General features: G+C 38.1%; 1 long non-coding RNA gene across 1 annotated transcript; it reads left to right on the forward strand.

The window, feature by feature from the left end:
- The first annotated feature begins 63425 nt into the window (after positions 1–63425).
- Positions 63426–105928, forward strand: LOC128782014 (uncharacterized). Its single transcript, XR_008428615.1, has 4 exons — positions 63426–63676; positions 73012–73091; positions 81636–81714; positions 105557–105928. It is a non-coding gene; the product is annotated as an uncharacterized LOC128782014 (long non-coding RNA).
- Positions 105929–144179: the final 38251 nt, after the last annotated feature.

Raw genomic sequence — 144179 nt, forward strand, 5'->3', positions numbered from 1 at the left:
GTATTATTTTCATTCACAAGATACCACCTAAGAAACCTAAGAAACTTTACCTAAGCAGGATACATTATGACAGCCAATACACAATATTTAAGATTTTAAAGAGAAGGAGAAAACTGTCAGAAGCAACTTCAGCCTCGAAACTCATTCAGCTCAAAATCACATTAAAAAAAAATCTCTTCAATATGCATATGTAGATCACTACACTCAGATCTGCATGGGAATCATTTTACAGAAAAAAGAAAGAGCTGTCTATTCCTTCAAGAGGACTGGCTGAGTAGTTGGGTGATCTCATATAAGCCTTATGACAGATATTAATCTTGAAGAGAGAGCAAGGTGGTCTTTTTTTTTACAAATCAGCTCTATGAAAGCGTTTAGTGTATAAGGGCTAGATCCACATAAGTGCAGGAATATAGATGTAAACTTGTGTTTGACAAGCTGACAGGCAGGCAAATGGGTTTAATATCATAAGTGAAGGAGGTGGGTGAGCAAAAGGTAAAAGACAACCCTCTATTTCCAAGATAACTAGTTAAGTCAAAAAAACCTTCTGCTATATTTAGTAGGAAGAAGCTATGATCTGCAAATATGCTTGATCATCATTCAACAGGTAATCATTCAGAATGAGAGAATTAATTTTCTTGCTAAACACTGAAGAACCTGTTTTACTATGTCTTATCCAAGTCACTTAATTGAACTTTGTGAAGGTCCCTAACTGACATGTTTTATGCATGTGAGGAAATAATTACAGCAACAGTAGCTGGAATTTGAAGACATAGTATGTTTTCCAGGAAAATAAGGCTGTGTCATCTACCTGTGTGCCTGGTAGTTCTTTAGTAATTTTTGACCAACTGTCCCATTTCAGAGAAATTTCAGACAAAATATTAAAAAAATAACTCAGTTCCATTAAGTTTCCTGAAAATTAGTGACTGGGTACAAAAGGCAGACCCAACTTATTCCTGTACAAGACTGTTAGTAAGCAGTGCTCTCAGACTCTCAGTGCAGGATCAGTGCTTCCATTGCATAAAACACACCAAGATGTTCTTGTTGCCAAATGAGTGGGTGGTAGGTGAGATGAGTTCCTAAAGTCATCATTTCAGTACAGGAATAGGAGGGGTGCAGTGGTAATTATGGCTGTAAAAAACCCTATCAAATTCCTCAAGAAACCACATTCAATTTGTTCCATTGCTAATGGGACAATTTCTTCTCTTTGCAAAGTTACAGAATAACTACCTCCAGCAGAAAAGGTTTCTTCCGCCTCCAAGCTCAGGATCTCATGTTCCCAAAAATATGTATTTTATGTGTGCTTCATCCATCTTCACAGTAATAAGAATTTTCTCATGGTGATGAGGGTTTTCTCAATGCTTCAAGTGTGAAGGGTAGAATCTGTGGTTCTTGGCACCCTCAATGTTTCCAAATTTTGTATAAAGAGCTGCCAGCTACCAGCTTGTGAACCTTGTGGTTAGTTATATCTTCTTGTTTTACCTTCCAGAATAAAAAAGTCAAATACATAGGATGCTTATATTGCCTGAAGGTAATGAGAGAATTGTGACGTGATCATTTCTCCAGGGTCACCATAAATTAAATATGCAATTTTTACTTCCCAAAGGCCTCAGATTAGAGAAATGAAAATCTGAAGGATATTTCTTCCACAACCTGAATTCTATTTTATGCTCTTGCAAGGCAGTAGCCTCCAGAGTCCTGATGACCCCAATAGCTGTCTGTAAGTGAGTGGACTACAATTCCTATCAGTCATTACGACAGATTTCATCAGCAACTAACTTTATTTAAGCACTTTATAATTAAAATCTGTCCCAATGATTGATAAGTATTGGATCCAGCCCTCTCTGAAATAGTTTAGCTAATCCTAGTCTCTGGATCTTCCAGATCCTGATTGTAACAAGAAAGGAACTTAGGCAGCTAAGAGAAAGACATCACAGATGGTACAAACCTTCATATGGAGGATTATTATTTTATTGTTGTTTGAGGAAATATAAGCAAGCTTCAAGAAAATTTTGAAATTCATACAGCAAGTTATGTGATACCTCAGACACTATTAAAAAGATACTAGGCCTTTCTAGATTTTAAGTACATAATGAAGCATTATCAATATATTCTCTATTTTCAGACATAGCAGAAACTATAACTTTCACATTGTAAATTCTTCTGCCTATAGCTTTACCTAACTTTAAGAAGTATATCAAATTTGGTATAACATGGACAAATTTTATGAAGCAAATTTTGGTAAACATTTCTTCTGTGTTACTCCTCCATTTAGAATTTAATATTGTTTGATATTACTCTTCAAACTAGTAAAATCACATGCATTTTTACACAAATATGTCATATAGCCTTAGCCAGTGTTTAGTAACGGACAAGTATGTATGTAATGCCTTTTTTTTTTTTACCATTTATTGGTGCTATGTTTCCTGCAGCTCCTATTTAGTAATTTGAGAATGGAAAAGGGAAAAAGGTCAACAGAAACTTAAAATTAAGGATTGTTCTGACAATTTCCAACATTGACAAGTCGTAAGTGAGAAATATTTAAACACATCATTTTGGAATGTAGATCAAGTTATCATTTTATTTTTCTGACAACTCTCTCAGGTGGAATAAAGACATTACTGAATGTAGATGTAAAATGCTTATGTAGAAGTACAGAAAGTGATCATTAACCTTTCTATTAAACTTACAAAAAAAAGCAGTTTCTTTTCTCATGTCAAAAATACCATTTTAGATATACTCAACACTTACCAATTTGTATGATGTTTCAGAGACTAACCCTTCACATATATAACCATGTGAGTACACTGCATCGCAGAGAATAACATGTTTAACTTCGTACTTTTGCAGCAAATCCACATCGCTGTATGCTTCACACTGAGCAATTTTGCTTACAACTGCAGAGCTTATGCTGATCTTGCAGGGTAGTTATCACAACTGTTCTTGAAGCGTAGCTGCTGTATAGAGAGGAGAGAGAGAGGATTTATTGACATATGGCACTTGGGATCTTTCTATCCTTAAAAAAGGTACAAACAAAAAAGAAATGTCCAAAAGCGATGCCTTCCACAAAGTGAAAACTTCCCCACATCCTTTTAACTAATCTCTTATTTTCTTAAGGTCTGCTTTTGAGTGGTGAGATTTCCACCAGAGTTATGAGGGTATTATGGTAAAAGAGAACATGTATTAACAAAATTATTGTCAGTGTCTTCACCATAGTTAGGAAACTATACCTTGGCATAAGAAAATATCATGACATTTTAAAATGTAATCAAGGTTTTCTGAGGGATTTTTAGTGTGTGATTTTTTTTAGCTATTACATTAATTTTTCATTGGCTTTTTTTTTAATTGATACACATACTACAGCTTCAAAATATAAATAAGTAGCTTAAGCTTGTGCAATCAATGAAAATGTATAGCTGTGTATGCTGTATTGAAATTTCTGTTTAGATTCCATACATATATAGATGAGATTAAAAGTGATGTAATGAAAGCTATCCCTGATATTATTTCCGAGCTTTAACATTTAATGATGTGATGCTTGAACAACATATATATCTTTGAACAAACTGCTTCAAACAGTTCCAAGCAACTAACTAGCAGTAACTATCTACCCTCCAAAACATCACTTTTCTTCTCTTTTCCATTTGTATTTTCCCTGTTTCTGTTCTATTCACATCAAGTGGCACCAAATTCATGATAAAAAACAGTTTTGCAGGAAATTTAAATTAAAAAACCCACAAAAATATTTGTAACCATCCAGGAAAGGAATCTGAAGCTGTGGTTTTAGATTACTGCTGTGTTGTAAATACAAAAAAAAAAAAAAAAAAAAAAAAAAAAAAAAAAAAAAAAAAAAAAACTGTTATAGTGCTATTTTCCCTCTGTCATTTCTGGGTGGCAGAGCATGCAGCTTCAGGAATGGTGCTCGGTAGACTAATAAGCAATTAGTATAACGCATAAATTTAATAAATAAATAAATAAACTCCCAAACGCCTAGGTCTTGAAAGTAGAGGTGGCCACTAATAGTTAAAATAGAGTCATAAATAGCTATAAATATTTAAGCTTTATAGTTCGATTTGTTTGTAGAGGTAGCTATTTGCCTGCTTGTGAGATGGTAAATTCCTGCCTAGTACAATGCAGCACAACAGGCAGCTTCAGTGTGCACGCAGACAAAGAGCCCCAGGCAGCCCCACCCTCGCCTATTTTGCTTTCTGACAACACTCCTTGTTCACGAAGCCCCTTTCAATTACAGTCTTTGCTGGTAATGTTTACTTTTTTTTTCTTTCAAATCTCTCCTTCCTTGAGTCTCAGTCTTCCAGACAACCAGCTTGCTGGAGCCAGCTCAGGGAGGCAGAGAAAGAGAAAATGAAATCCAGCAGATGTCTACTGTGGTAAAAAACACTACCAAATCCAGCCAAAATGCCATCCTGAGGAGGGGGGCACAGAAATCAGATTATTAATGTTACTGTTGTTGTTATTGTAGCAATAGGAGTGGTAGCTGTTGGCATTATTGTTATCATTATTATTGTTGTTGTTATTGTTGCTGTGATGATGATGATGATGATGATGATGATGATGAAGAATATTACTATTAAATACATTTTATAATTCTCCTTGTATTATTACCCAAAACTGTCTCCCACCTCTCACTGAGGACGCAGGCTGGTCACATGCATTCACAATGACAAGAATGCTGCTTTAATGTGCGCAGTGAATATCTTTCGATGTGTATCCCTCCTCTTTTTTCCCCAGCTGGTAAAAATGTTATTTATTAAGGAAAGACACTTTTCCTTCTTAGGCAAAAATGGCACAAATGAGAATCCATTGTGTGATAATGTCCAGAGCTTTTCTTGGTGCTTTTGGTTTTTTGCTCTTGTGATTTTTATTTTCTCCCGAGCTTGTGGAGATTTTTGCTTCAGGACATTTTTTTTTTGTTGTTTTGTTTTGTTTTTATTTTTTTTTATTTTATTTGGTTGTTGTTGTTGTTTGGTTTTTTTTTCCACAAAAGCAGTTATTTGCTTTCATGCCTGAAGTGCACCACAAAGTGTGTTTTGGAGCATATTACAAAATGTGGCAATCCTGCCTATACATGACAGATTGTAACAAAAGGATAGAGCTGTAAAACACTTTCACATAAAGATGTTATAATACCAGCTTACCACTTTTTAAGGTGGAATACAAAACAAATAAAAAGCAGTAGGTAAAAATGCCTTCTTTCTTCCTCGCCACCTCTTCCCTCCCCCTCCAATATTGTTGCATCAGATTAATTAAGACCAAAAGATGAATACTTTGATCAGGAGGTGGCAGCTGTCACTCCAGCTTCTGTAATCTGCATTTCTGGTAGCATATTCATCCCGTGCTCTTTACTCCACTGATAGAGACATGTCATGATTCATCTCAACAACTTTGATATTATGGACTGATTTCTACAATGTCTCAAAAATATATATGTATATGTACATATATGTGCATAAATAAACACAAAAGTATGTTCATCATTAGGGAGTATGTTTCTGTTATCCTTCTCAAATTCCAGCTAAAAAGGGTAAGCATATAAATATTAACGTATAATTAAGAAATATTACTCCTTTTGTTCCTCGTCTCTGCATTGAAGAGAGAAAAATAAATGGCAGATGAAAACATCAAAGGTATCTTCTCCAGACAAGGGACAAAAATTGGCATAGCTCTAGAGTTTAGTAAAACCTGAAATTCTAGTAAAGTGCTGAAGTCATGTTGTTTCAAGAAGCTTAGTCAGCTCAATGTGAAGTTGAGAAAACAAATGTTGAGAACATTCTCTTTTTTCTTCTTAAAAGCCAAATTTTTGTGTCCTAATTTATAAGATTAAAGGGATCATTATATCTGATTCTATATGGTTATATATATCATGTTGTATATGGATATGTCTTCTATAATTCAACATATATTTACATTTTCAATGGACTTTACCATGTCCTCATACTCCAAACAGCATTTAACTAAGATATGAGTATTTTTTCTTGCCCTTTTTTAGCAATAATCAAAACAGAGGCACTTGTTCTTTTCTTCTACCTTGAAATTTTTGTCACTTATTTACAAAAAAAAAATCATCTGTGTTGATCATCCAGCCAAACAAACCCACATACCCTCCACAAGGAGCACCTGTATTCCAGCTCTTCCGGACATTAAAACCAGCCATAAATCCAGTTCCCTGTAAATGAAAAGGTTTCATGGATGACTTAATTTGCTGCGGGAAGCCAAGTTCCCAGTAGGCTGCCCATTTCTCAGCCCATGACTTTTAGTATGTCCACCTGCTGAAAACCATGTTTGATTTCTGGACTTGGAAGTTGCCTCTCAGCAACAAAATGGTGACATAGTGGGGAGTGGAGAAATTTCTATCTGTCGTCATTAAGGGGGCTGCCCTATGTTGAGGGGAATGAAAAGTGCGATTTAATGTGGAAAGTAAAAAACCAAGGAATTCAAAAAAGGCTGAAAGATTTGCCAAGTGGGCCATTGCAGTTCTTGTGACAAGTGAGATGTCCCTGAGGAATTCACTACAGGCTGAACTGAAAAGGGGATTAAGTCCTTTTAAAGGGAGGAAATGTAACAAAAGGAGCACTTTTATGATGAAGCTGCATAAAATAAGGGACTGCTTTGTGCAGCTGATTGCCAAAGGTCTCCAAGTGAAGCAGCCAGTGCTGCAGGCTCCACTCCCCCAGGAGTAAGCAGCTCCCTCTAAAGCCTGTGCCTACACTGGAATAAGAGCACAGCTGTCATTTAGGAATAAATAAGAGATTATTGGGTTGTTTCTATGTACCTTTTTTTAAAAATTTCCACACCTACCAAAAAGTGACCTGTAGGGAGATTATACTCTAGTGAAAGTTGCTGCTAATTAAAATAAGTAATTAGTGTTCCTCCAGGCTTTGCAATTTCACTCACTTTTGCCTGCCAGACAACATTAGTTTAAAAGCAATCCTGTTTCTAGCAATAGCAGACCATAAAAATGTCACTTAACAAGTATATAAGTGTAAGGTTACAGTTCAGATTTTGATTTATCTCTCCGGGGCTCTTTAGACAGCCATAGTAATTTTGGAGGGAAGGGGTATGGGAGAGTTAAACAATTTGTAATTCAGGTTTAGATTTGTTGGACTTTTTTGAAAAGTCATGTCACTGCATTCAGGTGAACTTCAGGTGTCAGCTTTCCAAGCCAAAATTAAAACATAATTGGATTTAAGGCAATTTTCCAAAAGAAACCTCACTTAGCATTTTGTAAACAGATAATTTATTAGGACCTTTTATTTCTGCTCCTGATTCTGACAAAATGAGAATTTTTTATTGACTGTTTCTCTCTGAATAGGAGTTTAAAGATATTGTTGCTTCATGTTAGTACAGACAAAAGTGATTTTATACCTATTTTCTTGCTCTACAAGAAACTTAAAGAGATCAGTATAAAATTTCAAACATAGTGATATACTGATTGACAAAAAATACAATTGTAACACTGCTCCTATCTTTGATTCGTTTCCAGTGTTCCCATCATCACAAAATATACAGATGAATCATCTCATTTGATGTTGACATATGTTGGATTATACTTTCTCTAAGGTTATTCCAGCTTGATCTAAACACCTCTGGAGGTTCCATCTTTTTATGCAAGGAAATTTTTTCATGCATGGATAACACCTAAATTGCAAATCTACAATAGGAGCATATATAGGTGATTTTTTTTTCCCTATAAAAAGAGAGTATAATTTTCTAAAGTTCAACCAATGGACACAGATTTTACTTTGACTATCTGCTATTTCTGTTCATAAATGAATCAGAGAAAGGAAAATAGGATTTTTGGTAAGTTATAAAAATATTTTACACAGATAAACACAATAAGATTGTTTAGTAGTCACACCAAAATAGCTGTAATTCAACACTAAACTGTTATTTTCAATGGGATGTTTTTATATACCAAGAAACAAGTCTGTACAGATGAATTGATATTCTTGTAATCTTAATTTTAAATACACAAAACATACTGGTTTTAATCATAAGCAGAAAAGGTGGAAATGTCCACCAGTTTTCTTTTTTCCTTTCTGCTAAAATTTTAATAATTCAGTCTGACAAGATCCATCAGGTTCTGTTTATATAGATCTTGATAAAATACTTCATCATATTGAGTAATAACAGATTTAAAGAATAGTTCAGACCTTTCTGAATATCAGGATTTTCTTTTATATTTTAAGCATCTTAGAATTTGGAGTTTTTTAAACTGATGTTTTCAGCTGATGTCTTCTTCTATAACAACAGGCAGAAAGAACCAACCAAGTTTTTGTTTTTGTTTTTGTTTTGTGTGTGTGTGTTTTGTTTGTTTGCTTTACTGAGAAGGATAAGAACAAATCTCCGTCCCTGAACAGACTGTGGGGCATCAGTGGGCAGGATCTTCTATGTCTCATGGGCACATAGTAAACTCCTTATAGATTAACATAAAACCATAAAAGGGGAAGTATAACAGCTCTAATTTTATGCAGTAATCCATATTTGCACAACAATTCCATTACAGTACAATAGCCAATCTTCAGAAGCAATTTAGGAATAGCAATAGTGTTCATGTTGAATCCAAGAACAAATTTTCTAATGCAATCCAGTTTCAATGCCCAGGTGTCCTCTGTAAATTATTTTAATGGTTATTTGATTCTAACTTAAACATAAATTGGCCTTAAGATTCAACCCTATTTTACATCCACTTTCCTTATGCACTTCTGTGCATAAGGTCATGGTTTTTTTTCTTATGTTGCTTCCATGCTTATGGTCTTTTCTCCTTATGACGCTTTTTAGAGTAATTTTCATTTTATTGACAGTGTTGAAGTGGAGAATCTCAACAGCATAATACACAAACCACCTAGTGAAATAACCTAGGAACATCAAGGAACATCAAGGCAGTAAATGGTTCAATGAAGTCACATTTTATCAATTAATTGAAATTAATTTTCCCTCCCCAGCAGTGTTCTTTGTTTGTTATTGTTTTTTGTGTAATAATAAGTACTGAATAAAATCAATAATTGTTTATAATACTCTTTAGTGAGATGGTCAAGGAAATGAAATTAATCTGGCATAATGTTACAGATGATAATGTGCCTACTTATTTCTTACCTCATAAACTTTCTGCTGTTTTAGAATTCTAATCAGCAAGTGAATAAGGATTGCAGGAGGGTAACTTCTCAATTGTGTAGCAACATTATCTGCAGTATGTTATTGGTCCTTCCACAAAACTCTTAGAAAGGAAATGCAGTAATATGCTTAATGCAAAGAGCTGTCAAGCTAACCTTGCTTTGAAAATGCTGACATTGATAAACCATCTTGTTTCTTACCCTTTTTTTAATTCATCCTATCAAAATATATTCTTGTCATTCTTCTCAGAGTTCCTCATCTCAAAATTACATAGCACTGGGTTCAAGATTTCAACCTTGTACTGATCATGAAGACTAGATAACATACGAAATGCTGTGTGTGATTGGGGGTCAATAATACAGATAAATTAGGGATAATAGATTGCTTCCATGTTAAACTGTAGCAAAAATTTTAGTGGTTTGAATTTTTTTTTAATGTTTTACTAGACAAAACAATTACAAGAGATGGAAGAAACTAGTAGATTAATTTTGTATGTTAGGAAATATCACTTCATAATCTTTGCCAGGATTTCTGTTGTGTTTTATAATTCAGGCTGTCAATCTTCAGACATTTTTTCTAAGCAGACAAATCAGAAAAGGAGGGAGTGTTAACACTGGAATGTTCATATACTGAAAGACAAGCACTGACACAGATTTTGATCATCCAATTTGTTTCCTTTTAGTCCTTATTATAAAAGTCATTTGCAACCACAGCTCAATATTTGCAGATATGGTGAACTTTGAGAAGCAAAACATTTCAATTACATGACACAAAACCAAGATGTCCACTATTAATATTTCCTTCTGAAAATATGGACAGAAAACATATTAGAAAAGCTTTCAAAAACAGGAACTTCAAGGCCTTCCTGGCAATTAATTTTAAGGATAATAAGACCTTGTCGTATATACAAGCAGCATTATAAGCATTTAAGTCTTCCAGATTTTGGAGGTTGCTTCAAAATCTTCTAAACTTTCTGCAAGCAGGAAAAGAAAAAATCCTTCATGGGTCCTAGCACATGGGGAAAAGGCTATTCTGGCTACTTCATGGAGAAAACCATAGGTACAGTGTTGCATCCTGGAGTTTGGGTTTAGATTAGGGTTTTTAATTTATGTTAAAATAAGTCAAGTTCTGTAATCCCGTGCACCCTCCGTGTCGTTTTCTCCCCCGCGGTTTCTGGCCCCATGTTGCCTGCTGCCGGATCTTCCCCCTCTGCCGCTCCTGTAACCACCCTGCCGTCCGGCCCCGGGAAACCCCGTGCTGGCCACACGATCCCGCTCAGCCCGAGGCTCGGTGCCCGCCCCTGCAGGGTTCTCTGGTTGGTCGCTGTTGCTGGTGTCACCACCACAGCACCCGCCCCTATTGGGCGGCAGGCCGTGGATCCTCTCGCCCCACCCCTCCATAAAACCCTACCCCGCCGGCACCCAGGCGCCATTTTCTCCCATGAGAGTGACGGGAGCGGTCGCGTCCTTCCATCAAACCATGCCACGTGTTCAATAAACCATTCCTGCCAAGCACGGAGTAAATGGACAAATTCCTTCCTCTTTGCCGGGTCCCTAGCGCACGGTAACAGAGGCTGGCCAGCCCACGCGCCCGAGACACGGAGCCGTGTCCGGGAACCCGCGGCAGCAAACCCCGGCAGCACGTGGAAGCTACGCCACAGCCGGGCTCCCAAGAGCTGCGTGCAGCCGGGGAGAGCGAAAACCCACGCCGCAGTACAGTTTGGGGGAAGATATGTGCTTCTTATGCTGTACTTCAAAACATATTGTAGAGGATATCCTGACCCCTGCATGCTCCAAGTCTTGAGAGGATAAATCAGAGTAAAGCATCTCTGCTGTTTCATGCCATTTGCTTCTGTTAGTGTGTCTCCTTCATACAGTACAATCTACTTTAACCAATGTTATGCCCTCAATGTCCAGCCTTATGCTATGTCTGAGGCTGGTTCAAAGCAGAGCAATTCTCATCTGGTTTTACCTAACTGTCTGCATACAGAAATCACAAGTAGCTTTGTGTTACTTGCAGGATGCAGGATGATGAGTAATTTTATACTCTGAATGAGCCATACTGCATCTGGTGTAACCAGCACAAATGTAATCAAATTAAATTGCTGCCTGCAGAACATCATCTCAGTCTCTACAGCAGCCCAACCCAACACTGCACCTTTTAAAGTGTTGTTGTAAAAATGTTCCTGGTCAGAAGAATAAAATGTATGGTGTGAAAAATTTTCTCAGGAGGTCACTTTTTTATATGTAGGATTAGGTGTCAAAGTCAGAAATTATGTCTCAGTTTATTTCAGTGTAGCATCTAAGTTCAAATTTTACCGTTATCTACTCTGCAAGGCTGTGAAATTATATACCACTGTAGATAGAGTGAAATTGATCAAAAGTCTTAAAACATGTATATGACATAGAAACATAACAGTAAACAGACACAGTTTTGCTCTCCTTGTGCTGTTTTTAACTCTAATGATAGACCCAGTCTCCTCCTTAGTTAGATGTTAAGCATTTTGGTGATTTTGAGAGTCACTACATAACAGCATTATATTTGAGGTATAGTTAGAATATATTTGGTTTGTCTCACATTGTGAAGCCAAGTCAGTATTATTTTTTTAATGATAATTGAGTGTTCTAACTTTTCTTCAGAAAAAGAAACAGAAAAATTTTGCACAGATTTAGCTAAACATCACAGTTGCCTTTTCTACATTCATTACTTAGCTTTCTTAAATGGAAGATATTTTTATGATTTTTTCTATAGTCTTAAAGATCTTTACATTGGCTCTATTTATCTTTCATTTTGGACATGGCTTCCCTTATTTCATCCTAAATTTAGCTTCTTAAGAAATGTTGAATAATATTATTACTGCTTAGGAGACTGACCAGTTCTGAAAAAGTTCAGGATACTAAAAACTTAGTGGGGATTACTTTTGTTAGCTTCATTACCAAGAGTTTCAAAGCATATGGAATACTATGGAAAAGCTTAACACACACTGCCTCCCCCCCCATCCCCCACCCCATTTCTGCATTTCTACTTAATCACTTATTTTCTTAGATGATGAAATATATTCAATATTTCTGGACTTTTTTTTCCTCTCCAATTTTGACAAATACCAGGATATTTGATTCTAGGTAAAAAGACATTGTACTCACACTATTACTTCTGCAGCCTCCTACAAGTCCATATGTCATCTGGCCTCTCCACAGCAAATACAATACAGACAAGTGTTAAGAGTGCTGTAGTTTCCCCCTAGCATAAGGCAAGCCCGTCCTATATCAGAGGAAATGTCAGATTAACTTAATGATACTTTAACTCCTTTCCATAAATGAGTTATACTGTACATTCTTGTCTCTGAGAATCAGAGAGATTAGTTCAAAACTTACCCATTTTAATAATGGGAAATATTACTTTTGAATTCATTCAGTATATTAAGTAAAATCACATTCAAAGTACATATATTTAGTTGACTAAAGTCATGACACTTCATTAGTGGTGTTCCATAATCAACAGGAAATATGGTTGGGCATTTTTCAGAGTACCCAGTAAAGTTATTGTTACATTGAAAAGAAGTTTTAAGTACCAAATGGATGTAGAATACACTTCCATTTTCAGGTGTGGATCAACTTAAGGTTAAAATCCATCCAAAAAATAGATGTAAGAAAACTTTCACTTCTGCTGCCTGTGCTACTGAACAGATCTCAGTGGTGGTCAGATCTCATTTTAACAGATGCAAAATATGCTTCTTTTAAACTTTAAAAGTAATGTGGAACAAATCTCAGTGACAATTTGTCCCGTATATGTGGTTGAAAAACACCTGCTCTGAAACGTCCATCCATATTTCTGTCAGCCTTGTCTATTAACATAAAGGGATGGGTAACAGGTCAAAACAAAGGAAAAAAAGTAAGATCCGTGAAATAATTAATATCCATTAATGGATTTTTTTTTAATTGTCTTCAAATTGCAGTATATTTGAGTTAGGAACCTAGGTACCGGTATACATACATTTTTCTCTTTAGCAGATTTGGAGCAATGTTCTTTGCATGTAAGAATTGTAAGAGCTAATTTTGGAGATGCATAGGTTTTCAAATGTTGTATATTTGTCTCTACTTCCACAAGCAGAAGACTGCATAAGGAGTTATAGAGAAGTTGCCCATCAAATCCTTTCATCTGAAAATAATAGGCCTAAACTGCACATTGCCCACTAAAACTAATAATAAATTATTAAGTTTTAGAAAACTGAAAAATCTTATTTAAGAGAATCAGAGGAAAGCCCAGAATAAGTCAGCCACAAGCAGAGGTTATACTCTTTTCCTACCTTTTCAATTCACCTAACCCAAAGGCTGAAGCAAGCCAGTAGAGGCTTCATCATCCCAGTTCCTCTCCATCATCTTCCACTGGGTGTCAGGCACCGTAGCAAAGCAGAAAAAGCTATTTTTCTTTTCAGTGTTACAAAAAGAAGAGAAGGCAATTGCTTGAAAACTGTCCTTTCTACATTACCCATTTGAGTTGGTACAGCTTGAATCTGAAAGTAAAGATTGGGGTCTGGAGAATTTTTTCACTAAATAACTATAGTGTTATGGAAATGTGTAGAAAATGTAGTATCTCTGTACAGTTTAATTTTTCCATTATTGACTATGTATGTCAAGATAGAGAAGGTATTTTAAAGACAGGCCTGTGGAGTTGTGTTTTTAGGTTCCACTGTATGTATGTTGAAGATGGTTTATCCCTCTGTACCCCCCTTGTGCCCTTTTGGTTCATCCCAGGTTTTCCCATCAGCACCTGTGTGTCCATCAATCCCAAAAACCCTGACTCATGCCCCTGACCCCTCCCAGGTGACTTGTCCATCCTTCCCCTTTGTCTGGAGGCTTCTGCTGGGGTTGCTGGGTGACTGGACAATGGCCTGGGGTCCCTCCCTGCTAAGTGGATACCCCGGGTGTCCTTCCCTCGGAGGGCCACGCCCATGTCTTCTCCCATTGCCTGATCGGGTTTCCCACCCACCCTATATCAGGGCCTGCTCGAGGCCCAGAGCTCACTCTCTTCTGGGACCTCTTTGAGTGCTGTTGGGCTCTGGGGCTCTCCTCAGAGTCACAATAAATCTTGGACCTACCCCCAGAAGAGTGTTGCCTCCTTCCTTGCCAGTGGGATCAGCAGTGTCCTCAGACCCACGAAGGCACTCTCTAAAGCCCAGCTGGGTTCAGCAGGGAGTGCCTCTCGCTGCCTTATCGCCCCAAAAAGAGCTAGCCGGGGCTAGCAAGGGATCTGCTCTTGTGAAGTGGGGACGAGATGCGGCACAGGCCTGATACCAGAAATTAGATTATAGTGACACCTGTTGTAGGAGTTAATAACATAGATGTCTGTGTATTTGTCCTCTAAAGAATTTGGCAATGTCTTTGTGGTAAACAAAGGAAAACATGTTCTTTAGGTAACATAAATGGATGCTTTGTGACTCTGTAGTATGTAACAGGCCTTGTCAGGCATAAGAAATTGATTGATTTGAAGTAGGAAAAGGAGTTTTGATTGATTCTCTGAATCAATCAAGATAAAATAAGATATGGATAAGTCTCATAAAGAAAAGAAAAAATAAAAAGAGACAAGAAAAGTGAAAAGGTGAACTTACTGAGAAAAGAACTGTTAAAATCATAGTAATGTTTGCTGCTGAGAGTATTTAGGTTAGGGAAAATTGATAGCCTTGGTGCTTACATGTTTTGATTTGATCTGCATTTACTTGCTATGAATATTAAAGAGGAAGAAAAATATATCATAATATTATTGCTGCTCAATATATCTAAGAGTAAAAACACCCAGAAAAACCACCAGCTAGTAACTTAGGCAGGGTGGGAGTTGGTGTGTATGCTCCACCAAGAAGGTCTGTCAATCATTTTGCTTAGTAGTCAGTTCTACTGTTACTGCTCTCCCTTTCATATTGTGCTATGGAAGTGTCCAGTTCAAGGTCTCCAATCTGCTGCCTAAATCCCTCTAAAGGTTTGATCTGTGATATCCAAGAGATCAGCTTTCCTTCCCTGACCTTTTGTGGCAGCAGTTCAGTACAATTGTTGACTAACAGGAGGAATGCTTAGTTACCTACTTCACAGGCTCAGCCTTGACTATGGAATTAACTTGCACAATAAGAAAAAGCACAAAACTGACCGCAGAGTTAGGCTCAGAGATTGTATCCTGAGAAAATAATTCCTTCCCATACATATATAACAAACATGCACATGCATAAGCTGTCTCACCAAATGATACAAACACACAGAAGACCAGTCAGGAAATCAAACTCTTTCCTTTACAATCTCCAAGGAAGGAAATAAAGAAATAAAAGTATTAAGAAATTGCTTTTGCTCTGTAGTCTTAATTAAAAAAAAAGAAAAGTAGTAGAAGATAGATGGATATATAGTAATGAAGCAATATCCTAAGTGATATTTTAAATAGGTAGGAAGAGAGTTCAAAGAACGTGAGCATTATGTCCCACCACTGTCATAAACAAGCCAGAAATACTGCTATCTAACTGAAGTTACAACAGGATGTTTCATTCCTGATTTTATGACAATATAATGCAGTTAAATGAGTTACACTTGAATAATTAGTGAAGAAAATATTTTCTGGGCACCAAATTAACCCTTATACAAACTTCAGGTTTCACATTTTTACAGCCCTATAAAGATTATAGACAGATATCTGTATCACATAATAATTCCAGGTGAAAAGGAAAAAAGAATTTATGAGAACTGAACCTTATTCAAGTATTTAGCAAGTTTTACTCATTGAAAGGCAAGAATGTTGTCTAATCACATTTAATTTCTTTGGGTAATGATTTCACGAACTTGAGAAGTTCAAGCATTCTCCAAGTAGATCAAAGTCACAGAGGCAGCATAGAAAACAAAGCTCTAATCCATATTCAGGCTCTTTATTGTTTCAATGATGTTCAAATATCTTCTGCAGGATACCTTGAAAACACAGTAAATTGTTAGGTGAAGAATTGTTCTAATCTTGTGTAGGACTTATAACTGCAATCTTATTATCTGTAGTTCTGGGAGACTGTTTTGTTTCTCTTTTTAATTCAGAAGTATGTTAAATTGCCAGTTTAAACACATTTAAGGTATAATATCCTTCAAGAGAAGTGTGATTGATTAATAAGACATTATGTGCATTTTTATAAAGAATTCCTTATCAGTTCTATTGTTATCTCCTTTATTAATTTCTTTAAGAATTTTATTTGATGAGAAAAATTATAGACAAAATTTCTTTTTCCTTCTTTATTTTTAACCTTTCTCTTATTCATTTTATCTCTACACTACCAGTCAATACCATTTTTAATACATATTTTGAAGTTCATGCCATCTTTAATTCTTAGATGTCTGAAACAATATTTATATTTCTTTATTATTACTTTTACTGTTGAAGAAACCAGATTTCAGGAGCAAATACTCTGATAAAGTGCTGTGTCTGTTATTCTGTTCTGACTCCTTAGTGAAGGGAATTTTGTGTGATGGGTTGAATATCTGTGTCCTTATTTTTTCGTCTTACTGAGTGTCTCCTCTGCAACCTGCTCCTCTTCACGCAGCAACTGATTTCTTGTCAGAGGAACAATTTAGAAACTTATTAAGATGCTGAGTTATACTTTGAGCCCCATTTATGTACTGCCTTTGGTTGTGTTTCTCATTTGACTTATCTCCTTGGTCTGTGAATCACGCTGTCCCTATTGCCCATTTTTGGGAATATCAGCCAATATGACACCAGACAATCTCCTCAACCTCAATGGCATGTTATTCTCTGGGATGTTCACTGGAGGACAGCAGGGCAGGATGGGTACTGTTCTATTAGCACTGAGGAACTGAAGTGTGTATTATTTTGCATGTTGAGTGGTCTACATAAGGAAGACATCAGAGTTTGCTTTATGGATGATTTAATGCCTCATTAGTCAATTCTCATTATATTTTAGCTTTCTATCCAGCAGTGCCCTGTACACAAAATAAATGGTATTAAAGATCATCCTTCATCTTTTTGTACTAACCCCTCTCTTTCTTCCAAAATAATCAATCCATGCTTTACCTTTGCTCTTACACAGCTTATTTCCATAGAACTTTAGAAATTGCACTTTTGCAAAGAGATAGCCCTAAGATTAATTTCTATAGTTCTGTCCACTTCAGCTAGAAATTCCTCAGCACAGATATAATCCACACATACTTGCAGGTCACAGATATAACTAGTCTAAATACATTCTGATTGGCACAGTAGGGAAATAACCAACTTTAAGAAGCACACAAAATTTGCAGTTCTATTTTCTGAAACATTTTTGTTGTTGTTGTTGTTAAGTACCCCCGAATTTGCAAACATGTATACCTCGCAGAGACACACAGAAGGCAGAATTGTCCATTGCATCAGGGAGCTAAAGTTTTCAGTGTGACTTGGAATGAAAAATCCAGATATTGAAACTGTTAATGAAAGAATATAATGAGAAAAAAATACTAAATCCATTAAAGTGGCTGATTTTGTTCAGATAAGTTTTACATTTTTACTTCAAATGTTACATGCTGCAATATTTATTATTGTGGGAAAAAAAAAAAAAAAGAAAAGCCACATTGAAAAGGCAAAAGTTAAAAAGGCCATCTAGAGGTTATCAAACATGGCAAGATTTTTATTTTTCTTCTGAAAGAAAATTTTGCCTCAATAAGCATAATTTTCAAAAGCTTTTTTTTGCAAGAGAGAATTAGAACAATGGAAAATGCTCCATCAGAATTTTGCTTGGAGATCATTTAATAGATGTTTTCATATCTGAAACAATACAAAAATGTGGGTTTAGCTGACATCTGTTTTAACTTTTGTGTGGTAGACAGGGACAGGCGAACGGAAGATCTCGGGATGTGACGGAAAGCTAGACCCTTCCCCCCTTCTTCCTGCTATAGTTAATCAATTACCCTAAAGCATGCAGCCCCTCCTAAACTCAGTAGTTTTCCACTCCTTACTAACCCTAGTCAGACCCACCACCCCCTTCTGACGTAGTGAAGCCCCCTTGACTATTTAACCCCATAAGATAAGATAATAAACGCCATTTGACCATCCACCACATTGGTGTCTGTGCACGTCTGTGGCCCGAGTGACCTGGGGGAGGCCGGGTTGCCGTGCTGTGTCTTGAAACCAGGTCGCCCGCCTTCTCATCAGAAGGCGACATATGGTGCCGAAGCCCGGGAAGTGGAAAGGGAGAAGAGAAACCCTCGGGTAGCAGGAATCTCCTGGACGAGAGACAGCGGCCAGAACGGCCAAGCCGATTCTAGGCGGGGGAGACGTCCCCGGACCAACGAGCCACATGGAGGCCATCGCGAAGGTCGTAAGTTCGATTTATAAGCAGTGGGGAATTAAGTGTAAGCTCAAGGATTTTTACCTCGCCATTGCGAGACTCCTCGAGCTGGGGACGATTGAACGTCCCGTTGATATATTACACCCGGAGGTGTGGGGGAGATGTACGGCCGCATTAGCCAAGGAAACAAAAACCTCAGGCAGCGGGAAAAGCCTCAAGGCTTGGGGAAAAGTCGAGCGAGCTCTGCGCGAGGCGCTAGAGGAACAAGAAACATGGAACGTGGCGAGCGCATGTTTATTAGCTACACCCAAACTGGGGGTAGGAGCGGCAACGCAAACCACCCCCGACAGTGAGGTACCTGGGAGCGGGGACCCGGGGGGATCGGGCGCGTCCCCCCCCCTCCCCGAGCCCAAGCCCAACCCCCCCCGCGGGGCTTCCCGAAAAACTCGTGGGCTCCCCGCCTGTCCCTTCACCGCGAATCGGCGACTCAGCGCCGGGGGCGCGACAGCGCGCGCAGTCCGTTTGGGAGGGACTGGCTAGGGAAGCCAGAGACGCGGAGGGACGAGCGGCACCACCGCCGCCGCCGCTGCCGCCGCCATACCCTGCCGAACATGGCGCCAGCGACCCAGAGGATGGGCAGGGCGCGCATGCTCCCTGCGGGAAGACCCCAAATACCCGGATTCTCGCTAGTGCGCAGCCGCGAGGAAAGGAGGAGGAGGGGGGCGGCGGAGAGCGCATGCCCAATCGGGAGCCATGCTCAACGCCATTACCATCTAAGGGAGAGACCTCCCCCTGCGGGTGGCAGGGCAAGCCCAGGGGGCGGGAACGGTACCACCCCCGAAGGGAGGGGGAGGGACGGGGCCGGAGCTGCACAAAAAGGCACCGGGACCCGGAAACGCGCTGGCACTCGACTTCCGGCTCTGAGTCGGGCTCCACCAGTTCCGACAGCTTGGGAGAGCTGACAGACGCCGATGGGGACTCAGAAACGGAAAAAGCGGAGCTGACGCGGTTCGAAACGAAACCGAATAAAGCCTTAAGCCACATCGAAAGGCAATCACAATGCGAACCAGCCCAGTTTACCGACTGGGCTAGAATAAAGATAGCTTGTGCAAAATGGGCTCCTTCCGGGGCAGTAAAAGCCTTCCCGGTGAGGATCACCGGACCCGAGGGAAACCAACAACGGGTATATAATCCGGTAAACCCCAAAGACGTACAGGCAGTTGTCAAAGCAATCTCGGAGAAAGGGATCAACTCGGCTATGGTCTCCACCCTCGTGGACGGCCTCTTTGGTAATGACGACTTGCTCCCCTTTGATATCAAACAAATAAGCCGCATGATACTCGGCGGTGCGGGAATGATTGTGTTCAAACAGGAATGGGAAGACAATTGTACGAGGGCTCTAACCCAGGCTTCTGGGGTGGGGCAGCCACTGCATGGTTCGAGCCTATCCAGGATGCTGGGGAAACATGACGAGATGGTTACACCTCAGCAGCAAGCCACACTGATGCGGGCTGAGGAAGTCAGGGCCACCACTCGAGCTGCTAGTGAGGCTATTCGGGCTGCCTCTCTGGTCGTGGCCAAGCCGTCACCGTGGTCCACTATAAGACAGGCAGAGAGCGAAAGCTTCACGCAGTTCGTAGACCGCCTGCAGGCAGCAGTAGACTCCTCTACCCTGCCTGCAGAGGCAAAGGGCCCCGTGGTGGCGGACTGCTTGCGCCAGCAGTGCAACTCCGTCACCAAAGACATCCTGCGCTCCCTGCCAACTGGAGCCAGCCTAGCCGATATGATCAGGCACGTCGTAAGAGAGGAACACCTAACACCCGTCCAGGCAGCTGTTCACACCCTAACCAGCGCCATGGCGTGCTTTAAGTGCGGTCAGGCAGGCCACATTGCAGTGAGCTGTCCCCAGCCGGCACCGCAGTCCGCGGCGGTGCCCCCATCTCAGGCACGCCCGAGAGGGCCCTGCTGGAGCTGTGGGAAGAAGGGGCTTTTCGCTAAGGACTGCAGGTCCCGGCCTCAGGGAAACGGGAAAGGGAGGGGGCGCACTGGCCGCACTCAGCCTCCTCCCGCTGCGAATGCGAAGCGGCTCATTTATGTCAACCCCCAGTGGGGAGGGGGGCCCTCATACCCCATGCCCCCACAGGAGGCAGCCAGCTTCGCACCCCCACCAGAGACACAATCGCAGAGTTTTGCAGCGCCGCCAGTGGCACCTTCGTGTCCACCGCTGCCACAAGCCACGCTTGTGCCACAGGGCCAGCAGGGGACGCCCCAGAGCGGGACCCCTGGGTGGCCTTGGCCATGAAAATAGGGAAGGAACCCCTGAAGATGTGGGGGACATGCCGCTTTTACGGCAGTCAGGATCCCCACATCATAGGGCTTCAGTTCTGGGCGGACACGGGATCCGACTGCACAGTTTTCCCCCAAGCGCTTTGGCCTCAGCATTGGCAGTGCAAAGAGGTCCCCCCAGTGAACGGAGTGGGAGGGCCATCCCGGGCGTGGAAAAGCACCCAGTTGGTGGCTATAACGCTCCACACGAAAAAGGGACCAGAACGGACGGTGGCAATCTACCCCTACATTCTACAAAGCTCTCCACCCTTGATAGGAAGGGATGTCCTCGCTATGTTAGGAGCCAGAATTACAAATTTATCCTGAGGGCCACTGCCGTACACCCACCGCTGCCAATCAGACTGACCTGGAAATCGTCAGACCCCATATGGGTCGAGCAGTGGCCCCTGTCAAAGCCTCGAATGGCAGCCTTGCTGGAACTGGTCAGCCGCGAGCTGCAGAAGGGTCACATAGAACCCTCCACCAGCCCGTGGAACACCCCTGTATTTGTAATCCCCAAAAGGTCCGGAGAGGGTCATCGCCTCATCCACGACCTGAGGGAGGTGAACAGGGCAATCCAACCCATGGGTCCAGTTCAGACACTGTTGCCCACGAACTCAGCCATCCCCAAAGGGCAGCCATGCGCAGTGCTGGACATCAAGGACTGCTTCTTTTCAATACCCCTGCACACTGAGGACAAGGAACGGTTCGCCTTCTCCATCGTGTTCCCGAACGGCGAGCGACCTAACCTCCGCTTCCAATGGAAGGTGCTGCCGCAAGGTCTTGTGGATAGTCCGACCATATGCCAGATCACCGTGGACAGAGCACTGGCGCCAGTCCGGCAGTCCTACCCCGCTGCGACCATCGTTCAATACATGGACGACATCCTCGTCGCTGCGCCATCGACGAACCAGGTGGATCACCTGGTGACCGCGATCACGGAAACTCTCCAGGCCAATGGCTTTGAGATCGCGAACACGAAGATCAAGAGAGGACCCTGCGTGACCTTCCTGGGAGTGGGGATCACGGACTCCTACGTGACGCCTCCCAAGGTAAAGGTCCGCCGAGACATCAAGACGCTCCATGACGTGCAGCGCCTTGTGGGTTCTCTGCAGTGGCTCCGCAACGTCATCCTGGTTCCACCCGAGGTCATGGAACCCCTATATGACCTCCTGAAAGGAAAGCACCCCTGGGACCCCAAGGAGCTGACGCCGCAAGCAGCAAGCTCCCTCGACTTCATCGAGCACCAGATGTCTACTGGCACGCTTGCCAGGTGGGACCCAGATGCGCCACTCGATCTGTACATCCACTTCACACAAAAGGGAGGAGTGGGAGCACTAGCCCAAGGACCTTCCGAAAAGTCCCGGCCGATCCAATGGGTGGTCCTCGGAAGACCAACCCGAGCGTTCTCCCCGGGAGTTGAATGCACCGCCAACCTCATCACGAAAGGCAGGAGACTCGCTCTGAGACACCTGGGAACCGAGCCGACAAGAATCCACCTCCCCTTTCGCAAGCGGCCAACCACGGAGTTGACCGCGATATCGGAGCACCTGGCCCTTGCTCTCACCGGCTTCGGAAGAGAAATCTCCTACGCCACCAGGCCACCTTGGACTCAGCTGCTGACCATCGTCGATATAGACACGCCGCCAAAGGTCATGGACCGACCGCAGCCAGGACCAACGATCTTCACAGACGCTTCCTCCACAACTTCCACTGCAGCGGCGGTGTGGCAGGAAGGAGAACAATGGCATTGCGTCAAAACAGGTGATCCCACACTGTCAGTGCAACAACTGGAAGCAGCAGCAGTGGTCTTGGCGTGCGGACTCTTCCAAGACGAACACCTCAACATCGTAACGGACTCTATATTCGTAGCAAAGCTTTGCCTGGCCATGTCAGGACCAGGCGTGTCGACGTCAGCAGCGGCCTCAATGCTAGAGGAGGCGCTCTCCTCGCGACGGGGCACCGTGTCTGTCATCCACGTCAACAGCCACAACCCAGTCAAGGGCTTCTTCCAGACCGGCAACGACAAGGCGGACGCCGTAGCAAAGGGAGTGTAGACGCTGCAGGAAGCTCGGCAGCTGCACGAGTCGCTCCACATCGGAGCCAAAGCACTGGCGAGAAGATGTGGGATCTCGACCGTGGATGCAAAACATGTAGTGGCCACTTGCCCTCACTGCCAGAAGTCGCCCCTGTGGACCAGCGGGGTCAACCCAAGAGGTCTCAAGGCCTCGGAAATCTGGCAGTCAGACTTCACCTTATGTCAACTGCTAAAGCCCCGAGCATGGATTGCAGTGACAGTGGACACTTACAGTGGAGCGATCGTAGCCACACAGCACCCCAAAGCTAACTCTTAGGCCACAATGCAGCACTGGCTGACAGCTATGGCATGGCTTGGTATCCCCAAGCAAATCAAAACTGACAACGGTTCCAATTTCATTTCCAAACCAGTGCAAGAATTCGCCTCGAAATGGGGCATCACCTTAGTACAAGGTATCCTGTATAACAGTACTGGGCAGGCCATAGTTGAGCGAGCAAACCAGACCCTGAAAGCTAAGCTAGAAGTATTGGCAAAGGCAGAGGGCTTTACCAATTCCGTTCCCCCAGGAGACCAAGCGCGTATACTGGCAACAGCTTTGCTAGCACTGAATCAGTTCCCTAGAGGAGATGAGGCAGACAGTCCTGTTCGAAAGCACTGGGCCACTCGAGCCCTAGAGGAGGGCCCACAGGTTGTAATCAAAAACGAACTGGGCGAATGGGAACGGGGCTGGAGACTGGTGCTCACGGGACGGGGGTATGCGGTGGTTAAAAAAGAGGGCAAGATCAAGTGGTGCCCACTTAAGTCAATCAAGCCAGACCTTCAGAATGAGACTAACGAGAATTGTGAGTTTCTCTTTACAGGACATGCTCGTGGGTGGTCCCCGTAACGCGTACATCCCAGTTCCAGAAGAAAGCGACGAACCACCAAAACGCCAGACAGCACCCAAGAGTCCTACACCAGTGAGACCCAGACAGCAACGGTGGCATTGTGTGATCTTGCTATTAGGGCTCATCGCCGGGGGGCGAGCCAACCCAGACTATCACCCCCATCAGCCATTCAGGTGGGTCATGCAGCATCTTTCAAGTGACAAGGTGTTCAAAGAAATCACCACGGCAGGCACCCCATCCTTCGTGTTCCACATCACCGACCTGTTTCCAGGACGACCAAAACTACGACCCCATCACCCGCACATCATGTACATGTACCTGTCCTACTGGTGTCCAGCCTCCAACCCTGGGAAAAAGTACTGTAACTACCCGGGGTGGGGATATTGCGGGCACTGGGGCTGTGAAACCATTGTCACAGATGCCAGACCATCGGGAGAAGGGTGGGAACCACAAGAGCCCGATAGATTCTTGCAGTTCACCTGGGCACCTACTGGCTGTAAAAAGCCCGCCTTCAAGGGAGGGGTCTATAGCAACTATCATACACAACCCAAATATCGGAAGTGCACGGACTATAACATGACGGTCCTGCAGCCAGAGCACCCTAGTTGGGCCACAGGCAGAACATGGACGGTAGTCCTCAAGGCGCCAAAAGAGTGGGTGAATGTGCGAATTATCAGGCTCCAACCACCGGCACCCCGACCGGTAGGACCCAATACGGTTATTAAGGACGTGCTAAAAGGGGAAAATGTTACTCACCCCAAACCACTACCCACAAAGGCCACCGATATCCCGACCGGCCATGCAGACGCCTTCCAAATAGGCCGCTTAGCCGAGTCGGGCTCAGACCCAATCTTCCGCATGCTAGAGGCTACCTTTCTATCCTTGAACGAATCCAACCCGAACCTAACCAATTCCTGCTGGCTTTGTTACGATGTTAAACCTCCTTTCTACAAAGGAGTCGCTCTAGACACCCCCTTCAGTTACTCCACAGCTGAAGCCCCTCACCAGTGCAGATGGGACACCCCCCATAGGGGAATCACCCTGAGTCAAGTCACAGGCCGGGGCAAATGCTTTGGCAATGCAGCCTTGACGAAGCAGAAAGGCAACCTCTGCACCGAAGTCGTCAAGCCCAACAGAAAGATCAACAAGTGGGCGGTCCCATCCGCATCTGGGATGTGGGTTTGTCAGAAATCTGGGGTAAGTCCTTGCGTGTTCCTTGCCAAATTCAATGATGCTACCGATTTCTGTGTCCAAGTTCTAATTGTTCCTAGGGTCCTGTACCACTCAGACGAGGAGGTGTACCACATCTTCGAGGAGCCCGGCCGACTCCACAAAAGAGAAATAATAACAGGAGTGACTATCGCAATGCTGCTCGGCCTGGGAGCAGCTGGCACAGCCACAGGTGTCTCGGCCCTCGCGACCCGACACCAAGGGCTTGCTCAGCTGCAAATGACCATCGATGAGGACCTGCAGAGGATCGAGAAATCCATCTCCTTTCTAGAGAAATCAGTTTCCTCGCTTTCGGAAGTGGTCTTACAGAACAGGCGGGGACTGGACCTCTTGTTCATGCAGCAAGGAGGTCTGTGTGCCGCCTTGAAGGAGGAATGCTGCTTCTATGCGAACCACACAGGAGTCATTAAAGACTCCATGGCAGAACTCCGAGATAGACTGGCTCAAAGAAAGAAAGACAGGGAAACCCAACAGAGCTGGTTCGAGTCCTGGTTCAATCAATCGCCATGGCTCACCACTCTAATTTCCACCCTAGTAGGTCCACTAGCGATACTGCTTTTAACCTTCACATTTGGACCATGCCTGCTAAACAGGCTGGTCTCATTTGTTCAAGCTCGCCTAGAACGGGCCAACATCCTGTTCATAGGCTGGCAACAAATGCTGTGAACCAAAAACCGAGGACACTGCCAGTCGCAGAGGTTCTCTAAACTTCCCTTGCGAAGATTACTCAGGTTTACTAAAAACCCTTTTCCCTTATCACATTACAACTTTATACCTCACCTTAGTGCCTATGTTTATAACTACCTCATTCATTAGTAAAAAAGGGGGGGGAGATGTGGTAGATAGGGACAGGCGAACGGAAGATCTCGGGATGTGACGGAAAGCTAGACCCTTCCCCCCTTCTTCCTGCTATAGTTAATCAATTACCCCTAAAGCATGCAGCCCCACCTAAACTCAGTAGTTTTCCACTCCTTACTAACCCTAGTCAGACCCACCACCCCCTTCTGACGTAGTGAAGCCCCCTTGACTATTTAACCCCATAAGATAAGATAAGATAAGATAATAAACGCCATTTGACCATCCACCACATTGGTGTCTGTGCACGTCTGTGGCCCGAGTGACCTGGGGGAGGCCGGGTTGCCGTGCTGTGTCTCGAAACCAGGTCGCCAGCCTTCTCATCAGAAGGCGACACTTTTGTGGTTTTTTTTTTTCTGTGCAGTTAAACAATGGCTGCTATAAGAGAAGTTTTACATATCTCAATCACAGGTAGATACCAGTAGATACCAGTTAAGAAAAATTATCCAGGCTAATAAGAACCAAAATATTTTCTGTCACAGATTGTCATTTGTGCTTTGAATTTTTAATAATATTTTAATATTATTTTTAATAATATTTTTAATAATATTTTGTGAAGAAATTCTTTTGTTTGGGGTTTTTTTATGTTCTGGATTTGCAAAGAGGGGCTTGAAGGCAGGGGCTGCTTGTACATTTCTTGCTTTAACTAAAACACCATGCATTTGAAGTTAAGCCAAATTGGAATTATAGATGATATGCTGACATACTCTCATTTGAAAAGGCAGGATTCATTTTTTCAGTGTTTCACAGTACAATAAATTCTGGGTTGTGTTTAGATGCAGATCCAAGGCTGTGTTTAACAAAGACACAGAACTTTTAACCTTTCAAGTTTCCAGATTTTGATTATTGCAACTAAATTATGTTAATTTAGATTTTATTTCATGAATGGAAATCCAAATCACCAGTGTGCTTGTATATATATGAATGTGTTGACCCTCAAGCAAAAAAGGATGTATTTCGCAGATCACTAACAAGACTTAGTAAGAAAAGAGTTTTGTGAGAAACCCTTTCCCATATTTCATTAGAAATGAGCTCTTAAATGAAGATTTCTCACACCTGATTTTCAGTTATTGAGTCACCTATTAACAAATGGAAACAACGATATGCTATTTTTTGCCTTCTGAACCCAAACTATTTTAGATATTTTGCATGCCACTAATTTTTTTACTTTTTCTTTTTTTTCCTGAAAAAATATGCATGTTTTACATTAATTTCAGATTAGATCTTCATTGCTATTTTCTGTTTGTTCTTACAAAATTAGCTGAAATAAGCCAAATAAAAACACATTAAAGGTTTCTGTTTACCCTTTCCTGCTACAGCCATTAAAGTCTTAAACTAAAAATAAGTCATCTCTGTGAGAAGTTATGAAGTGACTGAAGTGATGTGTCACTTCTCTTCTTGGAGGAGTAATGTGATGAGCAGTGAACACTAGAGGGGGAGCTTAACCATTCAAGAAACTTAAATCTCCAGACCCTCTGGGAGAGGATCAGAGTGATATGACAGCTGCTGACTTAAACAAGCAAAGTTAAGGCATGGACAGCCAGAGTTCAAAAGTCAAGAGGTCAATAATACTTAGAGAGCCAATTTATTGTCATTTTTCAAAAAGGCAGCAAATCATAAGTGAAATTGAGAAGTTTAGGGCTCTGCTCCTACTATGAGGTGGTGTACTTTAAAAAACTCTCTAGAGGCAGTTTAACATGAATAGTAGGATTACAGGGATCTTTTTTTCTGAATGACTGTCTGCCATTCAAATATCTGAGGAATGATGGAAGGAATTATCATAAAATTTTGACAAATGTGATGGCTCAGCAAAGGAGGAAAACAGACATTCCACTTATTGGGTTTTAATAAGACATGACATATAAATCGAGTATACATGGCAGTTAGACCTTTGCTTTTTCCTTTTTTTTCACCTTTTTTTCTTTATTTGACTGAGAAACATTTCTGTTTGGAGAGAAGTCATTTATTACTTCTTGTAATGCTTGTCTAAGAATGGAAGGCACGGTCCTTTTAAATCCTTGCTTGCTATGTTTTAGTAACTTGGGGCCTGTTTAATGTAGTGTGCTTCATATATGCTTGAGTCTTGCTGGCTCTTTCTCTTTCAGGATGTCTGTTCATCCTTTATTGCATTAATAAAATCTGAATTCATGCTATAATTTCAGTAGCTTTACTATAATAGTATCAAAAAATGTTTTTATTTATACTTGTTTAAATAAAAGTATCTCAATAATTCATTTTTTGTTTATATTAGATATCTCTTCTTGTGGAAGTATTGACAGGTCCAATCTGTTTGCTGCTTACACAACCATACAAGTATTTGGGTTAAGTAACATTTGTGATGTGTGATTAATTATTTACTTTGATGATGTGGAAAAGAGTTTTGGGGATTCTATATTATGTTGTATTGTTATAGGCAGACATCACTGCAATTGCATTGTGAGTGTCCTCATAAGTTGCTTCATTAGTGAAAGAAAATTATTGGATTGGAAACAGAAGCAAATCCACACATTACAGAGCCCACAGATCCTGCTTGCTTTTAAGGGCACATTTTCTTCTGTTTTGTTACTGTATCTGCAATGATTTTAAATAAGCTTCTCTGTTGATATTAATAGGGGAATTTGACCCTGTATTTGCAAGCACGCTAATTTCTCCTTAGAAAAGACCTTTTTAATACTCTCATATCCTTTATTATTTTATCCATCCATTTATTGCTTCCCTGTGATGCTTGAGGAAAGACCATGTGTAGGAGTAAATACAATTCAGGAAGAGGAAGAAGATAAATAGGTGGTCAGCAACTGTGGAATAAGGGCTGTTTTAAAATCAGTATCCATCCATGCCTCATCATATTTCCCCTTTTCTTCTCTCTGATCCTTTATTTTCAGTTTCCTAATATATGTAACTGAATCAGTTACAGGCTTTTCAAAAGTACATGGCTGTTTTGAACTGCCCTCTAACAGATATTTTGCTAATAATGTTTGCAATGGGACTTTTTTTAATGTAACATAAGTCTAATATTTAAACAAATAATATCTGAGTATCTTAGGTGGAACGGATGTTAGAAAAATTATATGAAAGGCAAAGCACTGTATCAGATAATAAACTTTTTATAGAGGCACAAGATGCTGGGCTTTATATATGGAGATTTACAATTATGGCAACTCTGAGTGAACTAAGGCTATAACTAGAGAACTTTTTGGATGAGGTCTGGCTAGAGAAGACATAAAAACTGGAAATTCACCAAGAAATCAAGCAAGCCCTAAGGTAATTTTAAAAAGGAGGAGGAGTGGGAAGATGATTGTTTCCAAAGGAAAATAGAACATTAAACAAATGTCAGCTTACTGAAAAAAAGAACATCATAATCCATTTTTCCTGTTCAGTAGAACTCCAAATAACTGAAACATGATCTGATATTGTCTGAAATGTTTTGGTGTCTCAGGCAAATAAGTAAAAGAATGCTTTTTCTGTGTTGAGCAGAGGTAATTAATCCTATATTTCCAAATTTCCTCAGTACAGCTCTCCCAGGGTAGAGCTGTGTGAAGCAATTCTCATTCTTGAAATGAGAAGGGAAATTCAGGAGGAAGCTGAAACACCAGCACTGTTGATGTTTCTCTAAGCAAATGGCAGAAGGCTGATTTCCACGAGGATGTAGATAATGCAGGAGATCCTCTCCTTAAGATTAAGCTAATGTAAGTGGGTCAATTACAGTGTTTATAGAATCATAGAATATCCTGAATTCAGATATTCTTTCCTTGTGGAAGGAATCCACAAGAATCATTAAAAATTTTTTTCTTTATTTCTAGAATCAAAGTAGCACACCCCTGATCTCAATATTTGCAAACTCTCTGGTTGAAAGAAAGTTTTTCCGCATGATATGGATGATTTGGATTTCATCCTTCAGCTTGAACTTCTGTTTCTAAGCAAAGTCCTCAGATATGCTATGAAGACTCAGCTACATTGCTGCTGGATGATTTAACTGCCTCATTTTAGAGAATTTTTGCATTGTAGCTGGAGATTGCTACTCAAATTCAACATCTGCCCTTAGGAAATACAATGCAGCATCTTGAACACACTCCAGAGGACTTAAAAATTGAAGTCCTATGCCATGTCTGTCATAGGTCAGGTTGATGTGGACAGTAAATTATGATCTAGGCAACAATATTTACCTTCTTCAGTGTTGTGGCCCATGAGATAGCAAAGATTTAACAGTAATGTTTTTCATATTGAGCAGTAAAGTATGAAGGAAAAAAGTGCCAGGTGTTTCTAGGAATACTGCAATTAGGGGGAGGGTAAGTTGCCTTCAAAAGATAAACATTGTAATTGAAATAAGGGATATTATCTACAGAGAAAGAATTAAACCAGTAGATGTGAAAGAACTCATTGTCTTCTAATACCTACAGAGTGATTCATAACAGATTGCTGCTTTCAGCTCTGAGTAAGTGGTTAACAGCTAGATCTACTCAGTAAAAGTTTTTTGTAGTTGTATGCAAAAAGTAATGGAAAAGAAGCTTACTGTGAACAAAAATAAATAGTGATCCTAACAGCCTGGCATTTGACACCAAAATCAGTGCTAACAGGTAAAGCCTTTGCAAATCCTGGTAGAGAAATTGAAATGTACCAGTTTGGAATTGTAAATCTGTCAATTTGAAGAAATTCACTAGTTTATTTCAGGCTCTTGATTAATTTTAGGGTAAGTCACATTTCCCATTATAAGCTTGATTTTCTAAATCTACATTTCTGAATTGCTCTGCAACGAAGCAGTCTCTTCACAGGTTACACAATACATCTCTATCAAAAACTGTGTTTTGAAGAGAAATCTGGAGTAAAGGAGCCACTGTAAATTTAGGGCAGATTGTAAGCTTTCTTTTCCTTTTTCATTTTTTTTCCTTGTTATTTATTTACTTGGCTATAAAATCCACTCTTGTTCTCTTGCTGTTATGAAGAAATACTTTTTAGAACATTTCCATGGGAGGAGAATGTGTCACAGGGATGACATGCAAGTGCAGGAGGTGGTGATATCCAGCCCTAGAACGCAGTTCAGAGAGACAGGAATACAGCTTTGTTTGCTGTAAGGGTGCAGATAACATGGTATAGATAATAGCACGTGGACAAGATGCAACTGTTGTAGATTAAACAAGAAAAAGGGTGATATAGAAAGCAAATATAGTAATACAGGGATGACATGGAATCAGAATGAGAAACTGTATGAAAATTTCAGTCTTTCAAATTTTCAATGTTAATATAAGTTTGTGAATTTATTTTTCTTACGTTTCTTTAGTGGTCTACTATCCCATGTAAAATATTCCTTCTTTTCTCTTTCTCTTTCTCTTTTCTTTTTTCTTTTCCAAAGTCTCTGTATCGATGATGAAACAATCATGATTATAAACCACATGCATTGACACAGTATTTTCTAGGAAGAAAGGTAATTATTTTAGTTAAAATTACAGTGATTTTTACTTTTGCAGAACGCAGCTATCTAGCTTAGATTTAGGTAAGCTACCTAGCAGTTTTAATGCCATCATGTCCTCAGCAAATTCAAGCACTGGGTTGGGTTAATATCTCAGCAAAGAGAAGGGAAGTAAACAGGAGCTAGCTGCAAAGAAAAACATTATGAAAAGAAGAACACAATTTTTGTCCCTTATTATTTTAGAAATGCTAAAAATATATTGCAAACACTTACTCTCTTACCTTCAAAGTAACTCTGTCAAAACAAATTGATTTAATTTAAATCCAAATTAATGAATCAGCTTTATTACTTTAGGAGATAGAGGCTAGAAAATGAAAAAATAGAAAAAGACCCAAGAGTCATAGAATAGGTGGTTTACAATGTGTTAAATGTGTTTATTTGCACTTCCAAAGTTCAGATTTCCTCATACATTTTCATACTGATAGAGATAAAATGCTAAAGTCTTAAATCCCTCTATGCCATGCTGAGTTGCTAAGGGCTGTTGAGCTTTTGTTATTTCTCCTCTCGAGTTAGCTCTGATTATTCCTGCTGAGTGAAAAATTTTTACTTGCCGACAGAAACAGGAACCATATCATGTGTGCTTGCACTCAGCAAATACTCCAATACATCACAAAGATTTGCTCAACCCACCTTCAGAGGCCAAATTGAGGATGATATTTTCTGTCTGGATCTGATCCTGAAGACTATCAGTCAGGAGTGTTTCTCAATTTCTGATTAAAACAAGGCCTACAAAGCTGCAAGTGCTCATGCACAGTCTCATTAAAGGACTGAGTGGAGTGACCCTGGTTTTATAGCACAAAGCTGTGAGTGAACTTGAAATATAAGAGTGCATCAATCAGATCCAAGCCAGGCTTTTAATGTCATTTTTTCTACTTTGCCTTTAAAGTCGTAAAGGAATGCCCTTTTCACTGTGCAGCTAACCATCACTCAACAGCAGCAAACAAACTAACAAAGAGTGAGAGGCAGAGAGAAGGGTCTCCCCTCACAAAGGGGTAAGCATGATATTTTACTAATGGGTTTTCTAATAAAATAGAAAACACACTAGGCTCAGTGCAGGTGTTCACAATCTTCTGATTTTTACACCTGCATATCGAGGGAAGGAATAGGAAAAAAGTGATTTTGAGAACAGTGCAACATTTGATCCAGATATTTGGTTGTCTAGCGCAATGTCATATGTAATTCTTTTCTATTTAAATGAGAGTGACATTTTAATTAATATTCTGAAAGGGAAAAATTAAACAAAATAGATATTGCACTTCACCATCTAAAGAACTTTTTCAAAAGTTGTGATGATGCAGTGAAGTGGGATCATAAATGAAAGAAAGATTTTCTTTGAACATACCAAGGATCCAAAAATAAATACAATCCTGTGATGACTATCCCTGAAAACTAAATTAAAATGAGTTTGGAAAACAAAAGAATCTAGATAAGTGAAAAAGCATTTGCCAGAGGCTATGAGGACCTAGTATTTATTTTTTGTCCTTATAAAATAGCCTTTTATGTCTGTGGGATGTTTTTTCCCCCCTAAACTTCATCAATTATGAAATAGTCATGACCTAAATACCACTCTATCTTCTATCATTATATATATATATATATATATATATATATATATATATATATCACATATATATTTTTGCAGCTTTTAAGTATTGTATTATTTCCACTATTCTATTTAAATGTTTTTTCGATTCAGAGGCTCAGATGCTCAAGCATTTAGGCAAATTTTACAAATGAGTACTAGAGCATTTAAGCCACTTGACGGTGCCCTGTCAGGGCTTTCCTTGATGGGGCACCTGTGTAAATTGATAATTTTTATGTTGTTTGTTAATTAGCTTGCTGCATAAAAACCATCATGCATTACCTGTTATAATTTTAATATACTTCATAATATACTTTTTTGTGACATAATATTGAGTCCTGAGTTTGCCTTCACTTACAGCATCTGAAACCCGATGTCAAGTTATTTCTTTCCATAGTTCCTGAAAATCTAACAAGCCTGAAATAATTAATTTTTTTCCTGACTCCTGGATAGCCATATGTCTTTACTTTCTACACTATCTCCAGTGTATCTCCATCTCTTAATTTTTTTTTTCAAAATCTACTAGCTTCAGCCACATTTACTGTTGACACATTTGCTCTGTTTGGCTACCCAATTCGCTGTTCCTTATGAGCTTCTGAACACCTTTTTATGGGGTTGGGGTTTTTATTTCCTCTTCCTCTAGGAAAAAAAATCAAACAAACAAAGCCCCAAACTTGTTTCATGTTTTCATTTCTGAAGTATTAAAATCTACTCTAAAATTTTTAGATCTTTTTTGCAGCTGAGAAATAATTTTTATCTCAATGTTACCGTCTTTAATGTCTATTTACAGAAAAATTAAGTTATCTGATAGGATTACTTGTAGCTTTACCCATTTTTATTATCCTAAGGTGTAGTTCCTGAAACGTAATGATTCTGTGCCTGGACCTGTGTCATCAGACAGTTGAGACTTCAAAAGAAGATTGCAAAAATACAGGCATCTGAGCAAGTAGTTTTAATTTGAAAATGGCTGCATGCATTTTCAATATATTGATATATATCAGATATAGAGTATATCCTATTAATAAAAAGTGATGTGAATCCTTATCTGACCTATATTATTGTTCAAGATTCAATTTCAAGTTTATGTTATCTAGTATTACTTGGTTTTCTCTTTTCCAAAAGGAATTGAAGAGGGGATTTTGAGATTTTGTTTGTTTCTCTTTTGCATGCCTGGACAGATTGTAGAGTAAATGGACATTCAGTGTATTAAAAACAGTACAGTGTATATGGCTGTGGTCTTTGAGTTAATTTATTAAAGATGAGAACTATGAATAGATGTTCCACCATCACAGGACAGATTACTTTCTACACAGAAACTTGCTTGTGTGACTATATTACAGGTTTTACAATAATGCTTTTGTAGAGTTCACTGCGTGGTAAATAAGCAAAAATAATTTATGAAAAAGAGAATACTAAACTACCTCAGGTTCAAAAGACGGGGCATGTCTGTACACATATTGTTGTATCCCAGCATTATACTCTAAGTATGATCACCACTAATACTCAACACTTCCCATGCCTTCTCTCTTGTGAAGTGATCTGTGCAAAGTTCAAGATAGTACAAAACCAGCAATAGCAAACTTGCACTGAGGAAGTGCCAACAATGCCTGTGACATTCCAATTAAAACTATATATTCTAATACTCTCAGATGTGGGCAGATTTAGATAAAGTTATGGTAATGAAGTCAGGTGAAATTTTCCAATGTAGTATGGTATTATGACAATATGCTGTTGCACCAAGTAGACAATCTCAGTAGATATATTAGCAATAATTATGGCCAGTATTATCCTAACCTCTCTTTTTCTCAAAAAAAGTTATAGTCCTACAAGTAATTAACTATATTTTTCCAACCAAACCTAAATATCACATTTCTATTTATTGATCAGGTTCTTTTTAATAGAGAAAAAAAACACAGTTACACATGAGGAGATATTTTGATCACTTCCCTTTTGCATCCTGGGGTTCGGGTTTAGATTAGGGGTTCTAATCTATGTTAGTTAACCGAGTCCTGTGTATCCCTGTGCACCCCTCGTGTTTCCCCCCCCACGGTGGCTGGCTCCAGGCTGCCTGCCATTGGAAGCCTCCCCCACCACTCCTGTGACCATTCCCCCATCCAGTTCTAGGAAGTTCAGTGTCTGTCACCCCGATCCCGCATCCCCATTAGCCCAGGGACCCGGGAACCACCCCAGCCCCATCTCGGTTGGTCGCTGTGGTTGACATCACTGCCACGGCAGCCACCTCTATTGGATGGGAGGCTGTGGGTCCTCTTGTTCTGCCCCCCATAAAATCCTACACCAACAGAGCCCTGGTGCCATTTTCTCCCATGTGTGAGTGCTGGGAGCGGTCGCGCTTTTCCACCGAACCGTGCCACGTGACCGATAAACCATTCTTGCCAAGCACAGAGGAAATGGGCAAATTCCTTACTTCTTTGCTGGATCCCTAGCACGCGGTTACAGCGGCTGGCCAGCCCACGTGCCCGGGACACGGAAGCCGTGGGAACCCACAGCAGAAACCCCGGTGGCACATGGAAGCTGCGCCATAGCCAGACTCCCAAGAGCTGTGTGTGGCCGGGGAAAACTAAGCAATGTTGCACTTCCCCTGCCCTCCTGTTCTCTTTCCCATCTCATTTCATGTTCCTACTGGACATGCTACTGCTAAGACATTTTACTGCTATTAAAATGATTCTGAGTTATCATTTGATATTTCTGATATCATATGTTTGATATTATCCTTGTTTGTATTTAGACTTGATTTTGTTTTAATAAGGAAATAGTAGTTTATTTCTCCTTATCAGTGTTTGGTTTTGGAAATTACCTTGATTGTGCTCAAGCAGGCTAAAATGAGAAGCAAAGGCATCATATAATTTCGTTTCAGGATAGAAGATTTTATTCTCTGATCTATTAAGTCCATCACCCATCGATCAGGATATCCTCCATTTTAATCTTTTTTTTTTTTTTTCTGGTGTTAGTTCTTCCTTTGTTTATCCCTTTTTTTACTTTTTTTTTTTTTTTTTACTTTTTGAATTACATATGCTTGTTTTCATTTAAACCATTTCTTAAGTGTGTGTTCAGGACTGGGCATCTCTGGCTGTTCTTTCATGTCCTTTAAACAGTTGTTTATCATACATTGCTTCTTCTTATACAGATTTTGTTCATTTTTTCTAATTTTCCTGGACTCACATGTTTCAAGATTAACTTTTGGAAATTTCTTCACCAGTCTTTTTCTCAGATAATATTGAGATACCTTCAAACATGAGGTACAAACTCCCAAACCACTCCCTTTATCATTAGTCCTACCATTCATCTAATTTGTAGTTTGACAGATTTTTCCAACTCTTTCTAGAAACTAGGGTATAATACAGACTAGCATCTGACAAGTGAATGATCAGATCAGATTCTCCCAGGCATAGGCTCAAATATGATCTATGGCTTTATATATATCCTTTATATACTAAGCCATTTCCTGTAATTTTTACCTGTTTCACATTTGATGCTGAAAGAGACTAATACTATTTTCTACAAGTAAATACTTCAGGCTGGGATAGTTTGTGTGGGATTTGTCTCACATAACTTCTCCTGTCTACAGCTCTAGACAGCTGTGTCTGGGTTCCTTTTACAGCAGTGGAAAGAAATTAAGTGATCAGGCTCGTGTAGGACATTATGCAATTAATGCAGTTTAGATATGTGATTTGAGATTATCATTTGTGCCACAGAAATTATTTTGCGAAGACATGTGTGCAAACAGCCCTGGTGCTGTGGTGTGAATGTCTGAATATGTGCTAGCAGATGAATCCCACCTCTCACGCATTGCTCAAAGTAAGATTTGGACATAGAAGAACATCTTCCAAGAGCTGCGTTTTCTGCTATCAGAGAGAAATTTTTGAATTTATTATTCTTTTTTTTTTTAAGAAGTAAAATAACCTTCTGAACCTCACTGCAGAGTCCAATATGCCTTATATGTGCCAGATCAGTTCTTTAGCTCTTCCTTGATATTGTCCATCTCCTTTTAGACACCTCCTACCCACTACTTCAGGATATCGATTGAAGGAACATGAAACCAGATGAACTACATGCATTTACAGAATGATCTGAGATTATATGGAATTGTCTTTAAATGCTTTCTTTAAATGGATCATGGCAGATAACATCTCTATGTTGTGATTAAACCAGATCATGGTGGGCAATAGAAAATCATTGTTGGAGACGGTGAAAAATGTGTTCTTTAGCTGTACTTAGGCTTTGTTGCATTTTATTAATACCCCGATCTTTGCGACTACCTCACATAAGAAAATGCTTTGAGTTGTAATATTTAATGTAAGAGAATATACCAGTCAAATTCAACCTAGACTGAAGTATTTATTTTTATTCTCATTAAATAGTCACAGATTATGATAAATCTTGCATTGCCCTTCAGAGATACATCATCTAGTGCTTGAGGCCAAGAAATGAGTACTTTCCATAATTAGTAAGGGAAATTAAATAATTGGGCTGTAGTTCATGAGGATTCTTTCTCTAAGACAAACCATCTAACTCTCAGTCAAGTGTGTTAACATTTATTTTTTAGCACACGGTTATCAAAATTTCATTTTGTATAAATTCTATACATAATTTTTTTCCATTTCTTCCTAACACAGCAACACAACCTTGGTTTTGTTAGTACTTTATACTCTTTTTTTCTGCCTGAAAATGTACTTAATTTTTTGGTTAGCATGATTTCTAATTCAGTGTATTCTCTGACATAGTTTTCTGAACATGGTGGAGAAAAAGGTGTTTGTATTCCAATAAATGGAATAAATTGGTATATTTCAGTGGAATTTCACAAGGTGACAAGGTGCCACTTTAATTCATGTTTTGCCATCATGTAGAAACTTAGCATCTGAATTGTTTATGCTCAAAAAATTTAAAAAGCTAAATCAGTTTAAAGTTATCTTCCTTGCTAAGTACAAAAATACTCTTGTGTACTGGCATTTCTAATGTATGTATGTGGTAGTTTAAGCTCAGCCAGCAACTAAGCCCTATGCAGCCACTTACCCACTCCCACACCAACAGGATCAGTGAGAAAATGGAAAAGGTAGCAGCTAGAAAATTCATAGTTCGAGATGAAGATGTTTAATAATGAAAGCAAAAGCCACAAACAGAAAAAAAAAGCAAAGCAAGGAATTAATTCACTCCTTCCAATGGCAGGCAGGTGTTCAGTCATTTCCAAGAGAGCAGGGCTCCATCAAGTAGAATGGATACTTGGGAAGAAAAATGCCACCACTCCAGATGTCCCCCCATCCTCTTTCTTTCCCCCAGTTTACATTCTGACCATGACGTCATATGGTCTGGAATATCCCTGTGAACAATTTGTGCTACCTGTCCCAGCTGTGACTCTTTATTATTACCTTTAATTGGGTTTGACCAATGATCTACTTAGCCCAGCATTTCTGTTTGTGTCAAAGCAGCTGTAGAAGTTTACAGAAAAATATATGAATATACATAGTTGGAAATACATTATATTCATTTAACAGACCTTAGCCTGAACTTGAAGCTCTTATTCATGTGAATAAAGTCCCCTTGAAATCAGGGGATTAACCTCCTGACAGTATTGTTCTGTTCCACTTTTTAACAGAAATAGCATCATGAGCTTACCAAATGGATATTGATCCTCTAAACCCTCTTACAAAAAGCCCCAGTAGAGCTCCCTAAGAGAAGTTAGGATTTATAGAACAGCCAGGGTATCATTTCAGCTAAACATAAAATGTGCAAGTGTCAGTATAATTTGTTTCCTGACTTTGACCAAGGAGCAGTTTTTTGTAAGTTACTTCTTATCTCCTTCTGAATACAGTTTTTATAGGGAAAATATTCTTATATGCCATATTTAGAGTTTAAAAAACCAACCAAACAGAACAAAATCAAAACAACCTGTCAGAGAAAAAAAATGTTAGGTAGAAAGCTATATTAGTGTGATATCTCTTGAATTTTGATGAAATACACTTTCCACCTTTCTGATGGGAAACTTGGAAACCTTGGATATTATAAAATGATTGTAGTACTTAATGATAAGGTTTCCAAAATACTACTGGTGTTTAAAAGTAGCCATGACTCACCATTTATGTGCATCAGAGTGCATCAAAGAGCTAGGCCAAGTATTCTACACATACCTAATCTCTGAGTACATGAAGGGCTGCATGAAATTTTGTTGAAACAACAATCTAGCCTTTAAAAATGCACTCTGGTAAATATTTAGTTGGGGAAAGAATCAATATTCCTTCAGTAATCATAATCTTTTAATAACTTAACAGGTGTGTTGTTCAAGAATTGAGAGGGAGAGGGAGAGGGAGAGGGAGAGGGAGAGGGAGAGGGAGAGGGAGAGGGAGAGGGAGAGGGAGAGGGAGAGGGAGAGGGAGAAGGAGAGGGAGAGGAAATGAAAAGGGGAAGGGAAAAAGGAAAGGGAAAAAGGAAAGGAAATTATGCTATCTATCTACAAGCTGCAGAGGGAAATTAATATTCAAAAGGTTAAGGTGTCTGTGAAATGTATGTAATGAGTAACGCTCATAGTTTGTTACTATAGGTTCATTGCCTTTAACGCTGAGGACGGCACATGGATAATTTACGATTCCCATTGTCCCCTCTGCAGGGATTAATTCTGAATTATTTATGTACCTATATACGCACAGAACTGAAACATTTTAGTTAAAGTCAGCCACTCACTCTCAGTCTTGAAATTATGCAGCCCTTGTTGCTAAAAATGATGTTAGCCTCTTGTGATTTAAGTCATAACATTTTATTTTCAGTCCCACTGAGAGAAAAAGCATAGAGAAAGAAAAAAAAGATATATTTTCCTGCAGATATCCCTGAATGTATTAAATAGATAATGGTAATTTGTTGAGTCAAAACTATTGTTATAATGTGCATATAAATAAACATTTACTTTATTCATTATTAGATATAATTTTTCTACTGCTTTGCTAGAATATTTTTTAGAAGATGGTTATTTTTGAATACAAAATCTTTGCATTTCAATAAAAGGAATCACATCTACTTATGAATTAATCAAAGAATGGAATTTCATTTTGGGAAATTGGTCCTTCCTGTTAAGAATTCCCACCAAATCATTGTCTTCAGTACAAATTGAACCTTCACTGCTGTTTCCATTTGAGCTCGAATGATTCCTTGCTGCTCTAAATATCTTTTGGATATATTAATTTTTTTTAATGGTGGAAAATGAAGATATTAATAATTTCTTAATTAAATATTAGATTAGGGAGTGCCTTGAGATCTATACCAAGGATAGCATTTGATGAAGATCTAACCCAGTCAGCACAAACAGGACACAGGCATTTTATTTCAGCTAAATATCTATTTAGTGTTTTATGTCTGGTTTTAACCAATTTGCTTCATCTGGAGGAGAAGCATTTATTTTATCCAAATCTCTTTTAATATGACACAATTGTGATGCAAAATTTCTAGTTTGTCATTATACAGATGACAACACTATTCTAAGGGCAATTAATAAAAAGGGTAAGAGAAAAGAAACCATTGCTTAAGTAGCCCCAGACCTCTGGGGTTTCATATGAACTGGCCATCTCTTCCTTCAAGAATTGTACCTATAATGATAACTGTTCAAGCAGACAGCACAGCCTGTAAGCAGAGTATTTAATACGGAGTGGATAAAGATGTAAAAGTATTTGACATAGAAAAGAGATTAAAAAAAAAAAGATATAAAAGATCAATCCTCCTTTTTCCCACTCCTGTACAATTCAACAATTGTTAATGAATTAGGAGGAGGAGCATATTGATGTACTGCTTGACTGTAACACAAAGAAGTGTAGTTAGCAAAAAGCTGCAGTGGGTAATGAACAGTATTTTAACTCGGCAGTTTAACCTCTGAGTCTGTCAGCAATGACCTTTTACCAACCCCAATGAGAGCCTGATTTCTCACTTTTGCTACTCACTGCTGGATGAGTGAATGTAGAATTTGACAGCTAGAGGTTTTACATGAAAAGGGAAGGTACTTAAAAAGCATGTTTTGTGATGATAGGCTACATTTATTCACTGTTCATTACACTGGGTGCGCAGGAGCGTTTGTGGATTGATTGGGTGTGAGCAGCTTGTCTTCTGGGGCAGTGAGGAGACATTATTGACCTGCATGGGAGTCGAGATGGCCTCCAGATGACCCCCCTTTCACCTGGAATTGACCTTGAAAACAACCTAGGGTTCACCCTGCTTTGAATAAATAGAAAAGTGACTTAACAGCATGTGGATTATTAGAATGGACATATTGCACATTTCTCCTTTTTCAACTTTTATAGAGGTGCATGCGTAGGGGGTGGAGAGAGAGTGTTGCCTTTTAGATTTCCAGATACAGCAGCTGCGCAACTTGATATTTGCACAGATTTATGGCAAGAGGCAACTAGACTTGCTCTGGCTTGATGCTAAATTTTGCCATTCATCATTATTGATTAGAGCTTGCACTCTATGACAGAGCCCAAACCTTACTATGACAATTGCTATTTCAGTTGTTATGGGCCATAATGGGCTATAAGGATGATTTAAAAGAGCACAATAGCTATCTGTAATTACACATGAATAATCCATGAATTCTCCAGCACAGTGGTTATAATCAGACCCTAACAGCCAAGGCATAGATATTTGTACTTGTTTTCCCTTCAGCAACTAGGCTAGAAGGCACCTCTACATGTAAACTTCACCATCACAGGCCAAAACCAATTGTTTCCTTCTGTGTCCAATCTTGACTTTTCTTCCTGTGCTTAAAATAAATCAGTTAAAGCAGAGCGTAATGGCATATTGCATCACTGCCGAGAGTGCAGCCTGCTAATGAACTTGGCTGTGCGTGGAGAGTTGCCTGGAGCTGCCTTCTCAGAAGTGTTTTCTTTGGTTTTATAAGACGCAAAGAGTTATATTTTTAAGTTTCTAAACTCTGACAGTAGCTTGCTTCTATGACAACCCTTTTCTGTGTAGAAAGACAAATAAGGGAAACATGTACCGGTTCTGAAAGTCAGTGTTTGATTTTACATTGGCTTATTTCACGTTGAACATTTTCTGAACTGTTGCCCAACTTTTGCCTCTGTTTTGAAACATTAAGAGGGTTAATCACAAAAGTATATTTCCTGCAGGTCAGATGCAATTCTTTCGGGGAACTGTATAGGTGATAAAAGCTTGGATTGGTAGCATCATGTAAGTGGCATCACTTACACAAGAAAGCAAGTTGACCTAATTTTTCTGAAACAAGACCTCTTTTATCCCAGATACATCATTCTGAGCTAAATGGACAAAATCTAGGTGACTAACACTCTGCAAAACCTACACTCACCACTTTGCCTTATATTTATGATGGCTGTTCTATGGCTGTCTTAGACTTCCACGTTGGTCCGAGGTAAGCAGAGAGCACTATTTGTGCTGATCAAAAGCATTGTGTAATTTTATTTCCATCAATAACTTTCTGGGTGCTCATGCTGTTTTGGGCTCTACAAAAGGTGTTTCCTTCCTCATGTAGGGCTGAAGAGGCGTTTTCATTCTCTCAGAGAAACTATTTTTCTTCATTTCAAGTTTCAATGCTAAGGCATTGTTAGGACATGCTTTGAAATGCCTTTCTTGCAAAATTAAAATTTAACTTATCCTAAAAAAAGGTATTACAAAATTAAATAAGAGCCTGAACAATATTTTTCTGAGTCATGCAAATTATTTTTCAAAATATTATTTCCTCCTATTTCCTCCAAACAGATGTTTGTACATTTGTCTGTACATCAAGTAAAAACAAAGCAAAGATGTGTTTTCTTGTAACAGCTGAGTCGTACAGAACACACACACACACACATGTGTGCACTCTCACACACACACACCCCCACACCCAGAAGAGGTAACTTCTAAGAGGTATGACATTAGAAAGACATGTAGCATAGTCAGCTTCCAGCTCATTTTTTACTGCCTCTCTAAAAAAGAAAAGGCAGTTCTGCCCAGAGGAAGAAATAAAAGTGAATCCTTGTTAAAAGGTACATTAACAAAATAAAATAACAATTTTATTTGGGACATGTGCAGAAAGGGATGTTTGAGTAGCAAATTATAATTTACTTTTGAGGTATATTAAAAAGGTTTAATCTTACTGATCACGAGTTAAATTGGATGTTTTAATCAGTTAGTGAGTGCCAAAAATAATTATGCTAGAGTGCTTAGTCTGCAGAATGTGTACACAAAGCGTATAAATCCTTTCCTTCCCCAGGGATTTCTCAGAGTTACACACAACTAGAAGACAAAAGCAATATCAAACTCATCTAAATTAATATTGCAAATGGTCTGAAAAAATACTATAAATAATGTGATTCTACCACTCTGAATATGCTATACAGGGGAGAGTGTCCAACACAAATATGTTCATTAATCTTATATCTTCACTAAACTTTTTCAGGAAACATTGATGTTTACTTTTCACAGTTCAATTGAATAGCAAAAGTGGGTTAATATCTTCGTACACAAATCTATAATCTTTTCTGAAATAAATGTTCAAAACTAAATTAACTTGACTATTTCTTCCTCTTGGGATGAAAGGTATTTGTCAGTATACACACTCTGAAATCTGAAACAATGCACCCTAATGGCTTCTTTTCTTTAGTTCTGTTGCTTCTAACAGAAGTGCATAGAGATTTCATTTATCCAGGACCTTTTTTCAGTCTAGAATAGTATATAGCTACAGTGTGTTTGTGCGTATGCATGTATGTGTGTTCATAATTACTGAAGATTGGATGAAAATTTAAATGAGATGGCAGCTGTGTAGGTGAAATAGTCTTTGCAGCCTTTGCAAAATAATCTTGGGCCTAAATTTTTAATATAACCTTTTGCTTGCAAAATATAAAAACATGCCCATCACATATGCTAGTCAGACGCTATATGAAGGCTTTCTTGGAAGCAGCCAAGATATGACTTGTGAAATGTGAAAAACAGTTTTATAATTCAAAAACTTAATTATTTAATTTTTGAAGTTCCTATCTTCACCCTTTCAGTTAATTCTAATTTTTTGTTTGTTTGTTTGTTTTTTAATAAAAAAATCTCACAGGGTAAGCCCACCAACTGGGACTAACAGGTTGATTTTAAAATTATTAAAAATTATTCCTTGCAGTTTTACTGTCTCAAGACACAAAATTGGAAAGGAAAACTGATGCAAAAAAGAAGTGGCCATTATGTTGAAATGGTGAGTTCATCATTATAATATAATCTTGCCTGCATCTGGCATGGCTGAGTTTTTTCTCAGGCTTTTTATTTCTTGTAAAAGGCCACATATAGGCTTCATTTTTCACTACACCCATTGTTTCTCAGAAGTTAACTCTACTGAAGGCAACAGAATTAGGTTTGCAAGGGATATAAAGAGGATGCTGCCTTTATTCTGTTGCCATTTATATACCACCACTATACTTTCATAAGTATCCCATATGAATGAAGCATTTAATAATACCTTTTGACAAGACAGGTGCTTCAGATACTTTAGTATCTAAAAAAAAACTTGAATCCATACACAGCACAAACTGTGGGCCACTGACAATGCATTTAGTTAATGCCTCATGGAAGACTATTTTCAAAATTTATCCATTTCAGATGTAAAATTCAATAATAATAATTCCAAAGTAACATTTGAAATTTGGATTACAGTTGCTTTCTTAATATCTTATACATAATTATACACTATCTGTGACTCCCATGTTTTAGGCACTTTCTACTTGTGAACAGAAAAATTTTTAAAAAATTGAAAACTGGCTACAAAAACTTAGACTGTAAATTGGACCCAGAGGGTACCTTAAAGTTTCAGTTACCAAATAAAAACTGACTTTTGTACTGAAATTATAAAATTGTGATTTCTATGTTCCACATTTATTGAAATACTGGCATATGATTAGGTGAGCTAGAGACAGAATATTACCACTAAGCATGAATGTTAAAGTTTTTGTCAGTTAAAGAAACAATTTATTTGATAAAAATCTGCTCATTAAATTTCTTTTCAGAAGTTCAGTAATTGTAGCAAAGAAACATCATAGAAACACCTCAATTATCTGTTTGAGAAAGACAACTGGTGTGAATTAGACACAAGTTTTACTGGGAGAGTTCTATAGGATAGTTCAAGTAGTGGTGTAAGGGGCTTTGAAATTTCTATTTCTTTGACCTTTCAGACTCTAGAATAATCTGATGAGATTATTGTTGATGAGCTATTATTATGTACGTAAAATAGATTTCCTGTAATCTCCTACAGTCATGAAAATTAAATTTCTCTCCTAGACAAAAATTTCATAATTTTGTCCATTAAAAATTGTTCAGTATTGTCGTGAATGTTTGGTAAACTATAAAAATTAGAAGATTATTTTAGGTTGGATATTCATAAAATCCAAATTTTTATCTGAGATTATATATTGTTATCTCAGGGCAGACAATTTTTAATTTCTGCCATTCTTGATTCCCCTAAGTGTAAAGCAGACAAAAAGAAAAAAAAAAACCAAACCAAACCAAACCAAAACAACAACAACAAAAAAAAAACAAAACAAAAAAAAAAAAACAAAAAAAAACAAAACAAAACAAAAAAAAAAGACCAAAAAGGAGCAAACAAACAAACAAGAAAATACCCCACCTACCCACATTTAAATACATTTATGAAAAAAGTTTGCATTTATTTCCTGGTTATTTTACCCATATTATTGTTAACTGTAAGCTCAGCTTGCCTCCACAAGATCTCAACCACTCAGTAATATTTTAAGTTTGCTTTTTTCAAGGACAACTTTTCTTCTTTCCATTTTGAGCTGCAGTTTTGTGAATGGAGTGCTGAGATTTCTTTGCTGACATGTTTGGAGTCCAGAGAAATGGTCAAGCTACAAGAGTTCTTGGTTGGGAGGGAGGGGGAGAGAAGGCAGAAAATACACTTAAAATTAATAGACAAGTGAAAGGAGCAGAAATTCACCCCCCAAAAAAATTCAAATCACAATGAGAAGGAACAAAACCTTAAAATCTCTCTGATTCACCCACATATTGAGTTACTTTAATTTTGTCTCTGTCACAACTTTCTTATTTGCATATAATCTTACATTACCTTTTTCTCTCAGCGGATGTTCTCTGTTGTATGGTATTAAAAATACATGCAATTTATGCAGTAACATAAAAACTAAGGGAAAAAAGTAGAGTATTGAGAGGGTAAATTAAAAATTAGAAGATCCAAGAGTGTAGAGCTGTTGTCCTGGGAAATGGTTTGAAATAGAGGAAAAAAAAGATAAGAAAAAAAAATGGAAGTGAAGTAGATGATAGAAAGTGATAAGAGGTACAGAAGCAAGAGAAATTAAAAAAGACAATCTGTAGTATAGAAATGTGGGAAATACCTGAAATTAATAAGGTCAAAGGTTGGAAATAAATTAAAACCACAGTAATAAAAGCTAAATTGTTTCCAAATATTTTGTGCCTTTTTAATACTTGCTTGAAAGTGAAAAAGAGTCCAAAAACTGAAGTCTTGATTGAGGTACAGCTTAAAAGAAGATGAATTATTACCATATCTGTTTCTGGATTGATGTCTGTCTGCAAGTTACTAAGGCCAGTTTTAGTTTAAATGAGTTGGGATGGGGGGGGGGGGTGGGAATAACACTTTCTTCAGTTTACTCACAGGACTGTTTGGTTGGGGTTTTTTAACCGATTACAAGTGGTTTGAACCAAATCCTACTGAAAGCGGCAAGTGATCAGTTTGTAAGACCTCGAAGCTCAATTTCCACAATTGCAGTTATGCCAAGATATTTTTAAAAAGCAGAGCTATGAATGTAGTGGATGTACATGTGAGAGAAGTAGGAAAAGTCAATTATAGTATATAAACGTTTATACCTTCTTTATACAGCTGAGCATCAAGGAAACACATTTTAATAAAAAAAACTAATTATTTCAGTCTCTTATGTTTTGCCAGTCCCACATCCCATGTCAGTTACTTGCACCCAAAGCAATATCTTGTTTCCAAGGACACAGAGTTGTCTTTGTTCTTTGCTGGGAATTTCTGCATTGGAAAGATTTCTGATAGAAGGTATGAGTTTCCTTTTTATTAACATGTGAAGGTTTGCAGACTTCATAGACATGATTTCAGTGGGGAAAGCTAACTGCCAGTATTCCAGAGTATGTTCAAAAAGTTAATTTACTTGCTAATGTTTTTCTGACAACTCCAGTGTTATCAAAGGTGGGTTTGTTGGAATAAAAAAAATCTCTTCTTGTGCCAGACCTCATCCTTTTGCTTTACACGGTAGTGGTCTCACAAGCCCAAGTGCTTGAAAGGAAAGAGATGGGATCACAAATAAAATTTGTCTTCACTGCAAGTTAATAGAACCCTTTAAATTGTTGTGTGATCATGCATATAATTTCCTTGTATTGTATGAGTAGTTGTGCATATTACTGCATTAGAAGTGTAGACAAATACTGTCAAAGATTTTCTGTGCTTTGGTTGTCTTCTCCAGAGTAGGAGGAAACCTGCTTTAAAAAGATACTGTAATCAAATACCTGAAATATTTTTTCAACTTAATATCTTACCTTTTATTCCCTCCCATTATATGGTGTTATTTCTTACATTTGTTAAAACAGAGTTTCTCACCCCTAGTGTCATAGCTCTTTTGTATATATGAGGAAATGATAGTTGCTTGCTCATATTTACACATTGAGAACAAACATTTGTATACATTAGATGTTCTTATTCCACTTCTTTCTATTCTTTTTTGAAACTTTTTTTCCCCACAGTTTGTAAAGGCAAAATGAACTGTACTTGATTTACAAACGGTTCTCATTTATTAGACTTATGCTTGTATTTTAATTATGACATTCATAACATTCCTATGGATTCCTAATATCATGGATGAGTAGCCTTTCCATAACTTTATAAAACCCTTGAATGAAAGCCCATTTAAAGTAAGATTCCTTGCAAAGGATGTATTTCTATCACATTGCATTTGTGCTGAACTGATAAGCAGATGGACTGCAACAACTTGTACTTTTCAACTTTTATAGTAAATAATTTTATTTCTGCATATAACGGGTTGTAATATGAACTAGAAACCTCAATATAGAGAAGTCGTTAAGAAGAAGTAGTTCAGAAGTAGTTAAGTAAAATAAAATTATTCTAATATTTCAGAAGTAGTTATAAATATAAATTTATATAAATTTTGAATTAAAATTATATTTACATATATTCAGAATATATGAATATTCATATATTCAGAATATATGAATAGATATTCTGAATATAAATTTTCAGAATTAAATATAATATTTCTGTCAATTGTGAATAGAAATGTACTTTCTGCCCATAGCATTTTAAGTACTCTTTTTTTTAAGCAGTTCATACATAGAAGTGGTATACTCTTCAAAATCCATTTCCCATCCTGTTTTCTTTGTTATTTTAATATTTATGCAATTCCTGGTGTTGGTCTAAAGATGGGGAAAATCACCTCAATTTGACAAGAGTGTTTAGTTCATCTAAGTTACCACAATGTTTCAGCCCACTCTTTTTTTAAAGAGAGAAATAATGGGAAGAAAAAGTGTCTGTCTTAGTGTCCTGGTTTAAAGGACAGGTGTCTGCCAAGGAAGGCAGGAACCTCCTTTGGAATGGAAAATGTGACCCCTTCCCTCCAAATATAATAACTTTTAAATCACAGGGCTTTCAGGAAAAGATATGGGAAAAGAAATAAAAATTCTTTGCTAGTGTGTATAACAAGGCAGAAAAAACCCAACAAGAAAAAACCAACAAAACCAGAAACCCAGTACTAGTCTTCTCTGGGCCGTCAACCACTTTTTTCCTTGGTGCAGTTCCAGTCACAGCCAGCAGGGGCGCTGTTGGCTCCGGGCCAGGCAGGGAGAGTACAGTGATTCCCCTGCGGCTGCAGGGGGCGCTGTGGCGCGAGCTCAGCTGCATCTCTCACATGGTAATGGCGGGCATGCTGGTGGAAGAGAGAAAAGGGGCTTCCTTTACCAACTCACAGCAGGCTACCAGTCCTGGTGCTGCTCCAGATGGCAAAATGGGCTGTAGCAGGAAACTCAGAGCAGCAGACCAGAACAGCAGAGTTAAGCACACCCCCAAATGGCAAACAAAGTGTAGCAAAAACTCTGAAGCTGTAGCAGGAGCCACAGGGGTCAGGCGGACATAGGATGTCAGATTGAAGTGTGGCAAAAAACAGCATCAGAAAACAGCAGGGCTGGGCAGCAGCAGCTGGACCCCCACAAACAGCTGGGAAAGGCTTCCCTCCCTCCCTGGGAAGGGGTTGGAATCCAAGGTTTACCCTCAGACACCCAAGTAGATGGTGGTGAGGGTGCTTTCCAGTGACATCTGATGTTAACAAGGTACCAGTTCAACAACTGCTCTTACAAGCAAAGCCTCACTCATGTCAGAAGAAGCAGTAAAGGATGGAACTCCTCAGTGGCAGTGAATTCTCCTCACAGCAACAGCACCATCTCACCTCCAGTACTGAGAGCAAGAGAGAGTGAGAAGCTGAGCCCAGCCCCTCAGCCCCCAGCCAAAATTTCACAGTATCTCTGCCCTTCCTAAAAGAAAGACCCCCCCCACCACCCCAGCTCAGAGACGGTAGCAAACTGGCCACTTCCCCTTCCTCCTTGGCTACATCTTTTGTCTCTCTTAAGTGCCATCATTCCCATATCTTAAGCAACAAATAGGAGAAAATTCCATGATTGAAAAGAAACAGAAAACCTCCAACATTTGGGTAAGAGGTGAAGGGTTGCAGTGCAAAGAATTCCTTCAGAACATCATCATTTTGATCATAAATTGGATCATAAGTGCAACCTCCTAGATGATAATAATCATGTCTAGTCTCAGAGTTCAGCAGGTTTCTTCTTGGTGGTCAAGGTAAGGTGATCAACCACTAGTTTTTTATCAAAGGGAAGGGGTCAAGCAACAGTAGCAGCTGGCAGAGTAAAGCATTTCTTTCAGCTTCTTTGCTGAACAAGGAAGAAGCATGCTAGATAGATGGGAATTTGCAAGTTAATTAACTATGTAAAATTACAGATTTATGATATGAATTGACTATGGTCTGTTTAAAATGAGTTTGAAATTAAGCTTTGTTTACTTCTTTTTACATGATAATTTACAGATGTGTAAGAAAAAAAATATATGTCTGGTAGGTTTATGCTAGAAGCAATGGTCATCGAGAAAATTCCTTACCTCTCCTAAAAGCAGAAAGGTAAATAGAAAAGTTAGGGAGAGTGTTGCTTGTTTATGTTTAAATTAAGTTACTATATTGTAATAACAGTTGCAGACTTTACTGATGCTCTGGTTTTGACCACCAGCATTGTCTCCTTGTCGCATGGGATAGGATCTCTGGCATTGCTAGGAAAAAAAAAAAAACCTGTTTCGCAGAGTCTGTCTGTGAAAAATCTTTGTTTCTAGATTTTCAGTGAGGGACAATTAGAACAAATGGAAAATAAACAACCTCCCTGAAGGCCCCTCTTCTAAAACCTGAGTTCACTTATAAAGTGTTGACAGTTCCCTATACAAAAAACATCAGAAGTGCCAGGTTCCTGAAGTGCTGGGAAATTGCAAGATTAGGTGATATGCCTAAGGAAACTGAAGAAAAAAAAAAAAAAAAACAAAAAAAAAAACAAAAAAAACAAACAAAAAAAAACAAACAAAAAAAAAAAAACAACAAAAAAAAACAAAGCAATCACTGCAGGGTTTCTAAATTTTTTTTTTTTTTTTGTTAGTGGGTCTTCAACACAGATGCAGAAAATACATAGTTTATCCAATTGATTTCTTCATTTCCAGTCATTCTTTGATTGTTTGACAGCTTTTAAGTAATGCTGTTGTAGAAATTGATGTGAATTGGTCAGAGAGTGTATGTTTTGGGAAAGACTACTTTGGATTTATATTTTTATTTTAAAATAATTTCATAGGTATCTTATGCTGTTTTATTGCACAACTGCAACCAAGAATAAAAATGGGATTTTAGCAATGCTAGTAATTGGTACTTAACAAGTGATAACAGATGTTAAATGTGGATTTCTAAGACTGATATCAAAACAGTTTTGAGTGAATCATCTATATATTTTCTGGAGTATTTTATAGAAATGTTAGCAAGGCAGTTGAAAGGCAGTTTCATTCAGATGGTGAATACAGCTGGATTGATTTTTTTTCATTATATCTCTTCAAATCTTATCCTAGATATTCCTACCAACACCTTAGCTCCAGCTCATCAATGCATTTTCTATTTTCAAGTGTGTGATGTTTGCTAAAGGTAAGACATGAAATGTTGAATTAAGAGGTAAAATACACTTCTGTAGTGGGATAAGGGGCAAATTTTAACTCCACATTGAAAATGTGCCTCTTAAAGGTGAAATCTTCTGAAAAAATATAAGAAGTTAATGTAATTCAGAGCCTTAGTGAAGAATTTCATTGATTTGTAGCAATTTTGTAGGTGATCACCTGAGAGAAGACTACATAACTATGGGGAGCTGCAGGAGGTAGTACTGATCATAGGAAGAAAAGTATGGTAGGTTTAATGCAAGCATGAAGCAAGCAATTTTGCCCCCAAAAATGCTGTGTTTGGTTCCTCTGCGTAATTAATTACTGAAGCCATCATCACAGCTCTGTGCTGTGAAGTCATTCTTCAGAGAGACTGCAGAAAACCTGAAGTCCCAGCTAGCACTTACTCCTGCTAGGCAACCAGCCTGCAGAGATTGGCCGGGCCTTTCCTGACTGTGTTTCATTCATGGAAGGTTTGGCAAGTGCACACCAACCCTCGGCACAGGCAGTGGCTTGGTCTCACACAGATCTGCAAGTAAATTGAGGACTGGAATTGGAGAGAGGTTGTATTCTCTTTTTTCCCTCTACCGAGTCGTTTTGCATATGGCAGGGATTTGGTTTCTCTGCAGAGTAGAGCTTTCTCACCTTTCTGCACCTTTACCCGCAGCTTTCACTCCTTCTTAGAGCTTTGGTGATTTTGGGTTTTGGGTTGGTTTTTTGGGCTTTTTTGGTTGACTGGTTCACAGGTTGGTTGGTTGGGTTTTTTTTCTGTCACAGTCAGGCTAATTATGCTTGCCTTACTGATTTTAAAATAGGTCTCAAGGATGGCTTCTAACACCTCCTGAGCATACAGATGTGCATGCCTTGAAGCAATTTCCTTGACCAAGATCTGACCATGTTTCTGACTTTCTCTTTGCTATGCTTCTACCTGCTCACCAGCTTTGGAGACGGAAGGGCAACCTTGCTTCCCTGCCATGATACATGTCCTGCATCAGTTTACAAACTCTTGACGTCTTAATGAAACCATTACTGCTGGAGTTAAACAGACGAGTTTTCACTGAAGTCTTGTTGTTTATTTTACCCACAAGGAATGGACTAGATGACTCTTTCCACAACATCTTGCTGTACTCAACTGCAGTGAATTGCAATAATCTTTCTGCCTTTTTATTTTGTGAATCCTTCCTTTTTCACTGTGTTAATCTATTTGACACAGAGTACCGTAAGCCACCTCTCATATAGACAAAATTTGAACCACCAGTTGTATAAACAGATTTCCAGTGCTTTGAATTTCATTTTACAACTTATCAGAAATCTTTTTGTTCACAAGGATAATTTTAAGAGGGTTGTTATATGCGGCCAAAGAGTTTCCAGTGTGCACTTGTATTGCACTTCAAGGGTCAGAACTTGCAGCGCAACCACTGTTTTGAAATCACATTGGCAATATATGTCTTTACATAAGACGTTGGAAAGATATTTCTGGTTCTTTGCTTTGATTTGATAACGATCTTTTAAGAATGTGACATTTTTGCACAGAAGAAATTTGCAAAATCCCCCACAATGCTTGAAGTATTAAAACAGGCCAAAGCTATCTCTTTTCTCTTTGCCTCTGACTAGCCCTCAAGTATGTTACTTTTAGTTATTAATTTTTACGGGTTTCTTATATCAGTTCCCAAATTTGCTAGTAAAATGGGAAAAAAATCTGTAACATGCATTTACACTCTGAAACTCATGTTTCAGCACATGGCTCAAATTAAAATGGTATTTCCATTGTCCTAATATGTATGTTTGGTTTTTAATGGTTGGTCTAGTCAGATATTTTGAGGAATGTTTTTTAAAGTTCTGTACTCAGCAATGGAAGTATTTTAAATTATTTGATTCAGATGCTCTGATAAAAGATTTTGTGTTGAAACATATACATATTTTCTAACCCTGTCTTCTTTGTTTCACCACATGCAGAGCACTAAATAAATCCAAACTACTTGTTCCATCCCAGGAAATTAATAATTCCCACAGGAAAAGGAACATCCAGAGATGTATTCAGGTTATATTTCTTTATTATATGTAAAGAAATCTGGTTTATGATGACCCAGGTAAAGGAAAAGTATTTTCAAGTCTTTTGCTTTAAACTCTATTGTAGATGGGTTCCTTTAAATTCCACCTGAATTATCCGGATGGTTTTTCATATAATTAGTATGCTAAACATTACTGATTCTTTAAATTAACAAGATTAGCTACAGACATGGATTATATGGACATGATAAAAAAGTTTATGAAGATTTTATGGGAAGAAAAACTCCCCAAAGAAATACTTTCCCAGACTCCTTTAGTTTCCAATTTGAGTGTGGACTGAGAGAAGGTTTCAAAGTGAGTCATTACTCTGAAATAAACTGGCTAAGTATCATGTACAAAACCCATAAAAATCATCAATTATCTCAATTTTGAGCATAATTACTCAGACTTCTTTGGTGGTTTTTTTTAGTACGACATACACCTCTTTTCTCCACTGAAATTACTATGAAGATACAACAGAAGAATTTTCTGCAAAATTTTCTGCCAAATACTTCTCAATGCTGGCCTCTCTAGATTTCATAAAATAGTTGCCATGACACAGGGTTTCCCTCCCTGATTTCCCTGCCGATACTAAATGAATTTAAAAACATGATGGAAAATAGGATCATCTCAGTAATTTTTGAAATAAGTACCGTAGAGCCTCACACAGACTTCTCAGGACTTCTTTTTTCCTCCCTTTTATTATTTATCCTCTGGTTTGCCCTCTTTATAAACTCTAAGTCTGCTTTAAATTTATTCTGAAGTCCCTGGATTAGGTTTAAAGATTTGATTTAGTTTTAAGAGTGTCTGTTGTAATTTTGTTTTCTGTTCCTTTAAATTTCCCACTCTGTTGTGCAGTTTTGTAACATTTTGGTATTTATTTATCAAGAGTTCTCCTAATCAGAAAGAATATATACAAGGAAATATTGCTGCTGGAAGAGAAAGTAAAGTGAAAAGTGTGAAAAGGAAGACCAACCTCTTTCAAAAAATGCAATACCAGAACTATTCCAACTCTTCCAATTTTGTTCAAACAATTTTTGCTGCAAGAGGTGTTTAGCTCCCTCTTCAATATTTAGTTCTTAATCTTCTCATTTTCACAATATCTTGCATAAATGATGAAATTATTGAAATTGAAAACTGTGAGCCAACCCTCCCTCGACTTAGGGCACTGTTTGAGAACAATCAAAAAATAGTAATAAACTTGGCAGCTTTCTTCCATCATTCAAGTGCCAAAAAGAGAGCACTACAAAACCATTTTTACTTAATTTGTAATTAAATAGCAATTATTTTTTAAGAATTAGTAATTTTATGTTCCCTTTGTTGTTCCTACATGTTTATTAAAACAATAGAAAAATATTAGTAAGTAACACACACCCTTGCCATTCAACTGATATTCCATCAACACTCTGCAGCACAGACTTTCCTATTGAACTCATGGTCTTGCAATTATTCCAAGCCTGTAAGTAAGTGAGTTTGCTTAAAATCTACTTCTTCTGCAGCAAGAGAAATATTTAATAGAATCCTCATTCAGGTTATACAGAAATACCACAACAGCAATAATTTCTTTAAAATTTTAATTATATTTATCAAAGAAAAAGCAGAGCTAGGGAAAGTTCAATGGAATCAGTACTTTGGTCCTTTTTGGGTCCTCCCATTGGCAGTGCAAAGAAAGCTCTGCTTGTGATTAAAAATCATGTTTCCTAGCATTTTGTAAAGATAAATAATTATTTCCCTTGCTCTGAGATTTTAATCCTATTTTTTCCATTTTTCTCTATACTTGGGGGTAGTACCGTCTGTGTTTCATGATGCTGTTTTGAAAATATGCCACTTATGAAGAAACAGGAACTAGAGGTCAGGCCTGACACTGTTCCTCCTCAAAAATTCTTTAACACTTCTCCAAACACTGAGTGGCTTTCCGCATTGTTGCCATTTCATATGTTGATGGACATATAAGCTTCTTACTTGAAGGGTAAGTACAGCTTATTTTGTTTTACAGCCATCCACATCTTTCCCTGGATTTTACCATTTCTATAAGGTAAATTTGAACCAATCCTGCAAGGGAGTCATCATGGTATTAATGTGATCACTATTCTAACTAAACAGCCTGATTTCTGTATTAAAGCTGGTTTGGAACACTGACAAAATCATAAAGCTCTGGGCAGCCTTGCAACTGCATTTTGCAGGACAAGACACTCTAGGAAAAGATCCAATTCACACACATTTAACATTAACAAGTACAAGGCAAGGCTGAAAAATGTTGAGAGGGAAATTTAAAAGGCAAAGAAAGTTCTTACTGTATCTGTAATTTTGTGTTCTTGAAAGAATACTGAAAAAATCACACTAAAACTTCATTGGCATCACCTACTCAAGCCGATTCAGCTACTCCAAGGATTGCTCTGCCCCATTATGCAGTTCCCTGTTGCCCTATTCAGCAAAGAACAATATTACAGGTTAGAAAACACTGAAGAGTTCCAAACTTGTGGGCTACAGCATTTGATTGTTCCTCACAGTTTTGTTTTTAATCTTCTTTTTTCCTTAGGGTTTATTTTCCCCCAGAATATTTCCAAGAAAATTATTATCCACATTCATTTGGAGAGACTTTTATTTGTGTCAAACAAACTTGTTTTCAAAGATTCTTAAAAAAGAAAAAAATCAAACTATGCTAACAGATACAGCCATTGTGCAATTTTTGTAGACATGTGTTGTCTTTAATCAGTGCTTTTACATTCATCAGAAATAAAAATCTGTTTACTATGCTGAGGGAATTAAAGCTCTGAAGAGATTGTTTTGGTTCTCTTTATTTATGATGATTTGTTAGCTCTTGACTGCAGAAATAATTTTGTTGTTTACATTAATCTATGGTGGCAGTATTAACTTCACATCATACATAAATATAATTATTGATCATTACCAGCTGTAATTCAGTGTTAGAATTAAAGATTTACATAATTGTGTTATTAGGTGTAAACTTGAACTTCATATCTGGGGTCACAAATAACTGGAGGCAGTAGAAACAGAAAATTCTGATTATATGTCATTCATATTTTAATATATGCTGTTGCAATTTTGATCAGTGTTAATGTAAATATTTTTATGTACTATACAGCAATGAGATGCTAATGGCTAGAAATAAAGCAATATTGATCTAGCTAATAAAATGGAATGCATTAGTAAGAGAGGATATTTATTATCTCCTCCAAAAACTACATCTGCCCAAGGAAAATTTCCTCCGTCAAAGATTGAAATGACATTCTGGAAATGGTGTAGAGCTCTTCTCAAAAATCAGTCACCTATTATCTTGTTTTTTCTGCCAGCAGCTTTTTCACTGATAAAGATTCACAGAGAAAGACAACTTAAGTAAAGGGACTCTCTTCTGTAAATACATTCTCTTCTCCTCATGTAATCTGCACATAAAAAGACACTCCAGAAAGAACAGTCAGTACAGTTGGCCTTCTCCAAAACGTCTTCTACAGACATTAGGGGAATGTGCATGCACATCCCTGTCGTACTGATTTCCTCAAGGAAAACCTGTGAATTTGGTGTTGCTTTTGGGCACAGTGCAGTGAGAGGTCTTGCAAGATACAGGCCTGCACCAGCTCTTCATCCAGACTTGTCTGATATAGCTAACATAAAACCACACACTGGAAACAGCTGGACTGCTACGTATTGCAAGAATGATCTAGATAAGGAAAAAAGTAAAGATGCTTAAAGTAAAGATTTGTTTAAGATTTGACATCACACACAGCTTCCCAAAAGTCATCCTTTGTGAAACAAACCACGCACAAGAATTTTAGTATTCCAAGCAACTGGAAAAAGCTTTGTTCATCCACAGGGAATTGTTAAGTTCTCATTTCCTGTGCTTATGCAACAGAATAGCTCAAAGTGAAAGGTCACACAAAACTTAAGCCACAGAAAAGAAGCATTAAACTTTAAGAAAAAGCTAAATTGAAGTTAGTATTAATACCAGAAATTAGCAGCTATTAATTCAGAAACTGCTTAAAGGAAGCCTAATTTTTTCATGTGTTAGGTCTGCCAGTCTGCATCCAGCAGAATTCTTACCCTTGTGATACTAGGAGACATTCTAATAATTTTTTTCTTCTTTTTATTTTTCCTTTTTTTTTTTTTGGCTATAAAATATATGGATCCACTAAATGTGATAATATTACCAGCAAACTTGAAAAAATAAGGCTGTATCTTGGTTAGTTAAAGAATTTCTATAGAAAACTGAAAAAATTTTCCCACTAAAGAGAACAGTCCAATTTCACAATAGAGAAAGTATTTTTCTCTCTTTTTCTTACTTCTGTAAGTACCTTTTTTTCCTTCTAAAATTTAAAGGAAGCATTAAAATATATTTTAAAATATAATATTATGTTTTCCAGCATAAAAAGAGATAGCAAAACTGAAAAGAAAAACCTTCAAGAAGATTTAAGAATTTTAAATATTACTTCACTCACATGAATTCTATGATTTCTGAATCAAAAGTTTAGAGAATTGCTTTGAGTATTATTTTGAAGCTTCTTTTTTGTTGTTGTTTTTCATCTGATTGTTATTCTACAATTCAGTTAATAACGTTACCTGGTAACAGGAAACTGTAAGATTTCATAATGTTGGAAAATTTCCTTTATTTCTTTAAGTGAATTACAAATTTAAAAAAGAAAAAGAAGTTGTTTAGCTGTCTGGTTTAAGCTAGATGGTCATGGCAATCATCCCAACACAGATGCATTTGGTTAGATCACAAGGCAGTTATACCCTGAAGATTACAAAACCACAGCCCACAGAAATGCAGTCTACAAGCAGTTAAGACTACATTTAACCATAGAATGCAGAAAAGTTAATGCCAAGCATGGCAATAGGTTTTGTACAGGAAACTACAGCTTGAGAAATACGAAAACTAATTAAAGTGAACTGCAATAAACTTGTAGGCATACCTGTTGCTAATACAAAATATAGACAGTTTTAAGGTAGCCTGCATTTGAGAGAACAGCAGAGTTTTCCTGCAAAACTGCAGCAGTGCTCTATACTGTCAGACACTCTGACTTCGCAGAGAATGCAACACATAATTTGGAACTCATACAAGTAAATTAAACCCATATTGCTTTTGTTTTCCACAATCTGTTTTGTTTTCTCCTCATTAGTTTTGCTTCCCACTTCAATCTGATGGAAATTACTTTAATCATAGGAGGCTGGCTCATCAGCTGTACTAGATTTGTGTTTAGTACGTCTGGAGATAATGAGTTCGCAAAAGAGGTTTTCATTTCTTTCAGCTCACCATTATTCCACCCTGAGTGAGCCCAGGTCTGAGTCATTAAATTAATGTCAGGGATCAGAATGTACAGGCTAGCCACAAATCTGAGTTTTGTAGCTTTAGTATACTCCTGGTAAAGTACATTCTGATCAGGGTCATGCACTGGGGTATGACTCAGGCCGCTTAGTAGTTTTATCTCAGCCCAACTGCGGGCCATGAATTTGCATGAAAAGTTTTCACTAGGTTTGTCCATATTTGTGGGTCCCACCAACTAGACTTCTGGCCAACTGCTACATATTTTAGTGAGCAGAAACACTTTTGCCAGTGCCAAAAAACAAGTTTCCAAGTAGAATGAATAATGAAAATACAGGCAAACAATTGATGTGATACATTATTGCATAGAACTTTGTGTCCTATGCAAACAAACAGGTTAATTTGTGAAATAGCCAGAAGGAGCCATGGCAGGGACCCAGAGGTTATTTCCCCAGAGGAGCCAGGGGAAGGAACTCTCCTGGGGAGAAGAGGTCAGTGTAATGTGGTTGAGGGAGCAGTTGGGTGGTGGTACTGCTGTGTGAATTGTTCACCTCCTTCTTGTTCCCTCTGTCAGTGTTGTTGTTGTACTGTTTGTTCCCTCATCTCATTGCTGTTTCCAGCACATTGCTCTTATCTCAATCCATGATCTTTCCCTTCTGAGCTTCCAATTCTCCTCTCCAGCTCAAGCAGGGCAGAGAGAAGGGGAGGAGCAAGAGAACAGTGCATGGATTCTGTGAGATTGGAGATTCTAAATTGGAAAATACCATTCCTAATCCACAACATTATGTTATATAACATTTGGGGACATAGTTTAGTAGTGAATATGGTGGTGCTGGGTTAAACAGTTGGGCTTGATGATATTAGAGGTCTTTTGCAACTTAATAATTCTGTAATTTCCTTTACAATATTAATATCTATTAAAAATACTGACTAATGTACCAAAGAATCCCATCTACTTGTTCAGAAGCAGTCTCCCTGAAAATATAGTTACTTTAAAAAGAAAATCAAAGCTTTTCCAAAGCAGGTTTCCTCCTTTTTTTTTTTTTTTTCCCAAAACCAAAATTTTATAGGTACTGTTAAGGTTTAATTTAAGATAATTTAAAACAAAATGACAATATTGAATTGAAAATATTTTCTGGTTTTGTCTTTGCACAAGTGAAGAAAGAATGGTGTCCTGCAGTGACTTTGTGATGCTGAATTGTATCCCCATTCATCTCTTTATCCCAGAAATAAGTTTTGCACCTTTAAAACTAGATCTGAGAGTGAAGGGGGGTGAGGGGGGAGAAGGAGAAGCAGTAGAATGTCTGAGGCAGTTGTATTCAAAACCATAGAGATAAGAGTTTCAGGATTCTCTCTCACAGACTGTGCTGTCTGCATGAATGGACAACAGGACAGAACTCTCCTTTGCTTTTAGCTAGTTTTTAGCTAGCTGAGGCAGGGAAGTTCCATGGACTGTGTCTTTTTTTTTTTTTTTTTTCTTGGAACTGATCGGCCCTGCTCTGGACTGAAACTCCAGAAGAACATTGGGAGCTCACACCTGTGGCCCACCATGGCCCGGGATTTTCCAGCGCAGGAGGGACTGATAAGAGACTGAGTGAGCCAGCTACACCCCATGGAAAGGACTTTTTGAGTTTTCCATCTCTTCAGAACAGTGAGAACTTTTATTGTTTAATATTATTATTTTTTTATGCTTGTGAATACTTTTCATGTTAAGTAAACAGGTTTTTCCACTTTTCTCCAAGGAAATTTTTTCCCAAACCAGTAGGGGTAGGGGCCACTTGGATCTGCTTTCTAGAGAGACCCTTTTGGAAGTTTCCTCCCAAATTTTCTCTAAACCAGGATGATTTGTCAATCTGAAAGAGAGAAAGAAAATATACTCCCTGAAGTTTTTTCCAGAGCAGAGGCAACAATACCTCACAAGTGGTTTTGTGGGGTATTTTCAACCGAGTTTTTGGTGTGGGTCTATGCTGTTTTGTATCCCTGGGATGTATGAAAATGTATGATGTGTAAAAATAGTGAACAATGCTTCATTTGTCATGCCTTTCAACCACTGGTTGCCCTTTTGCATAGAAGAATGACCAGGCATTAATGAGAGTCCAGTATTGTCTGCTGTCAGGTGACACAGTGGGGTGCCCTATCTCCCCCCAGCCTGCATCAAAGACTGATCTCTTGCTCCCTGGGGACTTCCCACTCTCTTCTCTTGATCCATCTCTTCTTCTCCCTCATTGCATCTTTCTACATGTGTTCTTTGTATGTCCTTCATATTTATATGGAAAAGGCAGCAATAACTTACTCAATCTCTTTTTACTTTCAGAGGTGCTATGCACAACTGTTTTGTTCAGTTTTTTTTCCCAGACAAGAAGGAAGATTAAGTGGATGACATTTATGAAAAAAAAATGAAATTCTGACTTTGGACCTTTCTTTGGGTCATTTTTTGTAGCTATATATAATATGATTCAGAAACACCAGTTTCGGACCTAGCACAGTGAAGTTTCAGAAAAATTAAAAATAATTAGATATAAAACCAAAATGAGAGTAGAGGAAAAGAAAAAAAAAATAGCAAGATGGACAAACAGTATAATAGCTCACTATATTAAAAAAAAAAAAAGGTCAAACAAAGTGGATATTTCTATCCTCTCTTTTTCTGTACAGTTTGTCCAGATTCTACACCTTTTTGCAGAGCAATAGGTTCTGACTCAAGCTGTCCTTAACCCAGAATACCAGTGCACTTTTATTTTTGGCAGCAACAAGTAGTGATCAGTCCAGTCAGTTGTAACACGAAGCACATAACTTGCAAGACCTAAAACCGATTGGGCCAGTCTCTAAATACAGTCAGTAAAAACAGGTTTTCCAAAACAAAATACTGAGTATGTTTGTTAGGAGTAAAGAGTTGAAAGTGGAAGAATGGCAAAGAGGATGGTAGATTTGCTCAAGCAGTCTTGCAGCTGAGAATGCCAAGGACTGGATAGTAGCAGTGTGGGAAATCATATATTATGCCTACAGCTCTTTATTCTCTGTCTGCTTGGAGAAGTAGAATTTCTATGTCGAGATAATATATGTGTTTACAGAGACTCGGTGACACATCTAGAGACAGGCTCTCCTTCTTGGGAGAGGGATCAACACAGAGATCAGAAAAGCACAGCAGAAAATTGCAGTGTGGTAGTAAAATACACATGCAGGGGCCTTTGATAAACAGGTGCCAGCAGCAGGCCTGATGCCCTGCCTAGTACTGGACAGAGGCTGATGGTGCCTACATCCTTGTTTTGTGTGTCTCTGCAGCCCAGTGCTCTTTCAGGAATCTCCAGCTGACAAGGTAATTAAATAAATTTATTCTCTGGACTTCAGCTTTTCGTTGCCCATAGGCCTGTGCATGTGCTGATTCACACACTGTTTAAGGGCAAGAAGAGTAGAGAGCAAGAAAGAATTTTCAGTAGGCCAGATAGTCCATGCACTGCACAAAGAGTGGAGAGGTCTGGCTTTCTTCTGTTTAGACACCTATCACTGTAGTCTTGGAGTCTCTCCCTAACAATAAGTGGTTTTCATCCACTTAGAGTTGTTTGTTTCAGCATCCCTGTAGGGCCCTCAAGGATACACACTGTAGTGACATCCCTGTGAAGGCAGTTCACACGGTAACACTCTATGGGATGAGCAATAAACTGGAGAGGAACATTGGAATTGCTCCATTAAATCCTAGTGAATGAAGCTATACTTAAGTTTTTGTTCAATTTCTACTCCAGCAGTGGGCTACGCTGCCCCTTTGGAATTATCTACAAGTCAGTATTAAGCAAACAACAGAAAATCAAATGGATGGAAAATAAGTGTAAATATTGCAAATATTCTAAATCCACTGCAAGATGCAAGCTTAAATTCAGCTGAGGCATCTGCTTGCTGGTTGCTTATACTGTGTCAGATCTATGACTTTTAGATAACTTATCTAGGATAACTTAAAAAAATACAATGCAATAGTTATTTCCACACAGTTCAGTGTGATATATTTTATCAGATATATTAATTTTTAATCGTTTTATCCAATAGATTAACAAGTTTGTACTTTGGAAAATTATCGAATGAACTCTAATGCAGGAAAATGAAAATTAAGGATAATGAAAGCAAGGATAATGAAAATTCTTAGACATGCTTCATACTCTTAGTAGTTTGTCTGCACAAGGACAGTCTTTCTTGGGTATGATTTGATTGTATGATGTAGCTTAAGCCCTCTAAAAGAACACCAATTAAAATCTTGAAGAGCAAATTTTCCACCAAAATTAGAGTCTAAACATGGGTTTATATTATAAATCTATTTGCTTAAATTCATACATAAGATGGCTTTCCTGTGCAGACAAGACTTTTGTGAAAAAGTTTTAAATTTAAACTTCTTCCTATTTTGTAAAATACAGCCTTTTCCTTTATATCAAAGACAGCATAGTAAGGCAAATTATTATTCCAGGTTTTCTGTTTTATGAACAGTTCCAGAGTTATTAGGATAACATTTTGACTGCTCTTCCTTTTACTCAATTGAGTAATACAGCAAAGCAGACAGCGTTAATCTTTCAGTGATTTTACAAAAACAAAGAAAAACAAATAAATGACAAAAACAGCTCACATAGTCCCTATCTCAAGGGTCTTGAGTCTTAGATTGAAATAGAAAAGTAGAAACAGATTTGATGCAACAGTTACACAATGGCTTTTGTGAAGTAAAAATATTTACCAGGAAATTACATCTACCTTTGTTCTTTTTACATCATATCTGGCACTGTGTCATGGTTTAACAAAATCCTGGTTTTCAGTTGAAGGGAGGGGAGGGATGGTTCTTTGTGGGGACCTGCAGGAGCCAATGAACTAGCTAGTTTTGAAGAGCAAATCAGTTGGCTAAATTTAAAGATTGACACCCAGTTAAATCGTTTTAAAAAGTTGAACATGCCCCTGTAGAAAAGCGCATTTAAAAATGAAGAAAGCCCAGAGAAAGGTCTCTTGACTTCCAGAATTTTGACCAGGCCGGGCCAGGCCCCAGCAACCAGGCCTGGGCTGTGTGGCCAGGTTGGGCCAGGCCCCTGCAGCCCGGTTGGTGCATGGCCAGGGCAGTCCCCGTGCAGTCGGGCTGAGATTTTCTGCCCTTGGAGGGGTGGCAAGCGGGTAACCGAGCCCCTCACTGGGGAGGCTGTTGGGCCCTGTCCCAGCAGGTGGCCAGGGCTCCTTCTCAGCAGGGCTGAGCCCCCTTCCCGGCGGAGCCTTGGGACCAGCACCAGGAATGGCCAGCACTGGGAGTGCCCCAAAGCCGTGAGGAGCCAGGGCCAGGAGTGGCCCCAAAGGTGAGAGGGGCCAGCGCCAGGAGCAGCTGTGTGGCCGCCACTGTTCTGGACCAGGAGCAGCCATGTGGCCAAGGTTGCGCAGTTGAGATCAGAGCAGCTGGGGCTGTACCATGTATACACCATGGCTATCTCAGTATGACTCAATAGATATTGTTCACTTAGCCACTTTTAGCTAGCTATGCTGTGGACTGAAGGACAAAAACAGCAGCCGCAGTTTTTCTTTCTTTTTTCCCGGTGCCCCACATGAAAGAAAAACGTGGCTTGCACAGTGCCAGCGGGGACCACATGGTCGGTAGCAAAAGACACAGTAATTCCTCGATTGTGGAGCTTAGACAAGATCAACCTTTCAACAATACAAAACTCTATAGAACCTGTTTCAATAAATAAAACTTGAGAACAAATTAACTTACGAACATCAATTCTCTCCCAAATCGGGAAAAGGAAGGGGCAAAAACTTGTAAAGACAGCAACATGGGACTCCGAGGTCAGTAAAGAAGGAGTCAAAATTCCAGATAGGAGGGGATTGAGGAGATGCCTTAGTCTTGGGCTGAAATTTTTTTAGTAAGTTTATGGAGAAGATATAATTGATACATCAGATTTTTTTCTCTGTAACTCATGAAATTGCATTGGGGGGATGTAGCATTCTAACCCAAAATGCAAGCCAAGGCACCAGTATTGAAGCAAGTTGGTGTTGCTTTAATCCAATGAAAAACTTGAACAGAGAGAGATGAGAAACTTTGCCCCAGAGACAGTAATAAAAATCTTCCGTTCCCAGAGATGGATTAAGAGAACATTTTGTTTTATGTTAAAACAGCTCATCCTTAAAATAGCACCTCAGTAAGTTGACATGGTCCATAAAAGCAGCTGTGGGAAAGCTACAAAGTATGTGAGGGCCTTTTCACACTGCAAACAGTTTTTCCTTTTCTAGGTGGCTTATTCACTGTGACATTAATGCCACGACAGAACTGTTTCTTGTGGAGAAGTCTCCATAGCATAGCAAGAAAGACTCTTCTCCCTACAGAGACTGAAGAAAGACTATTCTAGAAGTGATAAACAGACTGAAAGTCCCAGATTTTGTCTCTGTACATTGTCAGTGGGGGGAGGACAAGTGTTCTGAAGGTTTATTCTGATTTTTTTTCCTTACCGTTTTTTGCTGTTAATAATGTTTTCTTTGTGTCCTTTAAAGTGTGTGCCTATTTTACCCTCCTCCTAATTCATATCTCACAGCAGAATAATGAGTAAATATATTACAGTAGGTGCACTGGCATTTAGCAAGCACTAGACCCACTACATAATTGGTGCATTGACCAGAATGCTGAACAACTGGCAAACTAAAACCTCTATAGTCTGAAATGAGGACTGCTCTCTAGAATGGAAGCAAAATCTCTTAAACAGTTCATGTAGAGTCTTGATGATGCAAATATGTTCCATATTTGTTTCCATAATTCCATTTGAATATGTTTCCATTTTCAAATCCCAAGTGTCTTCTTTGGGAATCATTCACACTATCATTCACAATGCCATCAACTCCAGGATTGACTGTTTACGTTCATCATATAAATTGAGATAGCAGATCTAAATGGGGATGAATGGGACATATCCATATACCAGCTCTAGATTCTTTTCTGCATTAATGCAAAATGCACGTAGTTCTATTCTTATGTGTGAGCACTTCACTTTTCAGCAGATGGCATTATATAGTACATCCTACTGTGCTTTGCACTTTGCTTAAAATACCCTTTTACCAACTTGACTTGGAAAACATGTTAAGTGTGACACAGAAAATCTTTGGATGATCTGGAAAAACAGGAAACATTGTGACCATGTAAAGGAAGAATAACACAGGGTTCTGATCCCACCAGGAAATTCCAATCCATAAAAAGTGTTTATTCTGCCATAAAAATATACTTTACAAAATTTTAGTCCTCTGGCTTTTTACAGAAACTGTTGGCTAGAGTTGGACACAAGCAGGCAAGAATCACTTTTCTAATTCCCCACAAGCTTACTAGAAAAATGCTTACTCTTTTAGCCTTCTAAGAAGATATTATCCCTTACAACTATCCATAGTACTGCAGACTAGGATTTTGGATCCTAGCAAACATCTACCTAGAGCAATATTGCATACTGTCAAACTGCATTTCTGAGGCAGAGCTGAGATCTTTCTTTGTGCTGCAGCTGAGTTCCTGATCTCAGGTATTTAAATACTCAGTGGAAAAGTTTCTTAGCATGTACAACTACTCAGAATAGCACCTGTGTAATAAAGGAGGTTAAGTTCAGTGAGGGGGCTTTCGATGTGGGGAGCTTCAGCAGAAAATCTCTAATTTATTCAAATACTTTTTGGGGCTATGTAACCCTCTATCAAGAGAGAAATGGCAGAAAAGGAACAATACTTCTGAGCCGTACCCTGCTCTCTTCTTTGTTGAGCTTCTAGAAGGTGTGTGGATTACTAGGAGGTCCTCAGAAGTTTTTAAAGTCACCACACCAGCCTTACCCTTAGTACCTAAAACTAACTTAGAATCAAGATATGAAAACACTAAGCCTTGAATATTGGTGTGGTTGTTTGACTTCTTTATGGTTCAGAGGTAACTGGGATGAAAAAAGTGGTAAGTAAAAGATTATCAAAACAGCTTTTGTTTAACTTCCATCCACTAAAATAACACCATGCTTTTCTCTGGTTTTCTCATTCATTGCTGACTCATTCATTTACTACTGAGTAACTGGTTGAGAAGAAGTATTTTACACATTTATTTACATCCTTTAAATCTGTAGACTTCTTGGCTGAATAATTGCAAACAGACTTGGAAGGAAAAAGTAATGGTGATGTCTTAGGATTTTAGCTTTTATATTTTTCAGATGATCTATTTCTTTACTGTGTAACTCTAAAGCTCTAAGCCTGTTAGTTACTGTCTTCCCATTTTATTTAGACAAAATAATTCCTCTCTGGGCCTGACACTCAAGGACACCTTACTGTTTCAGGCACTGAAAAGTGCAAACAAAAAGTGAGGGGGGTTAGGGGGCAGGAAACTGGGGATATATTACTGTTGCATCCTGGGTTTGGGTTCAGATTAGGGGTTGTGATATATGTTAGTTAGCTGGTTCTGTGTACCCCTGTGCACCCCCCCATGTTCCCCCCGTGGTGGTCTGCTCCAGGTCACTCACCATTGGAGCATCACCATGCCAGTCCTGTAGCCACCCCCCTGTCCACTACTGAGAGTTCTGTGTCTGTTACCCCGTCCCCGCAACCCCATTCGTCCCGGAGCCCTGTGTCTGCCCCTGTCACGTCCCCATTGGTTACCGCGGTCCACGTCATTCCCCTGTTGTTGGTCCCCATTGGGCAGGAGGGCTTCTACCCCCCCTTGGCCCACCCCCTATAAAATCCCATGTGCCCTCGATCCTGTTGACATTTTGTCCATGCGGCGCTAGGGAGTGAGCTGTGGTTCTCCATCACAGCTCCCCGCGACAATAAAAGCTCTCCAGCTAACCGTGAAGACAGACTGGACATTCCTTCCCTCTTTGTCTCGCCCCTTGAGCCAGAAACAGAACGCAGCCAGCCCCACTGCCGGTGCGCTGAACACAGCAGTGCCCAGGACAAACGGCAGCCCTGGTCCCACCGAGAAGCAGCACCTTTTCCGGGTTCTCCAGAGCTGCCCGGGACCAGGGAAAACGACGCAACACCGCATATTACTTCATTACCTGAAGCTGTAATTGGAGGATTAACCCCTGATATGAAAATAGACCAAACTTATCATTGTCTGAAAAACTTGTGACGATCATCCACCTTCAGGGTAGCCCCTCTCAGAGGCTTCTGACTGCCCAAGGTGTACCTACTGAAGGCCTTTAATAAATACCTGGTTTTATCCTCTTAATCTTGTCTAGCCTCTGTTTCAGGTAGCCGCTCCAAGGCATCAACAGCACCATAATTTTTCCAGAAGTTATAGCTCCTATTGTGACTCTGAACCTGTGAAATTTTTGAATGGGAAAGAATAAATGCTGGCAGTAGTATTTGGTCTGTGTTACAGGAGCAGAGTTGAAATTACTCACGGGCCGCAGGCAGAGATGACAAAACAGATGGTCTCTATAACAAAATGATGCAGCCTCTCCCATCCCCTCCTCCCTATCTGAATGTACAGAAGTGAATTTCTGAATTAGATTCTGCATGAGTAACTTCAAGAGCTCTCATCTAATCTGCAAGCTTGTTTGTTTCATAACAGCTTAGAATCTGGCCCCTATTATTGTGCAGTCTTTTTTTCAGTGACTTTTGCTTTCATGAAAACATTAATAAGTGTATATACATTTTACATACTTATTTATATGTATATTTATATTATTTAAATACTTCTCTATATATGTATAGCTATATATACATCTATATAAAGAATCCTTTTCATTCTTTATATCCACAGTACAAATAATTGTACACCAGAGTAGGTGTTACAGTATTTTTTTGATAGGAAATCTAGTACATAAAAATGTCATTATCCCATTTGTAATCTGGAGGAACAGATACGAATTTCCTAGGAAAAAGCAAAAAGTGCTGGATAAACACAGGAAAAACTTCCCCTCCTTGCTACCAACTGAGCTTTCATTTCTCAAAAAGTAAATGTCAAGTGACAGAGATCTAGCAGTGTCCCTTGTAATTTTGTTTTTAAAGGCCTTAAGTTTACCACTATTTGTATTATGTTCTGTGGGATGGAAAATACAAACCAGACTTCTTCTTCTCCTGTAACACCAGTGAGACCTGTAGACGTACAGTAACCATCCCTGTACCAGGATGCCTGGGGCCAGGACTCTTCTCAGCAAAGGTTCTCCAGCTTGGACAGCAAACCATAACCCATGCAAGTTTCCTAGTGCTTGTGTACTAACAAGGGACTCACAGAAATGGGGAGATTTCAAGCATTTTCAAACTCAGAAAAGAATACCCAAATACTGCTGTAACCTGGCTGAAATTATCATATTATCAAACCCTATTAGTTTAGTTGCATTTTTAGCAACTTTGATACAGTTACAGTTTAAAAATTAGCATTTTTTCAACTCTGTGGTCAGTAGGCCCATGAATACTGTAGGCAAGGTAATTAGTCAGCAATCTGGTCTCTTTTAGCCCAGTTCTGTATTGTTGAAACATCATTCTCCAAAGTAATAGTACTGCTACAGGTAATTTAAATTTTAAAAACCCCATTCTTCAAAGGCATAGTTGTTACACTGCAAATGATGTGCATTTCTACACTGTATACATTGCCTGTAAGTGATCTGTACAGCAGCAGGTACAGTGTACACTATGGCATCTAAACATCTGCTTGTACAAACAGCAAAAAAAATTTCCTTGTGTCACAAGGGCATATCTGCACTATACATAAGACTTTGCTTGAGGGTGTAACTGTTGGGATTGTTTGTGATCGACTTGCATACAGAGTTGCCTGATTTTGCAATTGCACTAGTTTCTCCTCGATATACAGTGTGTGAGTACTATATTAAGGTGCACCTTTGGGTGTGTATTTAAAAACATAAGCTAAAACAGCAGTGTGTGAGCTCCATATTAAAATGCACATTTAAAGACATTAAAATAAATGCAACAATGCTCACAAAATACTGATTTATTTTAATCTTTCTCATGATCCTCTGTTCATGTATGAGTAATATGAGACACTTACTTTAAAGAAACCAAAACTACTTGTAGACGAGTATAGTTTGATTCTTCTTGATCCTGTACTATGTTTTCCAAATAATCACTTCTTGCATATTTTCTAAAACTAACTTTACATTTTAACAAAACATGGGCTTAATCCTTGGGAAGACTCCATGTCATGTATGCTACCAAGCTGTGCTGTATTGAATTTCTTGAGCATGGCAACTTCCATAGAGAGATTTATCTGACAGCCCTGGAAAAATATGCTGAGCTCTTGTTGACTGGACTTTTTTCAAATAACCATAGGGACATTCTCTACTGGTTTTAGAGCAGCTACAGTCAAACATAGGATATGAAATTAAATTAGTTTCATATTAGAAAAGCCATGTATAGACAAATAAGACAAGTTTTATTAAATTTTAGAAAAGAGCTGATAAAAAGCTAATAACAATTTCATTTATGCTACTAAAGCGTCTACAACAATCATTCATTTAAATTTTTAATAGGATTTTGTCACTTGTAGAATCCATAGGGAGATGACACCTACTTGCAAGGGTATAATATGGGGCCAGAATTGTAACAATATTGCATTTCAATGTAGTATTTTATTCTAGAATTCTGGATTTTAATGATGGACATCCTATAGAAAACTGATTTGCATTATTTGTTAATCCTTGAAGCAGGCATCTCACAGGCTAGTTAATGTGATGTGTGTAACCTTGTCAACTAAGTCCTGCGATTTGGAAGCTGTGAGGAGTAATTCAGCAATATCCTGGAGTGCTCATGGGGTGAAACAAATTAATTTTCAGTAGGCCTACAAATTTTTTTCTTAATCAAGACAAGTATGAAATACATCTGGTTATTTATTCACTTCTCCACATTGCTGGACAAATGGGAAGCCAAAGTTTCTCCTAGCAAATGTGTGTTTCTCCTAGCAAATGTGTTTCTCCTACAGCCAAGGGAAAGTAAGGTAGATTAGCCTGCACAGTATTGCTGCAATTAGACCTCTAGTATTACCTCAAGGTAACTTCAAAACTTGGTAATCTCTATATTATGCTGTAGACCCTCCCAACTGCAATGTGAAGGTGTCCCTAGAGCTGCAATGTATTAATATATCCCTTCACACAAAAATGGACTTTACAGTCTCTCTCTAAGTCATTTATCTATAACTAGAGGTTATTTATTCAGATTACTTACCAGTGACCTTAATTTAACCCTTTTAAAAATATATTTACCATTAAACATCAACAATTCAAATAACTAATAATTCTAGTTCAAATGTAGAAAGAACAGGGGCAGAAAATCTCTTATATGCATCAAGGAAAAAAATGTGCAAATAAAGACAAGATTAGTCTGTCACTAAAAAGAACAAGTGCTAAAGCAATTGTTTCTAATCACTGAAGAAAATGGCTTGGAAAGGAATTCTTCCTTTCTTACTTTCATTTTCCATGTGCAAATTTCTAAACAGCTGTTTTGCCTCATGACTAAAATTCTACAGGCACAGGTTGTTTTACTGAAGGATTGTAAATGAAGCATGTGTAGCAAGCACTGGTTATTTAAATCACTTACCTGCCAACAATTATAAATAATTAAAATTTCATTTTTAAATATCTGTGTTTCTAGGATTTATGACTAAAAGGAGATCCTTTCAAACCCAAATACAAAGTAAAGAGAAGAAATCATCTTCATTGCCAACAGCTACATGGAGAGAACCTGAGTTACCTTCTGTGAATAGGCCGCTAACTCTGTAATTTAATGATGACGATTTAAAAGTCAAGATTAACAATTTTATCTGAAGTATACAACTACATTCTTCTCCACTGATGCTGAATTTAATAAGAACTGAAAATTTAATTAGTGCCTGCTTTAGCTAGATCAATTGATGAAAGTGATTATATGGTTTGTTTACTTATGACAAGAGGGAACTGGGACTGGTGATTGAGGAGATTCTGTCTACTATTGTGTTCCTTAATATAAACAAATGTGTATGTTGGTGACTCTAATGTATTGAGACACCAGTAATAGAATGGTGTTTCTAACCATATGATACAGGCAAGACATGACATTGTAGGCAAAGTGAGAAAATAAGGTCCCAGAATGTTAGGTTTGTTTTACATTTTCCTAAGCAGCCACTGAAAGATGGCTGGATAGGTAATATAGCTTTATGCTGGAACTGAAGTAATTTCAAATCCCAAACATTTTTACCTTGTTTTAGATAAAAAAAATATCAACTGTTTCCCCACTCTGCTATGACACTTCTGAATTTTCACCCCCAGCAACTCCTCTTTTGTATCCTTACTAGTTTTGATTGCTTAATTCTTTCACATAGTGTCACTTTTCAGTTAATGGAAATCTTAGAAAGCTTAATTCATTTGAATTTGCTACAGAATTTAGAGCTAACATGACTCAAAGAGATGTGGGCAGTGTTGCACTGTTTAAAAATCCTGCATACAGTGAAGTACATGATGTTGTGGTTGCATGAAAGCAGTCCAATATTAACCCCTATATGGCTTAATTTCAGTTTTAGCACTCGTTGCCATGCCCAGAAAACTTGTAGCCTGTCATCACACTGCTTAGTTTGCAACTACATATCAGCAGCTCCAAAATGGTGGCCAACATGCAGCTAGTGAGATGCCAGCCACTTCAAAGAACTAAATGTCCTGTTAGGAGACATTTCTGTCAATGGTGACACACTGGAGACTGCTGGTGATATGAATATCTGTCGTGGTGGGGGAAATTAAGAACTACAAAATAGACCAAAGAGAGTGATGTAGCTCTGATGAAAGAACAGACCTTAAAACAATTTTAAATTACATAGGGTATGAATTTTATTAGCTCTGTTTACATTCTTCAGAGTTTGAGTAATGATCTGTGGAAGAGGCTGGTCAATGCTAGCCAAGAAAAGGCAAGGTATAGAAGGACTTTTTTTGTAAAGCCAGCAGATGATATTGCATATGTTTTAAAGGAATATGAAGTACAACAATAAAAAGAGAACAGTTACTCTTTAAAAGAACAATTTACAGCTTCTCTTCTAGGATTTTTAATTTCTCACAGTTTGTTGGAGTTTTGTTTCTTTTCTTGTGGGTTTTATTTTTGGCATGTTCTCACATCAAGAATATTTAAATAGTTCAGGGAAAAATCTAAATGTCTTAATTAATTTATCGCTGTTAAATTCAAATCAATAGGAAAAAAATCACTAAAACTAGGAACAGATTAGGCCTAGGGAATTTGAACAGATACATTTCATGAAAGCCATGACTAAAAAGATGTCTGTTCTTAGCAATCCCACACACACTCCCCCTTTTAGAGTCAATCATTCAAAACAAATTTTGCATACTTTTCATGTGTTTCAGTGCCTGCCATAGACAGAAATAGATAATGGATGAAACCACCATCTGATGAATATTGTCCATAGATTATCACAAGCAACTGACTTGAATAAAAAAAATGATGTTTGTAAGTGAAGACTTTTTTCTTGCAGAATGTGGTCTGTTTAATAAGAAAAATCATGTTAAATTATGAGATTTGAAAATGAGAAGACATGACAGGAACAGAGTGGAAAGTTCATAGATCTTGAATTGCCCTGTATAAGCATAGAAGTGACACAGATTCTGAACAAATTTGCCAGGTCCTCACTGTTTTCTTCATTTGGAAGCACTGCAATTACTATATCTATTTCACCCCAAAATAATTCAACTATTTTTATTCACAGCGCAACAGGTAATCCCCCTGTGTCAGAGTGGGAAGGCATGGAGAACACCCCACAGATGTGAAGCAGAGGACAGCCTAAAGGTAGTAGATGTTCTCCTTTTGAAGGTACTGACAGAGATATCTCCTAATCTATAGTCTTTGGAGCACTTGTGGTCTCCAGACCACAGTTTGTGCTTGTCCTCTCAAATGTCACGTGAAAAGTGGCTCAGCAGAGGCTGAGCAATTTTGGAGTCAGATCTGCATGGATACTCTAGAGAAAAATGAGTTAGAACTAAATTAGTTCATCCCCTACTGTTCTTTAAACTGGGATTTAGCCTCCCTGTTTGCTCTCCTGGGAGAATGTACAGATTTAGTTTTCATAATTAAGAAGTCAATATTTGACAAGAGCTATCTGGTAACTGATTCTGTGTTCTTTCCCTCTTACTTAGCAAGCTACAGAATCATAAAAAGATTAACTAATACACATATAAAATTGTTAATGGCATATACTTTATTAAACAAATGAAGTATAAGATTAATTTAGTCCTCTGGACAGAGCACAAATTTCTCCAGATCCTGCAAGAAAGCCCAAGATCCTTGTCCATTAATCATTGTGGCAAACACTGAAGATGAGTTTAAATTTTGATTCCTTTAATTTCTTTTAATTGGTCTTTATAAGTGTCTTGGCTGTTGCTGAGAAAACACATTGAAAGTATTTATGGGTTTAATCATGTAATGTCAAAATGATTTGCAAAACTTTGCAAGAAGGGTGACTTGAAGTTAGGCAGATATCAGGTATGTGCATTTAGGCTGATGAATGCCCATGTATATATTTTTTTTAATTAAGACAACTTAATTTTTTTTTTAAATAATGAAAATAATAAAAGTTATATGTGGTATGAGTTCAGTACAGGTCTGGCAAGTTGACAGCTAAATTCTTTTAATGTTTTATCTGCAACAGTATGCTCTATTAGAGATGAATATTTTATTCTGATGAAAATCTGTATCCAGCAACTCTACAAAGAGTCTGACTACAGTTACCTAGAAATTATAAAGGATATTTAATTTTTGTGTGGCACATAGAATCTTAATGAGTATCATTTTAGTGTATATTAGAATAATGCATTCATTATGATCATTCACTCAGAAGCTACTCAGAGAAATGCTCAAGAAAACATTAAATTAATAACTTTGTAGTAGTTAGCACAGTGTTTCTATCCCTGAGAATAAACAAGGGCTAAGACAAATAATGGTATGAGAAAAACTAAAAAAAAAAATACTGACTAGTTACCGATCCACTGAATTAATTTTATCCTATTTTATTAATTCAGTGAGGTAAAAATTTTGGGGAAGATTAGACAGGTAAACTTGAGCGACCTGGACATTCCTTTAAGTGATTCCTCACAAAATGTTTGTTCCTTATGTATACAGAGAAGGTTTGGTTCACTACATGATTCCTGGATGTAAGTAGGGGGGATGCAGTACAAAGGCTCTCTTCTGCCTCTCCAAGCCACCTAAGGCTCTCAGCATGCTGGACTCCCAAAGTACCTTCACAAGAAGGTGCTTGGCCAAGAGGAGAAGGGAGATTGAAAGAATCAGGAAAGTGTAAAGGCAGATGCACAATATCCCAGGAAAATAGTGGATGGCAAGGAGAAAGAAGTGACTCAGTCAGGGGTCCACAGCTGAAGTGATTCTAAAAAACAAGAGCCTGCATATTGCTCTGTTCAGAAATGATGAGATGGATGCTTTTTTCACACCAAAAAAAAAAAAACCACATTGACTGTACAATAAAAAGCAAACAACAAAAAGACTAAGATGGGGAATGAAGATGGCATAAAGACTATATGGAATAGCTGAATAGCTGTGATGGAATGTCCATGAGTGTGTATGGCAACCTAGTCCAGGCTCTGATGACTGACTGAAGCAGAAGGCAGAGGGTTTTTGCACCTCTGGAAACAAAGTCTCAGAAATCACAGGAGATAACACTGTGATTAAATCTATCATCACAAATTGTCAGAAACAAGACTACCTGAGCAATCTGAATTCTGGCATTAACTAAATTTTAAATATTTGACTTTGCAAGTTTAGCATTCTTTCACTCCTTTTAATGTCATTTTGACCTCTTTGACAAAATACTGAAGAGACGTGTGCATATTTGTAGTTACTATGCAGTTTTAGTGGTTATAGTTCCCATGGATTGTGTAAATAAATCCTATTTTTCAGAACTGTATAAACAAAAAATCTTCCCTATTCATTTCCTTGACAAACAAACTTGTGATTTTACCAGGGCTTGGGGTTTTAATATTTGTTAGAGCTGCATGCAATAGTACTATAAGAAACACCCTCATTTTTTCTCAATCTTGAGCAATTATATGCTCACAGTATTACTCTTTCAGCACTGCAGAAATGTACATACATTCTCACTGACTCTAATGGAAGTGGAATCTAAGAGAGCTAAATTTTGCACAATTTCTTCTAAAAGAAAGTCACAGTTACATCCTTGTTCAGTTCCTCCAGCTGCTTATTAGAAAGGGAAAATAATTGCAAAAGTGAAGAAATGGAGAACAATTCATGCTTCTTTTCTTATTCTCCTATGATTTAAAAAGAGATGTGTTTCACTTAAATTAAACATACAAATTCTCTTAAATGATAAACATATTCAAAGGAAGCAACAGCTAAACTGCATTGGGAAATCTGTCTAGATGCTGCTGAACAAGTGTGCAGTGTATGTACAAATGGAAATATCTGAAGGGTTAAAGAAGCTCCAAAAGACTAATTCTTATCTTCTTATTAATATTTAATGTGGTATTTGAACTCCAGAAGTCCACTCTTAGTTCAGATGCATTGGGATCTTGTTTTGGCATAGAGATCATTTCGTCTAATGGTAAAGTTAGTGACACACAGGCAAGACAAATTCTTGTCAGTTTCTTCTATTTAAAAGAAGAAATCACTTGGAAATTATGAATAGGTTTGACACAGTTAGAAGTTGCATATCTTTTTAAGTTTCCTCTTGACATCTGTCATTATTTAAAATGTATTTTCACTTGTGTTGTTTTTAAAATAAGAACTGATATCCTGTATTACAGACTGTTGTGTTCTGTAGTTTGTAATTCTTTGTAAAAAATGGTAAAACTTAATCCTTGAAACAATCTAACTCAGTGTTTGTTTCCACATCTGATTCAAACAAGAAAACTGTGCTGTAATGAGAATACAAGAGTGACTGTGTCAGTACCTGGAAGGGAAGGGGAGGTGAGATGATGAAAATAAGGATAGTTTCTGGTGATGAGAAAATCAGCCACTGCCCAGGAGGAAGACTTAATACAATACAATTGGTTGGGTGAGCAGTATGAAGTAGGTTATACTAGTATGAAAAGCAGCAAGGGCAGAGTAGGAGAGCAAAACCCTTGCACTAACTCTGCTCTTGTTGCCAGCAATGAAGACACTGATAATTAAGTGCACTTGGACTGTTCCATAAACTTGCTGAAATATTTGCTGAAAGTGTTACACAAAAAGCAGTAACTTTTCAATGGCAGAAGCAAGGATGCCTTTTCACTTGGTAAACAGATGCTGTGCATAAAATAATATTCTAACTTCTTGGTCCACCATAAAACATCATTTTAGTCAACATAACCTGCACTCAATAAAACTTACTTGTCTTCTCTCAAAAAGTGTTGTAGCACATAAGTGAAAATGTTGTTATGTTCTCAGTTATCATTCATTACAACATTCAGTGAAAAGTTATGATCTCAGTTATCATTCATTGCAACATTCATCCCCTTTTAAGAATCTCCAAATTAACAATTATTACTAAAAAATCAACTTTCTTATGAAGTACAGTAATATTTCTTTGTTGGATCTCGGACTTTGGGTTTAGATCGGGGTTCTGGTATGTGTTAGCAGATTCTGTGTACCCCCCGTGTCTCTGAATCTCCAAATTAACAATTATTACTAAAAAATCAACTTTCCTATGAAGTACAGTAATATTTCTTTCTATTTGGCATGGCTGCATTCTCCTGAAATGAATTCTCATGCTTTTAACGTCTGTATATGTGAAAACCTGTGTGTACTTATGCACATACACATGTGTCTGTGCAGGATGCACTAGCAGGACAGAATAACACTAAAGACTTCAGCACATATCAGTGCATTTATTCTTCTGTTTTATAAGCTACAGTATGCATTTATTTCAAGGTATAAAATATTGATTCAGGCTGCATGACAAGAGAAGCTTTTTATAGATCTTTGGGACAGAAATATACTGCCTTTTCCTCATGTCCCATAGCAATATATCTTGCATATTGTTCAGTTCTGGAAATCTATGTTTTGATATGTCTAAGGATACCAGTTATAATATACTATTGAAAATAGTTCTCATGATTACATGAGTATCACTATCCATTTTGTAACCTGTCATATATAAAGATCCACAATATCATAGTAAAATATGCTACAACCCTGGATTGATGTACTTTGTTTTAGCCTGTTGACATACAGTAGTTTCTTCTAGCTACTGCAAATGTGTTATTTATAGACACTGAAATTCACAATGAGTCTGTGTTCGAGGCAAACCATGTAGAAAGAAAAAAAATGTATGCTTATTTTATGTAAATATGTATATGTGATGTCAATGTTAGGTGTAGATTCAAGGGGAAAATGAAAATTCAAATCAACTTGATACTATCCCAATCATTTTAATCCCACTGCTAGCTACCTTCTGTGCTAAGAAAAAGGTCTGGAGGCTTTCAGAATGGTTCAGATGTTGTCTAGCCATTAGAGGTGAAGATGGAATCTTGCTATTGGAAATATGACCCTAAAAATCTTGGGTTTATATTTGTTCACATTTCCAACTGATTTTCTAAGGGCAGCGTGGACAATAGCAGTTGTAATGAAGATAAACAGAAGTAGGAATTATTTAGACACTGGGGGACAATATGCCAAACTAAATCAGTGTTATTCATAGTCATAACTAGTCACATTTATGTGATTTATGAGATGTAGTAATCTATCCCCATTACATCCTAGATGCTTTACCTAAGCTGGGTTAAAGAGGATCCCAGTTTTCATCCCTGGTGAAGTTCCTTATCTGAACTTTATGAGCAGCATAAGTTCTTCCTCTCGCTGTGTCACTTTTCTGTATGACTTGTACATTCTTATACAATAATAATGGGATTTTGAGTTAAGATTTAAATAGGCTATAGCTGTAGTGCTTTAAATATTTGTCCAATCCCTACTATATTTATATATAATTTGCTAACAATAAATAGAACCGTTTTAAGATACCACCACCAAAGGGCTCTTTGCTGTTAGGCATGAGTTGTGAGGCAAAGAGTCAATCTGGATTTTTGAACAATTAGGAGGTTTAGCCTCAGGAACAAGCTATTTTACATCTACCAGTGATTTAAAACATGGGCATTTCAATCCCAGCTCCTTCCTACTGCTAAATTAGTATGTAGCCCAAAAGCAGAGCTCACCATAACAAGATAATGTCACCACCACTGTGGAGAAAAAACAACAAACTTGTACTTTGCAAAATAGGTGCAATTATAACTATCCCCATTTAAGATGATGAACATCTTGAAGGTTTTTTATTCCTCTGCAAAAGGACTTCATTTAATAATGTTATCCACTTCCTGTTTGCAATTGCAAAAATATATTGGCTTTTTGTCAAAAAAAAATTTTAAAAATGGAGGTGGAGCGTTATGGATTTTAATAGCTCTGACTGATAAAAAAACTCAAGTGAGGAATTCACAAGAGTTCGTGACGTCTTTTGTGTGAGCTCTGGCAGCACATGCATGTGTCTAAGGAAACATTCATAAGGGCTTTTCAAATGCTGCAGAAAAGAGTGTATGACTCATTTATTATTTTCCAGTGTTCTTTTGAACACTACTGTTGTATGTTGGGTTGGTTCAGTTAGGGATTTTAATAAATGTTAGTTAGGTTGGTTCTCTGTACCCCTATTTTCCCTCACAATGGTTTGCTCCAAGTTGCTTACCACAGGAACTCTTGCATGTCAGTCTTGTAGCCACTCCCTGATGCTTCTTGAAAGTTCTGCATCAATCACCCCACCTTTGCACTGCTATTTGTCCCAGAACACTGTACCCACCTCCGTTATGTTCCCATAGGTTGTTATGTTCCATGGCATTCCCCTGTTGTCTGTCCCTATAGGGCGTTTCCACCCTGTCCACCCACCCCCTATTTAACCGAATGCTTTCTTTGTCCCAGCGCCATTTTGCCTTGCACCGCACTGGGAACGGTCACTCCACCCATCGCTGCAACCACATGAGAAATAAACGTTCTCAGGCAAGCAAGCAAAGTGTGCCTCTCTCGTCCCTTTGCTTCCTCTCAGCGTGAAGCTACCAAAGCAGCTTACCCATGCCAGAGCACTGGACACTAGCAGGCAGGCAAACGCCATAACCCTAGAGCGCCCATGCACGTGGCAGCTGTGGTCTCACAAAAGGCAGTGCTAGCTGGGCTTTCCAGCTGCCTGAGGTTGTAGTGAGTAAAAGCCGCACTCTACAAGGAATCAATATCCCAAGATGGTGCAAAAATATTTATTTGCTATTGCCCTCTATAAAAAAGTGAGATGTCTGGAGGAAAAAAAGAAAAATTTAAAAAAGGGATAATCCTTCCTAGTGGAAACTCCAGGTAAGAAGCATTGTTGAATTTCAGCAGTAAAATTCATGAGATTTGTAAAGCACTGCTGAATGAGAATTTCCACATAAACTTCTAAAATATAGGATTATATGCCTTATTTACAAATTCATAAACAGATTCTTAAATTAAAAACCTGAAAGAGCTGAGATATAAGCTGAGCAGTATGTATTTGTCTCTTTTTGTAGGGCAGTTACTACATGTTTCGCTACACATATATTGATCAAAGTATTAAGCAAAAGTATTAGAAACAGACTTCCTTTAACATGGCATTTTTACAGGACACCCACTCACAGGATTACATTTTTTTTTTTTTACATGCACACCAATATTTAGCTGCTTAATGGAATGTGATTATCACCTAAAAGGCTTCAGCATGAATATGTACCAGAAACTCTAATATTTTCTCATCCTTTTTGGACAAGACAAAGAAAAGTTTTGAAGTTCTGTAACTGAGGGTGGTAAATAATTTAATCAAGCTATAATTTTAAATATGCACCTTTATCCAGAAAAATTCTTGAACTTATGCTTAGTTACATGTGTAGTTTATTGGTCCCACAGAATTATTCATGTGCCTCATTCCTTTGCTGTTTTGGGTCTAAATGGCAAAACACATTATAATCAAATTAAAGGCTGTCTCACCATTTTTTGCACAATCTTAAATAAGAGATGATGTTTGTGCAGTCCTACCTCACAGTCTACCTGCGGCATTGCGTTCTTCTCCCCAGTCCCAGGCAGCTCTGGGGAGCCCAGCTAGGCTCTGCTTCTCAGCTGGACCGGGGCTGCCGCTGGTTCGGAGGCTCTAGTGCTGAGCCTCCGCGGGCTGCCGCATTCTGTAACCAATGCTGGAGGAGGTAAAGAGGCAAAGGAATGGCGCACCCAGCCTTGCAGTTGGCTGGAGAAGGTTTATTGCTTCATGGTCGCTGTGGTGGAGAGCAGCGTCCGCTCCTAGGGCCCAAGTGGACAAGATGGCGACGAAACAAAGGAACGCATGGGAGTTTTATAGGGGGTGGGCAGACGGGGGTGGAAGCCCCCTTACCCAATGGGGACAGACAACGGGGGAGTGACGTGGACCACGGCAGCCAACAGGAACATAACGGGTGGGTACGTGGCTCCGGGACGAATGGGAATGCAGGCATGGGGTAACAGACACAGAACTCTCAGGAATGGACAAGGGGTTGGCCACAAGACTGGCATGGGAAAGCTCCAATGGTAAGTGACCTGGAGCGAACCACTGCGGGGGATATGGGGATACATAGAACTGGCTAACTAACAGTTATTAGAACCCCTAACTAAACCAACCGGGATGCAACATCTACCCTGGAAACATTTTTATTCACAGACATATACAGACCTTTCCAATTTACAACCCCTGGCACTGGCACAATTACTGAAGTGAACAAAAAACCCTTATGCAAGTGGCTGGGTGTTGTGATGCACTAAATAGTTATTTAGTTGTTGTTTTGCACTGGGTGATTGGATATTTGCACTGAGTAGTTTTTATATTCCACACACCTTTCCCTTCCCCCCCTAAGCCTCAGGTGTGATGGGCTCTCCCTGACCTGCTCTGCCCTCCCCTTCTCCTCACCTGTGTCCCATTGGATGTGGCCCCTCGGCTCTGCTCCACCCATTTTTTCCCTGAGCTCAAAACCCCTGGGAGGTCTCTCTCTCTCTCTTTCTCTCTCTCTCTCTCTCTCTCGGATGCCATCAAATGCCTCGGCCTCTGTTATCCCCTGAGGTGTTGCCTGGGTCTGAAGTGGCTCTTAATAATAAACAGGATTTAGTCCCAAGGAGAAGAGTGCCTTTCATCTTTTATCTGTGACCATGTAGGATTCCCACCCCATGATCAGAGGGGACAAAATAGGGAATTCCTACAGATGGGAATCCATTCTCTCAGCCCTATTTTCTCTGTATCTTCTGTTTTGTGAGGAAAAGGCTTCATTTGTGTTGAATAAAAGTGTTGATAGACATTTTTTTTTTCCTTTTCTTATTTAGTGCTGGCCCAGGAATAGTGAAGCATTCCTTTATGAGGAGACAGATACATGGATGGCTATACTGGAATAGACAGCACAGTGTAAGAAAAACCCAGCCACACATTTTTACCTCTCTGCAGTACTGTCCCCTCCTTTGACTATCAAAGTTTGAACCCTACTATTGTCCAGGACTGAGTATTCATCCCTCCTATACCAAGTTAAATACAAGTACATTTTCAGTGTTGCCTTGTACCAGTTATTTCCAGCCCCTTCTCTTTCAAGAGTGGAGAACTCAGTTACCAGAATGAGGAAGAACTGAATATATAGGTATTTCCAGAAGAATTCAGTTGCTCCTTTAATGCCCTGCAATACCTTTTTTCAATATATTTTTTGTTAACATCCATGAAGTACAACGAGTATAAAAGAAGATATTAGAAAAAAATAATAAGCAAAGCAGAACAGAAAAAAAATTCATCCAAGTTTTCCCTTGATACCTAGATGTGTATCTATCTAAAATTTGATAGTTGTAGGACAGATGTTTCTCTATGATGCAAAATCAATGTAAAATTCTTTTGAAGAAATATTTTTGTTGGTTCTTTTACACTGTTGCTGTCTTCCTTCTGACATGTCTCTGTAGCTTTTGTGAGCTAGCTCATGAACTAATTTAAACCTAGAAAGATAAATGCATTTTAAAAAATTGTCCCACACTGACAAGTAGACTGATCGTTTTGCATTCTAGCTTTTGTGAGGGGGGATAAAATTGCTATATAACATTTTAGATTAAGAAGAAGAAATAATCAGTATTAAATATTCAATATTAAAATTCCTCAAAATTAAAAATAAATCTACAACCTTTTTATTCTAAAAATGCTTCTGCCAAGTACTGCTGATTTTCATTCAGGAAATACACAATTTATCAAGCTGTAGGAGAAAATGCTTTGAAAAATTTGTGACCTGTAGTGTAGCCTATAAGAGTTTTTATTTTATTGAGCAAATATGTCAAATATTTGTGGACAATTCTCTACTTTCCTATTTTGAGGAATTGTGATGCTAACATCTGTCAGTGCATTCATGAAAAATCTTCATTTCAGAGACATATTTCTGTTAAAACACTCTCAGAATCTCTGCCCTTTTGCCCATTGAGCCCGTGAAATATTTAAGATTATCTGCATACATGACTTTAAATGAGGAAGACATAGTACCTCTAGACACAGGATAATCAGTTGATACTCTGCCCTAAAAACACAATTGGAAAGGATTTTTTTGCCTCTTCTTGTTAGTTCTTAATCTATTTCTCCCACTGAAGTCTTTCCTTAATTTTAATTAGTTCATTTCTGAAAATATTAGCATGGTATCAAGAAAATGATAGGAACAAAGGGTTGCACATACAATAATTGTCTAAGTGCCTAAGGGGGAAGCTGGGAGATGAAAACCTACTTTGCTGTTGTGTCTTCTTCCTGCAGATCAGCATAGGCCATGCAGTGCTGACCTGACTTCAAGGCTTACCCCTTACCCTGCTTTCAAAGAGAACAGAGGCTCTGCGGGTAAAATGTGATTTACTGGGACACAATAATGACACAACCAGGAACAAATCTTGTAGTTTGCCGTACAGGGCACAAAAAACACAGCAGTTGTCATTGTTTCTTTTTTATTTTTTAAGTATTTTTTGCATGCAAGTCTTATTCAATATACATCCTTAACTAATTCAAAGAGTAAATGTAGTAGGACTAATAAAGTGGGATACTTCTAATGGTTATTAATATTCAAGTAATTGTAAGAGGAGGGATATTTTCTCCAAAGATGGAAGAGCTAAAATGTATTTGCCCTATGACTGGATAAGTTGAAATTTATTCCCTCTAGGTAGCTAGTCATTACTCTTCTGACACCATTAAATCCTGGCAGTATTCAAAATATTCTTAACAGCCATCTTAATTTTGTGGCTTCAAGTGCTAAGCCTTCCTGATGCAGATTTCAGTTCCAGCACCTGATCTGCAAACTGATGTATCTCAGCACCTTATAAAATCTAACGTGACACCTCTAATAATCTTCTAGGTAGCAAGAAGAAATATTGATGGTTATTGTGATTGTGGCTTCTGATATTAGCGCCCCCTGGAAAGAAGGTAGCCTATAAATCATCTTTCAAAGGAACAAAATCAACAATGTGTTCCACAAAGAAACGATCAAACCCATGTATTTTTTAATGAAATGGACTGATAGCGTCACAGTTATTGAAACATGATGAGTTATTTTGTCAATATATTCAAGTTAGAAAACCCATTAAAGGACATTTCATTTCAATAGCAATGGTCGTAACTCCATGTGAGTCAGTAGCAATGAGAAGTTATTAAATAATGCTCCACAAAAATAGTTCATCATTTCATAGCCTTGCTACTAAAACAATTAGTAACCAGTAGTAACTGCAGGCTTTTAATAGAAAGACTATGACTGAAACCTATGAAGAGATTGAACCATTATTAATGAGTTTTCAGGATGCAATGTATAGAAGAGTGTTTCCAACACATGGAAGGAGACTGTCAATTTGCTATGAGGGTGTTTCAGGCTGTATTTTGTGGGAAATTCTGAACCTAGCTGAGAGAGATGCAAAGCAATGTGTCTCTGAGGGATTTTCATGACCAATCTACAACTTTACACAGATGAGGCACCATGTCTTAGTTGATTATCCAGCCTTCTCCAGTTGTTAAGTAGGAGACTGAGTTACTCATATGAAAATATTCATCCCCATAGAAATTATGAATTTAAGACAGTTATGTAGGATGAGCTCCCTGAATACATTGGGCCATTGACTCCAGCAGGGTAAAGCCAAGTAAGAAACACAGAAACACCTCTTCTTGATTCACTTTCCACAGATGCTTTCTTTTTCCTAGTGTGTCAGAAACATGAGTTACTGTAGCCATGCATCTCAAAACATTCATCCACCAGTGAGTGGCTTATGATTGCTGCATGTCTGCTTGTGAGGGTAAAAAATTAAACAAATGTGCTCTTTAAAAACATATACAAAATCTTTCATGGTTATAAAGACTGTTTTAAAAATCTTTTACAGGAAGCCCTTTTCATTAACAACTACTATAAGTCTTTAACATTCACTGCAGCATTAAATGACATTGTTTGTGTGTGGAAGGTGAAGTGAGACCAGAAGTGAGATAAAAATTTGGTTTTCTTGGGTATAATATGAAGGCAAGGATGTGATTTTCAAAGAAATCTTATTTACATTTCTCTTGAGCAAATGACATGATTAAATATTTACCTTCATAATTGTAGTCAGATGTTGGCTGTAGAAAGAAGTACATATAAAAAGATGATTTTCTAAGCCTGCCTCAAAAAAGCTGATGCTCTAGATTTAAGAAATAGATGCATTGAAACCTCTACAGATCCTACAATATATTCGGAGCCTGAAGTTATTCAGCAAACTTATTTGATGAGTTAAGTGAGAGTATACCTTCTAATTTGTTTTCATCCTTAATTACCAATTTATTCTTTTGATTCATACACAGTAAATTTCATATCATCAATTCCCTCTTGACCTTGTGCTTGTAACTGAAGCCTGAGTTCTGGCTTGTGGCCCAGGAATATGTAGAAAATTGTTTATATTAGCAGCAAGCTACCTTGAGCTGCAGTACTTTGATTTAATGTTATAACTGTACTAAAAGTAGCATAGTTTTCCTATGTACTCTCTATTCTGTTCAAATCCCTTGTCATTATAACAGATGTTTGGATTACTGTTCAGTAAACTATGTCAGAATTTCAACCTCTAGTATCTGTTTATTATTCTCTGAGGATGATATTACAAATGTTCTCATGCACGATTGATACAGTCTGTCTTTTTCCCATAAAAGTGCTAAGCAGAAAGTTTTCACTAATTAGAGTAAATACTAGTTTTAGAAGAAAAATTTTTGTTTCAAATCTCTTTTGAGAAAATGTTTGCAGCTGAAAGTGTTGGGTATCACTCCTTTTCAAGGTACGTACCAGAGGAGTGTAAGATAGTATTTGGATTACGTATTATAATAAAGTGATACAAAAAATGTGAAGGTTTTAGGTACTTGTATCAATAAATAAAATTGACATACAGTAATTTAATTATTTTATTCTGAAGCCGTAATAGCTGTGCTGTAATTTTACATTAGTAATCTAATTGTCTGAGATTAGTTCAATTTGTTAGAGAATGGTGCTAATAAACCTAGGTTGTGGATTCAATCCCTCTGTGCGCTTTTTAGTGGTGTTAGACTTGGTGTTACTTGTGGGTCTCTTCCAACTCAGAACACTGTGATTCTGTAATTGCATGCTAAGTTATAAATGCATGTTTGCTGAAAAAACATATTCAACCTTCCTGCTATAGACTATGAAATAATAATACTATAAGCTGATTATTAGAATCATAGAGAGACGAAGACTGAGATTTTTTATACAGATTTCAAGATGTAGAGGGAAGCAGATTCTAGGGAAGCTTCCTCTTCTAGGGAAGATAAATTTTTGTAAAATCCTCATTAGCTCCAAAATAATACCCATTTCAAAAAAAAAAAAAAGGGGTTTAGTAATTTTTTTTTTGAAGCTTGAGTATTACTTTTCATGGGCATTTTAAATTCTTGTTGTAGATCTCTCATATGCCTGGAATGTGTTTCCTGAGGTGATTTGATCCAGTCTGGGGTTGCCTAAATAACAGTCAAAACAATCCGTTACATTTTGTGTTCTCTCTCTGTAAATACACACGTATGTACACAGGACAAACTTGTGCACACACTACACCAATACATAAATTTATGGTCTTACAAATAGAAAAATCAGTATTTAAAAAGACAACTAAATATTTTTCTGTGTTTGATAATAATCCAGTCTACTATTCACCTTTCTAGTTCTGTAAATGTAAGCTAAAGACCTCAAGAGAAGTTCAGCATTTATACAGATGAAGATTGTATATGAAAATAATTTATTCCACTTGACGTACTTACTTTTCCTTTTATCTCCTCTTCTTTTTTCTTCTTTTTTCTTTTTTCTTTTTTTGTAATAGATTCTGTTTATCATTAGGCTGTATTGTCATTGTCTGTCTGCTACAGGGTGTTTTTTAAGGTTGATGTCTATCTGTGGATAATTATCTCCTTTACTATACTGTAGGAATCTCTTACTGGGATGAAAATGCCTCAGACTTAAACAACACCCTTCATACCTTCATAGAGTCAAAAACAGGGTGCAATTTTAGGGTGCTCAGGCAACTATCAACAAAAATTACCCCAGAGTACAAAAGGTGATGGTGTTGCTGTTAATTACTTTGCCTTAACAAGGGAATCCAGCTACATAGACAGTAGACTTCAAAGATTTTGCTGGAATCCCTACACATATTATTTTTGCATTTAGGATGAAAAAAACCAAGGTCAGCTTTGGAAATGATTAATGCCTTTTTGCTGAAAGCTGTACCAAATGTCCTTGAGTTTAATCAAAACTATTTGTTTTTAGTCAGCTTTGCTGTTGTCTCTTTTACTCTTGTCCACTGATAGCTTGACATTAATGACATCATAAATCATGTGAAGTGGCGGCTGGGGTTTGGTAGCATTTCAAGTGTTTGTTGAGATGTCCTGGACTATTTGGGGAGCTAGTGTGAGGAAGGATATTGGGTTGATCTAAATCTTCAGTCTGCTGCAATTTTCTGTTGCTAAAATCAAGTAATACATTAATCAAAAATGTGGGCATTTTCCAAAAAGGCAATCTACACTTAAATGGTCAGATTGTAGAAAATTAGTCTGTGAATATTTCCCCCACCATGTCAGTAGGTTAGAATCCTGTGAAATAGATACATATATTGCACAAGGAAATATCTCACATTTGTAAATTCCTTAGTCATTCCTTTTACATGAAGGCAGGGGTCTAAGCCCATGCTTTGCCCATCCCTATGTGATACAGTTAGTCAGATACTGAGGAGTATGCAGTTTGTACAAACCTGTCATTTAGAGGTGTTGCTGTTTTGTGGTGTGTTTGTTATTTTGGTTTATGGTTTTTTGCTATAAATAGCAAAACACAAAACTTTGAAAATGTTTTCTTTGAAAAATGTTTAGCTGATATCAGTTATGTGTTTCAGAGATTTGAGTTGATCCTTGTATGTTTTATAGTTTGTTATCTGTATGGCTATATACTTAGGACATGCTTTTCATTATATTTTACTGTACTGTAAGGACAATGGAGAACTCGTCCTTTGAATGTTATTTATTCAGCTGGATTCTCTTACAATATAACATGTAATTTGTAGACTATTGTAGGAAGTATTTGTTCTGTTATCATCCCTAACCCTCACAAAGTTTATTCATGACAAAAATTTCATTTCTTTGTGTCAAGGGACCTGCAGAAAGTTGGAAGATTTCTTTTGTTCAATGATTTAGAAGGATTTATGCTTGGAAATCATACCTAATGCATGCTACATAGAGAAAAGAAACCATGGTATAGCATTCAGGTTTCAATTCAAAGATTTATCATTTAACAAATCTGCAAAAGAATGTTTGTATCCCACTAATTCAAATATAAGCATAAGCTTGATCACTTACTTCAACTGTTTTATTTAAAGTCACCTGGGTGAATGGCAAGTGGTATTGGTATGGGATATCAATGTTACATTTCCGAGGCCCATATGTGTGAAAAGATGGATATACTTCCTCCCTCTCCTGGTAAGAGAAATATTAAACTACAGAAAATACACATCACATGTAGTTTTGGAGGAAGAAATTACTGTATCTCTGAACATGTGACTTTCTTGGAGTCCAGGAAGCACCACAGGCACGTGGATTAAGACTTCTCATTCCAGAAAAGATAAGGCATCTCTTTTTACACAATCATATGTCTATATGGTTTTAACTGACCTGAAAAATTAAATGTTAAAAAAACCCCAAAAATTAAATTTAAAAAAGGCTTTCATTTAATTACTCACATTATATGAACCAGTGTGCAAATTCACCAGTGAGTCTCAGTCCAGTGAGCATCTTCCCATCACCCACCAATGTTTCTCTCCTGTGTACAGATTTCTCTGGTAACAAGGTGAGGAATGTTAAGCACTGACTCTATGTCAGCCTGAACCTTACTGCAGATCCTGTGTATACAGTGAATGATGGTAATTATAGTGAAAGATCTAGGGTATTATTTATTTCTCACTAGCAGACAGCACCTGACAGTCTTTGTATATCAAGTTGTTATTAAAATCCTATGTCTGGATGTTAAGCTGACTTATTTTACAACTAATCTGCTTTTATAACTAATCATGTACTATGTATAAAGTTTGGTAAGTAAATTCATCTAATTTGACAGGAGAGATATTAAAATGAAATAATTTATGTCATAAAATAAACCATAGTAACTTGTTTTTATGATTGCCAAATGCAGTTCCATTACTACATTGGTGTAAACATCTTTTGAGTAATTTCAATCTTGTATTAAGACTGGATTTGCATGATAGCACATAATTTTATTAGTTATAGAATGCATTTTATGAGGATTTTAAGTATAAATATCTTCATGCTACATTGAAAACAGGGACATACAGAAATCTTTGCTGATGGCTCCCGTTCAGAGAGCATGTCATTTGTGCTTTTGCACTGTGCTGTGATGCTGATATACAGCAGAGCTCAAGCTGAATTAGAAGAGAAAGAGGCCTGCTCTAGTTACCTCCTCTGAACTGTGATTGTGTTCCAATTTTTGTTTTGAGAAAACTTTGCTTTTCTGAAGAATGCCTGTTGGTAGGGGAAAACTCATGATATAGTCAAGTGAAAACAACATAAGCAGCATTTCATTAACACAAAAAATGCATCGTTCTCCTTTGCTTTTGGGGTTGGGTTTTATTTAATTGCATGAACACATGGCAGGACATAGAATGTGGCAGGGAGGTCCACATTTAAAAATATATTACCCAGAGATAAGTGTGCAAAACTTGGTGTTCAGATCTCAAAACAATAATGGCAGTCAATAATTTCCAAAATTATTTGGCATACTTCATTATTTGCAGGGGAGAAAATCTACTGAGGCTTGTTTTCCCATTCTCCCATTCTCCTTTCCGAGTCTTCTGAGCTTGATTTTAAAAGTTTGCACATGACATTACTTCTTTTTCCTCTCCACTTTCTGCTATCAAACAATCAGAAAGGTCTGCCACCCTGCAAGCCACGGAAAAGCCTTACTCACCAAGTACAGATTTCAATGAGAATGCTTGTCTACAAAGAGTTTTCACAAGCATGCAAGTCGTGTCCAAAGTACCACAAGCTGCTCATCAAATCTGTTTATAATATCAGTGGTCTGTCTGTGTTCTTTCTTAACATTACAGTTTATCACTTTTTAACTTCCTACCCCTGCCCTTTACACAATGGGTTCAGTGGCAGGAAACTGAAAACTTACACAAAATGTGAAAAGAGGTGAGAAATTACTCAAGTGGGTAAGTTGCAACTTGCTTAGGGTGTTTAGAATGTTTACATATTGACAAAAAAGCTCCTCATGACTTACTTGTTTTTTTTTTTTTAAACTGATATTCCTTATTCCTGCAAAACTGAATATAATAGGTAGAGAAAAGGACAAAATATCTCCTTAACCAATATCTTCAACCAGTAAGAAATGCAACAACTCAATTGCTGTTTTGTTAATATTTTGTTTGAAGAAATAGTTAAAGTTAAATAAAACACTTATCAAATACTGGATCACATTAAAAAATACATATTTAGAAATATAAATGGCCATTATAACCTTATTTGATGCAAGAGCACTGATTAGTATGAAGAAATCACAGGAGGTTTATATGTATACACTCAATAGAAGTATTTTACTATAAAAGCAAGGACCCCTGCTGGCATATGTAATTTAATGTGCAGCATGCCTCTCCTAATTCAATCAGGTCTCTACATCCCTTCTTTCATATTCTGCTTGTATTTTGTGTGCTAAAGCCATCAAGATTTTCAGGATGAAATGAATGCTAGTATTAATCCAGCAATTTCCATTTAAAACACAGCATCGATTTGATTAATAAGGTTTGATGCTGAATAATTATACAGCAAATATGTAGGATACAGAAAAACCACAGATGTGACCATCAGCTAAAGCCTTGTGGGAGAAGGGGGTCAAAGGGAAGCAATGGCCATGACTGAGGTGATAAATTTTTGGCTTTTCTCTTATGCAATTAACAAGCAATGCTGCTATTAATTTGCCACCCTCAGAGTCATCACTGGTCAGATGTGTCAGGGTCAAGGGGCATAGGGGCAGAGCAGGGGTCAGCATCTCAGCAGCCCTGGAAAGAAATTAGAAAATGAAAGAAATCCAAATTAAATGGTAGAGCACACTTTTAGCAGTGTAGCAGGGGGTGGGGCATCCCTTTAATGTTAAGACTACAGGTTTAGAATAATAAAAATGTTCTCTGCACATTTAATTCAAAGTAATCAATCTGAGGCACAGCACTTGAGCATCCAATAAAAGAAAATCAATGTGGTCTCTGTAAGAGAAGACAAACAATGCCAGCTTTTACTAAAGGGATTATAGGTTAACATTTATTCATTGTATTGTAATCTGATGTCAAGTGGTATAAAATCAAGCCAACAATCCATTACCACTAGTTATAGGCTAGGTGGTGATGTCATGCAAATTGACTTTTCATAGAACTTATTAAATCATTTCTGTGTTCTAGCTGTAGAACAATTTTATACAATTGCTGAACTTCAATAAATTCTATTTCCTTCTTGTAGTGAGGAATGTCAAAAGATAAATATTTGTCATTTCAAAGCACAGTTTAAATTTTTGTATGGTTTCCCTGTCATTAATTAATCAAATGGAATGTAGTTTGGTTTTGGTTAGTATCAGTTAATTCGATAACTGATACCAGGTAGTAGTTCTCCAGCTTTCCAGGTTTGTCCTACTTATTTCCCATGAATGTTAATAATTTTCAAGTATAATAAATTGACATTTTTTTTAAAGTCCATTTTTGAAAGATGTCTATACTGTTTAGAGATAATCACTGTAATTTGTAATTAATCACTTTACAACGAAGAGGGATTCCATGTAAATGTCAGCTCTCAAAAGAAATCTTTGACAATGAAAGGCCAAATCCTGTGTCTGAGTAAAATCAATTGGAATTTGCCAGTAATGTTGACCAGGGTGAAAGAGGGCTCATATATCTGCCTTTAATAAGCCACAGTAAAAGAAGTAAAGCCTTCTAAATGATGCTATCATAAAAAAAGGATTTGTATCCATCAAAAGCATTCTCTAGGTGTTAATTCATAGGAATATAGGGGGTTTGGGGGTATGGCTCAAAACCCAAATTTTTCCTATTGGTGGCTGGCTGTAGTAAAAAACACTTAATCATATCAGTTGGGAAGAGGGTAAGAGGGTGCTCTTTTCAAGTCTCAGGAAGAGTCGGTATACTTGAGTTTAACATAAAACCAAATAATTATAGGAGTTGTCAAAGTTAATGTTATTTTTGAAACAATCTGGTTTGCTGTTAGGGTTAGGTCACTTTTATGTGTGTGAAAAAACATTAGCACATGTTTGAAAATAGTACTGATATTCTGCAGATTGTATTGCAGCACAGCTCTCTGCTACTTTAAAACACTTCAGAATTTAGACAGAGGTAGGAAGAGAAACTGGACATGACAGTATTTTAATTATAAAAGCTAAGTTTGCTTTTGCCACCCTTGACACAACAGAATATTTTAGCCAGGAAGATATCTTTCTTTTTTTTCACCTTCTTCTTTTATACTTAACCTTATGGTTCTAAAAGGAAATTAAAGCTCTAAAGTTCTCAATGTCAAAGTGTCAACCCTCTAGCAGGCCAATGAGGGCAGTGCAAACTTTGATTATTTGAGCAATGAAAAATAAGAGTAAAAGATTATTGTATGGATTTGGCAAAGATAGAAAATTAATGCAGTATTGCTCCTTCTTTTGCTTTGCTAATCATTGCATCATTTTACAAGCCGCTGCACAAACTTCTGCCTCAGTTTCCCCTCTCTAAAACAGCAAAACTTTCTCTTTTGTTGCAACATTTTTCAGCTTTCTGCTGAGCAAAACCAGATGACTACTACAGGAAGAAACCCTTTTTTTTGGGCAGCTTTTAGCTGCCCAAGTCTCAAAATTCAACTGTGTGTTGGGAGGACCAAAATTTTCATCTAGAATTTTTCTCCAGTCAAGTTTAGTCTAAAATAAGTGGGAAAAGCCCATTATGATTTCCTCCTATTGCTCTGCCATAAAGGTGATGAAAGCAGCAGCCTTGAATCCCCTCCAATGTCCATGAATTTTTAGACCTGTCACATTTTCTCAAGCTTCCCTGTTTTCTTCTGTGCTGTCTGCAATGCTTTGTTTTTTCTGCCCATGGCTGCTTTGCTTAAAGACCGTTTCTGTGACATCCAAAGCATCAGTGGTAAGGAGAAAGCTGTGTTGCAGAATTGATAGCTCACTCCCGTTCACACCCATTTTCACAGTGTCACCAGCTTTGCCATGGAAGATGCTCCAAACTTAAAAGTCTAGCCATTACAATTCAAATTTAAAATGTTACAGTAAAGTACGTAGCCTGCACACCCACCACCACAATGAGGTTCTAGTGCTTCTCCCCTCTCTGAACAGAGAATCATAATGGAGGAGATCCAAGTGTGTGAAAAAAAGTGTGAAAACATGACAATGGCCAGACACAAGAGGCTAAAATTAGAATAAAATACCCTCCTGCTAGAAAATACTCTGGTTTTCAGTTTCTGAATGCTTTATGCTAAAGTTTTAAGAAAAAAGGGGACTAGTTTAGCCTGAAGAAGGACATCATAGACCCTATGGCATTGAAAAGCCTCCTGCTTCTGCATTTTCGAGCTGAGGCCTGTAGTAGGTCTGTAGAAAGGTTTCTGTATAATTCTAGAAGACAGTGGGGTTTAGATAGATATAAGCTGTTAAAGGTGATAGAATACCATGGGCTCAGCATCACTTATTATGCCTGCTGTTGTGAGGCTTCAATTCACTATTGCAACAGACTGAAACAACACAGCAGCCGCACAGGACATGATTGTAGTATGGATCTGACTTCTCAAAAGTCTTCTCTTAAGATGCAGAGTGCAGACAAATATGCACAAACATTGCTCAGCTCCTCGGATTCTGTTATGTGCTTCCTACACCTTCAACTAAGGGAACCTCAAGATACAGCAAAATGTCTCTTTAGTTGAAGTGCTCCAAGCATGACTCTAAGGGGTTCTTCCAGAGACCACATTTCACATTCAAATTGCCATTAGAGCTCTGTGCTCCCTCAAAGCCTACAGTCAACTTTTTTGTCAACCCTCTACTGGGGTTAAAAGCCACCATGGCATTGTGGCAATCCTGCATACTAAACAGAGTTAAGCAAAAATAAAAGGTAGATCAGCTCTCTGTCCAAGAGAAATTGCATCTTTTTTAAAAAAGGTTTTTTTAATACAAGCTATTTGCCATGGTGATAAATGCAATATCTAACTGGGCTAGTTGGAATTCCCTTGATGTTAACTGGAAATGCACAGGAAATGCTGCACTTTTCTCACTCTAAATTAACCATAAAATTCAGCACTAACAAAAGCAGCCTCTACCTGCACCTCATGCCAGCAAATGCTTTTAGGAAGTGCAAAACTGGAAATGAAGTGTTTTATTTCTTCTTTATGTTAACCTAAGCATAACATTTCCTTGAGTAACTTGAATGTTCATCTGGATATCAGCCACCCAACTTTGATCATGACAAGCAGCATCTCTGCAGTCCTTCCACGTGAACTACCTGTAGGCTCTTGACCAGAATAGGGTCTTGGATCCTTGTGCACACATTGCAGAAAATTCCTGTTAAAGCTTAGTGGCAGTTATGCTATAAAGCTCAACACAGAATTTGTGTCATATGGGAGTCTTTGCATAAAGCAACATTTTAGACCCCAAAACCTTAATCAGTACTGTGGACACACATGCTTTCAAATGCAAATTCCAAATTTCACATCTTAGAGCAACCTGCCAGCAGTGGGTGTAGAAAATATAATGGCTCTGGAGAAAGGACAGAAGTTTGCAAAATTCTCATCCCCTTCAAAACAGAGCCCCACAGTCTTCCAAAACTCCCAAAGCTCTCATGTGCAGACCTGGTATGGCAAAAATTAACTTCATACAATGAACACATATGAGAGCTCTGCCTTGTGTTAGAAGTGGTGAACATCCATCAGCCTTTAAAAGGAACAGACAATTTGATCTATCTCAAAAGCAACACCTGAGTAAAGAAAGTTTCAATTTGCATTGAACTCCTTGAAGCTGCCCACTTGAAAATAATCTTTCCATATATAAAACCATATTCCTGTGGCTGCAAATAGTAATGGTGAAAAAAACTTTCACAAAAACTGTTTGAGGAAGACCTAAAATGTTTTGTCTGAAATAAAATGATCATATTATTAATTGTGAAGGCCTATTGACATATCAGTGAAAAGCTTTGTCCCCACAGGTCAGTGGAGATTTCTGAAAACTCTTAGACATTTAACCTACCTGACAGAGGTTTTAATCAAAGTGCTGAGAGAAATCAGATATGTTTAACCATAAATTAGACAAGTTTATAAACTGCTCAGAAATTATTTCCTAGTGCTAAAGCAAATTTCCTACATAGACAGTGCAGGAAATAGGAAATATGTCTGTCAACAGCTGGTAATTTATGGTGGTTTCTCTTTAAAAATAATACTATTTTAAAGGAAGTCAGCAATTTTCAGTGTATTAGAAGAACGTTTTTCTATCTGCGGCACCCCATATTATTTTCCCATTCTTTGGTTATGTAGAGTATTGGAAGACAAACTCAAGTTATTAAGGCATCTCTTATAACATAAAATGCAATAAATACACAAAGCCCTCATCCCAGCCCAACAGTAACAGCAATTTGTAGCTTGTGTCACAAGTCTTTCATATGGCTACTAAACACCTCATTAAACATAAGTTTTAGAAGAAAAGGAAAATAGCTGCCTTAAATGCCACCATGGATGGTGGTTAACAGAATTGATTGGCCAAGGAATTCAGTGGACAGCTGTCCCTATAAAGGAAATATCCTGTATGTATTCACAGCTAGAAGTTGAGTTATATTCAATTATGAGTGTTATCTACTCTAACTCCCTCATAAACTTGTATTACAAACTCTTCTTTGAGATAAGGCTGCTTGATCTTGTCTCAAAGCTAAAAGCTAAAAGAATACCTATTTTAATATTTCCTCTAACACTTGAAATGTTTGGGTCTCAAGGAAGGTATCCAGTTAGAAAAGAACTCAATATTAGAAACATACTTTTTTTGCTGCATTCCCAAAAAAAAAAAAAAATTATAAATAGTTTCATTATATGTTTGTTGGATATCTTGGCATTCCTTTATAATGAGATGGAAAAGTAGGTGTAGGTTACCACCTTTTTTGAATTTGGTCATCCTCTTCCAAGAGGCTTTGTACACTGCAGACAACCTGCTTCAGAAAGCAAACCCCAATTAACATTATATTTTGCAACATGTTGACAAAAAGGAATGTTTTCTGTAGGCCACCATATTTGCAATCCCATGCTAAAACACCAGTGAAGTGATAGCCTCTGAAAAAAAAAGACTGCTTCAGATCAGCCAGCGCAAAGCAAGCATTTTCCCTAGATGCACATATGCAGAGATCTCTTGTCCTTTCTCTGTTTACCCTTTAGTCTGTTCTCTCCAAGTCCTGCACAATTATAGGAGAAGAGGCTTGTCATTCTGGGAGATGTTTGCTCCTTTTTTCTTTATTATATATTTCAGTGATATCTTTCTTCAGTTGCTTTTCAACCCATTTGCTATGATATTTCATTTCAACTTCATTTACCTATCGCAAAAGATCTTGGTAGGATTTCCTGGCAAGTAAGAATTGCTAATAATAGGTTCCTGTCATATTAAAAAGTCAGAAAGATTACTGAAATGGAATGTAAAACTTTATGTTGACTTTCTTATGTCTATCCGTTTGTTTCAGAATCTTCCGATCTTCAGGTATAGTAGTGGGAGGGGTTGTTGTCTTTGGTTTTTTTAAAGGAAGATTAATTTGCACAAGAAGCTCACAGCTTTAAAAGTAGGAAGATTTTTGATTACCATTTATCTGCCTGAAAATAAATCTTATAATAAGTAGACCCAGAGTATTCCTAAAAAAAAAATAAAAAATATTCAATGAACAGCATAGTCAGTTTTGAAAAACTATTGAACTTTTAGGCATAGCCTAAAATTATTATAAAATTAAATTATTATAGGTATTTATTTGTCCATTCTTTTATAATGCATTGCTTTTGTCAAGCCAAGCAGCCCTGAAAGGATCATTCAAATCTATCAGACTGATAGAGAGTGGTATGAACCAAGATACAGGAAGCTATCCACATTTCAGTAGCCATGTTCTTTAATGTAAACCTTTGGGTAATTAGCCAAATATGACAGAGTACCCTGTAGTTCCAGAAAAAGTCAGAAAATTTTTGGCCAAACACTGGACAAAATGGCACGTTTTTCTCACCAGCTTTGTGGAGGCTTTTATTCTTCTAATTCACAGTGTGCACTGCAGGATACACTAGTTTATATAGAGACATGCATTATAATTTAAAACTAAAACAGCATTAAAACACAGAATTATTTGTCTGAAGTCAGTAAACAGTGGAATAAAAATAAGAAAATGCAACTGGATATTAAAGATTATATATCAGCCCCAAACAGAGTTGCAGCAACTGTAAATCTTCCTTCCTTGGAGTACTGTCTCATGAGATAAAAAGGAGATATGTAAAAACAGTAACACTCTTGCTCTTTCTGTCATTACCTCAATGTGGCAGGTGTCACCCCCAAAATTGTTTCAGCAGAAGCATCCACCTGATGTGGCATTCCACAACAAACACAACTGCTACTCCCAACTTCCTTCTTCCCTCACAGCTCCACTTAGGCAGGATTGCTATATGAACTTGAGTGGAACATGTGATCTGTGGAATCAACCCCTGGGCTGGAGGGGAGGGGTAATGCAATGAGTAAAAAGAATTACAACATGAGAACAGAATCATCTAGAGATGTTGGAAGCACGCATTTTAATTTTAAAAAATAGGATTAAATACTTCTAATTTTTTCATCCTTAGTGGTAAAACTGATCATGTAAATTTCTTTCAGTTTTATATATATCCAGCCAAAAATAACGAATACCAATATATCTGTATAAAAAAACATATTAAAAATTACTATAATTGTCATTTCAATGATCTTGGAACACTTAATACTCAACAAATTTTAAAAAGGAAATGAAAGAGTATACTAAAGGTGGATGAATCTTAACATAGAAGCATAATCACATTCTGCTTTGTAATGGGGTAGTGTTTTTTGTTTTTTAGATTGTAAGGAGTATAAAGCTTCCTTCTTTATCTTGTATAATACGAGACCAGCCAGACTGAATTTAATACAGTAATATTGTAATATAAAGGCACCATGTGCCAGGTTTCCAGAATGTATCATTACAACAAGATATATGTTATTGCAGAAGTACTTAGTTCACCCTAAATATGCCATTATAACAATACAGGAAGCATTAAACAGAAAAAAAATACAGATAATGAAGAGAGCTGTAACTTTTTAACCACATCAGATATCTAGACATAAAAAGGTCAAGTTAAACCACACTCCACAGTAGTATTAAAATTAGGGCTTTGTAAGCAGTGATATAGATGATCCTGCAGATGAAACAATGTTTACCCCACCCCTGAAAAGGGCTGAGAAAATAGCATTGATACCACTTGTACTTGGAACACATTATGTCTGTTCCTGCTGCATGACTTTTTAGGACTAGAGGGTTGATTTTGGTAACCTTAAATCCATAAGAAATACTAGTTTTATCATACCTTTTACAAACATTAGACTCCATCTATCAGAGCTTTGAAAGCTTATTTATAATGGTCCCACCTACAGCCACTAACCCCCACTTCTTACTGAGGACATAATTAAACTACTCCAGATCCTCATTAACCTGTTCCTTTGATCTCTGCAGTGATGATATGCAAAGCCATCTTATAAGGCCTCATCTCTTGCTATTGGTTGGGATTTTTGATAACTGTATGCAGAGTTCTGAGGAAGCAAAATCTATTGAAGATTTTCTCAAGCTATGGAGAAATCCAGCTCAAAAGACCAATTTTAAAAAATCCACATTATCAAGTGAAGTGCCTTCATTAGGGTCCAAGGCCTAAAAGAAAATACCAGTCCAGGGAAATGCTGAAGGTCTGTGAGTGACCTTTCTTTGGTTTTAATCACTGAAACTCCCGACAGCTTAATAAGTTGAAGGTGCTAGATCACAGTCTAACTTAATAAGGGCCCACAGCAGAGTCTTGGCCACCTTTGATTGCTCCCATAAGTCTTAGCACAGCCGGTACTCTGTCCTTGGGTGAGAAATGTTTTCCATAACTTTCCTTATGTTCACTACCCTGCATGTGAATTAATTTTATTAAGCAAAAATGATACAGCACTGTATCATTTAAGTATAATGTCATTAAGTATAATATAATTTAAGTATAAGCTTTTGCAGTTTTACATCACCATCCAACTGAGAGAGATGTTTGTTTTCTCCAAAATAGAATTAAACAAGGTTTATCACAAGAATTTCCTTAGCTTTTTCCTTCACCACCATTTGTTTTGTTGAGAATCACATGGGTTAACCTAACCTTCAGCTGTGTCACAAGATTAAAGGACTGAAGACTGCAACATATTGGTTAGGAATCATCTGTAATCTACATTTTTTCTTTTTCAACAATTATAACACACAAAGGTAAGCACAGATTTGGCTAGGAAGCTTGGTTTTAAGCAAGCACAAAGCCAAAACCCACGCTAACTTAACTGGAAAAGGTACTTACTTTTTGTATACACAGTTTAGTTATAATGTAATTTGTGAATTTGTAATATATTATTATATATTTTGCTATAATTTGTGAATTGTGGCAAAAGTGAAAAAATATCATCATCTTGTAATGACTGTTGTATGTAAGTGTTTGACTCTGCTACACACACATGTATCCAGACATGTGTAAGAGAATAATAATGATTACAAAAAATCAGAAACCACTATGCCAAAATCTTGTTGTTCCTGCCAGATCTCATTTTACAAAACTTTCCCATATTTTGAATATATGTCTATTTGTTACCTTTCTATTTTCTTCAGATTTTTTTCTATTCACAGCTGTAGGACATCTCAGCACCTTCAGCCTGGGCTGAAAAAAAAAAAAAAAAACAATTTAAGTGGTATCAGTAATCTCTTTTCTTCCCATCTGCCTTCTAGAATAAGCATTCTGAGTAGGTTTTAGTTTTCATATACTTTGAATTGCTGTTATTCTTTAATACACATTGTAACATTTATCTTGGAAAAATCAAGATGATGCAATGCATGATGCCCAGGAAGTATAGGCTGGTGACATTTGCAAAGATCCTTACACTAATTTTGTAGGATTTGGTTCCACAGTTTTATACCAGCCATTGAGAAAGATTTTGTACACAGATAGCTTTGCTGACTTTTGGACTTCTGTACACATAAGGGAAAAATGCATTCATCTGAAGGCTTAGAAAATTAGTAAATGCACATTACTTCATCTATCTTTTTAATATTTTGTGCAATACTATGTGTCAAAACTGGATTAGTGAACAATTAAGGAAATTGTGCTGCTCCTACAAGGGACTTGCAAGGTTGTGCCCCTACAAGGTTGCAAGGTGTCAAAACTTTTTTTGGGAAAATGAATACTCTGATTTCAGTTTCTGTATGGCATTCATAGTGCTTTCTGTAAGGCAGAACTGGTAAAATAAGGAATAGTCTTTCCTGAAATTTTTTAATTAGCGCTGAAAAATCTTTTACAAATGATAAAATAATTCACAAATATCTGATCTGAGAATAGTGGAATATAAAATTCAGAGGACCTGTTTTACTTTACTTTAAGAGGAATAGTTACAGAGTAACTGTTTTTAATTGATTCTGTTGTGGCCTATGTAGATTCCATGTGTGCTGTTTTAAGATAATCTCTTCCTAAGAATTGTTTGAAAAGACAGAAAAAAAGTACTAAGTACTACTCAATATATTTTGACACATGCTCTCAAAACCCTAAACTTTGTTATTAAATAAATGCTCATGTGAGTAGCCACAACCTTCTAAAGGACTTCTCACTCATTATCAACATCCCCATAAGAAAAAGATTCTGCTGTAATAGTAGCAGAAGTTTCATGACCATATTGGGTCTTATCATTGTCAATTTAAAGGCCAGAAGAGATGTCCAGGGCTGAGAAAGAAGAGAGAAAGTTTATGTGTTAGTTATTTTAGTACTCTCCTAGTCTTCACTTATTTTCAACTCAGAGAATTCCCAATTTTGAATGAGTTTTTAATGCAAATGTTGTGTAAATTCTTCACAATCCTCAATAGATTCCTCTTCTATGAAATTACTCAGTGTAACTCAGCCCACCTATAATTACAGATTCCCTTATGTTCTCTGGTAAAAATAAGCTTTTTTACAGCCATAACTTCTGATCTGACTTTTACTTTTTTGATGTCTACTTTTCCACATTAGAAGAGATCGTGAATAATTAGCTTGTAGTCAGCCTCAGAATGCCACTCATGGCTTTTGAAACTTTATCAAAGCTCTCCCAACTCATGTTCTCTCTTTTCCACAGTTCCATGTGATTATATCTCATATGGAGTTTGTGAAGAAGCCCTTTAGTGACCCCTTTACACCTACCATTTTCAATGCATCATCCACAAAGATTCTCCAAATGCTTTTTTGGGTCCCTCTAGCTCTTCTGCATGACAAAATAAGGCCATGTCAAGGGGAGGGTATCACATGGGAGTTTTTGATTCCCTTTTCCATTTGCTATTAAGTCTTTCCCAGCTAATGTAGTTAGCTGGCCATGCTAAATTCAACCAGTTCAACTCCATTTTCAAAGAAAAAACTCATTGAACATTGCAATCTTGTCTTCTTATAGCAGGTTGCATTAAGAGGTAAGGAAAATAGGCAGTTTTATCAGACTCTGGAAAAGGTATTACACTAGTTTCAAGGTTTCAAACATCTTTTTGCGGGGTCCAGGCATCAGACAATTACAGGTACACCCTGTTTCTGCTGATCCAGCAGCTTTCACAAGAAAAAAAAAAATATTTTGTTATCGGGTGTTACGATGCAAGATATCTCTGCAAGATCTTCTCTTTCTATGAAGGATTTTTCTGACCAGTTCAGTGTTGTTAATTACATCAATACTATAATTTTAAATGCAGGGTCTTTATTTTTTTATCCTACTAAAAATGAGCAAGGTAAAAACCCAATAGACATTAGTCCTAATCATTAATTTTTTAATCATTAGTTTACAGTACAATTATTCTTACAGTTGTTTGACTGATTTTCTTTCTGTTTTTTTATTGATGCCTGTCACCATTAGAAAATTCATAGTTCCTCCAGACTGAAGTTTCTGAAGTCTATAATAAAGATAAGAGCCTTTAAAAAATATTAAAAATTACTTCAGTGTTAGTTTAACTAAATATTTCCTGAGGCTCCTATGAGTGTACTCTATGTAATTCAGCAACAGGCTTTGAAAGGATATAAATTAATATTATTTGAAATCAAGCGATGAACTGAAACTGGCTTCCAACCACATGCTTTGACTCATGTTCATTGGACATTTAGTTTCTTTGTCCAATTTAACCCAGCCAAATTTGAGGGCTACAAATCAGAGGCATCTAATTAAAATCATAATTGCTTTAGGTTCTCTTGCTCATGAATAGTGAGAAAGAGACATCTGGGAGACAATTCAGGTTTTAAATACAGGTTTATTTGTCCTTTGATATGTGTGTTTCTTTCTCCATTGATTTGCTGGGAAAAGAGAATAATGGCAGTTCTAATTAAATGCCTTTCTTACATGCCTAAAATTAGCTAAGATGAATCCAGACTTCTTTGCCTTAACTTCCTTTTGTAAAACAAGTTTAAATCATACTTCTCCTCTGAAGAATAAGTAGCACCAGGCATGGCTGTAATATAAATTTTAGTGAACTTTGTACTGTCAGTTACTATCAATAACAGTATCAACAGCAGACTCACCTATCATATGCCATCTTTTCTCAAAAAAACGAGTCACTAAGATTTGAAAACATTTTAATGATCTATTTGTGCCTAATCAGGAGTCAAACCTGTCCAAGGGTTTGAGACAAGATCATTTCATGAAGCCCCTTAGAAATATCAAGTGATGTTACTCACAGCTGAAGAGAGATTTGAAGAACTCAAAAGTTGATACTAAATGCCTGTTTACTCAAATCTCCTCCATTGCACAGCTTAGCCAGACCAGAAAAACATCCCCACTGAGAAAGCATCAATTTTTTTCACATTTGCCATTCCTGGTATTGCTCAGAGACACAAGTACCCTCACCCATGGCCAAACAGCACCACTACTAATACATAATACATCCTGCTACTAATGCATACCACCTACTCATTGCTGAACCCTCTCACAATGGTGGTCTTGCCAGACTCAGGGAAATATGAGTGCATATGAGCAAGAGAGAGCTCAAGTTAACTCCTCCTATGTCCTGCACTGTTTAGTTCAAAAAAACTGTCTCTCTCCTTCTCTCTCTTTCTCTCCTTCTGCTCTCTATTAGCAGCTACAAGAATAATACTATCTTTTTTTTTAAGTCAGGGGAGTTAGGTTGGAGGATCTCCCCCATGCAGCTGCAGATATGAGACGGGTTTTAGCAGCTGAAGTACAAAGGTGCGAAAAAAGCTGTTTAAAAGAATATCACCTGGCTTTTTGCCCTACAAGAACTTTCCTTCTTTTGTTGGAAGGTTCAAGGCTGTCTTCCTTTTGCTCTTTTGGGTTTAATAAAACCTTTTGTACCCCTTCCACTCCCTCTCCCCCAGGTGGTCTACATGGCTGCTGATTGAGGTCAGCTGCAAGAGATGTAATGTCCTGAGTAAAGTGCAGCAGCCTTAATCCTGATGTTAGAGTTACAGCCCCTGGAGACTGGAGACATTATTGTTTTCCTGGCTGGCTGACCTCAGCCAACAGTTGTTCTGGTCACCCAGCATGAGCTCACCTACCAAAGGCGTTAGAGGAATGCTCTGCACATCTTTTTTGTGCAGAAACTGTTCTGCTTATGTAAGTGAGAGGGCAATATTTGTTGGGTGATGCAGGTGGGCAGGGCAAGATCACCCATATCCTGCAAGGCTCAGGGCAGAGCTTGGGTCTCCCAAACAGATGGAGGCTCCAGGATCCAGAAGGGTTCTGTGAGCTGCAGTCTGCAGGGCCAAGCAATTGCTGTGCAGATCCCTGAGGCAGCTGAAGGAGACAGGAAAGGAAAAAGCAGCTCTAAAGTAGCAGATTTATTTATTCATCCCTCCTGCAGCCCATCTGACAAATAAATAGCTTTGTCCTTGATTACACATATTGACACCCAGTCTGCTGCAGATACACCTCTTCTGTGCCCCTAGTAGACTGAACAAAATATTTCCTTAACTCACAAATTGGCAAAGATGATGATCTGTTTCAGATCTAATCGACCATTTAGAAATCTGCTCTTCTCTTTTATTGGTGAAGAGCCAGATTGGAGGATGAAGTAGCCCACCTTCCTTTCAGGTTCTCATTGGCCCTTGAGACCAGAAACACGCAGTGTATCTGAGCTTGGAATCAGGATTACCACCCTGCTCAAGGCACATGCTTTCAGTAGTTGATGCACAGGGACAAGATGATGCTCTACAGTGCAATTCAACATCCTCCAAACTTCTTTCTTATTTAACAATGGAAAGTAAAGCCATGCAACTGTTTCAGTCTAAGAGAACTAAATATGGAGGTATTCATCAGCTGCATAATAGAGACACCAAACTCTGAGTTGCTTGGCAATGTGTGCTGATGAGTAGAAAATTAATATACTTCACGCCCCTCTCATCTTATCCATGAAATATGTATCCTATAACAGAAAGAAAAAGACAATCATAGATTGGACTGTTTTGCAGAGGTATCAAGGATTTATCATAGTGATTCTCAGCTGAGTCAACAGCTCAGCACAGCCCTTTGATGGAAGTGCTTATTTTGGTGGCCAAGAAGGCCAGTGGCATCCTGGCCTGCATTAGGAATAGTGTGGCCAGCAGGAGCAGGGAGGTCTTTCTTCCCCTGTACTCGGCGCTGGTAAGACCACATCTTGAGTGCTGTGTCCAGGTCTGGGCCCCTCAGTTTAGGAAGGACATTGAGATGCCTGAGCGTGTCCAGAGGAGGGCAATGAGGCTGGTGAGGGGCTTGGAACACAAGCCCTATGAGGAACGTTTGAAGGAGCTGGGGTTGTTTAGCCTGGAGAACAGGAGGCTTAGAGGTGACCTTATTGCTCTCTACAACTTCCTGAAGGGAGGTTGTAGACAGGTGGGGGTCGGTCTCTTCCACCAGGCAGCAGCTGATAGGACAAGAGGACACAGTCTCAAGCTACATCAGGGGAGGTACAGGTTGGATATTAGGAAAAAAAAATTCACCAAAAGAATAATAAAGTACTGGAATTGTCTTCCCAGAAAGGTGGTAGAATCACCATCTCTGGATGTGTTTAAAAAAAGACTGGACATGGCACTTGGTGCTATAGTCTAGTTGAGGTGTTAGGGCATAGGTTGGACTTGATGATCTTAGAGATCTCTTCCAACCTCATTATTCTGTGATTCTGTGATTTTCTTTGTCAGCCACAGGTAAGGTGCAGAATTCAGAAAAGGGAAATAAACTTCACACAACCCAACATCCTCAGAGAGAGTAAAAACAATTGACAGTTCAGGTAGGGAGAAACATCACTGTGGTGTTTTTCATGGACTTTTGCTGGGTTTTGCCAACACCATGGCCTGAATCTTGAACTGCAAAGCCATGAAACTGATGTGGGGGTATGAAAAAGAAAAGGGGAAGAAAGAGCACTTCCTCATTCATATGTCTGACTGTGGGAAGAAGACTGATCTTTCCTTTTTTTTTTTTTTTTTTTTTGTTGCCTTACTGCAGGCGCATGACTTAGTGGACTGCATCGCTCACCCTGAAAGAGCTGCCCACTTTAAGAAGCATTGCTGCGCTTCCTATGAGCACTCACACCTTCACGGTACATGTGCACATTTCACAGTATATATTCAATATTAAATTTAAAAACAAACTTAGAAGAGAGACAGAAGTGTTCCAGCTTCTAGCTGACAGGCACTTTCCCTAACAAAGCCCTTTCTACATCCACATTCCAGTTTACCAACTGGTTTACAAAGTGCCTATCACCAGAAACAGCTCTTATTCCTTTATGCAGTGTCTATCCTAGCTAACTGTGGGACTACCAAGATGCAGGACAGCAAGACTGCAATCATAAAGTCATCCAGTTGATGGGTGAATTGTCCTTTTTCTCACCTGCTTATTGCTATGTTTTTCTTAAAAATATATTTCCCAAATGCAGCAGCTGCTTGCCGGTGCCTCTATGAATATATGGATAAGAATTCTTGCAGAGAAGCATCTTCCAGTTTACTTGTAGCAGCTACCTAGAACTTACTAGCATTCCCCATTCTTAAGACAGTAAAGTTGTGAAATGCTCTCCAACTTAAAGTCATAGATTTAAATGCTTTTTAAAGCCAATGATTTAGTTTAAGTATTAACCTCAGAGCTGGACTTGTTCAGCATTTTTTCCCCCTAGGCTTCAGCATGCCAGGAAATCCAGCACAAGATAAATATACATAGCTCTGAGGTCATTATTGCTCAGATTTTGATGTGTCTGCTGTTCAGTTGTTGACTCCACATACATCAAAACCTGATATTTAATAAGCACTGGCACTGATTTAACTTGGGATATTTAATATAGTTTGGAAGATTGTAAATAATATAATATTTAAGCAGTTAAACACCACAGCTACTTTGATCAGTAGTAAATACTGTATCTTTTTTATGGGATGTGAAAGATCAAGATTTGCACTGTATTTCTGAGGTTTTGAGTGCAACATCTAGAATGTCGCAAAGGTGATGTATCACTTGAGGGTGCTAAACTGTGAGAAAAAGTTTGGAGGGAGGGGGATATGCAGAGAAAGCTCACAATGAACTGTTGTGTTAAGATTCCATATTTCATGCCTATTACTCCAAATTGCTCCTGCCCTGATACCTCCTTGATTGAATCAGCAAGCTCATTGATGTGCTCGTGGTAACCATGCAGGAAAAGAAAAACTGACCTGCTGTCAGATGAGGAGAATTGTATTTGTATTTTGACCCTGGTCTTTGCGCTTTTAAAAAAGTTAAATAGAAGATTTTTTAATATGTCACTCTGCTTGCTGTGTATGGCATGATGGACCAAGCTATTTACAATAATATTTCACATTTAATCGATCATAGAATTATAGAAAAATACATCTGAAAAGGGCTTTGAAAAAGTTACAACATATCAGAGGTAGTAAAAAAATCATGTTTGAAGCAACACTCAATTTAGGTCAGAAAGTACTCTAAACAATTCCTGCTTTTCTATTGGTATAAAAAGATCTGCAGACAATTAAGAGACCCAGTCACAGATCTCCTCAACGGTAGAATTTTTCCTCAAAGGTTTAGTATTTATAATCCTATTATTTTCTAATCCTATTATTGTAATGTTTGGATGAACTGAATGTATTTCCTCTTTAATCTCTGTGTGATCACACATATTTCCCTTCAATGATGACTCCTGGCTGACCCTACAAATACTTTGTTCTTCAATACTTAAAAATAAATCACCAGAATAGTTAGAAAAATTATATTTTTTGCAGATGCACCTCGCTGTTACATAACGTCTCTTGATAAAGCTAATGCTTATAGAATACTGTAAAGGTATTTGATCCCCACCTGATTTTCATTCAGATCATGTATTTTTGCTTTTCACTTGCTCAGTAAGTGGCCACTGTTATGCAATGTCTGAAAATTTTAAAAATCATATTTGTGCCTGTGCCTGGAATACAGGACTATTTATGGAGATGTTACATACAGCACACAGAAAAAATGCTGTGCAAATTAGAGTTGTATGGATTTAATGCTATTTAAGGTTTTAACAGGGACACCACACATCACAAGAAGGTATGAATTAATTTATGTCCTAACATAAGCCTAAGATAACATTATAACCTGGATTTTGAAGGTTGATTATTTTTGCATTTCCTTTGCAATTGCATTTTCACTTACTATGCATCTAACTTGCTTTCTTGTTTTGTCTTTTTGTCCTTTTTTCCATCACCTCCTGTTTTTACTTTCTTCTTATGTTTCAGAATGTCCTACTTGAATAAGAAATACAGAGCTTCCCTATAACAGGGACATTTTTTGTCATTAAATACTGTGCATCAGAGAGAAACTAGGATGTTAAGGGCATTTAAAAAAAAATAATTAGTCCTCATGACTTGAGTACCCTTGAGATTCACAAGAGAGATGTAAATATAATGAAATATTTATGTTACAATTCAAACATAAATGATGACATTCGCTTGTACTTGACAGCAGTGTGTTTAAGCCTACAATCAACATAGTATTATAGAAGTATTTTCTCTTGTGATACTTATGCAAACTCAGCTTATAATCTCCTGCAAACATTTTAGTCTTCAATTCCTCTGTAAAGTACATACTGATAGAAAATAAACTTCCTTTTTTTGTTGTTCATTTACCCATAAGAACAAAAAGGACAGCAGCATGTGAATTATACTGTTAAGACAGAAAGATCTGCATGCATTTAAGCTGGTCAAACTTCTCCTTCTTTTAGTTTAACAGCAGCACATATTTGCTAACAGAATTCTACAAAATCAAGCATTTTGTATTAACCATTTACAAAATATTCTCTAGTACGAGTCTATCTAAGAAAATGATAAATGCTTCCAGTGAATTAGGCCTTCTCAAAAATCTAGCATAACCAGGATAAGTAGAGGTGTATAAAAATTAAAACATATGATAGTCCATCTGAAACAAGAAATCACTAATATATTGGGGTGGTGGTACTCCTACCCTAGACTACCTTGCCCAGAGAGGTTGTGGAGTGTCTATAATTTGAGATACTCAAAGCCTCACTGGAGAAAATCCTGGGCAATTGGTTGTAGGTATCCACACTTGAGCAGGGTGGATTGGACCAATGATCCCTCCTCATCTCAACCATTCTGTGATTTTGTCATTTATAAATAAGGCAGTCTAACAGAGACTCGGGAAGTATAGTTCATTGTAATTTGGTTTGTAGACACTTGGCTCATAATGTAATAGAGCAGAATTTTACCTTTTTTGCTCATTGTCTACTTCTACAAATTACAACAAAAAATGGCTACTCCACAGTATAGACATCTTCTGGGCTTTCCCCTCCCCAGCTTACTATGCTTGCATCAAGGACTTTGTTCCACAAATTCTCAATAATAAAACCAAACAGTTACAAATTAATTATGAGTCTTTTAAATCTTTGTTTCAAGTCACATCCCAGTTTAATTCAATTTCTACACTGGCAGTTTCTAGCCAGTAGTTAAGAATTGTATTACTACTATCTCATAAGAAAGTCCACCTTGATTCAGTCTGGACAGCTAATTATCTTGGTATACAGAACATGCTACTATCTTAGAGAAGCAGGGATATGAGCTCTGGAGCTTCTCAGGCGATATTGAACTCTTGATGATATTTCACATCACCAGGAAGCTTTGTCAGCGGTACACCTACAAAAGAGGAAGCCTAAGTTTCCCTAAACTGCTAGCTGACAAACTGGAGATTTTGAACCCACTTCCTACTCATATGACATTGTAAGACAGATGCTAATTTTTGCTGCTTCCAACAGAAAACAAGTTCTGGCATATTCTTACACAGGATTAGAAAATAGTCTCAGTTGAAAAAAATAATCTCATCTGAAAGAAGTCAGTGAGATAGCAGGAGTATTCATGGGATGCTGCAGAAATTCTCTTGCAGAAGGAAAACATTAAAAGGAAGACTTAAGTCTTCGATGTTTAGAGATAGTGATGGAAGGATATTTAAACAACAAATTCAGAAAGAATATCTAGAAAAATATTAATATTTTCACCATGTGTGGAAAAAAAAAGAATCCCACTGCAAAAGAGGAATGAGAACTTGAAGATGAGGGACACTCCACTGAAAGTGATGGGCTTGTTCAATACCACTGGCATAATGAATGTGCAAGTCTTCATGGTTTCTCAATTTTCTTTCCTTCTTCATGTTGACTGATATCTCTCTCATCTAGAGTTTCCTACAAAGAGATATGTTTGGAATCATATTATTAAGTAAAAATAAAAGAAAACCTTATAAGACAGTTTTCAATAAGAAAAACAGAAAGATAATACCTAACAACAAAAATAGAGGAATTACGTCCTTTATCAGTTATAAGAGATTATGTTTATTAATACCCTCAAAAATACATGACTGGACTTTGCAATGTCTATAGAGAAGATGACCACTGGCTGTTCCTTTATCAGGAGCTCCCAAGTTCAAGGAGGATCTCACAGGAAGCTTGCTCAAAATGAATTGTGAAATGGTTCCATACATCTGTTCATTTACTTGTTTACTATTAAAGAGCTAATTATGAAACACTTACAGAATTATCAGGGACTCTACAGAAGAATCCGGTGCCAGCAGTAGAAAAGTCCAAATACTCTATCTTACAAAACACTTGACTGAATTGACAAGTATAAACATGCCACATGTTTGCACTCAAAACACCACAAGATTAAAAGCTGGGCTTCAAAGAGCTCATTTGAAAACACAGCATAGTGGTTTTGATTTTTCCTTAATCAAGAACAAATTTGGTATTCAAATTGTCTCCTGACATCTCTTATACTGTGCCCCATGTGGACAAAAGTCTTCTGTACTGACATCACAAAGACTGGCTGAGTCCCACTGCAACAGTTTGCACACAAGGTATATATTTTTATGTTTAGTGATCACTCAGGACAGATCAAACATTAATACAGATTCACAGGCTGATACTCTTTATCTAAAAACAGGCCTAGGAAATACAGTTTTCCAGAAAGTGCTTATATTACAGTGCTGTTCAAAGTTACATAGACTGTAAGATCTTTTGAGCTGGGTTGTTAGGTTGGTTTGGGGTTTTCTAGCGGCTGTTCAGTTTTTCTTGTTTGTTTGTTTTGCTTGTTTGTTTTGTTAGAGTCAACTTAAATGGTGACTTCACATTTGACTGTAGCTCTCACATGAATACATCAATAGGAAGTAACACAACTCAGTGACATCCTTTCACTATATTAATCTCCACCCCAAATATCCTTGTGTACAGATGGTATGGAAATTCAGTCTTGTATTGATCTCTCTCTCCTTTCTTTCAGTAACATTGCATAGAATTAATTCCTCAGGGAAATGGTGTAGAGAAGCAGGTTACTGGAGAAACTAAAAGAAAATAAAAATGCTATGTGAAAAGTGCTTTCCAGATTCCAAACGAATGTCTTTGTCAAGTTGCTATTTTTAGCACTTCTGAAACATATCGAAGCCAAAATGCAGAAGAAAATGCTTTATCTAAAGGCCACAGGAGGAGCAATTTTCAGAACTGGGAATGCAGCTCTGGAAATGTTGGTCACTGCGAATCGCACTTCATCTGGCTTCTCTGCCAGAGGATGAGGGGACACACTAAATAGAAAAATATCCACTCTTTATATAATTGTGGTGCTGGAAGTCTCCTCATCTGACAGCAGGTCAGTTTTTCTTTTCCTGCATGATTACCACCAGCATGTCAATGAGCTTGCTGATTCAACCAAGGAGGTATCAGGGCAGGAGCAATTTGGAGTAATGGGCAAGAAATATGGAATCTTAACACAACAGTTCATGATGGTTTATTTCACAGAAGCAAAGCAGTTCTTCTCTCTTTTTTACTCTGTGTTCTCTTAGACAAAGCTATATTTTGTATATGATTCTGTTTTATACCAGTTTTGAACAGTAGTATTATATATATATATATATATATATATATATATATATATAGTATTTCCACTAGCTATAATGTCAGCTTTAGTCAGGATTTTAATTTCCATTTCCCCACACACACATACACATAAAAAAGGCCAAATATTGTTGGCCATTTTTACATGTCATTTTACAATGGGATTGGTTCCAAATATCCCCTCCCATTGACCCTACAAGGGAGATTGCACAAAAGAAAGATGTTATGGACTACCATCACAGGTTTGATACTTAAATCATACTTAGTTTACTATCTTGTTAAATGTCACACTCATAAATATTTCATTCAGGAGCAGCACTCCTTAGCCATTTATATTTATTTTATGCTTTAAACAAGAGTCAAATGTATTTTATGGCAATCCTTTGCTAAATTATGCTGACTTATTCTGAGCTGAAATCAGAAAGTTTTAAGAAAAAATTGTAAAGATTTGCTTCAGGATGCTAGATCAGTTTACAAAGTTGTTTAGACATGACCAGTTTGAGTTTTTGCAATGATTCAGCTCTTCTTCTAAAATGATGTGAAGTTAAGCTATATAATATCAGAGGAGTTTAAGAGAAACCTGAAAAAAAGTGAACTGACATGGAGCAGTAAGGAAGTATTCAGGGGACAGTGCAATGCTGGAAGCTCTTGCATTTCAACTATAAAAGCAGTGAGACTTGGGGATAGATCCTGCATGATGTACATGACTTCACTCACCACAGTGAAAAACAGAAGTGTTAAAAGTCCATGTACAAGTGCAGAGCTTTTTTTTATTGGTATTACAGAGAAATGGTGGGATAGTTCACATAATTGGAAAACAGCAATGGATAGATACAGGCTAAGAAAATGAAGGTATTACCTTCTTCACACTGCTGTAGTGACAAGTGCAAAACTTCGAATTTTAATAACCTTGATATTTTCTGCAATTAGAATATAGCAGGTATGAAAAATACTAGAGAATGCTGGAGTGTGATGATGACAATTATTTGATACAAGATAGGATTGAGCCAATTAAGGCAGATTCATTGCTAGATCCATAATAAAGAAACAAGAATTAATTCATAATGTGAAGAACATGGGCAACCTCGGCCATAATGACCATGAGATTGTAGTGTTTAACACAGATAAATTAGTAGGATAAAGAAGAAAATTACAACCCCAGACTTCAAGAGAGAAGATCCATTGGCTTATTCAGGAATCTTCCTGGCAGCATTCTGGCACCTAGGAGGCCTGATTAGTCTTCAAGGGTATCCTCCTGATAGTACAAGTATGGTCTGTTCTAACATGTAGGAAGTTAAATTAGCATGAAGACCAGTACAGATTGCATGAGAGATCCTGATTAAAACTGAATGCTAAAAGGAAGATAAAACAGCAGTTGGGTGACCCAGATATGTGGAGCCCAACCACCAAGGGATGAAGTTAGAGATTCAGACACAATTGGATGTCATAGGCAGTTGTTTCTGATTGAAAGGATACCTGATGTATGGAAGATAGGAGAGATCATTCTGAGAGGGGTGAGTGATTAATAATGACTGTGTATTTTTATTGTTCTGGTTTGGGATTTCTCTTTACAGTTCTGTGAATAAAATATTACATTTATATTAACTGTATTCATATATCTGGTAGAAATTTGCTGATACATTGCTAGAAAACAAGAGGAAAAGAAGATAAGAATTTCTTAAACTTGTCAAGAAATGTTCACACGAGAAAAAAAAGTAAATGCATAAAAATACGTACCTTTGTAGATGAAGTTTTCAGAAAATGGGAAGAAACTAACTTTTAAAAATTTAGAGCAAGCTAGAACTTTTGCACTAGCCACCTGGGAGTAAGGAAGGTATTGGTCTTGCCTGGAGAAAATCCAAAATATTCTCATGCAAGGGCTCACTTTCTGCAGTTAGACTGAATTTTGAAACATCTTTTATTCACAATTAAATTTGACTAAATTTGTAAACCACTTGTTTAGGAGAAAAGCAAAAATTGTATGAAAATGAGAACATTACTTGTACTGGCATTTCCAAAACTAAAGGTTTTGGTCAGACCTACTAAATTCAGAAAAAGCCTTACCTACCAAACAAAAACCTAGGAAGGTATGAGATATTCCAATTCTCCTTCATCTCCCTATCTACTGTGGCCTGACATGTCAGGACTTTATGCAGGAAATTGAAGGTCTCAATCCACATTCATGTGGGGTGTAACCTGGACCCTGAATCTGGAAACTGCCCATCATTTCAACTTTTTATTTTTTGTTGAAAATGTCTGAAATTGTACTGTTATTTTATCTTTCTTTCACATCAGAGATTCTGCTTTGTTACTTAAAATTTTTGAATTATTTTAAATTTATTTTTACATTAGCAAAAATATCTGAGATATTCACATGTTTATTTAGTATGCAATCCCAAGGAAGAATTCTCTTATTGCATTATTAATTGTCTAATGCAACAGAGACTAAAAATGCATCAAAAATAATGCTCAAAGTGTTTTACAATATTGACTTCTACCAAAAAATCACAGATGGCCTGCAAAATGCTAATGCTAATTCCTCTACCTTCCCCCATTTGGATCAACTATTGGTTCCTGGGTTACAGATGTATATATTTTATCCTGCATCTATAATCACCTAAAGTGGATCATCATGCCTACATGTTGAGTGTACACATTACATAGAATTCTGAAAATTGTTATTTCTCAATGTAATGGGTGATGCACATTACATCTCTCTCTGCAGACCCTCTTTTTCGATGTTTCCTTGCTGCCTAATTCAATATATGTGGGGAACACCAGAGTAATGAACAGATTAGTCTCTGATGATGAGATGCCCATTGCACCTCTCCATCCACCTTGTGACGGAGAGCTGATGCTGTATCCACTGTGGTCAAAGATCCTTTTTCAGTTGCAGTGACAGATGGTAGCAGGGATGACTACAGCTATGTAGTTTATCTGGTAGGCACATAGAAGAAAAAGAAAAGAAAGAAAATTAAAAAAAAAATAAAAGAGAAAAGAAAAGAAAAGAAAAGAAAAGAAAAGAAAAGAAAAGAAAAGAAAAGAAAAGAAAGAAAAAAGAAAAGAAAAGAAAAGAAAAGAAAAGAAAAGAAAAGAAAAGAAAAGAAAAGAAAAGAAAAGAAAAGAAAAGAAAAGAAAAGAAAAGAAAAGAAAGAAGAAAAAGGAGAAAGAAAAAAAGAGAAGAAAGAGAAAGCGTCTGCAACAAGGTCTGCTCCATTTTTTGTGTTGTTTTTTATTTTTACGCATATAGAGCATTGTCCTGTATTTTGTATTCACAACTTCATGGCTAAAGCTAAGTGGGCAATGAAGTCAATATTTCTGTCTAAACTCAGAATGTGTCATTTAGCCACTAGTACCATATTGACCCTCCAAGAGATTGGTGGGAATTTTGGCTATAGATAAAATGAACTCTCAGAGTCCAATGGCTAGAGGAAAAGATGACAGAGGTACTGCTACCTGCACTCCTTTTGTGAACGAGAAAAGGGCTCCATGCCATAATGGAAATTAGAAGTTCAGCTAAAATTGGAAAATTACATATTACTTGCACTCTTCACATACCTATGGATACCTGAGGTCAATTTTCCATATGTTGACATTCCATACCTGCGTCATTCATCTCCATTTTCACAATATGTTGCAATAAATTCCATACTTTCGACAATATGCCCCACTCAAACATGTCCAGAGCATTTTGTAAAGATGGCAACTGTGCTGAGCAATGTGTAAAACTGGATCTACAACAATTCCTGCACGTCAGTACAATTAAAAATAATGTTTGAGCCTGACAGCTAGAGGAAGGCTCAGTATTAGATAATGTTTTATTTTTTTACAGGAGAGAGACATTGGGCGTTTGGGGTGCCATGCTCCCCTTTTCCATCCAGAGCAGAAGTAAACAGAGTCCAGTACAAATGGGAGCCAGATAGCATGGGTAGATTGAGCTCCTTTGCTGCCTATTTGTATTAGCCCATGTGAAGTATTGTGTGAATAGGTAGCAAATACTACATGTGATTTTCCCTAACATTTCCAGAAACTAATTGTAACTTTTTTAAAGTTCCAAAATGTCTATTTTATGTTGCAATTTATTGTTCTTAGTGCTTTTTATGCTGTGTTGCTATGTTCTGAGTACAGCCAGAAATTCAAAGAATAAAAACCTTAGAAGGAATATGATCTTGTGTTGCTTCAAAATTAGTCAAAAATAAGAGAGAAAAAATATACATTCATTTATTCTACAGGATTACAGGTTATTTTTTTCTCCATAGCATTGTGTATATGAAACAACGCCATGGTTTCCCAACAGAGACTTCACCAAGTGTAAACCTTCTTAGATTTTATACTGGTCTTTTATGCTTTGCATTAGTGCTGTCAATGGTTCCAAACAAGTATTTCCTACTATTCCTATGCATCATTCATAGTCAAGCATTAGACTATCCAAAGCATACTCATCCTTTCAATGCTTAGCCTGTATTGTGTGTGGCCATACAAATAGTTAGTTATTCAAAGAGTGAGCAACAATAAAGTAAAATCTTTCAAACGAACATGTACTTTAGCTTGTAAAGCTAAAAATATGCATTTTTTTAAGAATATCCATTTTTCAATAGCAGAGTTACTGAAGGTACTCAGAATAATTTCTTCTTATTCATCCTTCTGAAGGATGAAAACAGACATTCTTCATATGATCTTTCTTTGGGAAAATACTAAGAGTGAAGAAAACTGATTCCTTGAGTGGGAGGTTCCAGAAATTGGAGTGTTTGGGAATTTATATGATTCAGACTCCCAGTATATAATAAAGGATTTTTAAATTCAAGCAATCTAGAGAACACTTTTGAAATGGGCCATACATTTTTTCAGGAATAAAAGCTAGTGCTGATTTATAATGAATACTTTTACATTTTCACAGCAAATTAAATAGAGACAATATTTTAAGGGACAGCATGTATTCCTCTTTAAACAGGGGATAAAATAAATTTTTGAAATATTTTGGTAACATAGGCTTTGCTAAACACATACCCTTACAGGTTGAGTTAAAGCAATGTCATTTACAAAGTCTGAAGATGATGAGAAGCAGAAGAAAATTAAGAAATGTTATCTAGGTGACTCAGTTTGAGCACTCAGCTGGTCAAACAGACATTTACAGAGGACTCAGATAAATGGACAGAATGTTTAAAACTGGGCTCCCCATAATGAAAGTGCCATGCTGTAAGTATTAAACACCCAAAGACAACACAAGAAAAGTACTGAAGTCTGAATAGCAGCTCTGCATTGAAAAGCTAGGATCGTGAACCAGCAGGGAACCAGAGCAGCAGTTCACATGACTTACTAAGCACCCCAGCTGGCATAGGTTTTTCTGTGAGTGCATTGATTTTAAATTGAAAGGAAAGGAATGTAGAGGTAAATATCTATTTAACTTTTTCATTTCCACTGTTTTGAATTTAGTTTTTATCTTCCACAGCTTATATTCAGATTCAGGGTAATAACGTTTTCTTTCCCAAAGAAAAAGTTTCTTTCTTACATATACATATACATATACATATACATATACATATACATATACATATACATATACATATACATATACATATACATATACATATACATGTCTTGGTTTGGAACAATACATACATAAAATACCACAAAAGTAAGCATGCATATAGTTTATGTGTAATTGTAGATGGAGGACAGGTTGAAGTGTCATAATTCTTCCAGGACTGAACACACTACAAAGTAGTATATTGTTATGATGGTTTACATAGAAGCATCAAGTAAGACTCATGGACCTTTCTCTGTGAGTTCACAAAAACCTATACATCTTTACCTTTGACACAGAATGTAAAATATTGGTTAAAAAAGTATTTTCAAAAGTCTTTCATTACATAAATATGTAATGAATTCTTTGGCCACTTCCTGAGAAATACTACATGTTATCTAAAGAGAATTCAAGGCTGTCATTTCTAGTAGTGGTGATGAAGGACAGTACTTGCATGCCACTACCACATCAGAGACCTGACAAAATATAACTGGACTTTTTCTCTTGAAAACAAAATGGTTGGTTTTTACAGTGGTCCTTCCCAGAATATGACACTGAAAAATATATTTCTTAAAATGGATCCGATAGGAAGCAAAACTGCAGGCATGGATCACCCAAACTATTGATAAAATATGGGTCTTTCACATCTAGCCTGATGTTTCTAATCTAGCCTGAAGTTGTCTGCTGCTATCACCTAATACCTGTTCAGTAAATATAGAAAATGAGCAAAGAGCAACTTTATGCCAGAAGAGAAAAAAAATTTCAGCACTAAATGGCAAAAATCTTCACTTCTTGTAGTGCTCTTACTCCAATTATCCTCATTTTGTTATCAACTGCCTTGGCCTTCTGTCAGTGTGGTCCTCTCATTTAAACTCATAATCTACTTTCATTGTTATTCACTTAAGTATAAACACAGGTCCCTGGGAAAGGTAGTCTTGACATTCCTCAGTAAAATTTACCCCAAAAAGAACAACTTTGAATCATGTTAAAACTAGCCCTGAATTTAGTCCCTAAGCTTAGGTAAAAATAACTGATTTTTTTTCAATTATATCACAAACCAAAAATAAAAACTCTGTGGAGAAAAAACATATCTATTATAAATCAGGACACCAAAATATTTTGTTCCACTCAAGAAGAAAAACTGGAAACTTCCAAATCTTATATTGTAACAAGAACAACCATCTTTGGCCAGTTACAACATATTGGGGCCCAGTTGCCCCTGTGGGGCTCTCTGACAGCACTTGTTTATCCTGTCTGCCATCCAGGTACCCTGATGCTTAGGAAAAATGTCTCTTTATTTTACCCTTAAGAAGTAAAGTTAAAGACGTCAGACTTTTCTATGCCTCTACTGAGGCAATTTAAAAGTTGGCAATTGGATCTAAATATTCTTTTTTTTTTTTTTTTTTTTTTTTTTTGTAATCAGGTAACATCAATTGTCCTTCAAATTCTTTCCTTTGTATGGAAGCAGAGAAAAGGAAAATCTTCCATTTTCTTTTGTAGGGTTTTTTTTAAATTTTACCATTTGGATTCAATTCATGGATAATAATTTTTCACTAAGAATACCTGCCTATATGCTTCCATTTCCTGGAATACTTTCCTGGTTCTTGCTGCACAGACCATTTCAAGGTTTATATTCTAATTACTTGGAAGTACCAAAAGAGAAGAAATTTTGTATGTGCTTTGTTAACAAACATGAATCCAAAAATTCCTATCTGATGATATTCCATTTTAATAGAAGAGCATAGAAAACTTCCTACTTGGTAGAAGAGTGCATCTCCCATCTCTGTTGTAAAGTTTTAACTGACTAAACAAGCAAACTAATTTAAAATAAATAAATGAATAAACAGAAAGGGAAAAAAATAAACAAAAACCCACAAAGAAACCCCAAACATAAACTCACATCAACATAATTCATGTTACATCTAAGTAAGAGAGATAATTGTGGATCTTCCTGTCCAACTGGAATGTAAGCATGACACCATCAGTTTAACAGAGGTATGTTATCATTATTTTCAGTCAAGATGCTAGATATAGTAAAAGATATTCAACACATGCCCTTTTTTTTTTTTGCAAGAAGCAAAGATTGAAAAAATTTAGGTGTGGTGCTCCCATAGCAAAACTAGCCTTCTCTTTCAGTGATGCCTCTAAAAATATTTATATAATCAGGAAGTAGTTTTGGAAGTATATTCAGAATCTGTGTTTCTCCTTATCTACTTCTTCTCATTAGATGACTAAAATTGTAGTTATTCATCATAGTAATTTTATTGGATGTTTATCCTCACTTAGGTTATTAAAATACAAAAGCTCCTGAAGTGTCATTTCATACCAACAAACTAAACCAAAACTGTACTAAGAAGTTTCACTTTTTTCATATGTGGTCTACAGTGCTGCATATTCCCTGGGTTCACCTGCATTTATCTGCACTCTTTTTCTGGAGCCTGTTTGTAAGCTGGCACTCAGAGAATTTACACTTTTATCAGGGCCGTATTCCCATGTTTTTTGATCCTATAAGGTCTGATATCATCTGTGAGATACATGGACAGTTTTCCACTCCAGTAGTGGCAGATAAAATAGGGAATTCTACACATGTTGAGAGTCATTGTATTCTCTAGTTCAAAAGGAAATCTGTATTGATTCTGAAATAGCTTGCATGCATTTATGTCCACAGGTCCAAAGGCTGCCTTGTCTTTACTGATTTGCCTTGTCTGTTCTTTGGTCACTCTACTTAGATTAAAAAAATGGGAGTAACCTAACAAATGTTGCAAAGCATTAAGAGAATACAACAGCTTGCACTTTAGGAAGTAGGAGATAACAAATAATACAACTATCATCAGGATTTTTTCCACAAAGGTATTTGGGAGCCTAGCTCCCCTTGATTATCCTTATGCATCTAGGCTTCTGCATCTGTCTCTTACGAAGATGATTTTCTAAACAGGAAATAAGTCTTAGAGGTGTAAGACTATGACCACTTACTCTAAATATCCCAGAAACAGGTGTTTGAAGGATTGACGGGATGTTTCTCCTGCTCTCCAGTGATTAAGTACAACTTTAAAAAATCCTCTGCTCAGCAGAAGTTAAAGCTTCTTGTATCTCTGGAAGGTCTAATTCTGTTCTGAAGTTTATTAGACAGTAAGTCTTGAAGAAACAGAGGGTAAGTGGTTTGGCCCAGGTGATGATTGTGCCTACAGCAATCTGGAAACTTACTTGAAACAAGAAATATATCTTGATAGCCAAATATCTTAACTACTCAGAGCAAAGAAATGGCAAGAAGCCTACGTACATCCAGAGACTTTTTCAGACATTCTCCCCAGACAGTACCTCAGGAGATCTGCCAGTTTTCTAAATCTTAAAATGCTGTATTCCGAATTTCTTCCATACACCTTCTATCAGCTTGCAGAGTGGCAGGATGTATTCTCATTCCAGTGCTGAAGCAGTCAGTTCTTGAAGCTGATAATATCCTTCCAGTGAGTCAGAAAGAGAAGACAAAGTTACTAAGGACAAAGCAAGTGAGAGGTGTACTGTTGGCTCCACAAAGTGAGCTTTCACTCTGCTGTTTCCCATAAATATCCCATCACTGCTGGGGAGAGAAAAAAAACCCAAACAAAATAGCACCAAACCACATAACTGAACAAATCCTATTGGTTAAGATAGTTCAGCAAAAATCTCTTACGATTGCATGTTTATCATCAGGGTAGCCACGAAAAATGAGTAACACTTCAAGAACACATGAACACACACATCCACTATGCTCTGGTTAATAGGATGGAAATTGTGTGTAACACCATGAATGTGGTCCTGAGTACCTTCATCTGAAAGCAAGCAGAGAACAAGAAAGTTTCTTGAGGTTATAGACAACAACTGTGAGTGGATGTGTGCATTCTGTGAGGTGATACACATTGAAAACACTTTGTAAAGTACTGTATGTTACATATAGATTATGAGGTCTGTGTATTTTGTTGTTCAACACAAAGTAGTACTCACAGAAGAGCTATTTACCAAACCCCTGCACCTCCAAAGCTTTATAGGAACATTGCTCCATCTCTTCAGAAAGTAAGCAAAGTTTCTCTTAAGATGAGGACTCCAGGAAACATCAGAAGCACCAGAAACACCAGAAGCAACACCACTCTTGGGTCACCTTGAACTGAAAATTTCATGAGAATGAGTAATTTTAAAACATGGAAACAGAAATTCACATTATCCCATTTTAGTTCTGAAAACAGGCAAGAAATTCAGTCTGTAACTTCTATCTCTCTACAGGTGGTTAAACTCATTCAGTCAAAGGGTGTTGTATTGTGTTTTTATATTTCTGTAACAGTTCTGTCATGGTTTGCCCCTTCACCCCCATTTTCTCCCAATGGTTCCACCCTGAGCTTTCCTGCCTTTCCCTCAATGCCAATCTCCCTGAAAATGCTCAGTCACTCCCCTGTCCCCTCCCTGGCACCCTGTCTATCATTTGGCTCCCTATTCCACTCTCCCAGAATCTTCCACCTTAGGCGTCAAGTGAGTGGACGAGTGTGGGAGGGGCCCCGGCACTCCTGTGGGAGGTGACAGAAGTCTAAGGGGACCTGTTCTTCAAATATTGTACCCTCACTTGTTAATGTCAATCAGTGTTTAATCTACTCCCCTGTTCTAGTAAGTTCTCGGTTTCTGTTACCCTCATTGGCTCCCTCTGTAAGACCACTCCTTCCCCGTGCCCTCATTGGTTTTACGTATGTCACCCCATCCCTGCTCCTCCCCTTAGCCCTTTCCCAATTGGACTGTTTGTACCCTAACCATTCCCACTCCTCTCCAGCTATATACCCAGCCCCGCCTTCCCTCAGGGCTCTCGGAGCCTGCTCCCTTCCCGAGTGGTTGTCTCCCTGCACCCTTCTCTTCTCCCCCATCCTCTGCCTTACCCTCAATAAACCCTTGAGGAACACAGCAGCCTGAGTGACCTCTTGTCCTTCTGGTGGAGCTATCCGTACCCCATCAGCGCCCCCCGCGGACCAACCAGTCGAGGGTCTCCCCGCCTGACCTGGCACCCAGGCCAAGGCGCCAAAATACAATTGGCACCCAAACATGCTGACCACTGCCCTGGCCAGCAAGAACGTCTCCTCAAACTTCCCGGATCTGTGACCCGGATTTTCAGGACTTCAAGCGTCATTCGGATCCAGTTCCAGGGATAGTTCTACTTCTATTCGGAGAGGACTTCTGTTTCCTGGCTCTGCTGACACCTCGTAGACATCCTACTCAGTAGTTTCAGGGGAAGCTTTGGATTCTACGAGACCGGCAGAACTCCACTACCCTGCCAAGGCTCCCTTCTTTTCGCCTGCGTCCTTCTTTGGTGTGGTGAGTTTAGCTGCTCTGTGCTAGCAGCCACACAGGCCCTTTGCCTTTCTTTTCTTCCTTTGCTTTGGCTGGGATTTTTCTCTGCAGTGGGAAATAATGGGCAATCGCCTTTCCCCTGCGAGATGAGAGTTTTATTCCCAAGTTAAATCCTCCCTGGTACTGGGAAATATTCCTTTCAATAAGAGGATTCTTAAATCTTTTGTTAATTTTATTTTTGAGCATTTTCCCAATGTTTCTAAGGAAGATGCTTTATCTGTTTCCTTTTGGGGAAAAGTTGGGAGGCACATTTACGATATTCAAGTGGCGGGGAATTTTAAAGTGGGGCGTTTCTTTCATATTTATGATTCTATTTTTAATTTAGTGAAATCAAAAGGGGAGAGTTGGGCCCCCAGTTCTCCTACCCCTCATTCCTCCTCCCTCATTCCTAATCCCAATTCCCCTAAGGGTGGGTCGGGAGACAGATCCTGCCACAAAGAGGCACAGGGTTGCTGCCGTCTCCCTGCTGCCTCCCGTTCCACTCTGTCGTCTTCTTGTGCTGTGACTGGCCACCCTGGCATGAGCTCTATCCACTCCCTCACTCCAAAATCCCCTGATCCCAGTTCTATTCCCAGCTGTTATAATGGTTCTAACACAGTTCCACTAACTAAAAATGGCGACAGACGCATGGCCAATTGCCATAGTCCACAAAATGGCACCTGTACCTCCTCGTCATTCCCTCAGGTTCCCGCCACTCTGGTGTCACCTCCCCCCTCATCGGTTGCCGCCCCTGCGTCGGGTCCCTCCCTCACCCTTGCGTCGCCTTCCGTGTCGTCAGGACCCTCCCATCCTTCCTCCCTGACCACACCCCTGGGTGGGCCCCTGGTAGGTGGGACAGGCCTACCGGAAGGCCACACCCCGGTGGGTGGATCAGGCCACACCCCCTCCCCTGCCACTTCCAGTTCCCACACCACCGGAACCAGAAGTAGGCCTGGCCGGAAGCAGGCCGTCTTAGACTGCAGGGTCTCCTGTCACTGGGACCCGCCGGTCATGGAGAGGCTCTGCACCCTAGCCCATCCTGCTTCATCCTGGAAGAGGATGAGGACAGTGACAGCCCCCAACCTACCACTAAGTCGGGGGGAGGCTGGGCTCAGATACGGGCTGAGGCCATCAAAGATGGGGACCTAGATCTCACAAGGGATCTAGGATCATTTGCGGCACCGGTCACCCATAGGAGGGAAAAAGAACCAAGGTGGGGACAATTACCATACGCTGAGGTAAAAGAGTTGAGGAAGGCGTCCAAGGACTACAGGCGTAATTTGACTTTTTTCAAAAATGTTCTGGACTTGACTTTTGCTGGACATACCTTAGTTCAACATGATTTGAAATACATTACCAAGGCTTTGTTTTCTCCCATGGAATTTCTTCTGTGGGAGATGCATTGGAAAAAATTAATAAAGCTACTCCTCCAAAAATATGACTTGAAAGAAGTATTAGGAGATGGCGCCAAAGGCCTTGAAGCTCTCACTGGGGAGGGGGAGTTCAGCAAACCGGAAGATCAAATTTGGCTGCCAGAGAACTTATTAAATTAAATCCGTGATGCTGGAAAGGAGGCATTGCTAAAAATACCAGACGGCACGACCCCTCTCCAGAATTTTTCATCTGTTCTTCAAGGCCCAGAGGAAATGTTTATAAAATTTGTTGACAGACTTAAAGAGGCCATTGATAGACAGATAATGCCGAGGCCAGGGAAGAACTTCTTAGGAAAATGGCCTTGACCAATGCGAACTCAAAGACGAAAAAGATCTTACAGGCATTGCCTCAAGACCCCAAGCCCACCATTTCCAAGATGGTCGAGGTGTGCTCGAAGACAACCTCCATGGAGCAGACAGTGGCATTTGAGGTCAGCAAAGGGGTAAGGGAGGCAATGGTGGACCTAATGAACACCCGCTGTTTTGGATGCGGTCAGTTGGGCCACATACAAGCAAACTGCCCACACTGGCCGCCAGAACGTTTTCACCATCAGTATAACCCCTCCCTGAGACCTTTCTACAGGAATCCCCACCACCAACAGCCATTTCGGTCGGGAAACAGACGGCGGAGCGCAACAAGGGGCCACACGATGACATCAAATGGTCCGTCCCAACATCCTGCACTTCCAACCCTCCTGGAAAACCACTGCCCCAGCAGTACGTTTCTCCGGACATCCACAGCCATGAGGACTGACTCCGGCTCCCCCACAGGACAAAACAGCTAAGTCACACCTGCCACCAAGTCCTCCGCAGTAACATCCACGTCCTTTTCCCCAATGAGGACTTAGTCTGTGTCCCTGCGGGATTCCTCCCATCGCCCTATTGCCACCAATCTGCCACTGTTCTCCTTCTCGGCGACACCATCCACACACCAGACGACATCACCATTATTCCGGAGGTTGTTTGCTTTGAGCCAGGCACTGAGATCACTGTCTCCGTAGTTTGCACCAGTCCACTATTTGCCTTGTGCAAGTGGTCTCTGTTCGCATCATGTTACATCCTCAATGCGCAAGAAGACGATCGGACGGATAAGGACATAAACGTTTTCTTTACCCAGAATGTATGCCGAGAAAGGCCTTTATTAACATCTACAATTTCTTTTCAGGGGAAATCCATCACCTTGAACCTGATGGCAGACACCGGAGCAGACATTACCATCCTCCCTCAGACAGAGTGGCCCCGCAACTGGGAGTAGGTGTCACCTAGCGGCACCTCCGGAGTGGGAGGAGCTGTCAATTCCCGTCAAAGTAAACATCTGGTATGTGTGGAGGGACCAGAGGGACAGATAGCAACAATTAGGCCTTTTGTTGTTTCCTCCAGCATCAGATTGCTAGGAAGGGACGTTTTGTCCCAATGGGGCGCCAGACTTGACACCCCTAATCCTGCGTGATTTTTAGTATGGGCCACTGCGGAGCGCACCTCCCCACCCTTAAACTGGAAAACTGATACACCGGTGTGGGTGGACCAGTGGCCCCTGCTGGTAGAGAAATTGAATGCGCTCAATGAACTCGTAGAAGAGCAGGTGCGCCTGGGGCATTTAATACCTTCCACCAGCCCTTGGAACACGCCTGTCTTTGTTATTAAAAAACCCAGCAAAGACAGGTGGCACCTGCTCCAGGATCTCTGCAGGGTTAATGAAGTCATTAAAGACATGGGCCCCCTTCAACCAGGCCTTCCCTCCCCCTCCATGCTTCCCAGGATTGGCAGCTTGCAGTCCTTGACATCAGAAACTGTTTTTTTAACATCCCACTGAATCCCAGAGACGCTCCCAGGTTCACCTTCTCTGTTCCATCAATTAATCGAAGGGAACCTTACAAGCTATATCAATGGACCATTCTGCCCCAGGGAATGAAGAATTCCCCGGTGCTCTTCCAGACATTCGTAGCCCAGGTTCTTTCACTGATACATAAACTCTTCCCCGAGGCCATCTTTCTCCATTATATGGATGATATTCTTATTTGTGCTGCTGATACCACGTATTTGAAAGTGGCACTGGACAAGACCGTCAAGACCATCAAAGCTGCAGGATTCCAAATTGCTGATGAGAAAATCCAGCTGTCATCCCCCTGGAAGTACTTAGGTGGGTGGTTCCGATTTTAAAAGGAATTATTTGGATTTTAATCATTATTTTTATGATTTCACTAGCTTTAACCATTTTTAAGAAGACCCTGACTAAAACTTTAGAGAATGTTTATTTAATTAACAAAAAGGGGGGAGATGTGGGAGGGGCCCCGGCACTCCTGTGGGAGGTGACAGAAGTCTAAGGGGACCTGTTCTTCAAATATTGTACCCTCACTTGTTAATGTCAATCAGTGTTTAATCTACTCCCCTGTTCTAGTAAGTTCTCGGTTTCTGTTACCCTCATTGGCTCCCTCTGTAAGACCACTCCTTCCCCGTGCCCTCATTGGTTTTACGTATGTCACCCCATCCCTGCTCCTCCCCTTTCCCGACTGGACTGTTTGTACCCTAACCATTCCCACTCCTCTCCAGCTATATACCCAGCCCCGCCTTCCCTCAAGACTCTTGGAGCCTGCTCCCTTCCCGAGTGGTTGTCTCCCTGCACCCTTCTCTTCTCCCCCATTCTCTGCCTTACCCTCAATAAACCCTCGAGGAACACAGCAGCCTGAGTGACCTCTTGTCCTTCTGGTGGAGCTATCCGTACCCCATCAGCGCCCCCCACGGACTAGCCAGTCGAGGGTCTCCCCGCCTGACCGGGCACCTAGGCTGAGGTGCCAAAATACAGACGAGGGCCAGGGGTCCCTCCCTTAAACTTCCCCCACTGGTTTATGTATCTGTCTATCCTTCCGCCTTCCACTCCCACAGATCCCCCCCTTGGGTGGTGGATGTCCCTTCCCCCTTGTTACCGCCCCGGTACTTAAGACAATTGCAAGAGCCTCGAGGCCACTTTGGCTGTCGGATACTCTGGACTTCAGAGCTCCTCGGAGCATGGATTAAACCTGAGACTTTTTCCCCGGTCTTGAGTCAACTCCCTCATTACCTCCTCGGATGCCGCCTCTCCTCCTTACAAGGCAAACAGTGAAGCACTCTGTCTTAGCTGCTCCCTGAATCTCCTTGAGAAACAGGGGAGTGTCCTCTACTGCTGACTGTGCCTCGGCCGGGCAGGCGAAGCCAGGGGGCTTCAGGCAGGCACGGCAGCAAAAGGGAATAGACAGTCTCCAGCAATAGGACATTTAAAATTAAATTAGTTACCTTAGTTATTGGGAAAGCCTATCTAGTGACCAGAGAGCGAGCCAGGGGATTCTAGACATCTAATTTAGCTAGCCAAGCTTTATGCTGTAGTTGGAAGGGAAAGTAATGCAGGGAAAAATACAAAATTATTTGGCATCCTGTGAATGTAAAGACTTAAACAGGGGAGACAGACCTTCTTTTGCCTGCACAGAACTTGTAGAGGGATGATTAATTTTATTTCTTTCCACGTGATTATTCATCCAGTTCACATTTCTATGTTTTTGTGTATTAATTTCTGATTATTAATTTCTGTATTAATTTCTGATATACCTCTTTCTCCTGCAACACACAATGGTTTCTACTTTTAGTAGGCATTCCATTATTCCAAAATAAATTTTAAAGGGAGAAAGCTCCTGAAAATGGAAGACTACAGCAACAGCTCTTGTAAAATGTCATGTCATTATTAAAGGACCAGGGAAAAAAAAATAGCCTGTGTTTTAATTAGATTTGAAAGTTCCTAAAGCCCAAAACTAAGTTGCTTGGTTTTGCATTGGAAATCTTGGTCCATTTTTTCCTCTATTTTCCATAAACATCTTATGGGATGTCTGGAGAGTATACCTCTTATAGCTATGACTAATGATCCACATGAACTGATAGAATGCTTGTGAGAAATTTGGGTAATATGATGAGGCTGCCCATGGCAAAGTAATTTCTCCATGTCTTCCATACAATAAAGGCATCAAAAAATGTTTGCAAATCCTTGCAAATAAAGCAAGATCAGGCATTACCTTTAAAAATAAGCTTAATTTTTGTAGTTGTAGGTGGGTTTATTTTAAAATATGGGATTCTTTCTAGTAAAGGAGCATTTCTGTTCTTAATATTTATACATACAGAGATCAGCAAGTGGTGATATCAGTGTAGACACTGAAGCAAAGTTGCAAAGTTCAATTTAAGTTCAAGTCTAAGTTAATGATCTGAGAAAAGTGGCAAGAGTTTTGCATAAGTCCTGTTCCCTTTCCTGAAAACCCAGCCTTTATTCCAGATCTTAGATTACAGAAACAGATAAATAAGTTTTTCTAAAATCTATCTACAAACTTCCTCTCTTTGTAGGTGCTTATTTTACTAGTTTTATGCAAAGTCTGGAACCTCTGAGCATCATATCTGCCAGTTACAGAAATCTCTTCCTCTTAGCTGGGGAAAAAAAAAAAAAAAAGCACAGACACAAAGTCAAAATCTGTGAATTAACTACTTCCTATTTTCCTTATTGTATTTCACTTACATTCCAATTCCCTTTTCTTTGTTTCTCTCTAAAGATTCATAACAGTAACACCTGCTGGAGTGGTACCACGAGTTTGAGCTCTCCCACAATGGTGCTCTGCTAGCACTAAGAGTGATACAGACGAACATGTCTGTCCCTCTCACTGGCTGCTTCTTGGCCACATCCTCCCTCTCAGGGAGGACCATACCACAGAGCAGCCCTCATGCCTAGGTGTCAAGACCTGGACACTTGGTCCTATTTCCAGTTGTTATGGACCTTGAAAGACCCTGGAGCTGAGAATAAAATCAATGTCTCTGTAGTACAGATGGTGAACGAGCTTAAGTGACTTAATGATTTGAACACCGGCCAGATCTATTTTAATTACTGAAAACCCTGTCATTCCAGGATCTCTCTGTTATGAGCTGTTGCTCTGCTCACCTTCTTTTTAGTACATAAACCATGCAGCTAAATATCTGCCAACTTAAAATGCTTTATTTAAATAACCTTAAAATCTTCTCTGCTTTAGCTTTTTCGACCTTTCTCAGGAAAACCTGTGCATCATTTGTATGGATTTATGGAGATATAAATGCCTAAAGTAATGTTTCAGCACTAACAAATGTGGGTAGATGTGACTTAAAAACAAGCTGATCATGCACTGGAACAGCAAAGACTGGAGGATTAAGGCAGTCAGTATGAAAGTATAGTCAAATCTGCAGAGAAAAAAATAACCTTGCAAGGAGATCCTAAACAAGTAGAACATGCAGGAAATATTTTAAGATTGGCCTTCACAGCTGTGGGGTTTTATTTAAATAATCAATAGGTACATAACAGCTGTGAACATGTAAGTTGTTCAGTTTTAGGTGTGCCTGTTGGGATTTCCTTAAAATAAAAGTTTTATGACTCCTGTTGTCCTAAGGCATCATTTAGTGCCCACTTAGAAAAGTTGTTAATGAGTTCAGAAAGGAAGATTTCACAGAGCATGGAAAAAAATCCATGTGGAACGACGGCTTCCTCGGTTGTTTGCAGCTGGTGTGAGCACAGCCCCTCACAAAGCACTTCTGCAATGTTCTCTTGTTAAGCACATATGCTTTTTTCCTATTTGAACAATGCCAAAAAGTGATAACTCAGGCTCTGAGAATTGTGCTGACAGTCAGCTGTCACTCATTGTCCTTTATTCTGACAACCTCAGGCATTCAGCCATGGATTCATGAGTTTTCCCCTTTATTTTTAAAGGAGGTGGGGGATGGGTAAGTATATCAGAGGATTCAGCCCTGAATAGACTTTTGTTTTGCTCTTTCTTTTGCCTCCTGAGTGTGTCAAATGCAGTGTGTCTCTCATGCACTTTCACTCTTTAGAGAGCCCTGACTGGCCTGACTAGTTAGTATTCAGAAACAAACCGAAGTGGATAAAATTCTCCTCTCTGGCTTGCTGAGACTGCAAATAAGTAATTAGACTAAAAGCTCAGTATTTGGGGGAGGGGGAGGGAGGGGAGGAAAGAAGACTTTTGCAGCCTATATTGTTGACTGGAACTTATCAATATATTTTACAATTTTGAGAACCAGAGAAGAAAGAAAAATTAATACACTATTAGGAATATGTGCTAGTTAATACACTTGTGCTGTATTTTTCTAAAGATTGTTTAGTTGTATACCCTACTCTGAACAGTGGGATTTGCCATTTAATGAGAAAGGAGGAGAAAAGGTTAGCTATGGAAATGGAAAATTCATCTTTTCCTCATAAGTAATTGAGATGTTTGAAAGACAGACATGGCAGAACACAGATTCCCATTCCCAGTTCAGTCTGTACTTCTCAGTTTCCTTCACTACCAAATGCTTTTCCATGACATCCATATCCAATCCTCTTTTCAAAACTGGCATGCCTCTGCCCCTTTTTACCTATGTAGTGTAACCTCTGAGTGTTTCATCCCCCACTTTTCCAGTGAGTGACTTTCTGCAATAACCACACCTTCATAAAAAGTGTCCTCCCCCATCCTACAGGACTGCAGAACCATCCTCCTCCAAAACCCTTTCTGTTGCTTTCTATACCCATGCTTTCTATAATACTTCCAAAATCTGATGATTTAGGGAGATAATGCCTGAGTGCTTGAGGGGTGTAAAAGATGATTCTAAATATTTAATAATATACTGTGTAAAAATATTCTGTAACTAAGATATCAGAAGAGAGGTCATATCCAAATATATGACCTTGTCCCCACATATTGTTAATGTGTATATGTAAGTGTGTACATATATGTATTTGTATAGGAATATATTTATGTTTCTATTCTATCTAGATATAGCTAGATAAGTAGATAGACTGATAGATTAATATATATGAACAACCAGTAATAAATTCTACTGCTAGCTTCAGTGCCCCATCCTTCATATTCCTAGTTAAAAATATTAAAAGCCCAAATAATAAACAAACATCAATTAAGAAAAGCATCCAAAATCATTACGACTGCACCTTGCATCCCACATGTGCAAACCTGAATGGATTTCTCCTGCTGTTTCTGTCCTTCACGGTATACTCATCTCCAGTTTCCTTCTTGTTTGAGTTTTATTTTTCAATTATTATAAGGCTTTTTTATGACTTTCAAGGGTCAATATTTCTCCAGCACAACTGGCCCTAAGGATATGACTTTTACTTCTATGTCCCAATGGTTAGGTTCTACTGCCTTTCATGACCTCTAGAGTTCAAACAAATTCCCTTCCTCCTGTGTTTTCACCTTTCATATGGCCTGTACAGGTTGACTAGAAGGAGAAACAGTCTTCTCCATGCTCTGTTCCTTTGCTTGGTCTCAATGTTCTTGTTTCCTGGTGATGGCTCTTTGTGAGAGACTGGAATGCTAATGGTATTGACTCAAATAATCAGCCATTTACAAAAGCAGCAGAATGCTTTGCTGATGAGTGCAATGTCACACCGATGTGCAGAGGGGTGCACACCCACCAGAGGCTTCAGGATGTGTTTTGAGCCAGATAAGGGAAGAGGCCAATAAAGAAGCAGACCCTGCAAATATGGGATGATGCTTTTTATCACCCCAAAGTTCTCCCTTACAAAACTGACTCAGTTGTAAACCCAGCCACACCCTTCCCCCTCATGGAGAGGGATATTGATATTATTCATCCCTTCTGATGGGGCATAACTGGCTCAGGTGTGAAAATACCCACTGGAGAAGTACCAGGACATTCACATGTAGGTCTGAAGGTATTCATCCCTTCTGATGGGGGATAATTGGCTCAGTACACAAACATGAGAGGCAGCTGTCATGTCTTAGAAGAGATCATAAACCATCAAAGATCCCCAAAGCACCTCCAGACATATTTCTGAGGTCTTCCATGGGCCTGAGGATTGCGCATGATCCACAGTGTTAAATCATACAGTGTAAAACTCCCCACCCAGGGCAGGTATCTGAGCATTCTCACTTAGCCTAAACATATATTAACCCACTGAACTTTGTGTTTCACAGGCTTTTCCCACCCACAAAGGATCAAGACTGCAGCCACATCTGTGACCATGATATTCACTCGTGAACATCAAAATTGCAACAATCAAATCTCATCACTGGGTTCACAGGTGGTGGTATCTTTCTACCCTGAGCCTTTCTTTCTCTTTCTTACTTTCCCCTTATATATTTTCTCAAGTGTTATTTTTATGTTTTATAATGCTGCATAGCTGCCAAAACAGCTGCATAGCTCCTTTCCTTTGCAACTTAATTGTTGTAAGATAAATCATATATATATATATGTACAGACAAACACATATATATTTGTGTATATATACTTACAGTGTCATTTTGCTGTAATCCACCCCAAGGATCTATTAACAAGAGCCTGATTTGTCCTCACCTTCAGGGGTGGGTTGTACCATTAATTTAGGCATCACAGGCAGAATTACTCTGAGAAGCAGTGAGGAAGTTTTTCTGTGGGGATAATATCTGGGTGGTGGACAAAGGCGAATTTATTTTTGGTCAAAGCCGAACTCCCCAGCAGAAAATCACAGCAACCCCAGATATACCTGATCTCAATTGTGTCCCCACTGCTAGTTTTTCTTCTCTTGGTATGACCTAAGCATATCAGACTTGAAAGTCTTTCTGGTGTACCCTACACTTGTTGTAAATTTCTCTCCATAAGAAAGACTAACTGACCTTCAGAGAGGGTAGTGGGGAAAAAAACACTGATCTTCAGTGGATTACTGAAAGATACTACTGCCAAGGGTAAGTCAAATGAGGATTGTCCCCTCCTGGTAAAATTAAACAGCTATAATGATAACTCTCTTCCTCCTGGCATGACGTGGGCTCATAGCTATTGGCATTGACTCATAACAAGCAGTGGCAGATCAACCTACAGTTCTTGCAAAAGACCATAAACTAAAACCTGGCAAAGGAAATGGCACAGTTGTGTGCCATTTCAGGTGCTACCCTTAAAGCAGAACAAAAGGAACAATTGGCTACTCAGAAATCTGAGTCTGAAATTATAAGATCTTTAAAAGAGTCGATGAAACTATTGCAGAAACAACTAAGAAAGTTAGAAACAACTCACACTTAGCTGCTGAACATGAAGCGGTTTGGATGAAAAGGAAATTATTCTATTATTTCAATCAGCTGTGCAGGAGGCAGAGGAGCAAATTTAATCTCTTAGAAATGAGTTAGAAATAAAAAACTTGTGAACAAGAACCTGTATTACCCTTGCCTTCAGGGGTGGATCATAACACTCCTAAAGTCTTGGTGCTTGGTGGCTGATTCCACATGCCACTGGGACACTCCAGTGACTGGGCTGTCCCTACAGATGTGTGCTACCCAGCAGTGCTTACAGGGTTGTTGCTGAGGATAGCTCACCTATCTCAGTACACCAGGACTTGTTTTTTAAGCCACAAGTCATAACAGAAGACCTTGGGATAGGATGTCAGCACACATTGTGTCTCTACTGCAAGCAGAATGATTCATGCAGTAAAGCTTGAAGGTGATCATGCCACACATCTAAGAGACTCTTGCCAGCAGTAGTCTCCAGAGGTAGGTTCTGGATCAAGAAAGCTAGTCCTGGGTGGGGAAGATACCGGTGTACCTAAGAGTGCAGACACCTATCCTGTCTGCCCGCCTGCTCCATCCATCTTGTCACATCCTAAGCCTGACACTGGGTAAAGATGGCCAATGTCCTCTTTCGAAGTCTTATGCTGACTGCTTTGTGAGAGGCTATGTAGTCACCCTGAATTTCTATACATCTGAATTATTAAATGATTTGATAGGCAGTATATTTTTTTCCATACAATGACACTTAAGCCATCTGTACATCTATGATACCTGATGTTACTCCTGATTTAAACAGGCAGAAAGACCTGAAGTTGACAGTAGTATGACTTGGCCTTTAGGGATGAGTATTTGTGCTTAACCCCAACAAGCCCCCAAAGTCCACTTTTCCTAAGAGAAGACAAGGCATGTGGGTAGAAGAAATTAGTAGACTAATCAGTAAAGATGGGAAAATCAAACAAGCTTTTTGTTGCTCCAGATTATTTAGATCTGTAGAAATTGTAGCTCTGTAAGCTCACCTCAGTCATTTCTCAGAGATCAGATAGATATACATTGATTAGACTGAATGAAAAAGAGGTTCATATTTATGATGTTCAGATTACATCATAGAGGCTAAGAGTTAAGTCCTCTCTAGGACAAGAGAAACAGAAATCCTTAAATTCACAGAGAGAGCTCCAGTAACTGTCAAATCCATGTTTTCTAGGGTTTTACTGGAGTTGTAAATTGTATTTCCTAATCTTATCTTTATAAGGCCCAAAGTTGGAGGCAGGGAAGCATTTCCCTAGACCAGGTAATTTCCTGCGGATTTTTTATAAAATGGCTACTGCTTTGTGTGATCTTACAACCATAGCAAAGTGCTCCAGCAGTTTACCTGAAGTTGTGTCAATTCCTGTCTCTAGGAAAGGCCCCAGTTTTCACTTTCCAGACTACAGGAAGAGAAAAACTGCTATTAAAGATCTTTGAATTGTAAATAAATAGACTTGCAAGCATGAAGAAGCATACATACTCACATCTCTCTTGCTGTTGATTCTGTATGGGAACCAGAATCAATTTAAATTAGCAGAAGACTTGTTACTATCCTAGTTGAACTGAAGACAATTTGACTGCATTTAGTAAGCTGATAAACACCACCCATATGCTGAAATTAAAAACTTCTTTTGCCTGGATAGTTACTAATGACTCTACATGACATATTACATTTTTACATATGCAGTAGGAATCATGGTAGCCTTGATGGTAGCTGAGACACTTTGAACTGGGTACTAAAAGCAAGAAGACATTACATAACTTTAAAAAGAGAAAAATTACATTTCAAATCAGAATTTAAGATTTTTGGGAAAGTTCATCCAGGCAAGCCATCTTTCAAGGCTATTTTAAGCCAGACAGAAATTTTTCTTAAAGAAACTGTCTTGAAGTGCGTACAGATTCTATTCAGGTGAACACATTCAATGTTTCTTTCTCTAGTATTTATAAAAATCCACATTTCATAGGAATCCATCAATACAATAAAAGGATATATTCTCAAGAATGTGTATTGTTTAAATGTTATCATTATTACCTTTAATTGCTTACAGAATGACAGAATCATAGAATATTCTGAGTTGGAAGGGACCCACAGGGATCCTTGAGTCCAGCCTTTAAGTGAATGCCCATACACTGTCATTTTCTGTGTGTGTCTCTTGTCTACATACATGCTTTCTCAAGAATTTAGGATTAATCATCTGTTTACAAGATAAAGACATAATCTGAAAAATTTATAAAAAATTATTCATATTTATATGCTTTCTATTTGTTTAATAATATCAGATTGAAAAAATTGTTCATGTTCTTGCTTGATTTCATGGTATGATTTGCATAGATAAGATTCTTCACATTTGCAAATGATTTCAACGATATTTTGTAGAGGCCCAGTGGATTTATTTACCCAGTAAAATCTAGGCCTTAATGATCAATTAAAATAAGCAACATCAACAGGCTTATGAAAATTAAAACAGAAATCAGCAGCTACTACTCCAACAATGTCAAATTAATTTTAAGAGCTGTATCTTAAAATTTACTTAGAAATAGAAACAATTATATGTTTTACAGACACAAAAATACATAAACACCAATGGAAGGGAATTTCAGCCATTGGAGTTTTTGTAACTATTGACCTCTCATGATCTCCATTTCTTAAAAAGAGAAGAAAACATAATAAACCCTGTGTCACAAATCAAAAGTGGAAAAAGTATTATTTACTTGTTAGAATGAAATCCAAAGCATATATAGGAACCTAAGATCTGTGCTACTTATACCTCTATTTAAACAGTGTACATGAATGTCATTTCTATAGCGGCAAACTTTCAAAATTAATGTCTATGAGAAAAATAGATGTAGTTCACTTATCAGTAGTTCACTTTAGAAGCCAAAGTTGTTACTTTGCTTTTATCAGAGGACTTGTGGAATCTTCATATTGTACTAAAAGCCAGAAGTTTTCATCTCATTAGATATTGACCAGATAACTTTCGCATTATGTAAATATTTGCTAACATATTGCTATTTCTTTAAACAGAAACTGCATTTCTCTTGGTTCTTAATAATACTATAAAATCCATTCAATAAAATTGTGAATGTAACTGTCAAAAGGTTTTTTTCTTACAAAGACATTTTACAGTAGGCACTAAAGTATTTCAGGTATTTCAGAATCAAGTAAATTATCCTAAAAGTGCACTAGGAAGTTTATTATAATATATAATATATATAATTATATATATATATAATATATAATATATATATATATAATTATATATATATATAATATATTATTATATATATATATAATATATATATAATATATTATAATAATATATATATAATATATTATTATATATATATATAATTATATATTATATATATATAATATATAATATATAATATATAATATATATATTATAATATATAATATATATAATAGTTTATTATTTTTTGCAATGAACTGACATAAAAGACTTCATTTTTAAAAGTCCTTAATTCTCTTTGCTCACTGAATATCAATGGTCCATTCCAAGGATGTTTTGCCTACTTAGTGTCAAATTCATTCTTTGATAAACAATGACTTGATTTTTGGTAAAAAAAAAAAAAAAACTGGGCCTTGGAAAGCTTTTTTTTTCTGGTCCGTCTTTTTATGGTGGTAAACAGTAGTGAGTTTCAGCTGTTCTGTTTTTAAATCCTTTGGGTTTTATGAATGACTCTTAAAGTTCCACCAAAATTTGCAGTTACTGTAATTCCTCCAGAGAGGAACACTAAAGTAATTAGGAAAAATACCTTACTCCCAAGACACGTTAATGCTCAAAGTCACAATGTGTCCCCTCTCTTTGCACGGATTAATATCTAAAACCCCGGTTTGGCAATGCATATATGCAAGGCATACATGATACTAAGCCCAAATGGTAGTCCTGCTGATTTTGATGGGTTTATACATACACTTAAAATTATTTCTTGCTTAAGTGCCTTGTTGCCTGGGGACATAAAATGTTGCTTCAGATAAAAGAAAGAGGTAAAATCTGGTCCATTGATACACAGAAGTCACTCCACAATTTCAAACATTAAATTAACCTAATTTCAAATCAGATTCTAGAGGCACAAAGGAATTTGGAACTAGCTGAAGGAATGGGTGGGATTTGAGAATACTGACACTGTTGTCAGCTTCCACTGTACTGTTGTAAGACCATGGCAAATATAATATCTTCTAGTTGCCAGATAATCTATCTATGTAATTTTTTCTCTTCAAAGTGATGATGCTTATCATGGCAGGGTACAAAATTCTTTCTCTTTCACATGTTTTTGCAATTCAGATGCAGTACTGACACATGCAGGAAATGACAGATAGCAATAGTGAAATAAAAGAGTTAAATCAAAACCAAAGCACAGACATATTTCTTGTTGTTTGAAAGCACTGACCTAAGCACCTCTCCAGAATTTTATTAGTAAAGTTTAAAAATATTTGGAGATGACTAGTGCCTACTTTGTAGTAGCCTAAAAGAGCTGACTTGTCATCAAGTGTGTTTGAGATGCTTTTATATGGAGCTATATGGAGTTTAATGCCTGTTTGTGAAAGAGGAATTCTCTTAGGCCTTTGTCCACAACTGCTGAGAGGTTATTGAATGTCAGGTGTCAGGGCTCAAAACAGTCTCACATAGGCTCTCAAAACAGTGCAGAGTTGGGGAGAGAAAAAGAAATAGAAACAGCTAGAGAGTTAAAAAGTAAAAGCTGTAAAAGCTTTTAAGCAGCCCTTCTATCCTATCTCTGAAGGTCAGCATATCACTGGACAAGTACATGCTGTATAGTCACTGCCAGCAAGTCTTTCCAGAAAAAATTAAAATGAAAAATTAAAAAAGCTACTTGTAGAATTATATGCAGATTCAATCATGAGTTTTGATCCTGGGTTTGATTTTATCATGAATTTTCTTCTGCTGATTAAGTGGCTTTCATGTTCCTCACTTACTTTTAAGGATCAAAAGACATCAAGGTACCTCATTGAGCTAACAGTCTCTGCCCCACAGATCTTACAATGTAATCTTCATATCTGTGATCTCTAATTCCTGCAGTTTGTCCAGGTATTCCTATCACAAGGGGCAGAGCTGAGTAAGCAGTGTATATACTAAGCCAAAAGACCATAAATAAAAATATTTTGGGCATTTTTCCCTCCTCTTCAGAATAAAATAGGAAATTTTCAGCTTTGCTGTTGCTTAGAAGACACTGACATATTACTTTTTTTCTTAACGTCTTCTTCTACATGCTCTAGCATCAAACAATAAAAGATTCCTACTGAATATCCTCATATCATACTCGTATCATATATAATGATCAATTTCAGACCATATGCAATTGGGCAGAGTTCAGTTGGGCACTGCAGTTACTGTTAATGAGGGTTGTTATGTAACAATTGAAAACACCACCACCACCACGACTGTAGAAGTAGAAAGGGAAATGTCTTTTTTTGCTGCTGATGAGGACTGATCCTCCCACAATGGAGCTGCAGTAGGACTCAGAGAGATCTTTAGCACTGGTCTGTACCATGATATATTTTGGACTGTATTGTATTGGTTTTTTAATATGTTTTGGTGTATGTAATTAATAATTGTCCTGCAGTACATTGTCCTCTTCCATTAGCTAAAGCCTGAATTCATTGATATCATTTCCTTAAAAGTTTGAAACTCCCAGTGACAGGAATATTAATGTGCCAACACTGTCATATCTATTTCAGCTCATACATATGCAATTTCTTTGTTTTCAAAGATTTATGTCAGACTTTGCTGAAGTGAGGTATTCTACCATTTTAGATAATAGCATGCCAAAGTGATGTTATCAGGCACATTCAGCACTCATTCAAGCAAATGGGATGGAGCATCCATTCCTTCATAGCTTAAACAGAGAGAAACTGTTATTTATCCTTATTTAATGAAGAAATCTTTCAAGGGGAAAGAGTGTACTTTTAGAACAAGATTATGGTCATCCTGTGGATTATCTTTTAATTAAGAATGGATGATTTGTGCCCACTCTGCTGTAGCAAATGTTGTGCTGCTAATGAAGTTTAAACAAACTTACTTTATTTAATTACAGCTAATCACTAGGGTAAAATGTGGAATTGTCTTTGATCCACATGTAGATTGGTAATCCTTGTGGCAGATAGCATCTCTTATTCCCTCAAATTCTTTTCAGTTTCTCCAGAAGGTCCCAGTTTAACTAAGGGTTAATTGAGATAGCTGGACTGGTGTGATTGATGTATTTTTGCTCAGGGATGCCATCTTGCCATCCTACCATCCTACCTTTCCAAGGACTCTCTCCCTCTGTCTCTGTCTGTCTCTCCCTCTCCCTCTCCCTCTCCCTCTGTCTCTGTCTCTCCCTCTCCCTCTCCCTCTGTCTCTCCCTCTCCCTCTGTCTCTGTCTCTGTCTCTGTCTCTGTCTCTGTCTCTGTCTCTGTCTCTCTCTCTCTCCCCTTCCCTCTCCGCACCACCCCCCACCCCTCCCCCGCACTCCCGCCCCTTCTCTCCCCCCCTCTCTCCCTGTGCAGTCACCTTCAGGCCATGTAATGTAGTAGATGCCTGCTTGTTTGACGTGAGGGACCTGAGGGGGCCAAGGTCCTGCTGGATCAGTGAGTGGAAGAACAGACACCGCTGGAGGGACAGCAGAGGTTAGGAGAGGGCAGCAGAGACCAGTGTAAAGCAGAAGAGGGCACTAGTAAACTGACCTATTTCAACCACAGCTCTACACTCTGAGCAGAAAACACCAATTGATTGAATATTGAAAGCCACTTGGTGAAGGAGTAACATCAAACATATTTTATTTTATATACAATATTTATATTGTTTTGTTTTATTTCAATTTTTTTTACTTAGTTAGTTTAAACTTAATTTAGGTTTGGTTTGGGTTTTTTTATTTTATTAAGAAACTAAAATTGTTTAGCTTATTAAGAAAAAAAAAAAAAAAAAAAAGTGGTCCTCACTTCAAGGAGTGTTACCAAAGCATTTGACTTTCAGCTTTTTAAAACATGGAAAGTACAGCCTGTGGAAGTGAAAAATCACCGAAAGAATGTGGAAATTTGTATTTGCTGTGGAAAGAGAACTTGTGGTCTCATAATATTGCCTGGTATTCACAATCCTTCTGCAAAGATTTTCTTTACTCCCCCATTCCCAGGACTTTCTGAGGCTGGTGAAAACTGTGAGAGTCATCTATAGAAATCATGGTCAGTAAATAAAAACAGTTTCAAGGACTAAAGTTTGTACAACTGTTTTTTTATTGTCTTTTGTACTTTGTAACAAATGTTAACTTAAAATTACTGGCCTTAATGCTTATCTTCTAAACTATTTTTTTTTATCCTCTAAACTCATTTTTTCACTTTGTCTTTCAATTTTGTTTTTCTTTATTTCTTTATTATCTTCTGTTAAAATAGAATAATGTTATTTATTTCATTCTTTGAAGACAGTATGCCTGGATTTTTTTTTCTTTCTCTCTCTTTCTTTCTTCCTTTCTTTCTTCCTTTCTTTCTTTCTTTCTTTCTTTCTTTCTTTCTTTCTTTCTTTCTTTCTTTCTTTCTTTCTTTCTTTCTTTCTTTCTTTCTTTCTTTCTTTCTTTCTTTCTTTCTTTCTTTCTTTCTTTCTTTCTTTCTTTCTTTCTTTCTTTTCTTTCTTTCTTTCTTTCTTTCTTTCTTTCTTTCTTTCTTTCTTTCTTTCTTTCTTTCTTTCTTTTTCTTTCTTTCTTTCTTTCTTTCTTTCTTTCTTTCTTTCTTTCTTTCTTTCTTTCTTTCTTTCTTTCTTTCTTTCTTTCTTTCTTTCTTTCTTTCTTTCTTTCTTTCTTTCTTTCTTTCTTTCTTTCTTTCTTTCTTTCTTTCTTTCTTTCTTTCTTTCTTTCTTTCTTTCTTTCTTTCTTTCAACTTCCGAACTGCCTTCCTTCCTTCCTTCCGAACTGCCTTCCTTCCTTCCTTTGAAATGGAAACATTTATCTATAAGTCTGCTCAGAAATATTAACTGCTTTAATTAGCTCAGTGAAAAAAGTTGTTTGTTTTTATTTACAGGAACTGTTAACTTACCTACTGGCAATAGAGGCTGAAGACATAGAATATCTCTTATGTGAAAAATTTAAATAATTAAAATAGAATAGTTTGCAATCAGTTTTCACATTAATCCATTAAACATCTGCAGTTTTTTCTCCCCATTGGGATCTATATCTGTCCTGAAGCCACATCCTGATAACATCTGCATGTTAGTGATAGTTTGTGCTTTAGTCTTTATGGTCTGCTGATGAAAGATTCTTCAAGACCCTCTCAGTCATCAGAACCACTGTTGAAAATTTTGCTTGTGGCATCCTTAAGGTGGCTTAATTTACATTTGCCATATGTCATAATGCATGAAGATACTCTTAGTTAAACTGTTTTAACATCCTGGCCCCTTTTCACTTTTCTGCTTTGGAGTTGGTTTTTTCCCTGCCTTTCACATGAAACTGGTTCTCACTTTTTTCAAAGATTGTGACTGCAAACTACATTTCCAGTGGTAGGATTTATTTTGTTCTGAGTTACTTCAACACCACAGATGAAATCAAAAATAATTTTTAAAAGTTTGTAAGGAACTTCTTTCTTCATCTTCATTCCTTCTTGCATGGCAACTACAGCTGCATCTACTGCATCTACATGAAAAGGCCAGCTTGTTAAACGCCAAGTAACACTGATTGTACTGAATATTCTAAAGGTCAGGTATTGACAGGCACTGAGCTGTTTATGTTTCCCAAGTGGCCCCAATTACAATCCAAACTAAGTAAGTAGTCAATAAACAATGGCATTAACATATGTAGAAATAGTGTTTATTTTACATTTGCAAGACAATTGGCAATCTCCTGCTTGTCATCCAAATGCAGAAGCTAGACCATGGGCTCTTTGATGAATGAGCACAAGAGGGAGGTTATGGGTCTTAGAGACCTCAGGCCTGTCTCAGAAATTTCAGGTAGATTGTCTGACACACAAGCACAAAATAGATTTTTATATGTGGTTTTGAAAAAATAAAGGAGAAATATATTATATTGTCCCTCATGCAATGTAATGTGTAGCCGTGTCATATATGTAGTCAGAATGTATTCAAAGGATCTGTGAGGATTCGATTAAGCTTTAAATTAAAGTGAAATATTGATGATTTGTATTGCTTACATATTCTCAGTGCTGCTGTAGAAATTAATCATCCTTCTTACTTGTGAGCACTCTTTCTCACTCTGTGAACAAATTTTCTAACTGTATTTGGACAAGTACAGAAACTTCACAATCCATTGTGGAAAGCATGCGTAGACCTATGAAATAAATGAGGTTTTGGGAGCTCCCTTACAGCACAGCATTAAAAAAGAGATTTATCAAAATAAATTGTAAAATATTAGCAAATAAGACAAAATATTGCAGATTCATTCAATTTCATTCCCAAACTGCAGGCTTTAGTGCAGGTACATTAGTTGGCCTGCTTACTTGTATCGCAGCAATTACTGCTGGCTGCTGAAGGAGCAGCTTGACTCTTCTCCGAGCCAGCAGCAGGAGAAGGTGGGACTGCAGACAGACAGAGACGGACCCTTAAACCAGAAGGATGTGAGTGATGTGAAGCTGGTAAATGTCCCTTATCCCCTCTCCATTAAGCCTCCATGAAAATAGTATTTTCATAGCAGTAACTCGCTTCCAGAGGATGAGAAGATAATTCATTGACTATCACTGGTTTGCAGCAGAATGATTTTTACAGGCTCCAGCTGACATCAGTTGGTCTTGGTGTTGCACAGATCAGAAGATACATTTTTTGCACCAGAAGGTTTTCTGTAAAAGTAAACTGTAGGAGAATATAAGTACTAACGCTTCTTATAGCTAGAGAAATGAGTTCAGACTGACTAAATCTCCTGTTTAATAAAGACTTAACTGTGTCCTTAACTTTCAAGGGACCACTCCAGGGTTTTATATTAAACACCAATTTAAGTGCATTGCTGGATCACAACCAAAATGACAAAATTAGTCTACAGCAGTTCCAGGAGTGAGTGAGTCTCTGATTCTCAGTCCAACACTAACTCACAGGAACATCCTTCTTCAATTTAGGTCTTAATCTGATGACTTCATAAGAAAGAAACTTTCTAAAGGTTTAGAAATTTGCATGGATCAATGATATATCTGAAGCTCTACTGAACCAGTTATAATTGCATTGTTTTCCAGATTGAGGGGAAAAGAAAACTAGTATTTTACAATTAATCTCTCTCCCTCTGGAGGGATACAAAAATAAAAAGAAGGACTGTAAATTAATTCAGCTTCTAGAAAAGCTTGTCATAGGTCAGAATATTTTCTCATTTTGTTCATTTTTCTTTCCAACAGGTGGATAAGCAGGAAAACATGACTTAGTGATGCTTTGTGAACATCAATTTATTTGAAGACAATCATAAAGAGTTTCAAGATAAGAAAGCAATATTTCAACCTTTTCCACTGAGCACAATAAAGACCAATAACTTCCCCTGTACCTCCAACACAACATAGCATTTACTGATCAGTGGTTTCTGATCAAGAATCTCTTTGGTATGTTAGAAACCTAAACCAAATAATGAACTGCTGGTGTTTGATTTGCCTGTGCCATACTCAAGAAAGAGGTTGAAATTATCATGGTTTTTGCTGTTTTGTTTTTTGTTTAGTCCTCCTGGTTTCTGCCAAGGTATAGGCATAGTCTTTGTTTATAGGACTCAGCTTGAGAATCCTAATTCTGCTCTGTTAAATTACTTCACTTTCATGACATGTATGTTGTCAGTGCATCCTCAGAAATTCAGATGTCTTAGTATCACAACAGTCAAAGAAGGCTGGTTTCTCTCAGGCACAAAATTCTGTGGCAGGCATGGGTAAGTAGAAAGGTAAAGAGGAAAGTGAAATAAACTGGAAAGGAATTGTTACCTCCAGTTATTGGTCCATTTTGAATGAATGACAGACTGATTCAAGACTAGAGAAAAGGAGAAGGCACAATAGAGAGCAGACTGTTGAAGAAAGGTCAAAGTAGAAAATCCAAGCTCTTGGGGTGCTTCTGCATAATATGTCATTTCAAGTGCTACTTCAGACAGCAAGCTGCTTCAGAGCTAGCATGATGCTAACTCTGAAACAGCTAATGTCCAATGAATCAGTCACCTTTTATTTAGTTTTATTGTAAACTGAGTAATTGTCCCAGTTTGGGGATTGATGCCACGAAGAATAATGAAGCTGGTCATTTTAAAAGTTCACAATTTTCATTACCATAATTGTCTTTCAATTTTGTAGCCAGTGATACATATCCCCATGTTATTGTGTAAGTGTGCTCTTCCATTGTTGTTTCTAGTGGTCTGGGAACAGATGGCCTTTTGCAGCAGATGTATTATGAACACCAGAAGAAGA

The sequence above is a fragment of the Vidua chalybeata genome, chromosome Z (assembly GCF_026979565.1).
Source record: "Vidua chalybeata isolate OUT-0048 chromosome Z, bVidCha1 merged haplotype, whole genome shotgun sequence".
Taxonomy (NCBI): Eukaryota; Metazoa; Chordata; class Aves; order Passeriformes; family Viduidae; genus Vidua; species Vidua chalybeata.